The 102,476-nt window shown below is 38.6% G+C and overlaps 4 protein-coding genes across 4 annotated transcripts in view; 2 read left to right on the forward strand and 2 right to left on the reverse strand.

Moving 5' to 3' along the window:
- The first annotated feature begins 17,872 nt into the window (after positions 1–17,872).
- Positions 17,873–27,601, forward strand: LOC119721547 (actin-related protein 6-like). The gene is made up of 9 exons (XM_038191626.1): positions 17,873–17,907; positions 18,075–18,192; positions 20,073–20,265; positions 21,029–21,164; positions 22,473–22,628; positions 23,793–23,904; positions 24,788–24,911; positions 26,210–26,348; positions 27,212–27,601. The coding sequence occupies exons 1-9, from the start codon at positions 17,873–17,875 to the stop codon at positions 27,339–27,341; spliced, it is 1,143 nt and encodes a 380-aa protein (XP_038047554.1). The 3' UTR covers positions 27,342–27,601.
- A 2,043-nt stretch (positions 27,602–29,644) lies between these two features.
- On the reverse strand, positions 29,645–45,347 carry LOC119721190 (DEP domain-containing protein 7-like). The gene is made up of 15 exons (XM_038191096.1): positions 45,254–45,347; positions 44,175–44,389; positions 43,321–43,421; positions 42,445–42,522; positions 42,253–42,348; positions 39,675–39,782; positions 39,027–39,119; positions 38,417–38,509; positions 37,665–37,760; positions 37,260–37,414; positions 36,101–36,266; positions 34,489–34,855; positions 33,595–33,796; positions 32,365–32,530; positions 29,645–29,829 (listed from the first exon to the last, which is right to left on the reverse strand). Exons 1-15 carry the CDS (start codon positions 45,336–45,338, stop codon positions 29,769–29,771), a joined length of 2,082 nt encoding a protein of 693 aa, XP_038047024.1. The 5' UTR covers positions 45,339–45,347; the 3' UTR covers positions 29,645–29,768.
- Positions 45,348–45,646: 299 nt separating this feature from the next.
- On the forward strand, positions 45,647–78,612 carry LOC119721191 (synaptotagmin-7-like). Its single transcript, XM_038191097.1, is given in 14 exon segments — positions 45,647–45,811; positions 47,429–48,059; positions 52,689–52,941; positions 54,597–54,716; positions 59,848–59,952; positions 69,235–69,367; positions 70,834–70,908; positions 72,743–72,867; positions 73,291–73,409; positions 75,609–75,778; positions 76,756–76,870; positions 77,173–77,391; positions 77,394–77,829; positions 77,862–78,612. Coding segments are annotated over 12 exon segments (1,554 nt in total). The 5' UTR covers positions 45,647–45,811; positions 47,429–48,028; the 3' UTR covers positions 77,483–77,829; positions 77,862–78,612.
- Positions 78,613–100,305: 21,693 nt separating this feature from the next.
- The window catches only part of LOC119721192 (ADP-ribosylation factor GTPase-activating protein 2-like), a 17,297-nt gene continuing 15,126 nt past the window's right edge, over positions 100,306–102,476 (reverse strand). Inside the window, exons 12-13 of the mRNA XM_038191098.1 lie at positions 102,075–102,278; positions 100,306–100,580 (exon numbers count right to left, since the gene is read on the reverse strand). Coding sequence (XP_038047026.1) covers positions 100,563–100,580; positions 102,075–102,278 — 222 coding nt within the window. The 3' untranslated portion in view covers positions 100,306–100,562. The remainder of the gene's footprint in view (positions 100,581–102,074; positions 102,279–102,476) is intronic.

Below are 102,476 nucleotides of genomic sequence, written 5' to 3' on the forward strand. Positions count from 1 at the left end.
TTTGGGGGCATTTTGTAAAAAACCTAAAATTGTTTTTTCTCACTGGATACTGAATGTAATGAGTTGAACTCTTCAGGGAATTCAATTCTGGCCTCTAGGCACCTCGTGTGAACTTTTGAGGAAATTTGGTGAGTTGGATTTTTGGGTCAAAAAACTGACTTTTTTCGATGATGCCGGCTATGGAAAACGTTGAAGTTTTGGGGGCATTTTGTAAAAAACCTAAAATTGTTCTTTTCTCACTGGATACTGAATGTAATGAGTTGAACTCTTCAGGGAATTCAATTCTGGCCTCTAGGCACCTCGTGTGAACTTTTGAGGAAATTTGGTGAAGTTGGATTTTTGGGTCAAAAACTGACTTTTTCGATGATGCCGGCTATGGAAAACGTTGAAGTTTTGGGGCATTTTGTAAAAAATCTAAAATTTTCTTTTCTCACTGGATACTGAATGTAATGAGTTGAACTCTTCAGGGAATTCAATTCTGGCCTCTAGGCACCTCGTGTGAACTTTTGAGGAATTTGGTGAAGTTGGATTTTTGGGTCAAAAAACTGACTTTTTCGATGATGCCGGCTATGGAAACGTTGAAGTTTTGGGGCATTTTGTAAAAAACCTCAAATTGTTCTTTTCTCACTGGATACTGAATGTAATGAGTTGAACTCTTCAGGGAATTCAATTCTGGCCTCTAGGCACCTCGTGTGAACTTTTGAGGAAATTTGGTGAAGTTGGATTTTGGGTCAAAAACTGACTTTTTCGATGATGCCGGCTATGGAAAACGTTGAAGTTTTGGGGCATTTGTAAAAAACCTAAATTGTTCTTTTCTCACTGGATACTGAATGTAATGAGTTGAACTCTTCAGGGAATTCAATTCTGGCCTCTAGGCACCTCGTGTGAACTTTTGAGGAAATTTGTGAAGTTGGATTTTTGGGTCAAAAACTGACTTTTTCGATGATGCCGGCTATGGAAAACGTTGAAGTTTTGGGGCATTTTGTAAAAAACTAAATTGTTCTTTTCTCACTGGATACTGAATGTAATGAGTTGAACTCTTCAGGGAATTCAATTCTGGCCTCTAGGCACCTCGTGTGAACTTTTGAGCAAATTTTGTAAGTTGGATTTTTGGGTCAAAAACTGACTTTTTCGATGATGCCGGCTATGGAAAACGTTGAAGTTTTGGGGGCATTTTGTAAAAAACTAAATTGTTCTTTTCTCACTGGATACTGAATGTAATGAGTTGAACTCTTCAGGGAATTCAATTCTGGCCTCTAGGCACCTCGTGTGAACTTTTGAGGAAATTTGGTGAAGTTGGATTTTTGGGTCAAAACTGACTTTTTCGATGATGCCGGCTATGGAAAACGTTGAAGTTTTGGGGCATTTTGTAAAAAACTAAAATTGTTCTTTTCTCACTGGATACTGAATGTAATGAGTTGAACTCTTCAGGGAATTCAATTCTGGCCTCTAGGCACCTCGTGTGAACTTTTGAGGAAATTTGGTGAAGTTGGATTTTTGGGTCAAAAACTGACTTTTTCGATGATGCCGGCTATGGAAAACGTTGAAGTTTTGGGGCATTTTGTAAAAAACCTAAATTGTTCTTTTCTCACTGGATACTGAATGTAATGAGTTGAACTCTTCAGGGAATTCAATTCTGGCCTCTAGGCACCTCGTGTGAACTTTTGAGAATTTGGTGAAGTTTGATTTTTGGGTCAAAAACTGACTTTTTCGATGATGCCGGCTATGGAAAACGTTGAAGTTTTTGGGGCATTTTGTAAAAAACTAAAATTGTTCTTTTCTCACTGGATACTGAATGTAATGAGTTGAACTCTTCAGGGAATTCAATTCTGGCCTCTAGGCACCTCGTGTGAACTTTTTGGAAATTTGGTGAAGTTGGATTTTGGGTCAAAAACTGACTTTTTCGATGATGCCGGCTATGGAAAACGTTGAAGTTTTGGGCATTTTGTAAAAAACTAAAATTGTTCTTTTCTCACTGGATACTGAATGTAATGAGTTGAACTCTTCAGGGAATTCAATTCTGGCCTCTAGGCACCTCGTGTGAACTTTTGAGAAATTTGGTGAAGTTGGATTTTTGGGTCAAAAACTGACTTTTCGATGATGCCGGCTATGGAAAACGTTGAAGTTTTGGGGGCATTTTGTAAAAAACCTAAATTGTTCTTTTCTCACTGGATACTGAATGTAATGAGTTGAACTCTTCAGGAATTCAATTCTGGCCTCTAGGCACCTCGTGTGAACTTTTGAGCAAATTTGGTGAAGTTGGATTTTTGGGTCAAAAACTGACTTTTTTGATGCCGGCTATGGAAAACGTTGAAGTTTTGGGGGCATTTTGTAAAAACCTAAAATTGTTCTTTTCTCACTGGATACTGAATGTAATGAGTTGAACTCTTCAGGGAATTCAATTCTGGCCTCTAGGCACTCGTGTGAACTTTTGAGAAATTTGGTGAAGTTGGATTTTTGGGTCAAAAACTGACTTTTCGATGATGCCGGCTATGGAAAACGTTGAAGTTTTGGGGCATTTTGTAAAAACCTAAAATTGTTCTTTTCTCACTGGATACTGAATGTAATGAGTTGAACTCTTCAGGGAATTCAATTCTGGCCTCTAGGCACCTCGTGTGAACTTTTGAGGAAATTTGGTGAAGTTGGATTTTTGGGTCAAAAACTGACTTTTTTGATGCCGGCTATGGAAAACGTTGAAGTTTTGGGGGCATTTTGTAAAAAACCTAAAATTGTTCTTTTCTCACTGGATACTGAATGTAATGAGTTGAACTCTTCAGGGAATTCAATTCTGGCCTCTAGGCACCTCGTGTGAACTTTTGAGGAAATTTGGTGAAGTTGGATTTTTGGGTCAAAAACTGACTTTTTCGATGATGCCGGCTATGGAAAACGTTGAAGTTTTGGGCATTTTGTAAAAAAACCTAAAATTGTTCTTTTCTCACTGGATACTGAATGTAATGAGTTGAACTCTTCAGGGAATTCAATTCTGGCCTCTAGGCACCTCGTGTGAACTTTTGAGGAAATTTGGTGAAGTTGGATTTTTGGGTCAAAAACTGACTTTTTCGATGATGCCGGCTATGGAAAACGTTGAAGTTTTGGGGCATTTTGTAAAAACCTAAATTGTTCTTTCTCACTGGATACTGAATGTAATGAGTTGAACTCTTCAGGGAATTCAATTCTGGCCTCTAGGCACCTCGTGTGAACTTTTGAGGAAATTGGTGAAGTTGGATTTTTGGGTCAAAAACTGACTTTTTTGATGCCGGCTATGGAAAACGTTGAAGTTTTGGGGGCATTTTGTAAAAAACCTAAATTGTTCTTTTCTCACTGGATACTGAATGTAATGAGTTGAACTCTTCAGGGAATTCAATTCTGGCCTCTAGGCACCTCGTGTGAACTTTTGAGGAAATTTGGTGAAGTTGGATTTTTGGGTCAAAAACTGACTTTTTCGATGATGCCGGCTATGGAAAACGTTGAAGTTTTGGGGCATTTTGTAAAAAACCTAAAATTGTTCTTTTCTCACTGGATACTGAATGTAATGAGTTGAACTCTTCAGGGAATTCAATTCTGGCCTCTAGGCACCTCGTGTGAACTTTTGAGGAAATTTGGTGAAGTTGGATTTTTGGGTCAAAAACTGACTTTTTGCCGGCTATGGAAAACGTTGAAGTTTTGGGGGCATTTTGTAAAAAACCTAAAATTGTTCTTTTCTCACTGGATACTGAATGTAATGAGTTGAACTCTTCAGGGAATTCAATTCTGGCCTCTAGGCACCTCGTGTGAACTTTTGAGGAAATTTGGTGAAGTTGGATTTTGGGTCAAAAACTGACTTTTCGATGATGCCGGCTATGGAAAACGTTGAAGTTTTGGGGGCATTTTGTAAAAACCTAAAATTGTTCTTTTCTCACTGGATACTGAATGTAATGAGTTGAACTCTTCAGGGAATTCAATTCTGGCCTCTAGGCACCTCGTGTGAACTTTTGAGGAAATTTGGTGAAGTTTGATTTTTGGGTCAAAAACTGACTTTTTCGATGATGCCGGCTATGGAAAACGTTGAAGTTTTGGGGCATTTTGTAAAAAATCTAAAAATTTCTTTTCTCACTGGATACTGAATGTAATGAGTTGAACTCTTCAGGGAATTCAATTCTGGCCTCTAGGCACCTCGTGTGAACTTTTGAGGAAATTTGGTGAAGTTTGATTTTTGGGTCAAAAACTGACTTTTTCGATGATGCCGGCTATGGAAAACGTTGAAGTTTTGGGGCATTTTGTAAAAAACCTAAAATTGTTCTTTTCTCACTGGATACTGAATGTAATGAGTTGAACTCTTCAGGGAATTCAATTCTGGCCTCTAGGCACCTGTGTGAACTTTTGAGGAAATTTGTGAAGTTGGATTTTTGGGTCAAAACTGACTTTTTCGATGATGCCGGCTATGGAAAACGTTGAAGTTTTGGGGGCATTTTGTAAAAAACCTAAAATTGTTCTTTTCTCACTGGATACTGAATGTAATGAGTTGAACTCTTCAGGGAATTCAATTCTGGCCTCTAGGCACCTCGTGTGAACTTTTGAGCAAATTTGGTGAAGTTGGATTTTTGGGTCAAAAACTGACTTTTTCGATGATGCCGGCTATGGAAAACGTTGAAGTTTTGGGGCATTTTGTAAAAAACCTAAAATTGTTCTTTTCTCACTGGATACTGAATGTAATGAGTTGAACTCTTCAGGGAATTCAATTCTGGCCTCTAGGCACCTCGTGTGAACTTTTGAGCAAATTTGGTGAAGTTGGATTTTTGGGTCAAAAACTGACTTTTTCGATGATGCCGGCTATGGAAAACGTTGAAGTTTTGGGGGCATTTTGTAAAAAACCTAAAATTGTTCTTTTCTCACTGGATACTGAATGTAATGAGTTGAACTCTTCAGGGAATTCAATTCTGGCCTCTAGGCACCTCGTGTGAACTTTTGAGGAAATTTGGTGAAGTTGGATTTTTGGGTCAAAAACTGACTTTTTCGATGATGCCGGCTATGGAAAACGTTGAAGTTTGGGGGCATTTTGTAAAAAATCTAAAAATTTCTTTTCTCACTGGATACTGAATGTAATGAGTTGAACTCTTCAGGAAATTCAATTCTGGCCTCTAGGCACCTCGTGTGAACTTTTGAGGAAATTTGGTGAAGTTGTATTTTTGGGTCAAAAACTGACTTTTTCGATGATGCCGGCTATGGAAAACGTTGAAGTTTTGGGGCATTTTGTAAAAAACCTAAAATTGTTCTTTTCTCACTGGATACTGAATGTAATGAGTTGAACTCTTCAGGGAATTCAATTCTGGCCTCTAGGCACCTCGTGTGAACTTTTGAGGAATTTGGTGAAGTTGGATTTTTGGGTCAAAAACTGACTTTTTCGATGATGCCGGCTATGGAAAACGTTGAAGTTTTGGGGGCATTTTGTAAAAAACCTAAAATTGTTCTTTTCTCACTGGATACTGAATGTAATGAGTTGAACTCTTCAGGGAATTCAATTCTGGCCTCTAGGCACCTCGTGTGAACTTTTGAGCAAATTTGGTGAAGTTGGATTTTTGGGTCAAAAACTGACTTTTTCGATGATGCCGGCTATGGAAAACGTTGAAGTTTTGGGGGCATTTTGTAAAAAACCTAAAATTGTTCTTTTCTCACTGGATACTGAATGTAATGAGTTGAACTCTTCAGGGAATTCAATTCTGGCCTCTAGGCACCTCGTGTGAACTTTTGAGCAAATTTGGTGAAGTTGGATTTTTGGGTCAAAAACTGACTTTTTCGATGATGCCGGCTATGGAAAACGTTGAAGTTTTGGGGGCATTTTGTAAAAAACCTAAAATTGTTCTTTTCTCACTGGATACTGAATGTAATGAGTTGAACTCTTCAGGGAATTCAATTCTGGCCTCTAGGCACCTCGTGTGAACTTTTGAGGAAATTTGGTGAAGTTGGATTTTTGGGTCAAAAACTGACTTTTTCGATGATGCCGGCTATGGAAAACGTTGAAGTTTACGGGGCATTTTGTAAAAAACCTAAAATTGTTCTTTTCTCACTGGATACTGAATGTAATGAGTTGAACTCTTCAGGGAATTCAATTCTGGCCTCTAGGCACCTCGTGTGAACTTTTGAGGAATTTGGTGAAGTTGGATTTTTGGGTCAAAAACTGACTTTTTCGATGATGCCGGCTATGGAAAACGTTGAAGTTTACGGGGCATTTTGTAAAAAACCTAAAATTGTTCTTTTCTCACTGGATACTGAATGTAATGAGTTGAACTCTTCAGGGAATTCAATTCTGGCCTCTAGGCACCTCGTATGAATTTTTTTGGAAATTTGGTGAAGTTTGATTTTTGGGTCAAAAACTGACTTTTTCGATGATGCCGGCTATGGAAAACGTTGAAGTTTTGGGGCATTTTGTAAAAAACCTAAAATTGTTCTTTTCTCACTGGATACTGAATGTAATGAGTTGAACTCTTCAGGGAATTCAATTCTGGCCTCTAGGCACCTCGTGTGAAATTTTTTGGAAATTTGGTGAAGTTTTATTTTTGGGTCAAAAACTGACTTTTTCGATGATGCCGGCTATGGAAAACGTTGAAGTTTTGGGGGCATTTTGTAAAAAATCTAAAAAATTTCTTTTCTCACTGGATACTGAATGTAATGAGTTGAACTCTTCAGGGAATTCAATTCTGGCCTCTAGGCACCTCGTGTGAACTTTTGAGGAAATTTGGTGAAGTTGGATTTTTGGGTCAAAAACTGACTTTTTCGATGATGCCGGCTATGGAAAACGTTGAAGTTTTGGGGGCATTTTGTAAAAAACCTAAAATTGTTCTTTTCTCACTGGATACTGAATGTAATGAGTTGAACTCTTCAGGGAATTCAATTCTGGCCTCTAGGCACCTCGTGTGAACTTTTGAGAAAATTTGGTGAAGTTGGATTTTTGGGTCAAAAACTGACTTTTTCGATGATGCCGGCTATGGAAAACGTTGAAGTTTTGGGGGCATTTTGTAAAAAACCTAAAATTGTTCTTTTCTCACTGGATACTGAATGTAATGAGTTGAACTCTTCAGAGAATTCAATTCTGGCCTCTAGGCACCTCGTGTGAACTTTTGAGGAAATTTGGTGAAGTTGGATTTTTGGGTCAAAAACTGACTTTTTCGATGATGCCGGCTATGGAAAACGTTGAAGTTTTGGGGCATTTTGTAAAAAACCTAAAATTGTTCTTTTCTCACTGGATACTGAATGTAATGAGTTGAACTCTTCAGGGAATTCAATTCTGGCCTCTAGGCACCTCGTGTGAACTTTTGAGGAAATTTGGTGAAGTTGGATTTTTGGGTCAAAAACTGACTTTTTCGATGATGCCGGCTATGGAAAACGTTGAAGTTTTGGGGGCATTTTGTAAAAAACCTAAAATTGTTCTTTTCTCACTGGATACTGAATGTAATGAGTTGAACTCTTCAGGGAATTCAATTCTGGCCTCTAGGCACCTCGTGTGAACTTTTGAGGAAATTTGGTGAAGTTGGATTTTTGGGTCAAAAACTGACTTTTTTGCCGGCTATGGAAAACGTTGAAGTTTTGGGGGCATTTTGTAAAAAACCTAAAATTGTTCTTTTCTCACTGGATACTGAATGTAATGAGTTGAACTCTTCAGGGAATTCAATTCTGGCCTCTAGGCACCTCGTGTGAACTTTTGAGGAAATTTGGTGAAGTTTGATTTTTGGGTCAAAAACTGACTTTTTCGATGATGCCGGCTATGGAAAACGTTAAAGTTTTGGGGGCATTTTGTAAAAAACCTAAAATTGTTCTTTTCTCACTGGATACTGAATGTAATGAGTTGAACTCTTCAGGGAATTCAATTCTGGCCTCTAGGCACCTCGTGTGAATTTTTTAGGAAATTTGGTGAAGTTGGATTTTTGGGTCAAAAACTGACTTTTTTGCCGGCTATGGAAAACGTTGAAGTTTTGGGGGCATTTTGTAAAAAACCTAAAATTGTTCTTTTCTCACTGGATACTGAATGTAATGAGTTGAACTCTTCAGGGAATTCAATTCTGGCCTCTAGGCACCTCGTGTGAAATTTTTTGGAAATTTGGTGAAGTTTGATTTTTGGGTCAAAAACTGACTTTTTCGATGATGCCGGCTATGGAAAACGTTGAAGTTTTGGGGGCATTTTGTAAAAAATCTAAAAAATTTCTTTTCTCACTGGATACTGAATGTAATGAGTTGAACTCTTCAGGGAATTCAATTCTGGCCTCTAGGCACCTCGTGTGAACTTTTGAGGAAATTTGGTGAAGTTGGATTTTTGGGTCAAAAACTGACTTTTTCGATGATGCCGGCTATGGAAAACGTTGAAGTTTTGGGGACATTTTGTAAAAAACCTAAAATTGTTCTTTTCTCACTGGATACTGAATGTAATGAGTTGAACTCTTCAGGGAATTCAATTCTGGCCTCTAGGCACCTCGTGTGAACTTTTGAGGAAATTTGGTGAAGTTGGATTTTTGGGTCAAAAACTGACTTTTTCGATGATGCCGGCTATGGAAAACGTTGAAGTTTTGGGGCATTTTGTAAAAAACCTAAAATTGTTCTTTTCTCACTGGATACTGAATGTAATGAGTTGAACTCTTCAGGGAATTCAATTCTGGCCTCTAGGCACCTCGTGTGAACTTTTGAGGAAATTTGGTGAAGTTGGATTTTTGGGTCAAAAACTGACTTTTTTGCCGGCTATGGAAAACGTTGAAGTTTTGGGGGCATTTTGTAAAAAACCTAAAATTGTTCTTTTCTCACTGGATACTGAATGTAATGAGTTGAACTCTTCAGGGAATTCAATTCTGGCCTCTAGGCACCTCGTGTGAAATTTTTTGGAAATTTGGTGAAGTTTGATTTTTGGGTCAAAAACTGACTTTTTCGATGATGCCGGCTATGGAAAACGTTGAAGTTTTGGGGGCATTTTGTAAAAAATCTAAAAATTTCTTTTCTCACTCAATACTGAATGTAATGAGTTGAACTCTTGAGGGAATTCAATTCTGGCCTCTAGGCACCTCGTGTGAACTGTTGAGGAAATTTGGTGAAGTTGGATTTTTGGGTCAAAAACTGACTTTTTCGATGATGCCGGCTATGGAAAACGTTAAGTTTTGGGGGCATTTTGTAAAAAACCTAAAATTGTTCTTTTCTCACTGGATACTGAATGTAATGAGTTGAACTCTTCAGGGAATTCAATTCTGGCCTCTAGGCACCTCGTGTGAACTTTTTAGAAAATTTTGTGAAGTTGGATTTTTGGGTCAAAAACTGACTTTTTTTGCCGGCTATGGAAAACGTTGAAGTTTTGGGGGCATTTTGTAAAAAACCTAAAATTGTTCTTTTCTCACTGGATACTGAATGTAATGAGTTGTACTCTTCAGAGAATTCAATTCTGGCCTCTAGGCACCTCGTGTGAACTTTTGAGGAAATTTGGTGAAGTTGGATTTTTGGGTCAAAAACTGACTTTTTCGATGATGCCGGCTATGGAAAACGTTGAAGTTTACGGGGCATTTTGTAAAAAACCTAAAATTGTTCTTTTCTCACTGGATACTGAATGTAATGAGTTGAACTCTTCAGGGAATTTAATTCTGGCCTCTAGGCACCTCGTGTGAACTGTTGAGGAAATTTGGTGAAGTTGGATTTTTGGGTCAAAAACTGACTTTTTCGATGATGCCGGCTATGGAAAACGTTGAAGTTTTGGGGGCATTTTGTAAAAAACCTAAAATTGTTCTTTTCTCACTGGATACTGAATGTAATGAGTTGAACTCTTCAGAGAATTCAATTCTGGCCTCTAGGCACCTCGTGTGAACTTTTTAGGAAATTTGGTGAAGTTGGATTTTTGGGTCAAAAACTGACTTTTTTGCCGGCTATGGAAAATGTTGAAGTTTTGGGGCATTTTGTAAAAAACCTAAAATTGTTCTTTTCTCACTGGATACTGAATGTAATGAGTTGAACTCTTCAGGGAATTCAATTCTGGCCTCTAGGCACCTCGTGTGAACTGTTGAGGAAATTTGGTGAAGTTGGATTTTTGGGTCAAAAACTGACTTTTTCGATGATGCCGGCTATGGAAAACGTTGAAGTTTTGGGGGCATTTTGTAAAAAACCTAAAATTGTTCTTTTCTCACTGGATACTGAATGTAATGAGTTGTACTCTTCAGAGAATTCAATTCTGGCCTCTAGGCACCTCGTGTGAATTTTTTAGGAAATTTGGTGAAGTTGGATTTTTGGGTCAAAAACTGACTTTTTTGCCGGCTATGGAAAACGTTAAAGTTTTGGGGGCATTTTGTAAAAAACCTAAAATTGTTCTTTTCTCACTGGATACTGAATGTAATGAGTTGTACTCTTCAGGGAATTCAATTCTGGCCTCTAGGCACCTCGTGTGAACTTTTGAGGAAATTTGGTGAAGTTTGATTTTTGGGTCAAAAACTGACTTTTTCGATGATGCCGGCTATGGAAAACGTTGAAGTTTACGGGGCATTTTGTAAAAAACCTAAAATTGTTCTTTTCTCACTGGATACTGAATGTAATGAGTTGAACTCTTCAGGGAATTTAATTCTGGCCTCTAGGCACCTCGTATGAAATTTTTGGAAATTTGGTGAAGTTTGATTTTTGGGTCAAAAACTGACTTTTTCGATGATGCCGGCTATGGAAAACGTTGAAGTTTTGGGGGCATTTTGTAAAAAACCTAAAATTGTTCTTTTCTCACTGGATACTGAATGTAATGAGTTGAACTCTTCAGAGAATTCAATTCTGGCCTCTAGGCACCTCGTGTGAACTTTTTAGGAAATTTGGTGAAGTTGGATTTTTGGGTCAAAAACTGACTTTTTTGCCGGCTATGGAAAATGTTGAAGTTTTGGGGGCATTTTGTAAAAAACCTAAAATTGTTCTTTTCTCACTGGATACTGAATGTAATGAGTTGAACTCTTCAGGGAATTCAATTCTGGCCTCTAGGCACCTCGTGTGAACTGTTGAGGAAATTTGGTGAAGTTGGATTTTTGGGTCAAAAACTGACTTTTTCGATGATGCCGGCTATGGAAAACGTTAAAGTTTTGGGGGCATTTTGTAAAAAACCTAAAATTGTTCTTTTCTCACTGGATACTGAATGTAATGAGTTGTACTCTTCAGAGAATTCAATTCTGGCCTCTAGGCACCTCGTGTGAATTTTTTAGGAAATTTGGTGAAGTTGGATTTTTGGGTCAAAAACTGACTTTTTTGCCGGCTATGGAAAACGTTAAAGTTTTGGGGGCATTTTGTAAAAAACCTAAAATTGTTCTTTTCTCACTGGATACTGAATGTAATGAGTTGTACTCTTCAGGGAATTCAATTCTGGCCTCTAGGCACCTCGTGTGAACTTTTGAGGAAATTTGGTGAAGTTTGATTTTTGGGTCAAAAACTGACTTTTTCGATGATGCCGGCTATGGAAAACGTTGAAGTTTACGGGGCATTTTGTAAAAAACCTAAAATTGTTCTTTTCTCACTGGATACTGAATGTAATGAGTTGAACTCTTCAGGGAATTTAATTCTGGCCTCTAGGCACCTCGTATGAAATTTTTTGGAAATTTGGTGAAGTTTGATTTTTGGGTCAAAAACTGACTTTTTCGATGATGCCGGCTATGGAAAACGTTGAAGTTTTGGGGGCATTTTCTAAAAAATCTAAAAAATTTCTTTTCTCACTCAATACTGAATGTAATGAGTTGAACTCTTCAGGAAATTCAATTCTGGTCTCTAGGCATCTCGTGTGAACTTTTGAGGAAATTTGATCAAGTTGTATTTTTGGGTCAAAAACTGACTTTTTCGATGATGCCGGCTATGCAAAACGTTGAAGTTTTGGGGCATTTTGTAAAAAACCTAAAACTTTTCTTTTCTCACTCGATACTGAATGTAATGAGTTGAACTCTTCAGGGAATTCAATTCTGGCCTCTAGGCACCTCGTGTGAACTGTTGAGGAAATTTGGTGAAGTTGGATTTTTGGGTCAAAAACTGACTTTTTCGATGATGCCGGCTATGGAAAACGTTAAAGTTTTGGGGGCATTTTGTAAAAAACCTAAAATTGTTCTTTTCTCACTGGATACTGAATGTAATGAGTTGTACTCTTCAGAGAATTCAATTCTGGCCTCTAGGCACCTCGTGTGAACTGTTGAGGAAATTTGGTGAAGTTGGATTTTTGGGTCAAAAACTGACTTTTTCGATGATGCCGGCTATGGAAAACGTTAAAGTTTTGGGGGCATTTTGTAAAAAACCTAAAATTGTTCTTTTCTCACTGGATACTGAATGTAATGAGTTGTACTCTTCAGAGAATTCAATTCTGGCCTCTAGGCACCTCGTGTGAATTTTTTAGGAAATTTGGTGAAGTTGGATTTTTGGGTCAAAAACTGACTTTTTTGCCGGCTATGGAAAACGTTAAAGTTTTGGGGGCATTTTGTAAAAAACCTAAAATTGTTCTTTTCTCACTGGATACTGAATGTAATGAGTTGTACTCTTCAGGGAATTCAATTCTGGCCTCTAGGCACCTCGTGTGAACTTTTGAGGAAATTTGGTGAAGTTTGATTTTTGGGTCAAAAACTGACTTTTTCGATGATGCCGGCTATGGAAAACGTTGAAGTTTACGGGGCATTTTGTAAAAAACCTAAAATTGTTCTTTTCTCACTGGATACTGAATGTAATGAGTTGAACTCTTCAGGGAATTTAATTCTGGCCTCTAGGCACCTCGTATGAAATTTTTTGGAAATTTGGTGAAGTTTGATTTTTGGGTCAAAAACTGACTTTTTCGATGATGCCGGCTATGGAAAACGTTGAAGTTTTGGGGGCATTTTGTAAAAAACCTAAAATTGTTCTTTTCTCACTGGATACTGAATGTAATGAGTTGAACTCTTCAGAGAATTCAATTCTGGCCTCTAGGCACCTCGTGTGAACTTTTTAGGAAATTTGGTGAAGTTGGATTTTTGGGTCAAAAACTGACTTTTTTGCCGGCTATGGAAAATGTTGAAGTTTTGGGGGCATTTTGTAAAAAACCTAAAATTGTTCTTTTCTCACTGGATACTGAATGTAATGAGTTGAACTCTTCAGGGAATTCAATTCTGGCCTCTAGGCACCTCGTGTGAACTGTTGAGGAAATTTGGTGAAGTTGGATTTTTGGGTCAAAAACTGACTTTTTCGATGATGCCGGCTATGGAAAACGTTAAAGTTTTGGGGGCATTTTGTAAAAAACCTAAAATTGTTCTTTTCTCACTGGATACTGAATGTAATGAGTTGTACTCTTCAGAGAATTCAATTCTGGCCTCTAGGCACCTCGTGTGAATTTTTTAGGAAATTTGGTGAAGTTGGATTTTTGGGTCAAAAACTGACTTTTTTGCCGGCTATGGAAAACGTTAAAGTTTTGGGGGCATTTTGTAAAAAACCTAAAATTGTTCTTTTCTCACTGGATACTGAATGTAATGAGTTGTACTCTTCAGGGAATTCAATTCTGGCCTCTAGGCACCTCGTGTGAACTTTTGAGGAAATTTGGTGAAGTTTGATTTTTGGGTCAAAAACTGACTTTTTCGATGATGCCGGCTATGGAAAACGTTGAAGTTTACGGGGCATTTTGTAAAAAACCTAAAATTGTTCTTTTCTCACTGGATACTGAATGTAATGAGTTGAACTCTTCAGGGAATTTAATTCTGGCCTCTAGGCACCTCGTATGAAATTTTTTGGAAATTTGGTGAAGTTTGATTTTTGGGTCAAAAACTGACTTTTTCGATGATGCCGGCTATGGAAAACGTTGAAGTTTTGGGGGCATTTTCTAAAAAATCTAAAAAATTTCTTTTCTCACTCAATACTGAATGTAATGAGTTGAACTCTTCAGGAAATTCAATTCTGGTCTCTAGGCATCTCGTGTGAACTTTTGAGGAAATTTGATCAAGTTGTATTTTTGGGTCAAAAAACTGACTTTTTCGATGATGCCGGCTATGCAAAACGTTGAAGTTTTGGGGCATTTTGTAAAAAACCTAAAACTTTTCTTTTCTCACTCGATACTGAATGTAATGAGTTGAACTCTTCAGGGAATTCAATTCTGGCCTCTAGGCACCTCGTGTGAACTGTTGAGGAAATTTGGTGAAGTTGGATTTTTGGGTCAAAAACTGACTTTTTCGATGATGCCGGCTATGGAAAACGTTAAAGTTTTGGGGCATTTTGTAAAAAACCTAAAATTGTTCTTTTCTCACTGGATACTGAATGTAATGAGTTGTACTCTTCAGAGAATTCAATTCTGGCCTCTAGGCACCTCGTGTGAACTTTTGAGGAAATTTGGTGAAGTTGGATTTTTGGGTCAAAAACTGACTTTTTCGATGATGCCGGCTATGGAAAACGTTGAAGTTTTGGGGGCATTTTGTAAAAAACCTAAAATTGTTCTTTTCTCACTGGATACTGAATGTAATGAGTTGAACTCTTCAGGGAATTCAATTCTGGCCTCTAGGCACCTCGTGTGAACTGTTGAGCATATTTGGTGAAGTTGGATTTTTGGGTCAAAAACTGACTTTTTCGATGATGCCGGCTATGGAAAACGTTAAAGTTTTGGGGGCATTTTGTAAAAAACCTTAAATTGTTCTTTTCTCACTGGATACTGAATGTAATGAGTTGTACTCTTCAGAGAATTCAATTCTGGCCTCTAGGCACCTCGTGTGAACTTTTGAGGAAATTTGGTGAAGTTGGATTTTTGGGTCAAAAACTGACTTTTTCGATGATGCCGGCTATGGAAAACGTTGAAGTTTACGGGGCATTTTGTAAAAAACCTAAAATTGTTCTTTTCTCACTCGATACTGAATGTAATGAGTTGAACTCTTCAGGGAATTCAATTCTGGCCTCTAGGCACCTCGTGTGAACTGTTGAGGAAATTTGGTGAAGTTGGATTTTTGGGTCAAAAACTGACTTTTTCGATGATGCCGGCTATGGAAAACGTTGAAGTTTACGGGGCATTTTGTAAAAAACCTAAAATTGTTCTTTTCTCACTGGATACTGAATGTAATGAGTTGAACTCTTCAGGGAATTTAATTCTGGCCTCTAGGCACCTCGTATGAAATTTTTTGGAAATTTGGTGAAGTTTGATTTTTGGGTCAAAAACTGACTTTTTCGATGATGCCGGCTATGGAAAACGTTGAAGTTTACGGGGCATTGTGTAAAAAACCTAAAATTGTTCTTTTCTCACTGGATACTGAATGTAATGAGTTGAACTCTTCAGGGAATTTAATTCTGGCCTCTAGGCACCTCGTATGAAATTTTTTGGAAATTTGGTGAAGTTTTATTTTTGGGTCAAAAACTGACTTTTTCGATGATGCCGGCTATGGAAAACGTTGAAGTTTTGGGGGCATTTTGTAAAAAATCTAAAAAATTTCTTTTCTCACTCAATACTGAATGTAATGAGTTGAACTCTTGAGGGAATTCAATTCTGGCCTCTAAGCACCTCGTGTGAACTGTTGAGGAAATTTGGTGAAGTTGGATTTTTGGGTCAAAAACTGACTTTTTCGATGATGCCGGCTATGGAAAACGTTAAAGTTTTGGGGGCATTTTGTAAAAAACCTAAAATTGTTCTTTTCTCACTGGATACTGAATGTAATGAGTTGTACTCTTCAGAGAATTCAATTCTGGCCTCTAGGCACCTCGTGTGAACTTTTTAGAAAATTTGGTGAAGTTGGATTTTTGGGTCAAAAACTGACTTTTTTTGCCGGCTATGGAAAACGTTGAAGTTTTGGGGGCATTTTGTAAAAAACCTAAAATTGTTCTTTTCTCACTGGAAACTGAATGTAATGAGTTGAACTCTTCAGGGAATTCAATTCTGGTCTCTAGGCATCTCGTGTGAACTTTTGAGGAAATTTGATCAAGTTGTATTTTTGGGTCAAAAAACTGACTTTTTCGATGATGCCGGCTATGCAAAACGTTGAAGTTTTGGGGCATTTTGTAAAAAACCTAAAACTTTTCTTTTCTCACTCGATACTGAATGTAATGAGTTGAACTCTTCAGGGAATTCAATTCTGGCCTCTAGGCACCTCGTGTGAACTGTTGAGGAAATTTGGTGAAGTTGGATTTTTGGGTCAAAAACTGACTTTTTCGATGATGCCGGCTATGGAAAACGTTAAAGTTTTGGGGGCATTTTGTAAAAAACCTAAAATTGTTCTTTTCTCACTGGATACTGAATGTAATGAGTTGTACTCTTCAGAGAATTCAATTCTGGCCTCTAGGCACCTCGTGTGAATTTTTTAGGAAATTTGGTGAAGTTGGATTTTTGGGTCAAAAACTGACTTTTTTGCCGGCTATGGAAAACGTTGAAGTTTTGGGGGCATTTTGTAAAAAACCTAAAATTGTTCTTTTCTCACTGGATACTGAATGTAATGAGTTGAACTCTTCAGGGAATTCAATTCTGGCCTCTAGGCACCTCGTGTGAACTTTTGAGGAAATTTGGTGAAGTTGGATTTTTGGGTCAAAAACTGACTTTTTCGATGATGCCGGCTATGGAAAATGTTGAAGTTTTGGGGGCATTTTGTAAAAAACCTAAAATTGTTCTTTTCTCACTGGATACTGAATGTAATGAGTTGAACTCTTCGGGGAATTCAATTCTGGCCTCTAGGCACCTCGTGTGAACTTTTGAGCAAATTTGATCAACTTGTATTTTTGGGTCAAAAACTGACTTTTTCAATGAAAAAGTCAGTTTAAAAGCGGCAAGATTTTGGGTAAAACGGAAAACAACTTCAATTTTGTAATTCTAGGCAATTTAACGCGGCTTTTTGCTTAAAAATTACAATTTGAAGAAAATTTGTCAAAATATACTTAATTAATTGGCAAAATATGTATACCTAAAATTGCAATTGATCAAAATTTTGCTTATTAACCAATAAGTGCTTTTTTCCACCCATTTTCATGTCAATTTTGCATTTGATGTAAAATTGAGTGAATTGTTTATGTATTCTGTACCTAATCAGCTTCAAAATGGTAGCCAACATGACCATTTATTATAAAAAAACAATTTATGACCCTCAGGATGACATTTTCACGGAATTGCCCTAAACCTCCCGCCCGCCCCTCCTCCCCCCTCCCTCATCCCGTCACCCTCCCCACCCCACCCGCGGGCCTCCCCCACCCCAATTCCCACCGCCCAACCCCGTCACATCGGGATACAGCGTAAAAGGGACAGAAAAAAGACACACACACATTTATCAAACGGGATCCCTTTAAACAAACGGGATCCCTTTAAGCTTTGTAACGCGTCTTTCATTGAGCTATAAATATCACCTGCACGTTGCAAGTGTTTATACTTGTAATGTAATACTAGTGCATAATGATTGTCAGTAACGTCCAGGAAATGTATTCAATATAACAAAAATAAGCTAAGCACGTACAAACTTATCGCGTAAATCATCGTATGCAAATTAGGTGAACAGCGCCGCTCATTATGACGTCAACGTTGAGTTCGTGCTTGCGCGCATGCCATCGCCTTAGGCCAATTTTGGCCCGACTCGCTTCAGTTTTATGAATTAAATCATTATGCATCGGAGGGTGTATATTCCAGAAATTTAGATTAGAAAAGCTCAGGATATCTGCTTTTTTTTGCCGAAGAAAGCGTCAAAATTTATGAATTATTGGTTGAGTTTTGACAGTTTAAACATTATTTTAGCGTTTCTTTTTTGGAACCAAAACTTCTTAATTTCGAGGGAGTCCATCTTTTCAATCCTGATTTTCTTCCTTCCCGAATTTGGTTCGAAATAAACCAAATTTGTGGTCGTAAGCGCGGAATTCTGTGGTAAGCAGAGCCAAGAAATTGGGCCCAGATGTGACGGCAATCAGGTTGATCTGTTGTCTGCTGGTCATAAAAGATTGTGTCCAAAACCATCTAAATGTAAGCTTAATGCGTGATGGGAAAGTTGCCATAATTTTCAAAAGGTAAATACATGTACATGTATGCTATATGGATGAAATACCCCTCATTTGTTTGCAAACCTTAAGCTCTGTTAATAAGAAATAGTCATGCCTTTAAAGAAAAATGATCCAGAAAAATTTTGAAGTTGCCTATCACTACAGTAACAAAGTTATTGCTGTTTCTTTGGCAGGCTGGTTCCTAATTGCATCATGAAAGCCAAAAACGAACGACGCAAACAATACATCGGATCCCAGATTGACGACTGCAAAGATCTGTCTGGAATCTTCTATTTGTTGCCCTTCCAGAAGGTATGAGGGACTCAAGGCCTAGACCCCTTCATCCAAAAAGTCCAACAAAACAAATTCAGTCCAACTGCAGTCCTTCTGTTTTGAGGCGTGCGATCACACCCCCACGCCATCACACGCCTAAAAGCTTCCCGAGAAGTGCGAATAATTGCACTCCTGAATCCATCAGTACCGCACACCTCGGCATACATTTACAGCATAATTATACTTCAAATTTGTGAAAAAGGAAAGATTCTCATATCTGGCCATCTTTTTTTCCCTTCAGTGACCTATAGCCATCAGAAAGTGATACATGTATGTCCTTAAAAAAAGTCAAATTTAGCAGGGAAAATAATGCAGTATTTACTGAGAAAACACTTTGAAAAGTTCAGACCAGTCTCAAATGGTTTGTGCACAGGGTGACAAGTGATGGCCACATTTGGGAATCTTTTCGTGAAAAATAAAGTACATCAGTGAAGAGAAAACAGCTTTATTGTAAACCAAGATGAATATTATAAATAAAGAAAAAATGATTCCATCAAAAAGGAAATTCTGTTGGCCATATTACCTACTGCAGATTTCAAGAATTATCCGCCCCTCAAAAAAAGTAGTAAATTAAAGTGACTTCTCAAAAGGCTGAACAAGTAAAAACAGCTATATATACGCATTCTGCACATAAAAAAAAAATCAGTAGAAACAGTCAGCGTTCCCACCTCCTAATGTTTACATGTTGAGATCAGTGGCGCACCCAGGATTTGGCTTGGGGGGGGGGGCCTCACAATTTGTTTTCTCCAATTTTGTAGAAGTTAAATTTTTTTTCAAAAAATGTTCAAAAATTTTGGCCGCAGAAAAAAAAAAAGGTTTTCTATTTTGATGTTGGTGGCGCCACTTTCACCCCTATTATACTACTCAAAAATAGGCCACAAACATATCACCAAGGTCAAATCTTGTGACTAAACCCCCCAAAAAAGCCCCCCCCCCCCAATGGCCCCCTCCCCCCTTCCTTGGGTGCACCACTGATTAAGATGTCATACTTAACAGTCTTATACAAATTGTGAATGTTTATGAGTGCAGTGGTAAGGATAATTTCATGAGGTTACAGAATAAGTTTTGTTTATCTGTTTGGTAATAGTGTGATCATGCAATGGAAGTTCTATGTACCGAGTAATGGAACTTTCATTTTTGTGGTGCGGCCGGGCCGTAAGTTGAGACAGATAATTCAATGACATGTGATCAACAACCCACCAATGAGATGACAGGGAAATCAAAAGAAAGAGCAAAGGTTGCTCTTAATTGTCACTGTACATGAAAAATGAAAAAAAGTGCAAATTGTCCTTCAGACTTATGGGATCCGGTCAATATATTTTTTTTATACAACACCAGAATAAATCCCCGTCATCTGATTGGTGGATCGTTGATCACATGTCATTGAAAAATTCGTCCCAACGCATGGCGCGCACGTGGCGCGCAGTGCACAGTGCAATGGAAGTTCTATTGCACAGTGAATAGAACTTCCATTGCACGGTGTCACTGCTGCTGGTGGTGGCGCTGTTTTAAATCGACATAAATTGAATATGATTGTTCTCAACCTGTGGAACAGTTTGCATAAATGAAATATGATGAACTTATCGAACTTTTAAACAGTTTTTAATCCGAAAAAATTGGCTATTAAAAGTCAACCAATCCATTGACAAGGATTTATTCAGGTGTTATATAAAACGAATAATGAATGTTTCTCGTTCGTGCAGTGGAAAGAATAATTTCATTTGGTGACAGATGAAATGTTCCATTCCACAAGGCGAACATTTCATCCGTCACCTCATGAAATTATTCTTACCATTGCACTCACAAACATTCATTATTGGTATACTATTTGCCATTGCTATCTGTGGATTATTTCCCAGGGTTATCTGGTCAACTGGGACGTCCAGCGCCAGGTCTGGGAGCACACCTTTGGCAAGGACGTGATGAACCTTGAACCCGAGGACACCAACGCCATCATCGCCGAACCCTACTTTGACTTCTCCTCCATTCAGGAAGCCATGAACGAAATCTACTTTGAGGAGTACAACTTCAAAGCCATCCTCAGAACAAATGGTAGATTGTCAAAGTCAGTTGGTTTCAGTGTACTGCAAGCTCAGCCAAGAAAAAATTGGCAGTTAATCAAATGTGACCCCCTGACAGAAATCAAAACAGCCTCACACACATTGGCCTACAGATCGTTGTCTTTCATATCCATTTGTTTTCGGTGAACACCACTTCAGAAGTGTTGTTGGTGCTGCTTCTCAGTTGTGTCTTATTTCCGTTTTTCATTGAAACTCTGACTGAAAAAAATGCAAACAACAAAACAATCTGAAATTTGTAATGCTAATCATGTCTTGTGCATGTAGACAGTATTTGGCAATACTTGGCAGTCAATCACATGGCAATCACAAGTCAACACCCAGTCAACCACAAGTAAATCACAAGTCAACACCCAGTCGACCACAATGCAATTACAAGTCAATCACAAGTTAAACCACATACAAGAAAACAACAAGTTAACCACAGGCCAATCACAAGTCAATCCAGAGTCAACCACAAGTCAACCACAGGTCAACCACAAGTCATTGTAGGCACAGGGAACAAACAGTGACTGCCTCTGTCATAGTTCAGTTGAGTAGCTTTTGACTTGACAAGAGACAGGATAACTTGTGGTTGACTCGTGATTTATACTTTGTTAGAAATCTGTCCAGTACAAAATTGTAAGTGTGTGTGAGTGCTTGTATTATTGTAATATAATTTAACAAATGTACTGTATCATTTTGATTATTATTGCATGCCTGATTCATTTAGTTATGTACCTTTCCCAAAATTTTAGCTGGTACCCTGAGTGCATTCAAGAACAGACAGGAAGAGCCCAACCAGTTATGTTGTCTCCTGGTGGATTGTGGGTACTCCTTCACTCACATTGCGCCATATTACAACGGCAAGAAAGTCGGCAGTGCAATCAGACGGTATGTTATAGTCTAGAACGTGAAAGTATGACGTGAGTGCTGTTGTAATTGACATTTATAAAAAAAAAAACAACACTGCCATATCAGATTCGATCAAGTCAGCGGACCCCGGCAAGTTCTGTGTTCGAGTGGTAAGACGTCTGCAATAGTAAGCAGGAGGTCGTGGGTTCGAGTCCCACCTGAGTGATGTTCGGGACAACACTGAGTATAGGCTCCGTGCGCCGACAAAGAGGGCGCCCTTTTACCCAGCAACGACGTCCCATGGGCGGGACATTTCGCTGGTTGACACGCACCATTCCTTGTGTGTGACGCATGTATACCAGGGGATTTGTACTATGTAGGCCTACACGCAGTGGCCGCGCTTCGCGGCAAATGAATTACAGTCAGGCAAGATGGCGTCGGTCGGTCATCCCCAACTGTACTTTCTTTGCCGGTGAGGGGGTACTTGTGAATGGAGCGGATGCAGTGTTTAATAAAAACAAAAAATGCGTTGGTGCAGGGCAAAACCCAGTATTGAATAAGTCCTGCTGCAATCTCAAGATTTCCTGCTTGTTATTTTTAATATAATGATAACATTTCGTCATGTGATGAGGAAAAGGGCGTTAGCAGGCCAGGCACGCAAAAACACTTATAGAAATAATCGACTTGAACGTTTTTGTGCTGCCATTTCTTGATAAAAAATCACATAAGGTTGAAATTTTGACTGATGACATTCGTTAATAATTAAAATAATGTTGTGCATTTTCATGTCAACATATTACTTAATTGTGAAGTAAGTTCAATTTTTATGCTAACGACCTTTTATCGGGAACTTCCCAAGCCATAAACGTATGCTTAAGCAGCATGTTAAATCCTTACATTTTTGCCGGGAACAAAATTGGCTTTGCGTACCCACTTGAGTGGGACGTTAGAGCGTTTCAAATTTTTTTTGTTACATTAGTATTACACGTTAACGTCCTTTTGTCGGGCAAAAATAATGAAAATCCTCGTTTCGTCTTTTGTTTACTGTTAAGTACGTCAGAATAACGTAGCCCCTTGAGACAACATGTATATCAAATGAAAGATATTTCTGAATTTGAACTTTTGACCCATTTTTCTCCCTTACGACCTTCCAGGCACCCGACGATTTCTAGTGCCATACATGTGTAGTTTTCATGTTTGCAGAGAAAACCACTTACACTTTAAATTTTCAGTCACACATGTATCTCCCATTACAGTTTTTGTTATAATAAAATACAAGTCCTTTACAGTTTTACCCAGAAGTGGGGGTTGTGGATCTTAATTTTGGAGTCTTCTTTTTTTATTTAGAGTTAATATCGGAGGAAAAGTCTTGACCAATCACCTCAAAGAAATCATCTCCTATCGTCAGCTACACGTCATGGATGAAACGTATGTCATGAACCAGGTGAAAGAAGATGTCTGCTATGTGTCTCTGGACTTCTTTGGTGACATGAAAATTGCAAAGTAGGTGACAATAAATTCTACCATATTTGTTTCGGTCTGAGTCATGATAACAGTCTTTTGCTCTGCCTAAACCTTTGAGACCTGTTTCCCAAGGGGCTTGTGCTCTCTAATAAATAAACAAATTTTTGCCTTCGGTGCTTGTTTTGAGAATTGACATCCCTAACTCCCTAGGCATTTTTGCAAGGATGTAACCCCAGTCCTGCAAAATCCTCCAACTGCCTCCATGTAAAAATAGCATACAGCCTCAGTCCTGCAAAATCCTCCGTTGTTTCTTGCATGTGGTCCTTGAAGGGGTGACTACTGCCTCAATCCTGCAAAATCCTCCAGCAATCACTGTCAATATGTCGAGCAGAGCCAGTGACATCCTGGAGCAGTGCGGAGGATTTCAATTATAATCTAGGGCTAAATTTATGCACGGCTGAGCATAAACAACACAAGGTCCGGCCCAAGACCTTGGCATAGTCAGATAGTGCATCCTCCAAAATCAGGCGCACATTTTTGCCATATAGCCTCAATCCTGCAGAGTCCTCCATTTTGCAAAGATAATTTGGAGGATTTGGGAAGGTTAGGGTTAAGGTCTCCCTCCGTGCACAGTTTAAACGTTGGCTTTCATGACTTGTTAGAATATTTTATGGGAGAGGATGTAAATTTAGATATTGTATGTTGCAGCTACTTTGATAGTGTCAAATGTATAGTATAATCCGGTGAGCAAAATTGGAAGCCATGTTTGAGGTGGTGCTACACCCGCCCGCACGCCGCACGCATTCTTAAAGATGAGTTGCGCGCACATTTTGGTTACCCTATTGGTCGAAGGAGCCTGGAGTGCATGCATACTACCTGAGCGCGACTCGCACGAGCCTGCTGCCACCACAGTGCCACCTCAGAAACTGGCTGTCACCGAATAAGTTTATAAGACGTCTTCGGTTTAAGTGGTTGTGGCTCCGAGTCCCACCCTAACAAGCTGGTGAAGTTTTGTCCTCGCAGGGTCTCAGAAAAACGATGAGTGTACAGTGCTCAGGAAATTACGTTGATGAGGAGCAAAACCCAATTTTAAAAGTTGCTTGCCTTCTTTAACCTGTCTTTACCATTTTGGCAAATATTTGGGATATCATCAAACGTGTAATATAGAGTTTTTCCCGATTTCGTATTGTCTTGAATTTGCAGATTAAAAGGCCAAGAGAACACAATTGTCAGAGACTACATCTTACCAGACTTCTCTCATTCCAAGAGGGGTTATCTGAAGCAGGATGACACCAAGCTAAAACCCCATGAACAGGTTAAACACAGACTTTATATGTATTTGCAGCTCTTCAATTTCTTGCTGATTAAAGTGTGAAGCAAATATCAACCACATATCCTTGCAAGGAGCACTCTGAATGCTCCGAAATCTTCCACTTCGCAGGCAACCAACAGCCCAGTGTGCTTCTAACTCTCATAATTATGTGACCGGCTCCACAAAAAAGGGTATTAAGTCGCGCTGTGCACTATCGTGTAATGGCCTGTTCAATATTGAGAGGGTCAACATTTTGTCAAAATGTGATTTTAATTTTTTGTCATGAATGACATCTTTACTACTTACAGTTTCAGGTTTCATTCACAGAAATGTTGATTTTGATGAACAAAGTGGAAAAAGCAACCATTTTGTGTGTATCATTCTGTTGTTCTACAACGAAGCCAGCTATTTCAAAGCCTGTTTTCTCAGTTGTGTGATTTGAACTCCAAGGAAGTAATTCGTATGCATATCTGTCATATCTCAAGAACGGGAGGGGCTATGGAGCTCTATTATATACCAAATGAAAGCTTACATTGTGGGCTTTTCAATCATGTATATAACTCAATTTTTTGCGACATAATACCCTTTTTGTGGAGCCGGTCACATATGGCATGAATTCCTATATAAACTAAGGTGGTCGGGCTTTACCTCTCTCCATCCTGCAATTCCTGAAAAACCTTGTGGATTTCATAGAATCTTAGATGGTTAAGGTAAATTATGTAGTTGTGAAGTTTATTAGACCGAATATGAATAAATGTACATGTAACTGCATGGGCTTGGTCAGTAACATCCCATTTTGAGTTTTTCGTGTGATTAAAGGACAATTTACTTTAGGCTGGTTTCTATGTCCTGACTCTATTGTCACTATATATTTGTCCATTTACAGACAGTTCGGATGAACAATGAAAGGTTTGCTGTGCCTGAGATCCTTTTCCACCCGTCTGATATTGGCATACAAGAAATGGGTGTCTCTGAGGCAATAGTGCATGTCATCAACAACTGCCCTACGGGTAACTTGCATTGTAGTCTCTACTGGATTGCGGGGATGGGCTGGGGTTGGTTGAGTTTGGGTTTGGGTTTGGGTTTGGGGTTTGGTTTGGGTTTGGGTTTGGGTTTGGGTTTGGGTTTGGGTTTGGGTTTGGGTTTGGGTTTGGGTTTGGGGTTTGGTTTGGGTTTGGGTTTTGGTTTGGGGTTTGGTTTGGGTTGGGTTTGGGTTTGGGTTTGGGTTTGGGTTTGGGGTTTGGGGTTTGGGGTTTGGGGTTTGGTTTGGGTTTGGGTTTGGGTTTGGGGTTTGGTTTGGGTTTGGGTTTGGGTTTGGGTTTGGGTTTGGGTTTGGGTTTGGGTTTGGGGTTTGGGGTTTGGTTTGGTTTGGGGTTTGGTTGGGTTTGGGGTTTGGGGTTTGGGTTTGGGTTTGGGTCTGGGTTTGGGTCTGGGTCTGGGTCTGGGTCTGGGGTTGGGTTTGGGGTTTGGGGTTTGGGGTTTGGGTTTGGGTTTGGGGTTTGGGTTTGGGGTTTGGGGTTTGGGTTTGGGTTTGGGTTTGGGTTTGGGTTTGGGGTTTGGGTTTGGGTCTGGGTTTGGGTTTGGGTTTGGGTTTGGGGTTGGGGTTGGGGTTTGGGTCTGGGTCTGGGTCTGGGTCTGGGTCTGGGTCTGCATTCAATAGGGGACGTTGAACAATAGAGGACAATAGGGTCCCCAATTCTCGAGGGTCCCCAATTTGGGGATGTCTGCAAAACATATGGGAGGTCTTCCTAAAAAGTTAAGGTACAAAAAAAGGGGGACAATAGGGGGTCCCTGATAGCAGGCAAATACACACTTGTATGGATTGGTTTGGGCAAATTTTAGTTTGGGATGGGATGGGTAGACCGGTGGTTTGGGATGAGTTGGGTTGGAATGGGTCTGTTAGGTTTGGTTGGGCTGGGCTGTGCTGTGGCTGGGATGGGATGGGTTAGGATGGGTTGTGTAGGATTGGTTTGGGTTAATTGGTTTGAGTGGGATGGGATGGGTTGACTGGTGGTTTGGGATGAGTTGGGTTGGGTTGGCTGGGATAGGCCGGGCTGAGATGGGTTCATCTGGCATAAAATGGCTTTGGCTGAGTTTGGTTGGACTTGTGTGGGTACCGGTTGGGTTTAGCCGAGAACACTTTCGTAAGCTAGTCTAAGATGTGTCTTTGGCATGTTTGGCTAGGTTTGCATAAACAATGACTCACTATACTATTTTTACACTTAACTTGAAACATGCATTTTTATATCCTGCTGCACTGCTTAACGCAGATTGATGTACAATAAGCCATTTTTCCTTTTCTCTGTAGATATGAGGCCACATCTGTTTAAGAACATCCTTCTCACGGGTGGCAATGCCATGTTCCCTGGCTTCAAAGAAAGAGTGGAGAGTGACGTGCGGTCCATGGCACCTGCACTGTACGACGTCCGAGTCACCAAACCAGTCAAGTAAGACACAAAGTACAACCAAAAGTAAATTTAACCGTCGGTTGTACCATCGTTGCCTTACTTGAAGGTGCTAGATATAGCGTAGTTAACAATAGCATGGTGGTAATAAAAGTTTGTTCAAATTAAAAGACAAAAGACAGACTGTGAATAATATGGCAGTAGATTTAGACCTCTATGTTTCCGTGACGGGTGATCCATATTTGAAGTGAATTTGAAGATGGACATCACAAAGGAATTCAAAAGGTGGGAAGGAAATTTATCTTTCCAGTAAAAGTGTTTTCGTGCGGATTTTCTATGAATGGCATCACCGTTTGAGAGAGAGAACACAAAATGTCAGAATTAGATGATCCTTTTCACTTTTGTTCTTCCTTCTTTGTTGTAGCGACTGTCATATTAAAAAAAAAGTTACAGGTGTGACCGTCTCCACTCATCTGAATTTTGGTATTTGTGGTTGAGAGACAGCCAAACAAAAAGTTGTTTGTGAAATTGGGGAAAATGGACACAAATGGACAAAGGTTTAACTGAACACTGGGAAAAGTCACAGGATACAGTCGTTCTGATTTAACCTGAATCAAAAGAAAGATAACATGACTAATGTCACTAAGTTTCGAATGTAACCTTATTCCGTTCCAGACACTTAATGCACAGAGAGGTTTGGGAAGATTTTTTGCAGGATTGAGGAAGTTACAGCACAGCAGCTATTACTGTAAATTGGGACTGATCAGCCCTTTCAAGTTCAAATACGTGTACACAGAATTATAGCCATTCGTTCTTGCACAACAGAACATTTGGGAGGATTCAGGAATTTTCCCTTGCAAAATGCCAAGGGACTAATCGTCTCTCTTTGATATTCTTATTTCCAGCCCCATCACACACGCCTGGGAAGGAGGGAAGCTGCTCAGCACGTCCAAGAACTTCTCCTCCTTGATGGTGACCAGAGACGAATACAACGAGCACGGGCACAGTATCTGCTGGGAGAAATTTGACGTCTGACGGGGGAGTGAGAAATCCTGCAGGGTGTTTGACAGTTGAAACGCGAGACATTTTGGGAATATGGAAAACGGACCTCAAATAACCCAAGCATTGACCAAATGAGGTGCTCTGTGCTTAACATGAGCCTAGATGGACTGCAAGGCTTTGTCCGAAACGGGCGTCTATAGAGCGGATGCATCTGTTGTCAGCATATTCCTCCATTTAGAGACCTAGAAGAATCAGGCCCAGCCTAAGCCCTGCTGTGGCTAGAACGTACAAGTAAATGCAGGGTACCCACAGTCATGGAAAAATCCTGGAATTTTGTATTTAGTTGATAACAAGTAATAAGAGGAAGTGTGGCCTAGCTTTTAGGGTTAGTGACTCATGATCAGAGGGTCAGGGGTTTGACCTTGTGTCCTTGGGCAAGCCACTTCATCCCCACTTGCCTCTCTCCGCCCGGGAGTATAAATGGTACCAGTATTAGCTGGGGAGTAACCTGCGATGGACTGGCATCCCATCCAGGCGTAATAGAAATATTCTCAGTCGTTTTACGCTGGCTGAAATCGGAGATAGACGCCGGCCTGATGGGCCACATTGGCTCGGGACCGACTTTACTTTTACTTTTATAAGGAGTAATGGAACGTTGATATTCCAAGGAAACAAGTCATAGAAAAGTCACGGAATCCTGCACAAGCCATACGTGATGTGTAATATTTTGGGTAAAGGAAGTGGCATCCCTTCCCGCAGTGTAATGACTGGCCAGCGTATGATGCCAAAACAGCGTAGGTGGTCATGGAAAGCCGAAATTAAGTCCGAATTAATTTTGAGATTCAGTCCGCAAAATAGATTCTTTTTCTTAAATTGCTATTTTTCCAGCAGTACAAAATGTATTCAAGTTTTAAATGAGACATCAACCAAAAAAAAAATTGGCAGTAGTTTACAATTTCAAATTATTGTGTCAGACAATAATTTCGTTCTCGCAGGGTAGGTTGGCTCCTGCCCCCCAGTCAGTATCGAATCAGTTTGTACCCAAAATAAGTACCTTTTTTTTCCAGAGGGTTGCAGTCGTCCAAACAAGGGTACAAAGAGATTTTTTTTGGAATAAAACATAAAAAGTTAAAAATGTATTAACAGGAAAACAAATTGAACTCGTTGAAGAGCAAAAAGGAACGCAACTTTAACTACTGTAGAAGAGTAGTGAGTCTGGTCAGTGTACTGCAAAACCAAAAAACTAGGAAATCAAATAAAATTGTACCAAATAAATCCAAATCCAGATGTAACTTTTTATTGTTTTAAACCCTCTTATTTACATTTCAAATAGTGGGTTTTTTTCTCGCCAAAATTAAACTATTCATAACACGACTGTGAGCGAGAGTTTGTGGCACTAAATGGGCCGACAGAAATAATGCTGCTTTCTTTTACATACATTTTTCAAATCTGGAGATGAAATTATTAAACCTGTTACAGAAAGTTGACTGTATTATTTTGTTCATAAGCCCAGACATGATACAGCTCAATTTTGTGATGTACCAAGCAAAACATGTTGCATGCATTAGTACTGAGAACAGGTCACAACAAATATACATTGCTTGACATTTCGCTTATAATTTTTTAACCAAGCAGCTCATATAATATTTCCTGGTGTATGAATAACACACAAGTACACATTGATTTATACAAATCTTGATCTCTCATTGTTACCATTGTTACCATTAAAGACATCTCGCAAAACCAGAAAAAGGAAAAGCATAATTGAGAAAGAAATGAAACTTGTATACCTAATTTGAGAAAACGGGTTAAATAAAAACATGTTTCTGAATAGGCAATTAACGTAATTTTGTTTTTACAAGTCAATATTAATTTGTATCCCCCCCCAAAAAAAAAATTCATTTTTTTTTACCCCAAAACAAAATCCCCTTTGAAGTAAATAGTGTTTAATTCCTAGTGAATACATAATTGGTTTCTATATATAAATACGTATATACAAGTAGACTTAATACTTTGGCATTGAAGAATATAGTTTTTTTTTTTAAGGGTATCAGCTAAAGATTGTCAAAAAGATCTAAAAAAAAAAAAAAAAACTTAAAGAAATGGAAATTTTTCGAGGTTGAAAACTGACACCTGCCCAAGCAATAGCCAATACATATGCCACAGTTTGTTTACATGCTTGTTTATTCGAGCTTGGTGTTAATAAAGCATGACATCATTAAGTTTCAAATCCATAGAAAAGTCAGTGGCAGCCTAATTTTGTTACCAAGGTAAATCAAAACTTCACTCAAATTAATTTTCTAGCAATCAACTGGACTGTACATTCAACTGGCAGCCTAATTTTGTTACCAAGGTAATTCAAAACTTCACTCAAATTTATTTTCTAGCAATCAACTGTAGTGTACATTCCCTCCAATTTCTCCAATGTTTCTCCAATTTATTGCCACTCAAAAGTGAACTTTACTTCTTTTTCTCAGTGTGTGTGATCATCTTTGTTGAGAATCGGTTACAGCTGGTTGCACTGTTCAAAAGAAAAAAAAAAAAAAGATCCAAAACAATTGGTGTGTAAAGTGTGATATAAATTTTTTTTGTGGGTTCCGTTGGTCCAATTTGAATTTTGAAGTAATCTAATCTTCAGGTTATCAGATACTCTCTATCAGGTAATCAGACGTGTCAGTGACAAGCTATGGGCTCTGTGCGCAAACAACAGAGGGAGCTTTTTTACCACATTCAAGATCGCAGTGGACGGGACACACCACAACTTATTTTATTCTGAATGTGCACATAGCCACAGTGTCTTTACGTGAGCATCATGCGTTGTCGGCAAGCGTTCAAATGTGTCTCCCAGTGGTCTCCCCCAAGTCTCACTTTCTTATCGTTGAGAGGGTACTTGTGCGACTGAGCTGTGACTGACTTAATTAAAAATCTGCTCTATAAGGCCTAAAAAAAAAAAAATAGTCGGTCTCTGGTCAGATAACGCGTTTTTCGGTTTTTTTTTTGTCTTTTTTTTTTTCAAGCTTGTATTATACAGTCAAGGTGGGTACTATTTTGCTTTTTTGGTATCCTCATTATACATTGGTGTCCTCCATAATTTGCCTTGGTGCCCTGTATCATTTGCCTTGGTGCAATTTCCCCATTCCTTGGTGCTCCTTGGTACAAATATTTGAGGAGGCGTGGCAATAGAGGGCGCTGTTGTAGCTTCCGTGTTAATTTGAAAGAAAAAAAAAGGTTGACGCGCATGATTAAAATCGACAAGCGGGCTGACCAGAGACCGAGTATTTTTTTTTTTTTTTGCCTAATTTGCAAAACTACCGCTGATGGAGATGAGAAAGGCCAACTTTAATGGTAGCATTATTTTTGCATGTGTATGATTGCAGTGTAGCTTGATCTAGTCGGTAGTGTGAAGGCTGTGCATTGCCAATGACCATTTTATAAACAGCGCACAGAAAGTACTAGTGAATAGCAGCACTATCTGTAAAAATGAGTCGAAGATTATTAGTTCTCAAAGGTAATATACAACATAAAATGGATGGATTTGGGGGTTAGTGTTTGAGGGTGAATATTGTTACAATGACCTGTGACTGACTCAAAGCCAGAGTCCATCATTTGCAGCCATCCAAAATGTAACTGGCGTAATTATTGTTGAAAAACATACTTGGTTGAAAGATAGTAAGGGGACTAAACTCCCTGTGAAATTATTCGAAATGGCAAGCTGTCATTCTGAAGAAAACTAAAGGAGGCCTTTCCAACGGTGCGTGCGTCTTAAGAAGCACTGTTGGAAATTTCCGTTAGTAGTTCGTTATTTTATTCGGCGAAGCGCGCGCAAGCGTTGACACGACGCACACGCGCGCACGGTTGCTATAACTCGTCGGAACAGTGCGTGACATCGCGTAGCTGCAATCGGCTCAGTGAGAACGTGTCTCAGACGCTGAATTCAGGCCCAATTCAAAACACGATTCAGCAACTTTTGATTTGAAATTGAGATCTAAGAATGTTGTTTTTCTCGAAATATACAGCTGAAGCTGAGCTGAAACTTCATCAGGTTAGTTGTTCAGCACCATTCTTTAGATTTTGAGCACTGTTGTTGCTTCAAACGAACACAATGCACAAATTACAAATGATGGACTTTACCTTTAAAAATCTGCTCTACAATTTGCATCACTACGGCTGATGGAGATGGGAAAAGCCAACTTGAATGCGAGCAATATTTTGCATGTGTATGTAGCTTGATCTAGTCAGTTGTGTTAAGGTTGTGCATTGCCAAAGACCTTTTTACAAATAGTGCACGGAAAGTGCGGGTGTATTGAAGGGCTATCTGTAAAAGTGAGTCGTAGATTATTAGTTATTTTATGGCAAATATTGTTACACTGACCTGTTTAAAGTTTTGTTTATAGATACTGGGAAAAAAAACAAGAAAAAATGTTCTTTTTTGTAGTCTGGTTCCCTGACCTTACTTCAGATGAAACATAATTTATAGAAGTTGGGGAATTGTCAAGCCAGGGAACCAGACTAGCTGACTTGCACCCAGTTACAGATGTGTAACAGATTGCATCAAAATGTGAACCAACTAAATCTGGTATAAAATTGGGGGCAGTATTTGAAAAAATGTTGTTTTTTTCCAACGATGGTCGGCCGACCATCGTCGGAAATTGATACAAAAATTCCACTTTTCACGAAAATGACAGCACACCAAGTGTTACATTTTCACAGGATGCACTTTGACACTCTTATTCACTTACAGTCAAGTAAGGCATTTCATAATAATTTGGTAGTTTTGTTTTCTGATGTTTACAACTGTTGTATATTACATGTATCTTTAAGCTAGATAAACTTGCTGCCATTTCTGCACTTGTTAGAGCAACTGCACAATTTATGGGCAGAGCAGATGTCTAAGCACTATTCCGCCAGTATGATCAATTTGAGGAAAAATGAAGCCAAAAATGCGACAGTGCCTTCCAATGAAATCTCACCTGCTTTTATAAAGCACTACTGCAAAAAAACAAAGAGGAAGCTAGCTACACCACACTACAGCATATTGGCAAAGTGCTTATCGTACACTTTTGGGTGGTGTTTCTTCAGGTCGTGTAGATGCTGCCTCTTGTCCTTCAGTGGTATCTTGACGTCGTCGATGATGGCGTTGGTCAACTCGCGGAGTGCTGCGTCCGTTCCCAATGTGCGTTGTTGGTGATACTGCTGCGGTGTCACTCTGATGCAGCAGGAGTCTGTGGGGACGGGAAATTGAGATAACAAGTGTCATTTGAGGAGATATAGTTTATCTTGCTGGCAAATTCTTCTTAGGAGCATCACACTCCTAATTTCCTAAGAATTAACTCTTTGACCATGCAATGGAACTGATTGCCCTTGACAAAACTATGATGCACAGATGACGTCAAGCTGATGTACAGTCGATCACCTTTATAACAAGGTCCTTTGGACTTTACCAAAAACCTTGTTATAATAGGTACCTTGTATTATCAGTAATGGAAAACAAAGAAAAACAAACAAAACAAAGCCTTTGGGCCTAACATTTTCCTGGTTATAAGCAGGATGTTGTATTATCAGTGCTCTTCTTATCAGGGTTCGACTATATAACTTATCTTTCCAAGTTGATGTATATAATTGCTTTCAATTTATTACCCCTTTTCAATGAAGTTTTTGTCTTTTGTAGTTTGACTTTTAACAATGTTTTTCAATTTCAAATATCCCACATTAAAAGTCTTGGCAAGGAAATCTGCTTGCCTGAAGTTTAGGTTGAGTATTTTTTTTTTCATTTAATCCTCTAAAAGATCATCATACGTGCAAAGCCCATGCCAGCTGCTTAAAGATGTCCTTCAGCCAATGCTTATGAGCTCCGTGCACAAGTACCCCCCCAACAGTAAGAAAGGAAGAGTTGGGGGAGACCACTGAGAGGGACATTGGAACGCATTGCTGCCGACGCCTGACGCTCACGCAAAGACACTATGGCTTTGTGCATACACGTGTGAACCAGTATGTACGTGTTCTACAAAACCCCTGAGGACCGACACACAAAGGGAGAACAACAGATCCTTTCAGTCCTCGGGAGTTGGGTCTTTTGTTGGAAACGGTCCTCTGTAGTAAGTTTGTGTGCTTAGTCTATGGGAGAGTGTTATATTACAGGGACAAAGGGAAACACAAAGCATTGTCCTCGAGGGTGTAGTAAATCAAGACTGTATGCACATGCAGTGCGTTGTCCACTGGGCTCTCGAAAGTGCTCAAACAGCGCCCTCTCTTGTCGCCTACGGAGCTCAGTGAAAGAGAAACCCACCTCTGCTTATGTCTCGGTGGCCAGCCTTTAACCGTGCTATTCTTCTCTGGGCCGTCTCCGCTACGAGGTGTGGCACCTTGCAGATGCGATCCATGCAATCCATCATGAAAGCCACCAGGTTCTTAGCTTGGACCGGGGACACGATCTTACCCGGGATGATGGCCGGTGTGAAGGAGGTGATCACCGTGATGCGGTTGTCAATCTGTGGGAAGGGGCAAGGAGGGGTTAGGGTCATATAGTGGTTGTGCTTCAAAAGAAGTGGGTGTTCAGTGGTCCAGAATTACAAACAGAAGTTGTGCCAATATCCTAGTTTGAATGGAATGCATGTTACTCCATGTGTTATGATTGGAACGGCAACAGATTCAGTGAATGGTTCTTCTATTTTTTGAAGAATGTGCTTATATGCAATCAATATTTTATCAACAATTTGACAATCTTTGGAACATTTCATGTGTCTTCTCAAAAATATTTTAATTCACCTTATCGAGCTCAAAGGCCAAAATGCAATCAGTGTTTTTTTTTTTTTTTTTTAAGGTTGTTAGGTCTTATTACCTGTGATACATACATATATCAAATCGCATGAAAGAGGCCTCCAGTATCTCTAATTAATTTGAACAATTTCGCAACCGGTATGACTCCACAAACAGCGAATCCTAACTCAATCATTCAAAGTTGTTGCCATTAAGATTCAATTTGCAAAATAGGGTATGATGCTTGAAATTCAACTAGGTGATGATAGTCTAATACATGTACTGCTTTTCCGAGGAATTACTGTGCTTTGATGGAAATAAATGTGCAATATTGTACAGACAGGCCTTCAATCAGTTGGAGAGTTTCCATGGCTCAATTTGGTGATATTAAATCTCTTAAATTGAAAGCAGTATGGATGAATACCTCATAGCTTAACTTGACGGCAGTTTTTGAGCTAGCCGAGGCCATGAACCGAAGCAGTTTCTGCAGTTCGTCCCTGTCTTTGGCTTCCAGCATCACCAAGACCAACTGGGCCAACTCGATAGCCCTGGAGGTCTTCCCCCGAGCGATGGACCCCAGTATGGCCATCAGTATCTCCTGGAGCTCCGGGGGAACCAGCGGCCGCCGGCGCTCCGTGATGTGATTGGACAGCGTCTGGAAGAGGAGGAGCTTGCGGGCGTGGACCGCGGACTGGGATTGGCTGTTGTTGGCGCTGAGGAAGCTGTCGGTGATGGTGGAGCTGTCTCGGTGTGACCGCAGGCAGGCCAGGGCTGATGATAGCCACTGATCCCTGGGAGATAGAATCACAAGGAGTTGAGATTATGGTCGGACACTGTACATTTTTATCTGGGAGCAAAGGATGTCCTGATATTGTAGTCAAATCCATCCTTACAGGTGCTTAACCAGTTCGCGTTGGAGGACGTGATAACACCCACTGGCTGTTTTAATACACAGGCACGGTTGGCAGGTCAAGACGTCAAGATTGCCTCGACTCGCCTCCGGGTGACGTCTTAACACGCTAATCCCTCGTGTCTTTTGTACACACACGAAGTCTGTGGAGGCGGACTGTGTGTTGATCTTGAACTGGCCGTTGTGCACGGCCTATGGTTGTACAATTTACGCTCCAGTGCACACCCCAGAGTACTGAAACATGTGAGGTTTCAGCAAGAAATATCGTACAAATGCTGTTGAAATGACTCTTGCGAATCAGTATTTGTGGCATTTGGCTATATATCAGAAGTTGGCTGAAAAATTTTGCCTTTTGCGAAATTCTGAATTTTCGGCAAAAATAATCGAAGTGGTTAAAAAGACCACCACAAGTCATCCTGTCCGAAATCAAGTTGTATGTATTCTTTTGTTATTGTTCGTCTCATGTTATTGTGACCGGACTTGTTAATGAACTTGCAATGGACTTGACTTCAACACCAGAATGTCCTCAGTACAACTTTTGTACTATACGTACGTTTCTGATTTTCTGAAGGAATGTGAAGCTTTGCATGTGAAAGCACAAAGATGATTTTGCTTTTTCATTTTGTGCAACTAGCAGACTATTTTGTGTTTGTTTCAGTGTTTTATTTCATTCTCTGAACACGGACATGTGGTCTTGGCTGAAACGCTTCTCCGACTCCTTTCAGCCAACAGGCAATAATAATTACAAGCGAATAATTTCACATAATAAGATGGTAAATCCCATCACTACTTCAATAAAATATTCTTGGAAAGAGTTGAATATAATTAAGTTGCAAAACTTTCTGTTTATCCTCAACGGAATGCACATTTGTACAGTTTACAAATTCCAAACTGCAAACCATTTCTTTAGTGTTTTAATCTTTAATAACATTGTAAATTTTCCACACAAAAAATGAAAGAAATGAGGTGATCTATATGTATGTCAGAAAAAGGCAATAAAAATTTCTCAATTGTTTTCACTTTATTTTCAGATTTTAAACTATTTTAAGAGAACCAGAAGAACAAGATTTGCTAGTAAAAATGGTTAAGAAAAATAGTTGACTTTACAGTGATGATTGAGACATACCGAGTTGCTTCTTGATGATTGCTGTTCCCCCTCTTGATAGCACTCCCACTGGAAAAACTGGGCACTACAAAGTTCTCTGTGCAGGACAGGATATCTTCCAGCATGGGTATATCCACTAATTCTAAAAGCCTCTGTATGGTTGACTCCTTCCAGATCTCATTCACATCTTTGAAAGTAGAAGAAAACATTCTGAGTCGATTGGTGCAAAGTCTCCTCACTGCTATTAATAACTTGACCCATCCTAAGACAAGAAACCACTGTAACGAGTAACTACATACATATACTCAATGAGTTATGAGTAAATAGGAATACTCAAATTCTTTCAAACTTTCCCCATAATGTCAGTGACTGAACAGATCCTAAATTGCAGTCATATGTGACCGGCTCCACAAAAAAGGGTATTATGTCGCAAAAAAGTGAAATTGAGTTATATACATGGTTGGAAAGCCCACAACGTAAGCTTTCATTTGGTATACAATAGAGCTCCATAGCTCCTTCCGTTCTTGAGATATGACAGATTTGCATATGAATTACTTCCTAGGAGTTCAAATTACACAACTGAGAAAACAGGCTTTGAAATAGCTGGCTTTGTTGTAGAACAACAGAACGATGCACACAAAATGGTTGTTTTTTCCACTTTGTTCATCAAAATCAACATTTCTGTGGATGAAACCTGAAACTGTAGGTAGTAAAGATGTCATTCATGACAAAAAATGAAAATCACATTTTGACAAATGTTGACCCTCTCAATATTGAGCAGGTCATTACACGATTGTGCACAGCGCGACTTAATACCCTTTTTTGTGGAGCCGGTCACATATGATTGGCTGCTTTTGAGTAATGAGTCACTACATGTACTCAGTGAGTAGTGAGAAACCATAGGTAATCACCAAGCTCTGCTTTCAGGCTATCCCGTGATGACACTGATTGGACATATCCTATATCACAGTCGTATGATTGGCTGCTTTTGAGTATTGAGTCACTACATGTACTCAGTGAGTAGTGAGAAACCATGTGTACTCACCAAGCTCTGCTTTCAGGCTATCCAGTGATGACACTGATTTGACAGACCCTACATTGCAGTCATTCGATTGGCTACTTTTGAGTAATGAGTCGCTATAACATACTCAGTGAGTAGCAAGAAACCATGTGTACTCACCAAGCTCTGCTTTCAGTCTATCCCGTGTTGACACTGATTGGACGGACCTTACATCACAGTCATTCGATTGGCTACTTTTGCCGCTACTCGTCGATTTGGTCTCACTTTGCTGGGACACCTCTGAAGTAATGCTGGCTGTCTCTAGATCCTTATTTCTGAGTATATAAAGAAAAGGTAGCCCCAAAATAATGGATAGTATTTTGCAATGTAAATGTACATGACCAGCCTTACGAAACTTGTACAATTAAGCTCATGCTGAAAAGTCAACTTGACTCATTCTGAGAAAAAAAATATCAAGTGAGGTTATTTTGCTGACACTGTCGATATTTAAGGTTTTGTTGGGTTTGGCCTGGTTTTTCCTGCACTAGGCAGATTGTTTTTAGAATAAAATAAAACACAACTGACCTTGTTTCCGGCCGCTTCCCGATTCGGAAACTGCCAATGCTCCTTCTACTTTTCTTGTATTCAGGTTGCGACAGGGACTCCTGTGAACCTGCATCACTGCACCAGCAATGTCCAGGGGAAAAATGAGAAAAACATCTTATTGGACAGGCAGAAAGGAGTCAAGAAATGAAAATGAAATTTCATTGAAAGGGATCTAGATTTTAAAAACAACATTTTGTCGCGTCAGTGCAACAAGGTCGTAACTCCATTGTGCAACAAAATCGTATCTCGCGCGAATACGCTCCGTGCAACAAGGTCGTATCTCGACGTCCATTGAGTTTGCATGTACATCCAGGTTATTTTAAGTGCGATACGACCTTTTGACATTCTGAAACATGGGTTTCATTTACGGCCAATCTTGGGAGATATGACCTTGTTGCACGGACATGATGATTTCATTGTGGTATGATGGAAATATGCCGCACGTGCAAAATGTAACAAGAAAAAGACAATGAATATTCTCCCGCAAGATTTTATCGAAGGAATCGAGTACTGAGTATACATTGCTTATAAAATTGTGTAAAATACTGCCCTGCAGCAATGCACGCCAAGCATAAATTAGCTGAAAACCAATCACAAGCAATATACAGCATATAACATTTTAGCTGATAAATTGTTTCCATCGTAAGCAAATTAGTGTGCTCGCAAGTTTCATGACAATGGCCCCCAGTACCAAGACACAAGGCTGGTATTCCGTAACAGTCTTCACTTACTTTGATTCTATCTTGTGCTTGCCCAGTCTGAAGCTAGCTCTTCTCTTGTCCCCGGACTGAGGGATACTCTCAACTGACCCACTAATATTGTAACTGTAAAAAAGATAAAGGAACAATGGGCTTATGGGGAGTCAGGTTGGCGTAGTGGTACTTTCCTCGCCTTCCACCGCTGTGACCCGGGTTCGAATCCCGCCTGGGCCAATATGTGGATTGGGTTTTCAGTCCCTGCCTGATTCCGTGGGTTTTCCCCAGAATATTCTTCTGGGCTTTTCCTCCCACCTCTAAAACTGTAACTTCTTCTCATTGTCTTCTCTCCACAGGTTTCTTCAGGCTTGCGAGCTACAGTGCCTAGGGCGCTTTTGAGGAATCCTTGGTTTCATTACCAGAAATAATTAATAATAATAAAAATAATAATAATAATAATACTGAGGCTGAATAATTTCTCTGAGCTTGGTACATCAACTGAACTGCTCACATTTTTTGAATAGTCCAATTGATAAAATGCTTTTTGGATATTCGGTTGAGAATCGAATATTTGAATTGTTTGTATACTCGGCACAGCTGTACCCCTTTTTGTGACACTCTGCAATTGCAAGAAAATCCAGCAAACCTGTTCTCTGTCTTGAGTCGTCCCAACCCAAAACTGTTCCGTTTACGTTTCTTCTTTTCCACCGGTGTGTCTAAGTGATTTCCTTCATCCTTCCTGCAAGTATGATAAAAAGATTTTCATTAAAAAAATACATGTTCGATGCGAAGAGAAAACGTTTATTTGGTTTGTGCTGATTTAACTGTTGTAGTCTCTAAAAAAAAAAAAATATTACAAAAATTAGGACAAACAATTTATATTTGTGGAGTGCCGTGGCCTCGTGGTTAAGGGCACTGAATTCGTGGTCTGCGGGTAATTCTGCAGGTTGTGGGTTCGAGTCAAGCCCGGGGTCATGGTGCGTGTGCCCTTGGGCAAGGCACTTTGTCAGTCATTGCTTCTCTCCACCCAGGAGTAAATGGGTACCTGTGAGGGCAGAGATGGTTATTGTGATTGATTTAGCTTGCTTGCGCCTAACAGGCAGCATCCAGCTGTATACTCCCCAGGGAGCTGAGATGGTATTTAGAATGTTTAATTGGTCCAATGATCAGGGGTAATAATAATACTGTTAAAGTGCTGTGATTTAGTTTACTAAAAAGAGCGTTCTTAAATGCCGATTATTATTATTTGTAAGATAGTAACCGCTGATGTCAGTGTTGATAATTTCTCACTAACCTCGACAATACTTCTGCTTTCAATTTGCCCAGCCCAAAGCTAGATCTCTTTTTCTTCTTGCGTTCGAAGAGGTTGGTGAAACCCGACCCACCGTCATTTTCGTCACATCTGGAAAATGTGTAGTAGTGAATGAAGTCTTAGGCAGAACAAAACAATTTTGTTTTTCAATTTGAGTCACAGTTTTTCTCTCCCCAGCAAAGGATGCACGACAAACAGAAGACTCTAATTGTCTCAAAAGATAGAATTTTTGTTTATTTCCTAAAGCTTGTTCAAAATTAGCACCAGATTGCAACTAAAAGTAAAAAAAAAATATTGGCGTTTTTTGCTGTAAAGCAGTACTTCCATGGATACTCATCAGGAAATCATAGGACTGCAACTGCATGTACGGTAGGTCTTCTGGCAAACATTTGCTGGTTTTTTTTCTTCAAATTGAAAAGATATTATGAATGTTTAAAGCTACTGCAATTAAAATTTCAAACAATTATCAGTGCTCTCATCTGTATATCTTTCCAGTGTCTTAAAGGGAATATACAACATTTGCAAACCGAGACAAATAAAACTACCAAGTTTTTACGAAATATCTTACTAGGATATTAGTAAATGACAGTCTAACTCATCCTGTAAAATTATGGCACCTGGTGTTAAGTCATTTTCAAGAAAATGGTATTTTTGTATACATTTCCAACGGTGGTCGGCTGACCACCGTTGGAAAAAACTAACTATTTTTTCAACTACTGCTCCAAATTTTGTTTGCTATTGGTTACATGTTCATGAACAGGTGCAGGCCAGCTAGACTTATTCCCTTACCTTACAATTTCCCGGCATCTATAAATTGATCCATTTTATCTTTAGTAAAATCAGGGAACCAGACTACTTGAACATTTTGTTTTTCTTGGTTTCTCCAGCACTTTCGAACACAAAACATCAAACGTGTCAGTGTAACAATATTTGATCTATAAAAAAAGTAAGACTGCTGCAAACTGCTTACTGACTGGGTGGACCTGAAATATATAAATCTAAAAATTAATGTGGCCTGACGTTGCGAACTTAGCAAGTTCTTCTTCAGAGGCTAAAACAGAAATGACAGAGGTACATACATTAACATGGGAGTGCACACAAACATGCAGGGATGAAAGAAGAAACACAAAAGGAGGATTAGGTGGGAAAGGTGTGGAAAGATGCAGGGGAGGGTGGATGAGAGAACAAAGAAACAAAGGGAGATGGCAAACCACAAGGGGTCTGGTATGAACAGGGGAGGGACCAGAAAGGGGAAGGATCAAAGGTCACAGGGAGTGGGAACGGACAAAAGAGTGTGGGAGTGAAGGGGGATTATGCGGGGGGGGGGGGGGGGGGGGGGGGGGGGAAACAGTATGGAGGTGGAAAGGGATGAAAGATGGGGAAAGATGGGTAAACACAAACAATGAAGACCAGGTGGATTATCTGTAACAGAAGACAATGGAGGAAGAAAAAAATTATTAATCATTTCCAAGTTGGATGTTGAGACCATGTGGTTGAATAGTTCGAAGACGATTCATCCACACTTTCTCTCTGCTGAGGCGAACTGAGTCCTTGCGATGGCCAAGAGATTCAATGCCCTGCAAAATCATATCAGAAATGGAGTGGTTAGGCAGGTTGAAGTGATGACCAACAGGGGTGTCTAGTTTCTTGGTGTTGACCGTAGACCGGTGGGCATAGAAACGCTTCTTGAGCGTATTCTTAGTCTCACCTACATACTGCACTCCACAGACCCTGCAAGAAATGAGATATATGACATTAGGGGTGTTACAAGTGATGTTACCAATGGTTCTGTGGGTAGTGACAGAAGAGTGGCCAGAAAAGGAGTCAGACTCCTGGATATGAATCTGGCAGACAACACATCTGGAACTGCACTTGAAAGTACCGTGCTGGGTGGGAGGGGATGCATCTAAGGATGGGACTTCAGCTCGAACAATCAAGTCCCGTAGATTTCGAGGACGCCTGTAAGCCAATGTGGGGCCGTTGGGGATGGCGCGGGCAAGGCGATCTGAAGTATGGAGGATATGATGATTGTCATTCGTGATTTTGCGAATGGGAGGGAGATTGGGGTGAAACGTGGTAACCAAGGGAATCATGGGTTTGGCCATGGCATCAGGGGCCTTTCCCGTGAGAGCTAGATTTCTGGGGATAGCTTTAGCTCTGGCAATGGCACGATGAACTTGGCGAGAGCTGTGACCCCTGGCCACCAAGTTGTTCCTCAGTATCTGTGTATGGCGGGAGAAATCGGAATCATTAGAACAAATTCTTCTATTTGATCTATTATACTAACCCCTCAAATAGTTCATTTCTGAAAATTACAGCAAAAGTCAATGATGTACATTTCCTTTAAACTCAAAATGTTCCTGGTGGAATGCCACAGGTGCATACAATTTTGAGATGCACTCTTTTACCCTACAATGTACGTACTGCGCACACGTAAAAGCAAAACCAACAGTTGTGTTTTAAACACAAGTCTTGTATTGTCTCTGCCCTGTCTACAGAAAAAAAAAACACCTTTCAAGTTTTATGAGTCCATCTACAAATGTTGACCTTGAAGACTTACCTATGATCATTCTTTGACTTGCCAGCACCAAAACTGTGCCTCAGTTTTTTCTTCCTATCAAAATGTGGGTAACTTTGCCCTTCATCTACGGCCGACCTGCAAGTAAATACGAGAACAACAATTACCAAATTATCCACACAAATAAACACTGTCAATTGGAAAATAATGAGTAAAGTGAAGAATTTGTATTACCTTTTCTCTGCCTGATATCTGGCCGTGTCTGACAGACGTTGACTACTTCTGTGGGTTTTGTTGACATCTCTGACAAATCTGTTCATTCAAAACAGATTAATCTCAAAAATTTAGCATTTGGCACTAAAATTTATTTAAAGTGCAACAAATATCTGGTTATCATCCGCACTGCTCCCACGTGTGTTAAAGTGAGTCAGAAGATTTTGAACAGGCATGCAACTGGGAAATCACAAAAAAAGAGGAAATTCAAATTTTTCCCAGACTTTGTACAGTGTTTTTCTATTTTTAATGGCACACATGGGAAGTAAAAAGAGGAAATCAGCTGATCCGAGGAAAAGTTGCATGCCTGTTTGAAGGATTGAGGCAGTGGTCACCCCTCCATTGAATAAATTCAAGAAATAACGGATGATTTTGGAGGATTGAGACTGTATCCCATTTTTTATATCCCTAACCCTCCAGGGTATTTTGACTAGAAACCCTGCCATGTGCAGCAACATGCAGTGTAGCAAGATCCATCAGGTCAAACGCCTCAAGGCCAAACTGCCTCAGAGTCTGTGGTCCCCGAATGCAGCAGGACACAACCGATGCATTGTTCCATGGGACTAGCTCTCATTGTCTCAGAAGTGGCCGTCTATGCACTGGTGTTGGTAGCTGAATGCATCAAAGTGCACCAGACTTTTCCCACCTGATACACTGTGTTGCGTCTGGCAGGGTTAGGGATATGGTGGCAATTTGATGATTTAGGATGGTCCCTAGACAAAGGGGCTAAGGGCTCAAATAGGGTTTTAATAAAAGATCAGTAGCTACCATGAAGAAGTGAAGTAAACACTGTTCAAAAGGTTAAACGTTTAGCACGACATCAGCAAGACAGATTACCTGTAAAACTGAGTGCTGGTATCTTGGAAGGTTGGTTTAGTATTCAGGGGTGGCTGAGATATAGTCAACACATCCTCAAATATATTCTGCTCCAGAAGTAACTGAAAAGATTAGAAACAGCAAAAGGGTTACAATTAATATACATGAATCAGCATCTCATTATTAGAGTGTCAGATGAGGCTTTGCCTTGCCCGTTTCGCATGGGAAGGCAGCTCCACCACCTGTCATGTAATCATGTTCACACTGTCAATCTTGGACGTCCTATTGTCCCTCTTTTGTTTGTACTCCAATCACAGACGTATGCTGGGAATCGTGGACGATATTTTTCTCTTTTGTTCTCTGGTATTTTTCGTCCACGGTTTGAAAAGATGAACACGCCCACGCACCCACGTTTATTCATGGTGTCAATTGACGATTTTCTTTTGTTCCTCTTCCCTTTTCCTTTGTTTGTACCTTAACTTTTTCGCAACAGCACTCATTGGTTTTGTACACGTTTTCTACTCAAGGTCGTCCTCAATTTGGTTCCTGTCCTCGATTCACTGATGATGTTGCACGTGTGTGTCCTTGATTTACACCATAAACAAACGCGCACACCCATGTATGCAATCGCGGACCTTTAATGGCATACGTGTGCAGTGAAAAGCGAGGAAATCGGCTGATCCAAAAAAAGTTGCATGCCTGTTTTTACCCCACCACTACATCATTTCTTTAAGTTGTGGGCACCAAATTGGTTTTGCGTATTGCGTTATCCATTTCAATAGCTACTTGAAGCGTATAAAATTTCAACGGATAGCGCAGTATGGATAGCACACTGCGCAATACGGATACATTGACATATGCACGTTGAATTCTACCTGACACAATTTGACAGCATTTTCCCTGGAGATGTCCCTCTCAAACCCACTCTGCTGCAAATATGGAAGCAGGACGTCTACAGCATCGGCACCGGCAAAGCACCCCTCATATCGCTTGGTTTTGGTCTTGTGCGGCTTGACGCTGACGTTATTCTGCAGGTGTTTGATGATGCTGTTCCAGCGCTGCGTGGCTCGGAATGGACCATTCATTGCACCTGCAAAACAAAATGCACTGAACAGTTGAACTTAGACTGTTGGCACTGGCAGTGGTAGGCCTAGTAGTTTTGATTTGTATATTTTATTTATTTTAAATTACGCAGTGGCTATCGTTACGGCAGGCGTAACGCATTTCCCATTTTCTATCGTTACGGTAGTACTGCAACTTTTATAAAAACATGAGAAGAAAATATAAAATTAGAAGGAAAAAAAGTGAATTTGAACGTTATGAAATTCGGACTTTATTTCCCATTTAAAAAAAATCCTCCAAAGCCTCAGGTTAGAAAAGGAAAAAAATTCGAGTGCAAAACTGAGATGCGAACCTGCAATCTCGCGGTGCAAAATCCTACCATCTATCGACTGAGCTGTCGCACTGCTCGCTAAAATGTGGGGAAACAAATAATTATATACCTGCGTGCGTATCAAAAAAGTATCGTAGAGGGCGCTAAACAACGGCTGCCGTAACGATAGCCACTTCGTTGATCAAAACAAAACAGGGGCCCTACACTTCACGATCGCCCAGTACTTAGGCTTATCATGGAGCTATAAAAAGGAGCTCCATGGGCCTATCAACAGTACTATCATGCCTATCGACTATTGTGTTACCGGCATGTGACCGGTGACAGATCGACAAGGCGACATTCGCCTGTTCGGTGGGAATCGTTCGGTGTACCGGCGGTGACGGATCGACAAGGCGACATTCGCCTGTTCGGTGTTCCTCTGTTCATGTTGACTAAAAAAATACTTCGCATTGGAATTTACATTTAAGTTTTCAATTCACTACATAATGCTATCTAGGAACTGTACGTAAATTTAAGAACCTAACGCTCATTTTAAAATTGTGAACTTTACAGTTTTATTACCAGATTCATCACCAAATTCTGATGCAGATTTCGGTAGCCAGCTGTGTGTCTCGCGCAGCGGATGTACCTTCAACAAGGTCGCCATTTTGAAATTGAATTTGCCTCGGTTTATTTGGGTCACAACATTGTCACAAACTGGTAGATTTCTTACCCCTCTGCACTATGTAAGATAAATAAATCTTAAATAAAACATAAAGGAACAAGAACCAAAATGTAAAAAGCAAATTATCAAAATGGATCAAGGTAACACGTTTCTGTTTTGGTGTAAATAAGGAATATATAAGATCTCCATAAAAGTTTTACCTTTCTATGAATAAAATGGAATGTTCCAAATTGCTCTGAACTTTTCTTCACAAAAGAGGGCGCAATTCATCGTGCGCCACAGACAAACTTTTGACATGCTAATTTGTTGCACTTGTTGCACCGCCAAAGACATGAAAGAGCGTGGTACTTGCTTTTTATGGCCACAAGTGTGTGTGGTGGATGCATGTACGAATGGGAAACACGCCTTCCTCCATGGTATGTCATGTATGTGTAAGTCCTAAGGTCATGAAGGTGGTAAGATTGTGCCAAATTTCTGACTGTGTATGTCATTTAATTTATGGCGACTTTACTTTACTTTAGTTCCCATTGGTAATGTTTTGTTCCAATCATTTTGCCAATGGCAATGAATGTTTGTCTGCAACTGCAAGGCTGCATTTAATAAATTAATTGTCAATATTGTCTTGATGTTTTTTGTTCATCATCATCATCATGTAAGCTTATGAAGTCATCATGGTAATGGAAGTTGTACTTATAGATAAACATTTAACATTCTAACTTACAGCCTAAGTAAGTTGCCTAATGAGTAATGTGTTTCACTATTATAATGCGCCATCTTGTTCACGAGGCAAGAAGAACACGCATTGATTGGAAGGGTGCATAGTCATTATGACTTGGAAGCGCCAAAGTTTTCCATTGACGATGCGCGCATACACAGCAACACTGTAAATTTGCCCTGTCGGCAAGATAACACATATTAGTTATTACCATTAATTTAAAGCACAATATTCGTCAAGCGTCCGAATTTTGCAGAACCGGGTTATATTTGTTTTCACGAACTGATGCCCGGCACAGCTAGTGCGGCACTTCTAGGGCGAACTCCGTACATTTTAGTTTTCACAAACTGACACTGATCTTAATTTCACATTTGTTTTGTGTGTGTAAGCCCACAAGTATGTAGCTGAATGGATTAAATTCATGTGAAACCTTTCAAATGTTGCCGCAACATCAGGCTTGGTTCTAGAGGCTATATTTTTTTGGGAGGGGAGGGGGAATAGCTGGGAAGGATCCAGAATTTTTTGCAAGGAGGCGTGCTGCAATGTAGACCGTTTTTTTTCCGGGCACTTAGGCCTCTGAAAATCAAAAAGTGGTGGGGGGGCTCCTACCATATTTTCAATGGGGAGCGCTGATAAAATCATTAAAAAAAATCTTTGTTTTGTGTTCTCTACTTGAATAAAATCTTCTATTTCTAAGTTTGATTTTCTAAGTTATTTTTGAGTGAATTTTCCTAAATTGATCAAAAACAAGAAAAGAACGTTAAACCTTGATGCAATATAATTGACCTATCGGGATAAAATCGCATTAGAATCATGTTAATGCAGCTTGTGAAATATCGTCCAATAACATGATACAAATGGACGCGAAACGTGCAAAATCTGAGACTAAATTATTGTGCAAAAATGCCATAGGGTTGTCTAAGGGGCGTGGCTAACCCGCAAATGGTGATAAGTCAATTTATCTGTTTAAGATTTTTAATTTTTTTTCATTTGTGACCATTCTTGTTAACTCTACTAGTATTAGGCCCCCCAAAAAATACTAATTCTGCTTCCGATTAGGCCTATAGACATGACATTTGAAAATAGGGTAGGTAAGTAGTGAAATTTAATTTTTTGGCATTTTTTGTTGTTGTGTGTACGATCATATGGAGGTGTCTGCGTGTAGTCAAGGGTAATAGGTAGTAATTGATGGATTTCATTTATTTCCCCTCATTTTTTCCCAAAGAAAATTAGGGTAGGGGCTGTCAAAATAGGGTAGGTAGGGTAACCCGAAGTTTTGCCTTATCTGAACCAGTCTGTAAAAAAAAAATAAAAAAAAAACAGTTTTGTATTTTCCGATTTTCTTTTTTAATTGCAGGCCCAGCTTTGACTGAGTTTCCTTTGTTAACCTGTTTTAATAACAGATTAATGGCTCCGTCAGCAGCTGACTATCCAATGACAGTTCTGCATGAACAACCTCCACTGGTATAATCAGCTCTTCTTTCCTGCACCAGTAATTTTTAATGAAAGGAAAAGGCACTTAACGCTTCCAGGCTAGCACACTGTTCACAAAGCAAATAATGGTGTAAATTAGCTGAAACTCATGTACATGTGTATGTACCTGCATTTTAAACACTTTGGCTACAAATGCACCAAAGATTACTACCAGTAGATTTTCCAAACCTGTACTGGTTTTGCTGATTACTTTGTGAGCACTTGTAGTTTGCCCAGAACCTCCATGTATGCGTACATGTATGTGCTTCATCGAACTTCCATGTACATGTACCAAGTCTGCTCTACACAGTTCGGCTTTTGATATTTCATCACTTTTTCATGGCTGACTTCTCATCGTGGAGTTATCACTTTCTCGTGGAAAGTTTGCAAGTTTTTGACTGATTATGCTGGAGTATGATGGACGGTTCCTGTTGATCGTGTGACTGGACTATATGTACATAGGTGGAAAACGAGGCGGGGCAACATGCAAGAAGAACCAGCAAATTATGAGGAAGGTATGTGAAATGTTATCCAGTCATATACCAAACAGCTGTTGTACCAGGTGGTGCAAAAAGAAGGAAACCCACATTTGTCAGCAATTTTCACCTACTTACTGAGCATATTTCAAAAGTTCTATTTATAGTGGTATTACAATATTGATCTTTAAACCTAAGTGATGCAAAAATGATTGCAAAAGCATATTTGTCTCCGAGATATGGTAGTTTAAACCTGTTTGTCCGCGGACGGCTTTATTCCATCCGCTTGACTGAGCTGCAAAGCTTGATTTGAAGACAAAAAAAACCACTACACTAGACTTACGTATAGACAACAGTGAGTTTGGTGACTTGTTCAAATGAGCATAATTAATAACATTATTTGTGCGATTTTGTTAAAGCTATAGTCCATCATTTGCAGCCATCCGAAAAGTAACTGGCGTAATTATTGTTGAAAAACAAACTTGGTTGAAAGATAGTAAGGGGACTAAACTCCCTGTGAAATTATTCTTTCTGGGAAGCTGTCATTTTGAAGTAATCAACAAAAGAAGGCGTCTTAAGACGCACAGTAGGAAAACTTAAATTAGTAGTTTGTTTTGTTATTTGGCGAAGCGCGCGCAAGCATTGGCACGACGCACATGCACGCGTGGTTGCTATGATTCGTCAGATCAGTGCGCGACGTCGCATAAAGCTGCAATTCAAAACAATTCAAAACATGATTCAGTAACTTTTGATTTGAAATTGAGATCCTAGAATGCTGTTTTTCTCGGAATATACAGCTGAAGCTTAGCTGAAACTTCATCAGGTTAGTTGTTCAGTATCCTTCATTAGATTTTGAACACTTTTGTTGCTTCAAACGAACAAAATGCACAAATTACAAATGATGGACTATATCTTTAAAGATTTTTTTTTTCACCACGTATTGTTGAAGAGCCATACTTCACTACATTATGAAAAAAAAAAGTTCAAATAAGTGAAGTACATGTAGGTACAATGCAGGTTGAAATTCCTGTCAAAAAGTGGGTTTCCTTCTTTTGCATCACCCTGTAGCTTGAAGTTTGGTGAATCCAACAAGATCCAAAAGTTGGAACAAAAGGTTTTCTGTTCACTGCTCAGATCAGCAAAATTCAACAGAAAAAGAAATTGCCAGTGGACCTTGATGGATTTACTGGTGTGCATACATTTACAGGTTCCAGTAGTGTGGGAACCAGTCCTTATTGAACTATAACACGAGTACTGGGGTACCAGTGAAAAAACCCAACCCCAAAATTCAAATCCGGGAAGTTGTCTGAGCTTTATTGTGTAAAATGTGACTTTTTGCAAGCAGCATCTCTCACGTTAATATGCACATAAATGTGAAATCTGATTTGGTTTTCCATGTTGCCTGGTTTTCATTTTGAAAATTCCTCTCAAATGACATTCATTCAAAACCTTTCTTTTTCATTGTCTGAAAAGTTGCTAAGTAATTTGTAAAGTTGGTTATGGGTACCAGTTTCCATAATGTGGACGGGTTCCTTATGTCAACGGTGGGATACCGGTACCTGGGTACCCAGTAGGTTTAGGGAAATAAGCAGATCTGAGTTTTTTTTAATCAAAAGGTGCTACATTTTTGAATTATTATTTAAAGTAACCTGTTGACACCATTTGTAAATTAACTCCCAGGTTAACGATGAATATTCCAACTTCTGAAATTTGGGGTTAGAAATCCAACTAAATGTAACCAAGATTGTTTGCCCGTTACATGACAAGTACACGCCCAGTCAAGTTGCCACTGGACTTTCCCTTTATTTTATATATTTTATTTCTCCCCCCCCCCCTTTTTTTGGAGGTTGTCACTATCAACGTTTGGGTGACGATGCAATGTCAGTCAACCTAGGAGAAGACTGCCCCTTTAACAAAATGTACACATCATGCCATGGAAATTGGAAAGTTGCAACATTGTACTTGTATACATGTATGTACACATACGTGTTTTGTACAAATGCCAATATTCATCAGCCTGTTGCACAATGTACGTACATTTGTACATGTACACGTATGGGATGTACTGTACATGTTCTATATTAATTATGCACTTTTCGGTTTGTTATGTGAACTGCCACTACACACTTGTTCCATAATTGTGGGGACCACACACCTGATGAGCAATAGCTACCGGTATTATGGGGATCAAAGACATTACGGAGACAGCAGAAAGTCCCAATAACTTGGTCCTAATGTCCAAAAATATATAGAAAACTTCCCTGTAACATGGTGCCGGCCAGGGCACGCAGTAACCCTAATCCCTTGGGTATATTTACTAGAAAGTATCCTGAATCCGCCAAAATCCATCAATTTTGCCATGCCAAACAATTTCGGCAGCCAGTGAGTCTATCAGAATCCACCAGTTAACCGGGAGTAAATCTGTTGAGATCCTGAATCCATCAAAGTCCCCCAACTGCTCAATATGGAGGTATCCTGAATCCATCAAAATCCTGCAGTAGCCTAGGCTTCATGTCCGAATCCATCACAATTCCCCAACTTTTTCAATATAGAAGTAGGCCTATCCTGAGTCCGCCGAAATCCCCCCAAACAGGGGTGTGGATTTTGATGGATTCAGGTACATGTGAGTTAGGGTTAATATTTCACTGACTATTGAGTGGAATTATTCCTACACAGACTGACAAAAGTTGGCAGGTGATACACATGTACATGTACATGTAGCTGGTGGTGATACCGGTTGGGTACCCTGCTCCTAAAAGACAAAAAATGCAAGGGTACCCTGTGTCTAAAAAAAACACCAATAAAAGAGTGGCTGTGCACTTATTTAATTAACATATGTGCATGTACATGTACATGTACATGTAACACAAAGGAAAGACTTCAAAATCCCACCAATTATGAGTAACCATAGTTACCATACCAACAAGATAATCTTTTGTGATAGTTTGCAGGGCTGCCAACTTTGAGTAAGAGCTGGGTGTGAGAATTTGACGATAGAGCTGGATCAGAACAACATGTAGGCCTAATGCAAGCGCGAAGCCCTAACGGCATGGGGTTCAGGGCCCATTTAATTAAGGCCCCGAAAAAAATGTTGGATTCTAGACACTCTGTGGTGCGATCTTAGGCAATTTCTGACCACGTTAACGAATTTTTTTAAACAAAAGATCATCATTATAATTTTTTTTTTTAGAATGAGAAATCCCATGTGGGCGTGAGAGCGTGAAATTAACCTGAAATGCCCGAGTCTCACGCTCAGTGCGTGAGAGTTGGCAAGCCTGGATTTGTAAAGCAATTTTTGGACTGATCTTCATTTTTCAAAAACTGGATTGATGTCCACCACTTTGTCAACTCTCCTAATTTATACAACCTCAATTTTTGGAGCAAGAACATTTTCAACAATATTTGAATTAACAATTCTCGAGATACATTTTTGTGTGTGTGTGCATTTTCACAAACTTAATAACTCAGACTGTGGAAATCACATCTTATCTGTTATGGATGGCATATCTAAATTGTGAGTTGACCATTATATACAAGTACATGTACACATGTGCAGTGTGCTATAGTGGAGAAGGTGCCCATTCTACACACATCTGTGTTTACTTTGTTTGAACCAAGCCTTTCTGTTCCCAGCATTTTGGACTCACACAGAGCAATACATTCACAGTGTTTGTTTGTTTGTTTTTGTCTGCGTTGTGTGCACTGACATTCTGTTGTGCCCGGCATGCAATTGACTTTTTGATGGGATCTGATAAGTGCTAAAGGTCAAATTGTTTGGGAGATTTTTTGTTTTCATTGGTAAAATGAAAGGATATTTCTGTCTTGTTTGTGAACTGTGTTTTTTTCCCTATATACAGTATCATTTATTAGAAGTGACAGGTTATCAGAAAAAAAAAGCCCTTAGAAAATGGGAATTTTTGTCTTTGGTACTTTTGGTAGTTTCACTGATGAATTTGCTGGAGAATTAATTGATTGTATTTTCTTTTATTTAAACTGCCGTCTACGTACTGTTTTTGATGTGCATGCATACTGGAAAACTTCAGGGCTGTCCCAATTATGCGGAATATTCAAATATTTGATCATCAACTGAATATAATAGCTTTTTGCTGGCTCAAACATTCATACATGCATACCGGTACATGTAATACATTGAAGTACAAAATGTTTTTATTGGGAGGGGGGGGGGGGGAATAGGAGATTACCGAGAACGAAATCTTGAAATTTTCTGGTGACGTGTACTAAGTCATTTGACAAACTTGCAACGTGCTACAAGGTACACAAGTGGCCTAATTGCATGAATTGTGAGCACTTTCCATAAGTTAATTTAATTTAGTTTTGGCGTCATGCCTACACACTATACAATATAGTTAAGTTACATTTTTTCTTTTCCTTTGTTTCTCCCCACACTTACTTGTTATTGTTCTCATCCTCCTTTTTGGCTGAAGGAAGGCTTAAAATTTTTAATTTAAATGTTCATGTTGAGCCTCGAATTTTTCCTTTTCTTTTTTGTGTGTTTTTCTCTCACTCTCTCATTTTTTTTTGGTTCACAGGGATTTGAATGCTTAGCATCCTGCACTGCCATGCCTCTGAAAAAAGTAAAAAAAAAAAAAAAAAATCCAATTCATTTCAAACCAACTTTCTTTCCCCTTTCTCCTTGTTCACCTCCAGTCCTGAACCAGGTGCTCCTGGTCCTGGTGTCGGCGGCCTTTCTCACGGTGGTCGTCATGACAACCTTCCTGTGCGGAATCTGCAACTTCTTCAAGAGGTCCAGCGACGACGACAACGGGTCGGATTCGGAGCAGAAGCAGCCCATACTGGGCATGGAGGAGAACCGGATGGGTACCAAGAAGCTGGGCCCACGGAGTACTAGCTACACTGACCCGGCCAAGCGCTCACCGTTGATATCGTCCAAACATAAAAAGTAAGGGGTTTTTCTTTTTTTTTTAATAAAAAGTGTCTGTATTTGTGTTTATCCAAATTTGGGGGAAAAAAATAAATGCATATATTCCAGAACTTTAAATTTTTTTTTTTATATCAAACCAGTTGTTTCCTTTGAGAAGCATCTATAGACAAATCTGGGCACATAGGCTCACGAGGCCCCCCCTCAATGGAGAAACCATTGTGCACGCTATCTGTACTCGAAAGCAGCTGCCCAGTGATGGATTATCCGCACAAAGAATTCACCATTCAAGGGGGCCATCATAATGGAATTGTTAGCATGCTCAGATTTGTCTACATGTATACTCGGTGTACACCACACCGTGTTCCCAAGTAATGTTGTTGTTTTTTGTTTGAATAAATATGTTGATAATTCGTCACCTCGGTTAGGACGGATAATGTAACAACAATTGACTGATAGTGTAGCACATTCTACTACATCATGTGTCATTTTTTTAACATTATCAGTTAGTGATACAGTATCAGTCAATTGTTGTTACATTATCAGTTGGCGATACGCTATCCTTGGATATTACATTATCAGTTGTAACACCCCCTCAATGGAGAAACCATTGTGCACGCTATCTGTACTCGAAAGCAGCTGCCCAGTGATGGATTATCCGCACAAAGATTTCACCATTCAAGGGGGCCATCGTGATAAGATTGTTAGCATGCTCAGATAAATTTGTCTATACTCGGTGTACTGTACACCACACCGTGTCCCCAAGTAATGACATTGTCCTTATGTATTAGCATGTATAATCATATCAGAAGTGCTGATGAATCTACCAGGTACAGTTGTTCAGACAATTTCAGCCAAGTACTCAGTTTTCACTTCAGCGGGTCTTGGGCTGGGTGATCAAGTTACTGTTGCTGGCAGAACACATTTGTACAAATGCATTTTGCTGCCCTTGAGGTGTTCTGTTTCTGTGTACTCGTTCGTACTTTTTTACATGTTTTTAGAAATAACTGAATTTGTCAATTACCATACATCGTATGTATACATAGTACACATGTGCATGTTTGTTTGCCATTTCTGGCATGGTAGCAGGTCAATTGTGTCGTACACTGTAAGTGCACATCATCACATGAGCATGTGATACCATGTTGTGAAAATGATTGTACATGCTGTACCTTGTTGGGGTTTTTTTTGGTTTTGAATAAGTATGTTGATAATTCCTCACCTCAGCATGAGTACCAACTTAATTCATTACAAAACATTCATGTGAACTTAATCTGACTAAATTTCAAACATGCAAAAAGTCAAATGACATGCGCATGAACCATGAGCCTTGCTCACGATATTCCAAACATTTGCATGACAGTACTGGACCAATCCCACCAAAATCCATCGCTGACACTGCTTCACATAAAGCATGAGGACCAAATCCGCTGAAATCCACCACAAGACCACCACTACTATGGATTTTGATGGACTTGGTACAGATGGCTTGCCTACCAAAATCCTCAAACTGGGGAAATAGATTTTGATGGATTTGGGATGGTTAGGGTTAATTCTATCCACCATCTTTTTTACTCGGCCTAATGGTCACTACTTTCCTCTGTACATGCATATGTGTGTTTTGTTGTCCTCTTTTTTTTTCTTACATGTACCTTACCCTTCGTCACACCAAACAGCTCGGAGGAACCTCTTGAGGAAGTCTTTGAGCATTGTAAGGCACCCCCTCGTAAGTCACGGTCCCTCTTGTCCTTTGGTCATGTTGGTTCACGACAAGCGACAAGTGACGGCAAACTACCGTAGGTTTGGGTATTTTATAAATCATCGATCGTCGTTGCTTCTTTCACCATGTAGAAATCATGCCTCATTTTACCGATTAGCTTTATACATGTATACATGTTATGATCCTGACCAAGCTCCTTTAATTTTTAGCTTTTCATTTACTTTCTCTTTCGTTTTAAACCAATATGATACATGATCAATCTCGTAAAAGAAGAACTCAGTTTCTAACATCATTCCAGGAGCCAAATATCTTCTGTTTAGTATTTATTTTCTACATTTTAAACTTTAGGTAATCACAGGCATGCAAGTTTTCCTCAGATCCACTGATTTCCTCGTTTTTTACTTCTCATGAATGCCATTACAAATTGAAAAATACTGTACAAATGCTTGTGTGCTTTGGAGTTTCCTCGTTTTTCCTAAATTCCCAGTTGCATGCCTGAATTATAAACCATGTTCCTGCACATGTATGATCTACACAGAAGTATGTATACGTGTATACATGTAGTATGCAGAATTGCCATGTTGCGAAAAAATGCATGTCCTATCGCTTAGCTCACTTTTAACACAGTTTCCTTACCAGCATTTTGTTGACTATTTTTCAAGATGGCTGCTTTGATTTAAACCTGTGAATTGTCTTTGCCCTCAAGGCTAAAACAGGTCAATGTTTTTAGAAAATAGTCGTTTGCACGCACTTCAATCTTTGAACTCGCATTTTACTCATTGCTTTTAAACCTTTTGGCTGTCTCTGTGTTGAACCACACCCTCATTCACAACCTGCCAAAATTTGTTTTTGATGCAACAAATTGAAGTCTTTTCATGTTTTCTGCCAACATTTTTTCACTGTTTAATCTTGTATGAGTCAGTTTCTGTAAAGAAATATTTCAGTTAACCATTGTTAGATGGACTTTCATTGAGCCTTGCCTGTGGGAGCATTCAATGGTTTTGACTGAGGTACCGGTATTCAGAACCTGCCTTCTGAGGTTGGCTGGTTGCTACACTGTATTCCATTATCAGTAGCCATATACAGTGTAGGATGAAGTACGTAATGACCATAAGGCCAAAAAAAAAAGTCTCCGGTTTCTGGTATGCGCGGGCATCGCCGTAGCCATGCGCGTCGGCAAAATGAAAAAGTTTTTTTTTCAATACAAGATGATGTTTCAAAACCGCCAAACTTACTGGTTTGACTGGAATTCTGCTGCTGCACAATTTTAACGTGTTTTTAGAAGGGGTTATGATCGAGAATAAGATTTATGTGGCCTCTCTGGACTCCCATATATTTGCACTAAGTTTAGTCGGGCACCATTTGCAGTCATCAGCCGACATTTGAAGCCCCCCCCAAAAAAAAAGGTAAAAAAAAAGAAGAAAAAGCCGCGTCGCCGCACCACTTTTGGGGCAAGCTCCATACCAGAAACCGGAGACTTTTTTTTTTTGGCCTAAACAGGTAGTTTGCCAAGAGCTCATTCCCATTGTAATATTAGAGTGCTTACAAATTGAACCACGCTGTTCCGGATGAAAGTGTTCATGAGAATATAATGCCCTTGTACATTGAATTACACAAACATGCACACATGTACGTGCATGTACATTGTACCCTGACATTCATAACCTTCAAATTTTACTGACTGTATTTTCCTACAATAAACGCATTCAAGCAAAACAGTAAAGCTGGTGACACCACCTTATGAAAACATACACAGTACATGTACACTGCAAGTCATTTGCATGCCAGTTTTTAGCAGTTGCTACCGGTACATGTACATATGTACATGTACGTGAGTGTAGAACCATTCAGTACTGTAACTATTCAGCTTTAAAAAAAAAAATAGAAGATTGAAACTAGATATAAAATGAATGGCAAAAGACATTTCATTTTGTCTATTTGACTTACATGCACTACCTTTTTAATATTACACAATATTTAATATTAAATGTCTGAAATCTCTTTGGGACAAAATATCTGAAATTCTTGCATTGTCTGAAACTTAAGAAACCACACCACTAATTTCAGACAAATGTTACTATGATGTTCCACAAAGTGAGATGGGCATATTTTTTTGGATCGTAGCAAAAGTGAACTGTTTAACCAGTTCGCGCCAGATGACGTGTATACACGCAAAGGTTTTGCGGTATTTGGAACGGATGACGGATAAACACGCAGGGAGCGAGGCCGGGAATATCTGTCAGCGACCCGCTCGGAGCGAGCGAGGCCGGATATATGAGTGTGCTGCCAGAGGGTGATGGCTTCAGCCCGCCTGGCGTGAGGTCGAGTGAAAAGTAATCCCGCGCCTCGTTCTGTTCTTGTCAAAATAATCCCGGCGCCGGGGCCGGCGTGAACTGGTTAAGCCTAAATTTGCAGACTTCATGCAGAAAATATTTTTAAAATGTCCTATATTTATTATGTCTTTTGCCATTGCATCTGATGTCTGATGAAGTACATTTACCCACATGTTTGTTTAGTTCTTGCTTTGAAAACTCATGCTAGTTATTTTCATTTAAGTGCCACATTCTGCCAATATCTGCCTGCCTACATGTAGCACAGCTGCTCAACATAGCAACACGGTATTTATAGTAACTTAACTCAAAGCGAATCAGTCTGCGCAAATGCCCAATTCCTACATGTAGGCTACAGCGTATGGAGTGTTCATTTTCAACAAGTTGTGGATTTGTGACTTGTGCTGGTACCAAGAGCACATGCACACTGTCCATTTTGTTTTGGCAATATTACCGTACTTGTTTAATTGGACCGTATGATGAAATTACACGTACATAGATTATGCACACAGGTTTCCTCAATGATGCAAATGAAAAAAAGCAGAAACAACGATTCAGTCACCATAATTAGGTGTCAAACGTTGCCTATAATCAGCTACGTACAAACACTTTAACGGGGTACTCAACTGCTCATGACGTGAGGTGTTCTGGCAGAAAAATGCAAAAAAAAACCGGAATGGGTTTGATTTTTAATTTTTTTATTTTGACATTTATTGATATTTGTTACTCTTTAATATGTCTACTACATATAATTTATAGAAATAGTATAAATATTGTGGAATAAAAGTGTTTTTCAGGGGAAACATTTGGTAACTTTAATTTTCACGATTACAAAACTTGAAACCTTAAAGGCCTTTTTCTCAGGATTTTACTTTTTGGACATACATTGTACATGTACATAATGTGAATGTAAATGTGAACTTTAAACAGTCATAACTTGACAACAGAATATCTGATTGAAGTGCAGCAAAAAGCATTGTAAGGAGCATTTCATTCTCATTCCGAATACCCACAAACCCTCATTTCGACCTCGGCCCACTTCTGTCTCATTTTGCCAGAACGCCTTTTTTGATCTCATCATTAAATGATTCGCATGAACCATGATTGATGTAGTGTTCTTCATATCGCCTCATTTTGTTCATACTTTTTTATGCATAGAGTCCGTTTGCAGATATCAAACTTACAAATTCCCATCATCTGGCAAATCATACAATGCTTTTTTTTTTTTTTTTGGTCATGTTTGTGATGACACATCGGACTATCATTGGGTTTGATAACACTACCCATCTGTAGCTAACAAGATATTTCTTTTCTTATAACATAAACTGCTACATCTCTTAAGATACAGTGAAAGAAATCATTCCAGGAAAGAGTAAATGTTTCATTCGTGTAGTCTTGGGATTCTTTGAGCACATCACACACCAGTAGCTCATTGTAGTGTGCATGAAATTCCTTTATTTTTCCTTTGCGTGTGACTAACAAATTGAATTGTTTTGTTTCTCTCTGACCTCGTTATTTTACTTATATTGCCCACTGCACTTGATCTTTTTTCATTTTCCAACTTTGATTTTCTTTCTTTCCTTCTCTTACAGACTCACATCTGTCATTTCATTTTACACAAAAATTTAACGTATGCACTCTCCCACCTATGCAGGACGAGTAAAAAAAACGAAGCCCAAATGTCGGGATCATGAAGTTAATGAAGTTCTGCATGTCGCACTTGTAGCACAAAATCTAGGATATGAAAGCCCAATTCATAAGCTTTCTTTTAGTACTTTCTTTTTTACTCACCCTGTACATGTGATACTTCTTTCCCTGTGGTTTTCAACCACTAAAATTGGAACCCCCCCCCATATCTCTTCATCTTCCTGTTCCTCCATCCCCAATACCCCCCTCCCCCTGCCCCTCCCCCTTTCCCATTTCTAGCCTCCTTCTCAAGCCTCCTGGCATCACGTCTACACATCTCTAGTAGAGTCCACTTTACAGCTGTCAAGGGAAGTTTATCAAACCACGGCTTCTGTCCAGCTTCGGCTGCAAGCGATTTGTAGGCCCCTGACTCAGGGTCTCTGGCTCATTATAAATTTGCCCATGTTCTACACGTACATGTACTTCAGGGAAAGCTAATTGTGTAATACATGTATGTGACTCATCACCACAAAATGAGCATCAAGTCAGACTTCTCGATTCTGCAGAACACGAGAGCTTCCTTACAGTTTATTACATTTTTGGTGTTGAGTTCAGTAATGAAAATGTAGACCGCCAACTAAATTGAAGTTGTAACAGTAACTTTTGAGAAAATGGCATTTACAAATTCCGCTGTTGTATATTACAATGAGTGAATAGTCAACTTATACAACAGGATGAATTGGTTTGAAAGATGTTTGAGAACAAAAACAATTGAGAAAGGTAGAAGAGTACTTAACAGATTGAGGTTCACCAGAAACAAACAATCGATCACCCCTTCAATTGTTTGCTTTGCCCTACTGTACTGCAAATTGGCAATTTCTGACTTTGGGTTTAATGATGTGCATACATGTACTTCAAAATGTATGATTCTTGAACCAGAGATGAGCCAAAGCCACAATGAAGCCGTGGTTTTTAAAGTTGACCTCCCCCGTTTTGGTTATCCAGTTCGTTAGTAAAAATGTCATACACTCGCGCGCAACTGCGCACCACTGATTAACACTCAAGTGGTGTTAACTTCCCGTTCCGATGCCACTTAATGGCCAGTGGGCGTGGTTTAAACTGAACTGACGTCACACTAACGAACCGGATTTGCACCTTTATCTGCATGTATATTTATTAATTACCTAACTGCATGTATTTATGAATCTCTTGCATGGTGTGTTGGTTTTCTGCCTAATCTTCACTCTCTAGTCTGGTGCCGGGTCAAACCACCGTCCAGAATGTCCAGCCCCCACTAATGCGACGGTCTCAGTCCACGCCCATGCCAGCACTGCCTGTCTCCCACCTTCACACAGTGTACGTGTCTTTATGATTTTTGTTCAATATGTGTTTAAAGGTATAGTCCATCATTTGTAATTTGTGCATTTTGTTCGTTTGAAGCAACAAACGTGCTCAAAATGTAAAGAAGGGTGCTGAACAACATAACAACTAACTTGATGAAGTTTCAGCTCAGCTTCAGCTGTATATTTTGAGAAAAACAGCATTCTAGGATCTCGATTTCACTGGAATTCAAAAGTTGCTGAATCATGTTTTGAATTGGACCTGACTTCAGCGTCCGAGACACGTTCTCACTGAGCCGATTGCAGCTATGCGATGTCGCGCACTGATCCGACGAATTATAGCAACCGCGCGCGTGTACGTCATGCCAATGCTTGCGCACGCTTTGCTGAATAAAAAAAACGAACTACTAATGGACATTTCCAACAGTGCGTCTTTAGATGCATCGTTGGAAAGGCTTTCTTTTTTTGATTTCTTCAAAATGACAGCTTTATTAACAACAATATTTATGTCAGTTACTTTTTGGATAGCTGCAAATGATGGACTGTAGCTTTAAACAAATTATCAGTTAATATTTCATCTTCACTTGACCAACATTTTCCTTCATCTAACATTTTGTCTAACTTGTATATTTGCATATCTGTATACTATGGTTGGTTTGTACATTGTTTACTTTCATTCTTTTCTTTTGTTTGCTTTTAAAAGCAGATGACAAAATACACAACAGGAAGCAAAACTTGTGTTTATTTTGTCTTGTTTTTAAAATTTGCCTATTCGTCTATTTCATTTGTTAAATCAAAACAGATGTTATGACTGTACACGATGGATTACCTCTTTTTGTGTTTGCATTTTTTAGTGAACATTATGTACATTTACATATTAGAATCCTTCTTGCATTTGTGCATTCTTTTCCCCCAATACAGTGTGTCATAAAATTGCCTGATTCAGTGATTTTGTGGCAAAATATGTTAGTGTCTTAGACATTTACCAGTATTTTGCATTTTTAAAGTGAAAATACCGTACATGTACATGTACATTAAAATATAATTTACTCAATGGCACATATCAAATTTTAATATCGAGACCAAAATGCCAGTTATTTTGTCTTCCAATTTTACGTAGTGCATTGATCATACCATGACCATAACCTCCCCCTCCACAGGGACTCTGACCCCTCCCCCTGATAGGTGATATACATGTACACTGTATTCACAGACACCCATAGTGATGCACAGTTAACATTAAATGACTCGTGTATGACAAGTGCAGCGTTGCAAGACATGATGTGGAGCCTAAATATGTGCTATTGATTCACCTTTTTGCATCATTTCATTTTGTGTTACTGACCACTGACCTCATGATGACACCCCCTGGTGCAGGCCCGTAGTGGGGGGATGTCGAAAAATTGGCCACCGGTCCACTGTTTTCTCGCAATACTTACTTTTACTCAAAATGTGTTCGCCATGCGCTATCTTTGGAAAAAGAATGATTCGGTTAGTACAGGGAAGAGATAGTTCAACAGGATATGCATTTAGCAGAAGCTCCATCACCCACTGTTTTATAGCCTACATGTACTAGTCGTCACATTGCACGTTGCGGTATCATTATTCTGGTCTGCGCTGTACAATGTATATATATGTACATGTAGTTGTAGCGGTACGTGTGGCTACATGTAGAGGTGGCCTGGTCTAGTCTCCACACAATCCGTCTGAAAGATCAGGCGATGCAGTGACACAATGTAGTACTGTAAAGGTCCACTTTATGGAAACCCTCCCCCCTTCCACCAGACTGGCTACAATCCTGAAGGGGTGCATAAATGTACCTATGTTCCCCAATACCGATGTTCCCCACTGCCAATGTTCCCTGAAATCCCTACCCTATAACCTTAACCCTAGCCCTAACTGAACCCTAACCCTAATCCTAAGGATTTCAGGGAACATCGGTAGTGGGGAACATCGGGTAGACCCCTCCTGAAGTGCTCATGTAATTTTGGTTGTACATGTAGTGTACCTCAGGGTAATGAGTGATGCAAACTTTTAAAACTTGCATTTTTGCCACCTGCCAAAGTTTGTCAAGACAGAACTTAAATTTTACACGTGCATGTAGGGCCTACATGTACATGAACATGATGTGGCCCTGCTCTGTATTACTTAATGCCATATGGAAAATGGAATAAAACTCTCCTACATTTGTAAGTGATGCACCACATGAAGTATAACTTACATTCCATGCTGGAAATTAAAAATTGCTATGAACATGCTGAAATACATACTGTACATGTACATGTACATAGTACTTTCAAAGTTCTCCTACATGTACATTCCCACAAATGACACACAATATCTAAGTGATTAATGTACATTTACAAAATGTACCTGTGTGTGTGTGTGAACATTTTACAATCTGAAAATTGTTTAAATGCATCTTAATATGCAGCTTGGGTTTTTTCATTAAATTCCCCACACTTGTGTAATACACTGTAGTTTTGTACATGACAATATGACTGCAGTCTGGCAGTACGATTAGTATGCACAATATTGGCACGCAAGCCGACAGATTTTAGCGTCTGTATGATTCTTGTCGATAACCAGGATATAAGAACAACCATAACAACATCTGTTTAAAAAAAGAAATCAGTTGACTTTGTCTCACATTGCAATCAATATTTTTCAAAACCAGAAAGTTACTATAAACAGATATCGACAAATCAGTAGCATTGTAGTCTCGGACTTTCCACTACTAGCCAAGGTGATATTAATAATTACAAACACAGCAATTAATCAACACGTATGTATGTACCATATGAAAATCTCGACACAGACGCAGTTTGTTTTTTTGGCCTGTGTGGGTATTGTTCATTTCTCATCAGGCGGTAAATGGCATGTTAAATTATTTTTCTGAGAAAAAAAAATAAGCAGTGATAGTCACCTGATGACGATTTGGAAAACCGGTGAAGAGTAAATTGTGTGAATCAGTTGTGGGATTGACGCAGTCGAGATGGAGTCTGTGGGAGAGTGGTTGCAGGAACTGAGTGGATCTCTGTAAGTTTCTCTGTCTTTTGTAGGGCTGTGCTTTGTTTTGTTTGTTGGGCTGTTTTTATTTTTTGTTTTTGTGATAGGACACAGGTTCTACATGTAGATGGAATACGTTTTTGTTTTCTGCCAAATTGGATTATTGATTGGAATGGAATGAGTGTATTGGTGGTTGAGCAGCAGCTGCAGTTTTTAGGGCGTTAGATAATAAAAACCATAAGACCGGACGTACATTACTGATAGTCAGAATGCCATTTGCAGAGATCATAATTATGTAAGCCAATTATTTATACTGATTTTTATGTAAAAAAATATACATGTTACTCTTTGAAGTTTACAGAAAATTTAAAAAAATTCATAGACACTTCTGCATTACCGTTGTGTCTGTATGTGGGGAAATATAAATTTCTGTATTTCATCTTTACTTCATCGCAAATTTGTTTGAGCTGTGATACCCTGGTAATTGAAAAAACTTCAAAAATCTTCCTTGTATGAGTTATTTTCTAATGTTATTAATACATTTACATTGCATCTCATAGTAAGCCTTTGCTTTTCATCAGTTAAAGAATCTCACAGGTGTACGTTGGTGGGAATCGAACCCTTGACCCGAACATCAGTCTTGCAACTAGCAAGCTTGGAAGTTATCGCATGGCCAATCAAATATGCTAGGCCTATATCAGCAGTCGCGTACTGCACCAATAACATGTGATGGAATTGACTAACCTTGCCAACATTAGCGTAGCCGGAGGGGGAAAACCTTTGATTGTACTTGTAATCTTCTCACTCTTACATCACTTGTGTTACGTACATTCCATCAACTGATCCGTATCTTTCAAAACCACATATTTTCATCAAGTCTTGGATATTAGATGCTATCATGCATAGCCAAACCTTGTTCATTATACATGTACGTCCGGTGAAAAACCGCTTTCTCATTTAGGTGTGTTCTTTTAATTAGTTGGTCATGTTTTTTCAAGAATTTGTCCCCACGGTTTGCGCCATCTGGTAGTGTAATCAAAAGACACTGTACACATGCAGCGAATTCAATATTTGGTATTCTCGTGAGTGGACAATTGCTACAACAAGGATAGATCTAATGATCCATGTGGGCAATTCCACGGTTACTCACGTTACATTTTTGATGTTCTCTCGAGTTTCCTTGGGCTGTAATTACCTTACTGAAAAGGTTTAATAACTGTTATCCCCATGGTAGATAGAGTAGACCTAGACCTACATGTACCTAAGCACCAAAGATGACATTTTCGTAACCGATTTTGTGTGTCTTGTTTATCATACATAATGCATTTTTCTGGATGTCATCTTTGGTGCTTAGGTACATGTAGGTCTAGGTCTACTCTATCTACCATGGGGATAACAGTTATTAAACCTTTTTAGTGAGGTAATTACAGCCCAAGGAAACTCAAAAGTACATCAAAAATGTAACGTGAGTAACCGTGGAATTGCCAATGTACATTATGGCCTGTTTATTGTCAAATAATTTAGTGTTTGATCATTCCAAACTGCGTTTGACGAATGTTTAAATATTCAAAACTTGGCTGTCAAGTTTGTATGCCAGCTGCAACTGCATGCTGCACCTGTCAAAAGTTGCACGCAAAGCGCGCCGGTTAAAATATGCGCGCATTAATTGATGCTATGGACTGAGTAGTGTTTTACAGTAAGTATTTTTATAACTGTCAATGGCTTTAACCTGCTGAAAGGATGAGAACAATGAACTGCTGTGGACAAACAAAAAGTGACTGTCAACAAAAAGTGGCATCTGGCAAAGCGCAGCAACTTTACGATCAAATTAGCATCACAGTCGAATATTCGAACCAGCAAAAAGCTGTATGAATATTCGGTTGATTATCAAATACTCGGTATATTGGAGACATCCCTAATGTACATGTTTAAAGAGCAATTTTTTTTTTCAATGAGACTTTGAGTTTTGATGGAAAGAAAGACAGTTTCTTAAATCAAGAAGTGCATAGTGTTTATTTTTTTTAAATTCTTGTGTTAATTTGTACTTGGAATTTGATTGTTTTATGCAATGTCAATGTTTGTCTTGATAAGAGCTTCCATTGAAATGAGAAATTTTTGCGTGCTTTGCTGGATGAACTGAGGGGCTGTGTGCCTTTGGAATTATTTTTTCTGGCATGATTTTTTTTTTTTACTTTTTAAGTAAACTAAGTTTGCACGTACCTACAGGGTGAGTCCAAAAAAGCGAAACCCAAATATCGGGACTATTGTTTTAGTGATGTTCTGCATGTAACACTTTCTAAATCTAGGATATGAAAGCCAAATGCATAAGCTTTATTTTAGTACAAGAATCATTATAATCACTTATGCACTTTTAAAGTTACGGAATTGTAAACAGAACCACCGTTTTAAAGTTCTGACCATGGTTCACAAAAAAGGTGTGCGTTCTTTCAGCAAAACGAGCACAATTCACTCACATTCCTATGTGATTTGTTTTCATTTTGCTGACAGAACACTTACCTTCTTGTGATCCTTGGACAGAACTTTAAAACAGTGGTTGTGTTTAAAATTTTGTAACTTTAAAAATACATGAGTGATTTGAATGATTCTTGTACTAAAAGAAAGCTTATGAATTGGGCTTTCATATCCTAGATTTTGAAAGTTCTACATGCAGAACTTCACTTAAACAACGGTCCCGACATTTGGTTTTTTTTACTCACCCTGTAGTGTACATGTGTCAAATCATTAATTTTCAATTATTTATCCACCTGGGATTAATTTATCTTAAATGGAAAAAACGTCTGCAGCAGTCTCCGTTGTACGCCTTCGTAATACATGTATTAGTAACAGAACTCGTTACAATTTTCCTTGCAAGGTTAATTATTTTTTTCTCACATTTTACCATACATTTTTAAATTATTTATTTAACATCCTAGCAGTCAGGATTTTGGGTACAAGGAGAAGACTTAAAATGGCATTTGATTCATTCAAATTTTTTTTTTTTTCTGATCAGTGTGATATTTTGCCTGAGTTTCTTCAAATATTTTATGTTAACAATGCAAATGGCCACATACATGTATCCACCTTCACTACAGGACAAGACCGTCATTGTGGTGTGACAAATTAATATCCCAAGAAGAAAAAGAAAGACGAGAAAAAAATGGTTTTTATGCTATTAAAACTGCTGGTAATAATGCAGTTGATATTGAAAATTCAGCTACATGTATGGCACGATAATACATGTACTGGGAATTTTTTATTACCTCCAACTCATTTGCATAAAACCCATCATGCCCAGATGTGGATAGTATTAATTTGACTACGATACCCCATACCAGTATTTATAATTGAAGGCCACATCAACAGACAGTGGGTTTAGAATAGGATGCAAATCCTCGTTTATTGAAATCTGTAAACCACAAGGCCAGGGAAACATTAAAAGCTTCTTGTGTGGGAAAACACAGTTTGCTTGCAGTTTGAAAATAATTATGAAGGTTGCTGTTCCTGTGCTTAAATTTTGATTTGATTTTTTTTTTAATTGCAGTATTTTTTTTACAATTAAAATGTTATTCACTTGTGGATAAGACATTAGAAATGAAAAAAATGTGCCAACTTTTAGTTATGGAATAATCACTTTCCTAAATTGAAATTATTTGCTTCCCAACAATACGGTAATTCAGAAAGTTCTTTTTTTTATATTTTACATTAGAGGCAGAAAAGAAACCCAAATATTTTTTTCTGAGGGTCATAGACACCCAAAGTACCGTATATAACAAAGGGCTTCTGTTAAAATTGAAATTTTGTTGAAGAAAAACAGTGAATTTGTTCAAGAGCACACGCAGAGCAGCTCCCTAAGTTGGCGCACTTTTATTTTTGCCTCTAGCGCTTTGCTGGAGCAAAAGTTTTCTTTGAAATTTCACAGTAAGTGAAATATCATCAGGCTCTAAACATTCCCGTTCGTAAATCGTGAGTTTATCTTCCCGTTACAAAGTTACATGTAGTTATAGAAATTTATGTTGGTGTGATTTTCCGATTTTGTTTTGAAGTGCGCAGTGAACACTTTGAAAATGCATCAAAAATAAGAAAATAATTTTCTGACAAACTTCTAGTTTGGTATGTGAGTGGAGATAACAATGATTTATCAGAATTTTTCAGCTTTGAAGAAATTGTTAAATGTCAGCTTGGGATTTTCCGAGATTTATGCAAGTGCGCCATGTACATGTAAGGCAACACTCAGCGGATTTTGTGCCCCTTTTTCCCAGACACCGTCGTTTTTGAATTTCGGACTAACACCACAACATACATTGTACATTGTCAATTGTGAATTTTGTCTGAGGAAAATATTCGTTCCCAAAGAAGCCCAGAAGAATTAATATGGGAAGAGCAGACATTTCAAAGTGTTGAAGTGTCAATAACTTTGTAGTAAGAACTTTTTTGTTGAACAGGGCGTTAATTTCTTATAGTATCAAGCCCAAGTTGGCGATGCATATGTAAAACTGTGCAAGTTGCCGAATTTATGTAAGAAAAATGTGCGTTATATACGGGCAAATTGTTGCAATATAATCCAATTTCAAAGCAGGACATGAACAGTGTTGTTTTCTTAACGCTAGAATTAGAATTTGGGTCAATGCACGAATTGTTACAATTTCAGGCAGCCGTTGACGGGAGTGAAAAAAGTATTTCCATTATTTAACAACCACAGCCCAACACAAACATAACGGAACAACGTTTTGTTGCATGCATTACATGTAGCCTTAGGATTTTTGTAGAAAAAAATGTACTGGAAAGTCAGTTTGTGTCAAAAGTGAAGTCAATTTTTGTTATAGTTTGTGGATACATACATGTATGTAATGCCACTTTCTCTGTTACCGTTTGAATTAAAAAAAAAAATCAACTCGGATCACCCTAGCCTAGCCAATGTCTATTCTCTCTGCCTTTACAGACTTTAAACAAATCACAGACTTTAAACAAATACACATGTAAGCCTGGGCTGTACTTTCAACTATCTGTCCATCCCTCTATAATCGGTTAATATTAAAAGATAAGCTATTGACTTTAAAGGTTCAATCTTTTCAGCATTTCCGAGTGGAACACAATGAAAGAGAAAGTGGCTGCGCTTTAGATTGATTTGCTGGGCTTTGGTGCTGGTGCTGTTAAGCTGGCTCACATCTCATTAACCTGCAAATGAAGAAGATAAAGCTCAACAACGAAAACAACAAACCAGAAACAACCAGAAACTTTCAAGTTAAATACAATTTTAGAATATGTGCACGTACAAGTACATCGTTCACAATGTTCCAAATAAGTGATGTGCAGTTGCTCAAGAGGCGTTCTATAAATTTAGGGTCCAAAGGGTGATATATTTCCTGCCCCTGTTACCTTGGTAACTTGCCATTCAAGTGTCATTAAGAATGACTTCAAATGATTTTATATTTTGCTGGGTAGTTAGTTTGCTATTCGTAGTCACTCTTGGAGGACGACTGCATTAACCCTATTAACCACCCTGAATCCATCAAAATCCATTCCCCTGTTTTGGGGTATTTTGGTGGACTCGGGATACCTCCATATTGAACAAACTGGTGGAGTTTGATGGATTCAGGATTGTAAGCCTAGCTGAAATTTATGATTTTGATGGATTCAGGATAACTCCATATTATGATTTGATCCATATTATGTACATTGAGCAGTTGGGGACTACTTGTATGATGGATTCAGGATCTCAACAGTTTAACTCATTGGCTATGTTTGTTGGTATTTGCTGTTGGACTTTGTAAGATTCAGGATACCTTCTAGGAAAAATACCCAAGAGTAAGGGTTAAAGGAGTGCGTCAGAATTATCGAATCATAGGAACAGGAAAAAAAGTGGACCTCATAATAGAATGACCGAAAAGTAACATGAACCAAAGTGCTTTCTTTTTGTATAGCAAACTTAGATGTGAAGAGATTCCTTGTGACGGGCTCTCTACTGTTGCATTCTTGGAAAGAAACTTTTCTTAATATTATTTTCTTCTCCACAGGTCCAGGAAAATGGACATTTTATAATATTATTGGTCTAGAGCAACCATGTTTCAAGTTTCTCAGAAGTTCGTTAACCTGGGACATTCTTCAAACCTCGGCATTGTCTCAGGTTTGAGCCAAGAAATTTGACATTTATTGAGTTCCATAAGCAAACTGACAAACCAAAGCCAGATTTGAAGCCAAGACTTGAAAAATTGGTTCTCAGCAGTGTTTACCTCTTCCCCATTGCAGCATTTCATGTATTGATACATATTATTTTCTGTGCCGTTGACAGCTTTGAACATTCCGAGGGTAAGATGGTTGCAGAACCAGTACAGCCAGATGCTAGGAAGCTTGGCAAGCAGTCCTCAGTCATGTCTGCTGCCTCTGCTTTCGGTCTGGCCCAGGAAGCGCTCGGGCTCACAGAGGTAAGAAGCTTTTCTCATTTGATTGATTTGTGGGTCATTCTGTTCCTGTCCCTGCTACCTTGGTACTGTAGGAGTTTGCTACATATAATCCAAACTGAACAAGTCAAAAACTCACCTGTGAGTTCGACCTTGAACCACCAACGGGGGGGGGGGGGGGGGGGGGGGGGGGGGGGGGGGGGGGATCTCTCTGTGTGCGTTGTAGAAGGCCAAAGGGTGAACGCATATGGAGTTCGGGGCGAGTTGACTCGCGTTAATGTCTCGCGAAATCGCTGACAAAAGTCTCCCTCAACTTAGGTGAGTGCAATTAATAACCGTCATTGCACGGCTAGAAAGTAAGGTTGATGAGGTAACACTATTAATACAATTGTCTTAACTTCTGGCAAGAAAATGGAACGCGAAAAGTTCCTACAATAAGCGCTTGATGTCCACACGGTGTGAGTGGCTGACTAAGCGTCACTAGTAATTTGCATAGCGCAAAATTCTGATTTGCATAGGGCAAAGTTCAAAGGGCACTACGGTACTTTGTTACAGTGCATCTGCCAATCAAGTATATCTTCAAATTGCGTAATGCCATAGATTTGCAAATGTCACGAGGCCATGCCGCTGGATCCCCCTAGCAGGGCCTGCCTTTGGCACACCCCTCCCTCCCCCTTCATGTCAACCTATCCCCCCCCCCCATTTCTTGAGACCTACATGTAGATCTTTCTCTGATGTAGTTTGAAATTCATAATCACTATTGGAGGACGACTGCATTAAGGAGTGCATCAGAAACATAAAATCATAGATGTCAGATGTAACAGGGACAGGTAAAAAGTGTCTTTGTATCAGACATTGGAGTGTAAATTGCGTGGTATGGGCTCCATGCACAAATACAGGTTCAACAGCCAGAAAAGGAGAGTTGGGGGAGACCTAGACTGGTTCCCGGTCCATCCACTGAACTGCGTATTTAGAATGATCCAAAGTCGTTTGGGGCGGGGATAAGTCTGGGAGATCATCGCAAGTTGAATTCGAACGTATTCGCTTGCCAAAAACACCTGACGCTCACGTGCGAAGACGCTATGGCTTAGCTTTGTGCACATTCAGGATAGATAAGTCGTGCATACTTTGTGCGCGATCCAGTACAGTATGAACATGCGGTGTCCCATCCAACAGCTCTCAAAAGTGGTAAAAACGCGCCCTCTTTTGTTGGCGCACGGAGCCTATAGGTGTACAGTAAGTTCCTGGGTACCAGTATTGGAAAAACTGCAAGTTTTTTCTTAAGTACACCATGTAGCAGATAAACTTTTGGGTTTATGTAGTCAGCATGCAACTAAGTGGGCCAGCACATTTGGCTAGTGTGAATTTTGCTTTCGTTCTTTATTGCATTTTGTGAGATTGAACATGTGTTTGAACGGGTTAAGCTGGAGTTGTTCCAAGTTGACAAGGCATGTTTCTTAACTTAATGTGAGAGGACTTTCTGTTGTCAGAAATTTGGTAGGAAATCCAGTAACTCTGCTGCATGCGGAGACTTAGTCCTGAGGCAGCAGAATTCGGTCCCTGCGGTAAATATTCAAAGCATTGACATTGACTCGCCGCAGCAAGTAGCTGCACGGGTAGCACATCAAGCATGACATGCGCCCATCAATGCACAAGGACACGCTCATCAAACGTGTGGACAGCACTATAATGTACGGTTTACATTTGTATAACATTATTGGTGGTGGATTGGTATACACCACACTGCAAAATGTCAAACCATCTACTGGTACATGTATTTAGCGGTACGTAACTTCTTTGATGGAAGTGGGTGAACTGCTTTACATGAGTAATAGGGCATGTAGCATCACATGTCCATGTTTTGCATGAGTGAGCATGTGATCACCTCAGGGCATGCATGTCATCAGATGGTAGTCATGCAGATCGCAGATGAGTGGCAAGATGCTCATTGGCTTTGTATATCAGGCCAAAAAAAAAAAGTCTCCGGTTTCTGGTATGGAGCTTGCCCCAAAAGTGGTGCGGCGACGCGGCTTTTTTTTTTTTTTTACCTGTTTTTTTTTTTTTTTTGGCTTCAAATGTCGGCTGATGACTGCAAATAGTGCCCGACTAAACTTAGTGCAAATATATGGGACTCCAGAGAGGCTACATAAAGTTTATTCTCGATCATAACCCCATCTAAAAACACGTTAAAATTGTGCAGCAGCAGGATTCCAGTCAAACCAGTGAGTTTGGCGGTTTTGAGACATCATCTTGTAATGAAAAAAAAACTTTTTCACTTTGCCGACGCGCATGGCTACGGCGACGCGCGCGCATACCAGAAACCGGAGACTTTTTTTTTTGGCCTAACAACCTTTTTTTTCTCTTCCGACGTGTCCGAAGAGCCTGCTACTTATTCTGTGTGCATACATTTTGTAAATGAAACAGGATCTTTGGGCTGTAGTGAAGTCTGATGACTAGTCTTACATGTATTAACGCATGCCTTTAACGTCTGAAAACTCTAGGGGGAGGGGCATAAAAACAGTGAAGGTTACAACTTTTTGAGGATACTTTGTTATGAATTTTTTGAAAGTGGTCATAAGATGAAATTTGCGAAATTTGTCCCAATTGATCTGGTGATTGTGAGAAAAAAATCACGCGGATGGCACTCGAACCCACGATACAAGTTATTTTCGAAAGACTAATTTTTAGGAATGTCTGGTTCAGCTTTCTATTGACAAGGCTTTCAAATGCATTCTTACATTTATATTCACTTTGGTTTTAGGAAAATTAAAACTAGGTTTGATCCTTCAGGAAAACAAAGTTGTTCTCAAGATCATATTCTTCGAGAAATCTTTGCCTTTTGGGGGGAAATCGTTGTGCAGGAAACCACTTCAATCATAAATTTACCACCATCTTCCAAAACTGGTACACGTACACAACCATTTGCATGTACAAATATGCACCCACAAAATGGTAAGAAGCAGCACACAACTAAGTATGACTCGGATGAGGACTCAGTCTACAAGTATCCCTTTAAGGTTGATTCGTACATTTTGTACTTCACGCGTATGCAAAATATGAAGCGAATTTGATGTCATGAAACATTCGCTGTGAAATTCACCGGAATTGAAATTTGTTCAGCTTTTTGGGGATTTGCAGCGCGAATATTTGCCCTGACGCATGACGTCACAAATTTGCTCTCGTGTACTCTTTCGCGCCAAGTATGAATCGTCTTTATGGTGAAAATGACCAAGTGCACAGACATATGGAAGGGTACATGTGTGGCGTGCTACTTGTCACTTGTGTGCGTGTGACTAAGCATGAAGTCACAATTTAATAGCTCCCAGCTTCTGGTGGTGATACACCCACGGGCAGAATTTTTCACCCTGAAGTTCACGTCCTTGCTTTGTTCCTCTTCAGTGTCCGCCAGACGAAGAAGGAGAATTTGTCGGCAAGCTGCAGTTCAGCATCAAATATGAATTTACCGATGAAACACTGGTTGTCAAAATTATGAGGGCAACTGATCTACTAGCCAAAGATTTTAGGTAGGAATTTTCCGTAAACATACATCATTCCATCCAAGATGCAGATAATGACCTCAAACGGATTTTAGTAATCAGCCCCTTAACTCTTTTCAGTCCCATACTTAGAAAGCCAAAAATTGTCTGGAAAAGAAAAAACTTGCCTTGTAAAAAGTCTTACAATTTTCACATTGGAGGCCAGTCATTGGCGACTGTGAAATTCTAGAAACCATTGAGAAGGAGATGTCAGACATTTTCTTAAACATGTACATGACATGGTTTCTGGAGTTGTTGAATGATTTATATCGTGGATACAATGTTTGATTTATCTCATTAAATCTTTAAGTTTATATAAACGTATTCTGGCACAGCTCGTAATGATTTCTAACACAATAGGCCTACATTTGAATTTTTAACATGTTTATTTTTGATTTCTCTGTATTGTAGTGGTACCAGTGACCCATTTGTCAAGGTGCTTTTGCTACCCAACAAGAAACATAAAATGGAAACTAAAGTCAAGAGGAAAAAGCTGAATCCAATCTGGAATGAGACCTTTCTGTTTGAAGGTAAGAAACTAAAGTCAAACGGAAAAAGCTGAATACGGTCTGGAAGGGGCCCTCTCCTGTTTGAAGTTGTGTGTAAGAAACTAAGTCAAGCGGAAAAAGCTGAATGCAGTCTGGAAGGGGCCAGAAATAGCTGAATCCGAAAATAGCTGAATACAGTCTGGAAGGGGCCCCCTCCTGTATGAAGGTACATGTAAGAAACTAAAGTCAAGCGGAAAAAAGCTGAATACAGTCTGGTAGGGGCCCCCTCCTGTTCGAAGGTACATGTAAGAAACAAAATTCAAGCGGAAAAAAGCTGAATACAGTCTGGAAGGGGCCAGAAATAGCTGAATCCGAAAATAGCTGAATACAGTCTGGAAGGGGCCCCCTCCTGTTTGAAGTTACGTGTAAGAAACTAAGTCAAGCGGAAAAAGCTGAATACAGTCTGGAAGGGGCCTGAAACAGCTGAATCCGAAAATAGCTGAATACAGTCTGGAAGGGGCCCCCTCCTGTATGAAGGTAAGTCAAGCGGAAAAAAGCTGAATACAGTCTGGAATGAGACCTTCCTGTTTGAAGGTAAGAAACTAAAGTCAAGCCGAAAAAAGCTGAATACAGTCTGGAAGGGGCCCCCTCCTGTTTGAAGGTACGTGTAAAAAACTAAAGTCAAGCGGAAAAAGCTGAATTCAGTCTGGAATGAGACCTTCCTGTTTGAAGGTAAGAAACTAAAGTCAAGCGGGAAAAAAACCCTGAATACAGTCTGGAAGGGGCCCCCTCCTGTTTGAAGGTAAGAAACTTAAGTCAAGCGGAAAAAGCTGAATCCAGTCTGCAATGAGACCTTCTTGTTTGAAGGTAAGACAAGTTGTACCGGTATTCCCCTGTGCTAGTTTTGGGTTTCACCCCGAAAAATAGATGTGTTTCTTTTCGATTGCTATTTCCCTAGCAGTATAAAAGTTAGTCACGTTGAATGAGACACCGAACATAAAAAATCCACCGCTGTTTGGTTATTGAATTGTTTGTTTACAAAATTCAAATTATTTGGAGCCCGACAATAATTCGGCTCTCGCAGGGCGGGTTCATTTATACACAAAATGAAAACCCTTTTGTTGCAAACGCCCAACATCTAAAAAACAATGTAGGGTTTTTCCCCATTAAAACAAAACATACGTATCCATAATATGTTAGGAGAAAAAAATATTGTTTTTTAAAAAGCATCTTCAATTGGCTTCCGTGGATATCTTGACATTCAAAAGACTTGATAACATCTGTCACTTCTATCCATCCATGGGCAGATTAAAATCTTATTTTACCGACATTCTCTTGTCACTTTGCCAGGAGCGCTTTCCTGTTTCATCGCAAATCTTCCTATGTGCAAGAAAACCAATGGCACATTCATTGTACATATATGTATCAACTCAGGGTTTTTTTTCTTCCTATATTGAAGACTTGGCTTTGACTTTATCTCTGATATTTCTGATTCACTGGGAAGCAAACCACATCTTGACCAGATATCATACAATTATAATGTTCTTGAAGCAAAACGTGCACCAACATTTTGCCAGAGTCCCCCCTCCCCTAAAATCTCTTGATGCCGAAGATGAAAACAAAGCTGGGATTTCGAAAAAATGCCTTTTGCCATGCCATATACATGTATGTATAAGGTTGAGTATTAATGGCTGATCTACCGTTACTGTAGTCTGAGTATCACCCATTATCCATGGAGCCAATCCCCTGTATAACGTCTGATATATCTTGACATGCAGATATGCAAGCCGAGCGCCAGCCAATCAGAGTCGATTTTACTAAATCGTGACGTCATTTCATTCCTAAATCAGAACGAAATGGTTTGATTGGTCAATTCGAATGCAGTGTTTCGTAAAAAAACAACAGCCGGGCGCGATATCGCGTAACATGATACAGCCAATCAGAGTCGATTTTACTAAATCGTGACATCATTTCATTCCTAAATCAGAACGAAATGGTTTGATTGGTCAATTCGAATGCAGTGTTTTGTAAAAAAACAACAGCCGGGCGCGATATCGCATAACATGATACAGAGCGTGTGACACTTTTTTTTTTAACCTCAATCCTCCAAATTCCTCCACTTTGGCAAAGAGGATTTTGAAGGATTCAGTGCGGTTAAGGTTAATGGTTTCATTTACATAGTACCCCACATACATGATATATCACATTATCTGTCCTTCTTTTTCATTCCCCACTCGGCAGGTTTCCCATATAACAAACTCCAAGAGAGAATCCTGCACTTGGAGGTGTTGGACTACGATCGCTTCAGCAGGAACGACCCCATCGGGGAGCTCAACCTCCCATTGGCGGAGATTGACCTGACCCAGGAGCTGATAATCAACAAGGCGCTCACGCCCAGCACCAAGTCAGCTGTAAGTGATAACCTGCAAGGGGGAAGGGGGCGGGGTCTGGGATTCAGTGAAGGACAGACAGATAGATAGACATTTGGATGAGTAATAAACAGACAAACCTGTGGGTTTATTATCACCACTAATTCCCCAGGACCCAATAAATGGAACATCCTAAATCCCGAGTCGGACAAAGCATTTGGCAAAGCCCAGTCGGACAAAGCATTTGCCATTTTGCGTAAACACTCCATGCACATCCAATTTGTTTTCTTCAGAAATTTCGGTCTAAACGTCTTTAAAACATTGTCAATACTTAGAAAGGCTTGACAAAAATGGCACTGGCAAAACAAACAGGGGAGAGAGATTCGATAACCTCCGCTCAGCCTTGTTGAAGGGAAGCGTTAATAAAAGCACACAGGGAAGCAAGCTGGACAACTGAGTTGGCTTTCTGAATTCTGAAATTGTTTTGTATTTCAACGTCTTTTCTTTCACTGTTTTGTCTTGGCTGTCATTTGCTTCCTTTGTTTTTTTTTATTCCCAACACACCCCAGAAGAGGTATATGATATTGCATATGTAGTAGGGCTGTGCGTCGGAACCGGGTACCTGAGTACCCGACTGTTAATGTCAGGAACCAGTTCTAGATTATGAGATCGGGCACCTGATACCAACTTTACAAATTGCTCATGAAAGCTTACTCGCGAAAGCTGCAGTTTACACAGTAACTTTCGAGATTTGAGTTTGGCATGTTTGGCGTTGGGTTTCTTTAATGGGTATCGAGGTACCCATGCTTTTTCAATCAGGTACCCGGTTCCTGTACTATCCATAAATGCACACCCCTTGTTTGTAGGCTAAAAGCCACCCATAAATGCACACCCATAGTTTGTAGGAAGGCTAAAAAATCTAGAAGCAAAACCTGATAAGCCAGAACTAAAGTGACAAAAAAATTGATTGTAAGGACCGACTCCATATGTTTTTGTTTGTATTTCTGCAATGTTTGTAGGGCAAGCTCGGCAAGATCCTTGTGTCGCTGTGCTTCGCACCCACAGCGGGCAGAATAACAATAGTCATCATGAAATGTGAGAACCTGGCTGCGAAGGATATTACTGGCAAATCAGGTCAGTACCACTTTGTATTTATTTCTTTTTTTAAATGGTTTGCTGTTTGAAGTGCCTTTTCTTTCTTCAAAAATTCCATTCTGGGTGCACCTTCTACATGTACATCTATCGTAAGCACAAAACATTACTAAAGCCAGCTTGTACTAAAGCGAAACACACCCCAAAAAAGTTTCTGCTCTCCAAATTTGATAAAGTTGAGCACACATTTCAGCTCTGGTATCTTTGCTGCAAGTGTCAACAACAACTTTGCTTCTCGTTTTGTGCATTTGTCAACCATTCTGACCAATCCCTCTTCCATCCAGATCCGTATGTCAAAGTATGGCACATCTTCCAGGAGAAGAAGATTGAGAAGAAGAAGACCCTGGTCAAGTACAACACACTGAACCCGGTCTTCAACATCTCCTTCATGTTCCACGTCACGCTGAACAAGATCCGCGACACCAGCTTCATCATATCCGTAGTGGACCACGACCGGCTGTCTCGCAACGACACCATCGGAGGGATCATACTGGGTTCCAAGGCCTCCCCTCAGAGACCAGTCACTGGGCGGAGATGTTGAACAAACCCAGAACTCCCGTGGCCCAGTGGCATGTCTTAAAAGACATGGGCTGATATAATCAAGGAGGTCTTCCTTTTTTGTCCTGTGTAAATAGTTTGGGTGTATTTACCTTTTCCAATTTTGCTGCCCGGTGTTTATAGCAAACAGGGTAATAAGGAGGTGCACCGATAGCTGTCTTCCACTTTTTGCATGTGTTGTAGAGGATTGGATGCAGGGAACCAATGAAAGCTGGTCACCGTCACACAACACCTTTGTGTGTAAGTGGGTGTGAACGATGCATGCAGGGTACCGGCGACAGGTCAAGCACAGCACCAGTTTCCTCAGGATTATTTCACACTCTTGTGAAACTGCACCGGTACACATACCACCTCAGCGACTGAGCTACACCTCAGCGACTGAGGTCAGCGACTGAGGTACACCTCAGCGACTGAGGAACACCTCAGCGACTGAGGAACACCTCAGCGACTGAGCTACACCTCAGCGACTGAGCTACACCTCAGCGACTGAGCTACACCTCAGCGACTGAGCTACACCTCAACGACTGAGCTACACCTCAGCGACTGAGCTACACCTCAGCGACTGAGCTACACCTCAGCGACTGAGGTACACCTCAGCGACTGAGCTTCACCTCAGCGACTGAGCTACACCTCAGCGACTGAGCTACACCTCAGCGACTGAGCTTTACCTCAGCGACTGAGCTACACCTCAGCGACTGAGCTTCACCTCAGCGACTGAGTTTCACCTCAGCGACTGAGCTTCACCTCAGCGACTGAGCTACACCTCAGCGACTGAGCTTCACCTCAGCGACTGAGCTTCACCTCAGCGACTGAGCTTCACCTCAGCGACTGAGCTTCACCTCAGCGACTGAGCTTCACCTCAGCGACTGAGCTTCACCTCAGTGACTGAGCTACACCTTCTAATGTCTTTGCCTTCCAGTCAAGTGTTTAGGTCTTACAGTAAACCTACCAAAAATGTCTTCCAACTCATTTTGTAGAACAATAAAAACAAACATGGGTTGTTATAAGTATAGTAGAACACTGCAACAATCGTTTTGAAATCCAAAGACTTTCCCAATTGGTAGAGATTTCAATGGCGTGTATTATACACTTCATATTGTTCGGTATGCACTCTTTGCACAGAATGGCCATTTTGAAACTAAGGATGTAATGTTTAAACGCTTTAAATGAAATTTTTGTTAAAGCCGTTAACACAGTTTCCAAACGTTTAAAGAAAACCGTATTATAAAGAGTAACCTACGTTCACGCGATCTGCCTTAAACATACATAATACAACTAAGTAACTGCATTTTCAAACCTGTTTAATGTACAAAACCACCACAGTACTTGATTACATTCGAGGTACACGTAGTTAACTTTGACTTTTTCAATGACTGCCTGCTATTGTTTTGTTATGATGGTCATTGTTGAGTCACATTTGTATCGTGTCAGTCAACCCGATCTGCAAAAAATTCCTTTGTGAAATGGCTAAACGTTTAAACGGTTCTTAAAATATTTCCTAAACATTTACAAACTTAAACACAAAGTCACATCATTTACTGAAACTAAAGACAGGCTGGACTTGCAAAAACACAGATTAATTCTTTTTGTTACTATGGGGGTTACTCAGTTGTTATACTTAGCCAAAAGTTGCCATTGCAGTCTCTCTTTGAATTGTAATCTGAAAGGGTTCAATACTACACAGGGACGACAGGGTGAGTAAAAAAAAAAAGGAAACCCAAATCGCAGGACCATTTTTTAAGGAAGTTCTACATGTAGCACTATTCAAATCTAGGATATGAAAGCACAATAAATGAGCTTTCTCTTAGTACAAGGATCACTCAAATCACTCATGTACTTTTCAAGTTACGGAATTTTGTCCACGTATCACCGAAAAGGTATAAGTGTTCTTTCAGCAAAACAAAATAGGGATGTGTGTGAATTGTTTTCGTTTTGCTGAAAGAACACACACCTTTTTTTGTGATCCGTGAACAGAACTTTAACACGATGGTTGTGTTAAAAATTCTGTAACTTGAAAAGTACATGAGAGATTTGAATGATTCTTGTACTAAAAGAACGCTTATTAATTGGGCTTTCCTGTCCTAGCTTTTGAAAGTGCTACATGCAAAACTTTATTAAGACAATGGTCCTGTCATTTGGGTCTCCATTTTTTTTTACTCGCCCTGTAATGGCAGGGGATACACGTATATGGTAGAAATAGAATTTCAGTTCCGTTTTATTTTGGTACTTTGTACTGTAAGTTGTACTGATACTTGTTACAGCGGCGGCGGAACGGGTTTGAAACTGGGGGGGGGCATCACCAAAAAGGGGCACTTGCAAACCTGTGCTGAAATGTCAACACGTTTTTTTCACCGAACACTTGGCCCTCTTCAAAACCAATGATTATATGCTAAATATGCATTATGTGCCCATTTTCAGGGCTAATTGTATGGGTTTTGGGACTTGGTTTTCATATTCCTCGTTTATATCAAAAATATCTATACCATTAGTGGGAAATGGTTACTTCTTAGAAATAGTAAGATACTTTAAGGGCATTTTTGTTTTATCTCGAGGGGACACTTTAATGCTCGAGGGGGCACATTTATGGCTGCAAAAGGGGCACTTGGGAAAATCTGGGGGGGCAAACGCCCCCCCCCCCCCCGACCCCCCCCCCCCTCCCGACCCCCCCCCCCCCCCCCCCCCCCCGTTTCCGCCGCCCCTGACTTGTTATTATATAAAGAACTCTTTGATTTATTATATCCAAAAGTATTTTCGACTGCACTGTAAAGATTATATAGTTCATGCCAAGGATAATAATGATTAAAGAAATGATAATAGTTAAATTATATTTATAGCCCTTCGCATGGGACATTTATCTTATGAGGAATAAATAAATGTTCAAGTGCTTGAGAATATTGAGATATGAAGTTGTGACATGACTGCATAGTTTTGTGACATCGGGTATGCGGGAAGAAGTGCTTCCCTGGTAGAAAGTGAAATTAACATTGGGAGAGGGGAGTAATTTGTGCTAAAAGAAATGCAATTTAACTAATCCTTTATTTCGTTGTTATTAATTAGTGTTTATGCAATGCAAATAGGACATCAACTATGAAATAGATATATAAATGCACAATTTAATTTCAAAAGAGTGATGCTTAAAGCTGTCTTCCAACTCTAATAAAAAAAGTTAACATTGATTTGTTTATATACACTAACATCTCATTATCAGACTATTATTTATGTTGTATTATATATTCAGTGTAATTTGCTATATGTACATGATGTACACTATGGTTCTTGGGTATTCTAGGCTAATTACTGCACAAAAGATTTATTTATGTTTGAAATTTTATTGCTCACGGGTTTTTTTTTTGGGGGGGGAGCCAAGAAAATTGTACTACAGGTCTGTTGGGCTCTGGGTGCGTTCGAGTAGCTCACCCGTATTGACTCGGGTAAAGGCAGACCGGTTCGCCACAACAGCCAGGCTAATCGAACGCTAAACCGCAGGCCATCACGATCCTCACGTGTCACCCGTAGCTGCAGTTTTAGCCACTGATAAAACGCCCGTTTTATATTTGGTCTTAGTTTAAGATTTACTGCTTTTCAGTTAATTGCAGAACCTAAAAAAGTTTGGCTGGAATGATAGCCTCTAAAGTCGCAATGAACCAAATAAATAATTACCTTTCGACTTCAAATACAGTTGGGGTCCACTTGAGATGTCGCTGTCCGGCCACCTTATTTGTCCGTTTTTTATGAATGAGCAAGGCGTGCATATGATGTATTGCCACGACTGACTTCGCTCCGAGGCGTCTTGTCTTTTTTCCTTGTTTCTTCTGCTGTCAACTGGTCATTTATTCTCTTCAAATTTTCGCCAACACGAGCAAATATATGCCCTGGAAAAACAGGTTGGGACTGTGTACACCACCCACAAAACTCAACGAAAGCAATACATTTCCCCCCCCCTTGCTTTTCACATTAAATCACACTCAAGAAATGTCCGGAAATGTTGGCACCCCCCCCCACCCGATTGTGCTCTGGATCCGTCCTTGTGCTTGGCTTGCATGTTCAGGTTTGCCTCCACCCCCCCCACCCCCCCCCCCCCCCCCACACACACTTTCCGTATATGCTGGATCCGCCACTGTTCCTGTCTCAGCAAAATACTGCAACTTGCTCAAATGTTGTGCGATGAAAACTCTATTTATAAAACTACCAGCATGTCAATTTTCTGCTTCAGCTGATGCACGAATTTGTGCTCACGTACATGTAGATGCTAATGTTTCCAATACATTGTACTTTGCCAATAAGATTGACACCAATGATTACGCCTTGGTTGTACTATATTGTATTTATCCAATGTATTTTTGTATATTTCATAGGACGACGTATTCAGTGTACACGTTTACATGTACTGGGAAAATGGACATTATAAAGAGCATGGTGTACCATGTGAACAGTTACATGCCTTTCATTCTTTGTTTGGTCTCACACAATTATTCAGATTTTTACTTTATTTAGATGATTAAAAATCTTCCCCAGCTCAAAATTGCTCAAGTTTTTCATTTTTCTTTCAAGAGATAGGCAAAAGCTATCCAATGTAATTTTGTTTGATTTTCAATTTCCCCCAAAAATGTTATTTATAATTGCACAGGAAGATTGGTAAGTGATACAGCAATATTTTTCCCCCTTTGTCCCAGTTTAAGGCCTACATGAAGTGTTTCATTGCAAATTTGAATATTACATTTACAGATTAGAGGAAAAGCCCAGATGTATCACTTGGACTGGAACTCTCTTGAGGGTTAAAACTGCTCATCTTTCCCCACAATTACACACTAGATGTACCATGACACATTTTTATTGCCTTTTCAGCCAAAAACAATTCACACTCAAAGACTTATCAACGAGAACTAGTGAAGAAAGATTGACCAGAAACGACAAGAACTGGTGAAGAAATGGTTGACAAAAACTGAAAATATTTTGTATGATAGAATATTTATTGAAAATCCTTCAGCTTAAATTGTGAACAATCAGCCATAGGTGAACAATTGTTACGTGTGGTTGATTTACAAATATGTATTTTTAGTCAAAGTCCAATAAATGGACAATGCCATGGTTGGTTGGTTTTCTCCTGTATGCTTGATAACGACTGATGACTGGTCTTTCATAATAGATACCAAGTAGAATTTTTGAAAAGCACACTTGACAAAAATCGACATTTTAAAGTTGGTGATTTGAGTCCCCAGCGCAGTTGGCAAATGGAGGCGAGTTCATATTTAAGCATTTCTGTCCCTAGTGGATTGATAGTATGATCCAATTCTTTTGGTAGATAACAACCAAGACACATATTATTCTTACCATGCATAATAAGACAATTTATGCATTCAGGTTTGCTTGAATTTGTAAAAAAAGGAGAGTGGAGCATTTTTTGGGGACACCCTGTAGAAGCAAATGGTTGTCTTGAGCAATTATATGCCACCTGGAGATACATCTTTTAAGTCTTGACAGTTTCAAGTTTCTTGTTAAATGCCCTTTTTCTATCTTACCAGGAGAGTTGACAATAGGTGTCCTCACACTAGGCTAGTTACCGTATTTATTCTTTATAGACTTTGGGGAATTGTAAGGTCAAAGAATCAGTCTAGCAGGCCTGTACCCCTTCACATGTGTGTAATCAATTGCAAAGAAAATGCGGATGAACTAAATATGAAAAAGTAGGAGCAGTTTTTTAAATAAAGCCAGTTATCTCCAACGCTGGTCGGCCGACCAGCGTTGCAAAAATACAGTTTTTCTCGAAAATTTCAGCACACCAGGAGCCACGATTGTACAGGATGCTTTAGACTGTCATTCTCTAACAATTTAGTGATGTATTTTGTGATAATTTGATCATTTCGTTTTTTGATGTTTGCAAATGTTGTATCTTCCCTTTAAGGGTTACACTAGCTAGCACTTTACCATTGGAGGGGTCCGTCATGACAGAAATGAAAGTGTCTATACATTGGCAACCATTCCAAAATCGGAACAGCAGGCAATCTCGTTATACAAAACTTGGAACACTTTAAGGAACTGGGCTCGATTAAGTGTTCAATTTTTATCAAAAAGGTTTTCGTGTTCCTGAGGAAAACCAGTCTTTACAAGTCATCATGAAGTTAGTCACAAGTCAACCACCAAACAATCACAAGCTGCTGGTTCCCGGGCAAAGACTTGGTATTCGAGTGAAGTGTGAGGGACGCAGTCCTTTGTCACTTTTTTCATTGTCATGTTACCGGTACCTACAATTTAACTTATTTGTTTTTGATGGATTCATTTTAATACAATTTGTGACTGATTTTACCCCATATTTTGGTCCATATTTTCTTTTAAAAAGCAAATCTAGCTGCAAATGGAGTTGGAATGTGTTCTAGGGTCCCTTAGGCATCTTTCTAGCAAGTTTCAAGGAATTTAATATTTTGGTCAAAATTGAAAAAAAAGGCAAGGGGTTAGCCTTACATTTTTATCAAAATTTGGCCAAAAATTGACTTTTCTCAAAACAATGCAAAACATCCTTTTGAAGTCAGAGGAGCACCAATCAATACTCAAACACCCATTATTTTAAAGATTTGGGCAAAAACCATCGATTTTGTGAGAAATAAATTAACATTTGTGACTGATTTCACCCCATATTTTGGTCCATATTTTCTTTTGAAAAGCAAATCTAGCTGCAAATGGAGTTGGAATGTGTTTTAAGGTCCCTTAGGCATCTTTCTAGCAAGTTTCAAGGAATTTAATTTTTTGGTCAAAATTTTAAAAAAAGCAAGGGGTTAGCCTTACATTTTTGTCAAAATTTGGCCAAAAATTGATTTTTCTCCAACCAATGCAGAACTTCCTTTTGGAAGTAAGAGGAGCACCAATCAATACTCAAACACATTATCTTGAAGATTTGGGCAAAAAACCATCGATTTTGTGAGAAATAAGTTACCATTTTGGACTGATTTTTTCACTATATGTTGTTTCATATTTTCTTTTGAAAAGCAAATCTTTCTAGAAATGGAGTTGGAATGTGTTCTAGGGTCCCTTAGGCATCTTTCTAGCAAGTTTCAAGGAATTTCATTTTTTGGTCAAAATTTTAAACAAGGCAAGGGGTTAGCCTTACATTTTTATGAAAATTTGGCCAAAAATTGACTTTTCTCAAAACAATGCAGAACTTACTTTGGAAGTAAGAGGAGCACCAATCAATACTTAAACACAATATCTTGAAGATTTGGGCAAAAAACCATCGATTTTGTTAGAAATAAATTACCATTTTGAACTGATTTTTCACTATATGTTGTTCCATATTTTCTTTTGAAAAGCAAATCTTTCTACAAATGGAGTTGGAATGTGTTCTTGGGTCCCTTAGGCATCTTTCTAGCAAGTTTCAAGGGATTTCATTTTTTGGTCAAAATTGAAAAAAATGCAAGGGGTTGGCCTTACTTTTTTATCAAAATTTGGCCAAAAATAGACTTTTCTCAAAACAATGCAAAACATCCTTTTGAAGTCAGAGGAGCACCAATAAATACTCAAACACCCATTATTTTAAAGATTTGGGCAAAAACCATCGATTTTGTAAGAAATAAATTAACATTTGTGACTGATTTTACCCCATATTTTGGTCCATATTTTCTTTTGAAAAGCAAATCTAGCTGTAAATGGAGTTGGAATGTGTTCTAGGGTCCCTTAGGCATCTTTCTAGCAAGTTTCAAGGAATTTCATTTTTTGGTCAAAATTGAAAAAAAGGCAAGGGGTTAGCCTTACATTTTTATCAAAATTTGGCCAAAAATTGACTTTTCTCAAAACAATGCAAAACATCCTTTGGAAGTTAGAGTAGCCCCAATCAATACTCAAACACAATATCATGAAAATTTGGGCAAAAACCATCGATTTTGTGAGAAATAAATTACCATTTTGGACTGATTTTTCACTATATGTTGTTCCATATTTTCTTTTGAAAAGCAAATCTTTCTAGAAATGGAGTTGAAATGTGTTCTAGGGTCCCTTAGGCATCTTTCTAGCAAGTTTCAAGGAATTTCAATTTTTGGTCAAAATTGAAAAAAAGGCAAGGGGTTAGCCTTACATTTTTATCAAAATTTGGCCAAAAATTGACTTTTCTCAAAACAATGCAAAACATCCTTTTGAAGTCAGAGGAGCACCAATCAATACTCAAACACCCATTATTTTAAAGATTTGGGCAAAAACCATCGATTTTGTAAGAAATAATTTAATATTTGTGACTGATTTTACCCCATATTTTGGTCCATATTTTCTTTTGAAAAGCAAATCTAGCTGTAAATGGAGTTGGAATGTGTTCTAGAGTCCCTTAGGCATCTTTCTAGCAAGTTTCAAGGGATTTCATTTTTTGGTCAAAATTGAAAAAAAAGGCAAGGGGTTAGCCTTTCATTTTTATCAAAATTTGGCCAAAAATTGACTCTTCTCAAAACAATGCAGAACTTCCTTTGGAAGTAAGAGGAGCACCAATCAGTACTCAAACATCCAATATCTTGAAGATTTGGGCAAAAACCATCGATTTTGTGAGAAATAAATTAACATTTGTGACTGATTTTTCACCATATTTTGGTCCATATTTTCTTTTAAAAGGCAAACCTAGCTGCAAATGGAGTTGGAATGTGTTCTAGAGTCCCTTAGGCATCTTTCTAGCAAGTTTCAAGGGATTTCATTTTTTGGTCAAAATTAAAAAAAAAGGCAGAGTTATCCTTTCATTTTTATCAAAATTTGGCCAAAAATTGACTCTTCTCAAAACAATGCAGAACTTCCTTTGGAAGTAAGAGGAGCACCAATCAATACTCAAACATCCAACATCTTGAAGATTTGGGCAAAAACCATCGATTTTGTAAGAAATAAATTAACATTTGTGACTGATTTTTCACCATATTTTGGTCCATATTTTCTTTTGAAAAGCAAATCTAGCTGTAAATGGAGTTGGAATGTGTTCTAGAGTCCCTTAGGCATCTTTCTAGCAAGTTTCAAGGGATTTCATTTTTTGGTCAAAATTAAAAAAAAAGGCAGAGTTATCCTTTCATTTTTATCAAAATTTGGCCAAAAATTGACTCTTCTCAAAACAATGCAGAACTTCCTTTGGAAGTAAGAGGAGCACCAATCAATACTCAAACATCCAATATCTTGAAGATTTGGGCAAAAACCATCGATTTTGTGAGAAATAAATTACCATTTTGGACTGATTTTTCATAAATGTTGTTCCATATTTTCTTTTGAAAAGCAAATCTTTCTAGAAATGGAGTTGAAATGAGTTCTAGAGTCCCTTAGGCATCTTTCTAGCAAGTTTCAAGGAATTTCATTTTTTGGTCAAAATTGAAAAAAAGGCAAGGGGTTAGACTTACATTTTTATCAAAATTTGCCCAAAAATTGACTCTTCTCAAAACAATGCAGAACTTCCTTTGGATGTCAGAGGAGCACCAATCAATACTCAAACGTCCAATATCTTAAAGATTTGGGCAAAAAACCATCGATTTTGTTAGAAATAAATTACCATTTTTGACTGATTTTTCACTATATGTTGTTCCATATTTTCTTTTGAAAAGCAAATCTTTCTAGAAATGGAGTTGAAATGTGTTCTAGGGTCCCTTAGGCATCTTTCTAGCAAGTTTCAAGGAATTTCATTTTTTGGTCAAAATTGAAAAAAAGGCAAGGGGTTAGCCTTACATTTTTATCAAAATTTGCCCAAAAATTGACTCTTCTCAAAACAATGCAGAACTTCCTTTGGAAGTAAGAGGAGCACCAATCAATACTCAAACATCCAATATCTTGAAGATTTGGGCAAAAACCATCGATTTTGTGAGAAATAAATCAACATTTGTGACAGATTTTTCACCATATTTTGGTCCATATTTTCTTTTAAAAGGCAAACCTAGCTGCAAATGGAGTTGGAACGAGTTCTAGGGTCCCTTAGGCATCTTTCTAGCAAGTTTCAAGGAATATCATTTTTTGGTCCAAATTTTAAAAAAAGGCAAGGGGTTAGCCTTACATTTTTATCAAAATTTGGCCAAAAATTGACTTTTCCCAAAACAATGCAAAACATCCTTTTGAAGTCAGAGGAGCACCAATCAATACTCAAACACCCATTATTTTAAAGATTTGGGCAAAAACCATCGATTTTGTAAGAAATAAATTAACATTTGTGACTGATTTTACCCCATATTTTGGTCCATATTTTCTTTTGAAAAGCAAATCTAGCTGTAAATGGAGTTGGAATGTGTTCTAGAGTCCCTTAGGCATCTTTCTAGCAAGTTTCAAGGGATTTCATTTTTTGGTCAAAATTGAAAAAAAAGGCAAGGGGTTAGCCTTTCATTTTCATCAAAATTTGGCCAAAAATTGACTCTTCTCAAAACAATGCAGAAGTTCCTTCGGAAGTAAGAGGAGCACCAATCAGTACTCAAACATCCCATATCTTGAAGATTTGGGCAAAAACCATCGATTTTGTGAGAAATAAATTAACATTTGTGACTTATTTTTCACCATGTTTTGGTCCATATTTTCTTTTAAAAGGCAAACCTAGCTGCAAATGGAGTTGGAATGAGTTCTAGGGTCCCTTAGGCATCTTTCTAGCAAGTTTCAAGGAATTTCATTTTTTGGTCAAAATTGAAAAAAAAGGCAAGGGGTTAGCCTTACATTTGTATCAAAATTTGGCTAAAAAATGACTTTTCTCAAAACAACGCAGAACTTCCTTTGGAAGTTAGAGTAACCCCAATCAATACTCAAACACAATATCTTGAAGATTTGGGCAAAAACCATCGATTTTGTGAGAAATAAATTACCATTTTGGACTGATTTTTCACTATATGTTGTTCCATATTTTCTTTTGAAAAGCAAATCTTTCTAGAAATGGAGTTGAAATGTGTTCTAGGGTCCTTTAGGCATCTTTCTAGCAAGTTTCAAGGAATTTCATTTTTTGTCAAAATTGAAAAAAAGGCAAGGGGTTAGCCTTACATTTTCATCAAAATTTGCCCAAAAATTGACTTTTCTCAAAACAATGCAGAACTTCCTTTGGATGTCAGAGGAGCACAAATCAATACTCAAACGTCCAATATTTTAAAGATTTGGGCAAAAACCATCGATTTTGTAAGAAATAAATTAACATTTGTGACTGATTTTTCCCCATATTTTGGTCCATATTTTCTTTTGAAAAGCAAATCTAGCTGCAAATGAAGTTGGAATGTGTTCTATGGTCCCTTAGGCATCTTTCTAGCAAGTTTCAAGGAATTGGATTTTTTGGTCATAATTTTAAACAAGGCAAGGGGTTAGCCTTACATTTTTATGAAAATTTGGCCAAAAATTGACTTTTCTCAAAACAATGCAAAACTTACTTTGGAAGTAAGAGGAGCACCAATCAATACTTAAACACAATATCTTGAAGATTTGGACAAAAAAACATCGATTTTGTTAGAAATAAATTACCATTTTGAACTGATTTTTCACTATATGTTGTTCCATATTTCCTTTTGAAAAGCAAATCTTTCTACAAATGGAGTTAGATTGTGTTCTAGGGTCCCTTAGGCATCTTTCTAGCAAGTTTCAAGGAATTTCAATTTTTGGTCAAAATTGAAAAAAATGCAAGGGGTTAGCCTTACATTTTTATGAAAATTTGGCCAAAAATTGACTTTTCTCAAAACAATGCAAAACATCCTTTTGAAGTCAGAGGAGCACCAATCAATACTCAAACACCCATTATTTTTAAAAATTTGGGCAAAAACCATCGATTTTGTAAGAAATAATTTCACATTTGTGACTGATTTTACCCCACATTTTGGTCCATATTTTCTTTTGAAAAGCAAATCTAGCTGTAAATGGAGTTGGAATGTGTTCTAGGGTCCCTTAGGCATCTTTCTAGCAAGTTTCAAGGGATTTCATTTTTTTTGTCAAAATTGAAAAAAAAGGCAAGGGGTTAGCCTTACATTTTTATCAAAATTTGGCCAAAAATTGACTCTTCTCAAAACAATGCAGAACTTCCTTTGGAAGTAAGAGGAGCACCAATCAATACTCAAACATCCAATATCTTGAAGATTTGGGCAAAAACCATCGATTTTGTGAGAAATAAATTAACATTTGTGACTGATTTTTCACCATATTTTGGTCCATATTTTCTTTTAAAAGGCAAACATAGCTGCAAATGGAGTTGGAATGAGTTCTAGGGTCCCTTGGGCATCTTTCTAGCAAGTTTCAAGGAATTTCATTTTTTGGTCAAATTTGAAAAAAAAGGCATCTTTCTAGCAAGTTTCAAGGGATTTCATTTTTTTTGTCAAAATTGAAAAAAAAGGCAAGGGGTTAGCCTTACATTTTTATCAAAATTTGGCCAAAAATTGACTCTTCTCAAAACAATGCAGAACTTCCTTTGGAAGTAAGAGGAGCACCAATCAATACTCAAACATCCAATATCTTGAAGATTTGGGCAAAAACCATCGATTTTGTGAGAAATAAATTAACATTTGTGACTGATTTTTCACCATATTTTGGTCCATATTTTCTTTTAAAAGGCAAACATAGCTGCAAATGGAGTTGGAATGAGTTCTAGGGTCCCTTGGGCATCTTTCTAGCAAGTTTCAAGGAATTTCATTTTTTGGTCAAATTTGAAAAAAAAGGCAAGGGGTTAGCCTTACATTTTCATCAAAATTTGGCCAAAAATTGACTTTTCTCAAAACAATGCAGAACTTCCTTTGGAAGTTAGAGTAGCCCCAATCAATACTCAAACAGAATATCATGAAGATTTGGGCAAAAACCATCGATTTTGTGAGAAATAAATTACCATTTTGGACTGATTTTTCACTATATGTTGATCCATATTTTCTTTTGAAAAGCAAATCTTTCTAGAAATGGAGTTGAAATGTGTTCTAGGGTCCCTTAGGCATCTTTCTAGCAAGTTTCAAGGAATTTCATTTTTTGGTCAAAATTGAAAAAAAGGCAAGGGGTTAGCCTTACATTTTGATCAAAATTTGGCCAAAAATTGACTCTTCTCAAAACAATGCAGAACTTGCTTTGGAAGTTAGAGGAGCCCAATCAATACTCAAAAACAATATATTGAAGATTTGGGCAAAAACCATCGATTTTGTGAGAAATAAATTACCATTTTGGACTGATTTTTCATAAATGTTGTTCCATATTTTCTTTTGAAAAGCAAATCTTTCTAGAAATGGAGTTGAAATGTGTTCTAGGGTCCCTTAGGCATCTTTCTAGCAAGTTTCAAGGAATTTCAATTTTGGGTCAAAATTGAAAAAAAGGCAAGGGGTTAGCCTTACATTTTGATCAAAATTTGCCCAAAAATTGACTTTTCTCAAAACAATGCAAAAAATCCTTTTGAAGTCAGAGGAGCACCAATCAATACTCAAACACCCATTATTTTAAAGATTTGGGCAAAAACCATCGATTTTGTAAGAAATAAATTAACATTTGTGACTGATTTTACCCCATATTTTGGTCCATATTTTCTTTTGAAAAGCAAACATAGCTGCAAATGGAGTTGGAATGAGTTCTAGGGTCCCTTGGGCATCTTTCTAGCAAGTTTCAAGGAATTTCATTTTTGGTCAAAATTGAAAAAAAAGGCAAGGGGTTAGCCTTACATTTTCATCAAAATTTGGCCAAAAATTGACTTTTCTCAAAACAATGCAGAACTTCCTTTGGAAGTTAGAGTAGCCCCAATCAATACTCAAACAGAATATCATGAAGATTTGGGCAAAAACCATCGATTTTGTGAGAAATAAATTACCATTTTGGACTGATTTTTCACTATATGTTGTTCCATATTTTCTTTTGAAAAGCAAATCTTTCTAGAAATGGAGTTGAAATGTGTTCTAGGGTCCCTTAGGCATCTTTCTAGCAAGTTTCAAGGGATTTCATTTTTTTTGTCAAAATTGAAAAAAAAGGCAAGGGGTTAGCCTTACATTTTTATCAAAATTTGGCCAAAAATTGACTCTTCTCAAAACAATGCAGAACTTCCTTTGGAAGTAAGAGGAGCACCAATCAATACTCAAACATCCAATATCTTGAAGATTTGGGCAAAAACCATCGATTTTGTGAGAAATAAATTAACATTTGTGACTGATTTTTCACCATATTTTGGTCCATATTTTCTTTTAAAAGGCAAACATAGCTGCAAATGGAGTTGGAATGAGTTCTAGGGTCCCTTGGGCATCTTTCTAGCAAGTTTCAAGGAATTTCATTTTTTGGTCAAAATTGAAAAAAAAGGCAAGGGGTTAGCCTTACATTTTCATCAAAATTTGGCCAAAAATTGACTTTTCTCAAAACAATGCAGAACTTCCTTTGGAAGTTAGAGTAGCCCCAATCAATACTCAAACAGAATATCATGAAGATTTGGGCAAAAACCATCGATTTTGTGAGAAATAAATTACCATTTTGGACTGATTTTTCACTATATGTTGATCCATATTTTCTTTTGAAAAGCAAATCTTTCTAGAAATGGAGTTGAAATGTGTTCTAGGGTCCCTTAGGCATCTTTCTAGCAAGTTTCAAGGAATTTCATTTTTTGGTCAAAATTGAAAAAAAGGCAAGGGGTTAGCCTTACATTTTGATCAAAATTTGGCCAAAAATTGACTCTTCTCAAAACAATGCAGAACTTGCTTTGGAAGTTAGAGGAGCCCAATCAATACTCAAAAACAATATATTGAAGATTTGGGCAAAAACCATCGATTTTGTGAGAAATAAATTACCATTTTGGACTGATTTTTCATAAATGTTGTTCCATATTTTCTTTTGAAAAGCAAATCTTTCTAGAAATGGAGTTGAAATGTGTTCTAGGGTCCCTTAGGCATCTTTCTAGCAAGTTTCAAGGAATTTCAATTTTGGGTCAAAATTGAAAAAAAGGCAAGGGGTTAGCCTTACATTTTGATCAAAATTTGCCCAAAAATTGACTTTTCTCAAAACAATGCAAAAAATCCTTTTGAAGTCAGAGGAGCACCAATCAATACTCAAACACCCATTATTTTAAAGATTTGGGCAAAAACCATCGATTTTGTAAGAAATAAATTAACATTTGTGACTGATTTTACCCCATATTTTGGTCCATATTTTCTTTTGAAAAGCAAATCTAGCTGCAAATGGAGTTGGAATGTGTTCTAAGGTCCCTTAGGCATCTTTCTAGCAAGTTTCAAGGAATTTCATTTTTTGGTCAAAATTGAAAAAAAGGCAAGGGGTTAGCCTTACATTTTTATCAAAATTTGGCCAAAAATTGACCCTTCTCAAAACAATGCAGAACATCCTTTAGAAGTCAGAGGAGCACCAATCAATACTCAAACGTCCAATATTTTGAAGATTTGGGCAAAAACCATCGATTTTGTAAGAAATAAATTAACATTTGTGACTGATTTTTCAGCACATTTTGGTCCATATTTTCTTTTGAAAAGCAAATCTAGCTGCAAATGGAGTTGGAATGAGTTCTAGGGTCCCTTAGGCATCTTTCTAGCAAGTTTCAAGGAATTTCATTTTTTGGTCAAAATTGAAAAAAAGGCAAGGGGTTAGCCTTACATTTTTATCAAAATTTGGCCAAAAATTGACTTTTCTCAAAACAATGCAGAACTTCCTTTGGAAGTTAGAGTAGCCCCAATCAATACTCAAACACAATATCATGAAAATTTGGGCAAAAACCATCGATTTTGTGAGAAATAAATTACCATTTTGGACTGATTTTTCACTATATGTTGTTCCATATTTTCTTTTGAAAAGCAAATCTTTCTAGAAATGGAGTTGAAATGTGTTCTAGGGTCCCTTAGGCATCTTTCTAGCAAGTTTCAAGGAATTTCAATTTTTGGTCAAAATTGAAAAAAAGGCAAGGGGTTAGCCTTACATTTTTATCAAAATTTGGCCAAAAATTGACTTTTCTCAAAACAATGCAAAAAATCCTTTTGAAGTCAGAGGAGCACCAATCAATACTCAAACACCCATTATTTTAAAGATTTGGGCAAAAACCATCGATTTTGTAAGAAATAAATTAACATTTGTGACTGATTTTTCACCATATTTTGGTCCATATTTTCTTTTAAAAGGCAAACCTAGCTGCAAATGGAGTTGGAATGTGTTCTAAGGTCCCTTAGGCATCTTTCTAGCAAGTTTCAAGGAATTTCATTTTTTGGTCAAAATTGAAAAAAAGGCAAGGGGTTAGCCTTACATTTTTATCAAAATTTGGCCAAAAATTGACTTTTCTCAAAACAATGCAGAACTTCCTTTGGAAGTTAGAGGAGCACCAATCAATACTCAAACACCCATTATTTTAAAGATTTGGGCAAAAACCATCGATTTTGTAAGAAATAAATTAACATTTGTGACTGATTTTACCCCATATTTTGGTCCATATTTTCTTTTGAAAAGCAAATCTAGCTGCAAATGGAGTTGGAATGTGTTCTAAGGTCCCTTAGGCATCTTTCTAGCAAGTTTCAAGGAATTTCATTTTTTGGTCAAAATTGAAAAAAAGGCAAGGGGTTAGCCTTACATTTTTATCAAAATTTGGCCAAAAATTGACTCTTCTCAAAACAATGCAGAACATCCTTTAGAAGTCAGAGGAGCACCAATCAATACTCAAACGTCCAATATTTTGAAGATTTGGGCAAAAACCATCGATTTTGTAAGAAATAAATTAACATTTGTGACTGATTTTTCAGCACATTTTGGTCCATATTTTCTTTTGAAAAGCAAATCTAGCTGCAAATGGAGTTGGAATGAGTTCTAGGGTCCCTTAGGCATCTTTCTAGCAAGTTTCAAGGAATTTCATTTTTTGGTCAAAATTGAAAAAAAGGCAAGGGGTTAGCCTTACATTTTTATCAAAATTTGGCCAAAAATTGACTCTTCTCAAAACAATGCAGAACTTCCTTTGGAAAGTAGAGTAGCCCCAATCAATACTCAAACACAATATCATGAAAATTTGGGCAAAAACCATCGATTTTGTGAGAAATAAATTACCATTTTGGACTGATTTTTCACTATATGTTGTTCCATATTTTCTTTTGAAAAGCAAATCTTTCTAGAAATGGAGTTGAAATGTGTTCTAGGGTCCCTTAGGCATCTTTCTAGCAAGTTTCAAGGAATTTCAATTTTTGGTCAAAATTGAAAAAAAGGCAAGGGGTTAGCCTTACATTTTTATCAAAATTTGGCCAAAAATTGACTTTTCTCAAAACAATGCAAAAAATCCTTTTGAAGTCAGAGGAGCACCAATCAATACTCAAACACCCATTATTTTAAAGATTTGGGCAAAAACCATTTTTATCAAAAAAACCATTTTTATCAAAATTTGGCCAAAAATTGACTTTTCTCAAAACAATGCAAAAAATCCTTTTGAAGTCAGAGGAGCACCAATCAATACTCAAACACCCATTATTTTAAAGATTTGGGCAAAAACCATCGATTTTGTAAGAAATAAATTAACATTTGTGACTGATTTTTCACCATATTTTGGTCCATATTTTCTTTTAAAAGGCAAACCTAGCTGCAAATGGAGTTGGAATGTGTTCTAAGGTCCCTTAGGCATCTTTCTAGCAAGTTTCAAGGAATTTCATTTTTTGGTCAAAATTGAAAAAAAGGCAAGGGGTTAGCCTTACATTTTATCAAAATTTGGCCAAAAATTGACTCTTCTCAAAACAATGCAGAACCTCCTTTGGAAGTCAGAGGAGCACCAATCAATACTCAAACGTCCAATATTTTGAAGATTTGGGCAAAAACCATCGATTTTGTAAGAAATAAATTAACATTTGTGACTGATTTTTCAGCACATTTTGGTCCATATTTTCTTTTGAAAAGCAAATCTAGCTGCAAATGGAGTTGGAATGAGTTCTAGGGTCCCTTAGGCATCTTTCTAGCAAGTTTCAAGGAATTTCATTTTTTCGTCAAAATTGAAAAAAAGGCAAGGGGTTAGCCTTACATTTTTATCAAAATTTGGCCAAAAATTGACTTTTCTCAAAACAATGCAGAACTTCCTTTGGAAGTTAGAGTAGCCCCAATCAATACTCAAACACAATATCATGAAAATTTGGGCAAAAACCATCGATTTTGTGAGAAATAAATTACCATTTTGGACTGATTTTTCACTATATGTTGTTCCATATTTTCTTTTGAAAAGCAAATCTTTCTAGAAATGGAGTTGAAATGTGTTCTAGGGTCCCTTAGGCATCTTTCTAGCAAGTTTCAAGGAATTCAATTTTTGGTCAAAATTGAAAAAAAGGCAAGGGGTTAGCCTTACATTTTTATCAAAATTTGGCCAAAAATTGACTTTTCTCAAAACAATGCAAAACATCCTTTCGAAGTCAGAGGAGCACCAATCAATACTCAAACACCCATTATTTTAAAGATTTGGGCAAAAACCATCGATTTTGTAAGAAATAATTTAATATTTGTGACTGATTTTACCCCATATTTTGGTCCATATTTTCTTTTGAAAAGCAAATCTAGCTGTAAATGGAGTTGGAATGTGTTCTAGAGTCCCTTAGGCATCTTTCTAGCAAGTTTCAAGGGATTTCATTTTTTGGTCAAAATTGAAAAAAAAGGCAAGGGGTTAGCCTTTCATTTTTATCAAAATTTGGCCAAAAATTGACTCTTCTCAAAACAATGCAGAACTTCCTTTGGAAGTAAGAGGAGCACCAATCAGTACTCAAACATCCAATATCTTGAAGATTTGGGCAAAAAACCATCGATTTTGTGAGAAATAAATTAACATTTGTGACTGATTTTTCACCATATTTTGGTCCATATTTTCTTTTAAAAGGCAAACCTAGCTGCAAATGGAGTTGGAATGAGTTCTAGGGTCCCTTGGGCATCTTTCTAGCAAGTTTCAAGGAATTTCATTTTTTGGTCAAAATTGTAAAAAAGGCAAGGGGTTAGCCTTAAATTTTTTTTCAAAATTTGACCAAAAATTGACTTTTCTCAAACAATGCAGAACTTCCTTTGGAAGTCAGAGGAGCACCAATCAATACTCAAACACAATATCTTGAAGATTTGGGCAAAAACCATCGATTTTGTGAGAAATAAATAACCATTTTGGACTGATTTTTCACTATATGTTGTTCCATATTTTCTTTTGATAAGCAAATCTTTCTACAAATGGAGTTGGAATGTGTTCTAGGGTCTCTTAGGCATCTTTCTAGCAAGTTTCAGGGAATTTCATTTTTTGGTCAAAATTGAAAAAAAGGCAAGGGGTATGCCTTACATTTTTATCAAAATTTGGCCAAAAATTGACTCTTCTCAAAACAATGCAGAACCTCCTTTGGAAGTCAGAGGAGCACCAATCAATACTCAAACACCCATCAAGAGATAGGCAAAAGCTATCCAATGAAATTTTGTTTGATTTTCAATTTCCCCCAAAAATGTTATTTATAATTACACAGGAAGATTGGTAAGTGATACAGCAATATTTTTCCCCCTTTGTCCCGTTTGTTCCAGTTTACATGAAGTGTTTCATTGCAAATTTGAATATTACATTTACAGATTAGACGAAAAGCCCAGATGTATCACTTGGCCTGGAACTCTCTTGAGGGTTAAAACTGCTCATCTTTCCTCACAATTACACGCTAGATGTACCATGACGCACTTTATTGCCTTTTCAGCCAAAACAATGCACCCCAAACACTTATCAACGAGAACTAGTGAAGAAATGATTTGACAAAAACTGAAAATATTTTGTATGATAGAATGTTTATTGAAAATCCTTCAGCTTAAATCCTTAAGTTACTTTGAATATATAGACTTGGGTTGAGTAAATTGATTAAAATCTCTTTTATTGTAATTCCACACTACACTGGAAGAAATATGTTTGAAAATTCTATTTTAAAGGTCATTCAATCCAGCGGGGGGAAATAAAGAATGGATGCACACAATAAAAACAAGACATCTTTTACAATCTAAACAAATTAACATGCTACATGCAAACAGAAATTAATTGAAAGCAAAATGCAATAAACTTAACCTTTCAAAGCACATTTCAAATTTCAACGCACATGCACCATGATCAATGTACGATGCAAACTACCCAGGATTAAGGACTCCCAGAAATATTTATCAATAAAAACTACAGGAAAAAGACCACTTCACATTTAAAAGAGTTCTTCGGAACTCCCCCATCAAAACCGGCCCTTTACACAGTCAAGTCATCTCTTACCCTGCAATTAAATCTACCTGTTACAACCCCTAAAACCCATTCTTTTCTTATTTGTGGTTGAAGAGTCGACCATACTCCATTGCCATATAACCATCAGCACACTCTCAATTACAGCATGCTTATTTGAACAATTCAGGATTAAACCGTGGCAAAATAGCATTTATTTAAAAAAAAGAAAAAAAAAGGAAACCCTTCACCTTAATAAAGTCTTCTCATAGATCTTTCAGAAACATGTACATTTTTTTACACTAATTTAATTTTATATTTTGATGGCATGAACTCAAGACAATTATCACTTAATTCTACACAAGATGTTAAAATCAAAACAAAAGAGTGAACAAAACTTGACTTCTTTTTTTCTGGAAACCGCCTGAATCCACCATTAAATCTGAAAAAGTAGTTTACCAAAACAAAATTGCATGTCCATGTGATGAACACGTAATGGGTAGCTCTTCAGTTCAGAACCTACCAAAATCCTGGTAACATTTCATGTAGCTGTACATATACATGTACAGGTACATGTACAGTACATGTAGATTAACATGTTAGTAGATTTGGCGGTCGAGACTCGTGTATACATGTATATCCCAAAATATTAGACATGCGCTTGTTTTATATCTGTTCCCACTGACAATCAAGTTTTGGTTTCCAAAATTATGTTAATTCAAAACCCAATTATTTTTTTTTACATATGGGGGTTATATCTACGCATTATTTTACAAAGCAATATATTTTAACAGAAAATTATCAGTATAATAGGAGACCATGAATTTAGTTGTACTTTTTTTAAACATTTTCCTTTTTGTTTTTCTCTTTCATGGCAAAAAATAATTTCTATCAAAGAAGTATTTTTACATTTCTATAACAAAATGTTTGTCCTTGAGGACTTGATACGTTGAACATTTTCTTGTCCAGCAAAAAAAAATTATAACATTTTTATCCAATCTTAAACAATGAAATTTTAAAACCAAAATGTCTAACCCCTTTCCCCAAAAAGTTGATGTGCAATGAGGCATTTTTGCAGCAGAAGGCATGCACTATTAAATTACACTGCGATGCAAAAAACAAAATAGCATATCCTTCATAATATACATTTGAAATATCGGCGTTGTAAAGAAAATGAAATACAGTTAAATTAATTGGTGGAATTACAGTGTGACCTATTTAAACAATTGGAAACACTTCTCATTTTTTAAGCCAAGAAAAGCTATTTAAAAATTCCAGATTTTTCCCCGTAAAAAAAAAAAAAATACAGCCAGAAATTGTCAAGCTTCCATAGAAGGACTGATTTGCAAGTCTATGAATCTCAATGTCCTGATCCAAAAACTTACCATTAAAGAATTTTTTTTAAATTATCCCAAATAATGGAAGAATTTGAGCTGTATGTTATTTGAGTGGCCTTTATGGCAGTCCAGCTGAAGGATACACACATTTGGAGGATTTTGTCTAACGCTGATAAAAACATCTTCACTGAGTGGAATGGCGCACTCTGGGAGTACATAGCTTCCAGAGTATGCAAAAGCAGCCATGCAGGATTGATTCCATAAGTAATCCCCACATCACTGCAGTGACCCACTGCAGACTGTCATAAGGCCATTGTCTAAATTTATATCCAGGACGAGTTCCGGACAATTTGCGGACATTGTATCGGGTATAAGTTGCAGGATTCTGAACAGCTTCCATGCAATATTCCCGCAACAAAGTTATCAGTATTAATGAGTCAAGCAGTTGCTAATGGGAATTTCCCTGGAACATGTCTGGGCAATTATTAACCCTAATCACCTAAAGCTACAAAATACTACTCGGTAGTAACCTGTAGTATGCATTTCTTTCCGTAGAAGTGTGCACAACACATGCAGTATTCTGTGGCATTTGGCACTTGACCCCCAAAGAGCCCTTGGGACAGTAGGGTGCAGAGCTTCTTCCGGACAAAGTGAATGATTCTACCCGCAACCTTGTCTAGAACTCGTCTCGGAAGTGATTGGAGATGGGCCTTAGCAGGGCTATGGAGTACCTACATTGTATGTGTGAGATTAACAAATCTGTGAACGACTGAGTAAATGAGTCCCCATCATTATTGAAATACAAAATAATAGCCTCGCAATACAACTGCATTGTCTTGACTTTATGACCGGTGCATCTTTAAAGCTATAGTCCATCATTTGCAGCCATCCGAAAAGTAACTGGCGTAATTACTGTTGAAAAACAAACTTGGTTGAAAGATAGTAAGGGAACTAAACTCCCTGTGAAATTATTCTTTCTGGGAAGCTGTCATTTTGAAGTAATCAACGAAAGAAGGCATTTCCAACGGTGATTCTTAAGAAGCACCGTAGGAAAATTTAAATTAGTAGTTCGTTTTGTTATTCAGCGCAGCGCGCACAAGTATTCGAACGACGCACACGCGCGCGCGGTTGTTATAATTCGTCGGATCAGTGCGCGACGCCGCGTATAGCTGCAATTCAAAACAATTCAAAACATGATTCAGTAAATTTTGATTTGAAATTGAGATCTTAGAATGCTGCTTTTCTCGGAATGTACAGCTGAAGCTTAGCTGAAACTTCATCAGGTTAGTTGCTCAGTATCCTTCATTAGATTTTGAACACTTTTGTTGCTTCAAACGAACAAAATGCACTAATTACAAATGATGGACTATAGCTTTAAAGCATTGATAGAAAGAACAAAAAAATTCACAAGACAAAGTTAAGGTCAAATAAAGAACATTAAAAAAAAAAGGTTTTAAGGATCCTTATGGTTTTTTTTCACCTCGAAATTACAGAAATGCATCAGTCAGCCAAGTCCTTGATTACAAAACAACAGCTTTTGATGTCCAACACAATTGTTTGATATGTATTTCCCTAACTTAATGTCGGTAGAAGCAAACGGTTGTCTTCAGCAACCAAATGCCGCCCGGAGATATATCTTTTAAGTTTTGACAGTTCCATGTTTCTTGTTAAATACCCTTTTTTCTGTCTTACCAGTAGAGTTGACGAAAGGTTTCCGCACACTAGGCTAGTAACCGTATTTATCCTGCAAAGACAAAATAAAAATAATCAAATCATTGATTGACGAATCTGGCCACATCATCACTGTACACTCGATGGAGAAACTATTGTGTACGCCATTGTACAAAGCAACTGGCCAATGACGGATTCTCTGAACACTAGCTAGCACTTTACCATTTGGAGGGGTCCTTCGTGATAGAAATGATACCACGAACGGATTAGTCTATGGGCAATTCCACGGTTACTCACGTTACATTTTTGATGTACTTTTGAGTTTCCTTGGGCTGTAATTACCTTACTGAAAAGGTTTAATAACTGTTATCCCCATGGTAGATAGAGTAGACCTAGACCTACCTAAGCACCAAAGATGACATCCAGAAAAATGTGTTATTTATGATAAACAAGACGCACAAAATTGGCAATACTCACGTTATGAAAATGTAACGTGAGTAAAAGTGGAATTGCCCTTACGCAGTGGCAACCATTCCAAAATCAGATCAGCAGGCAATTAAACTTGGAACACTCTTAAGGAACTGGGCTTGCCTAATTGTTCAGTTTTTATCAAAAAGGTTTTTCGTGTTCGTGACGAAACACAGTCTTCACAAGTCATCATGACTCCTCACAAATCGTCTTTAAGTTAGCCACAAGTCAACCACCAAACAATCACAAGTTGCTAGTTTCCAGGCAATGACAACCTATTCGAGTGAACTATGACGGACGCAGCCTGCTGTCATTTTTTTCATTACCATGTCACCTACAATTTGATCTGTAATTTGCTGCAGATGGGCTCATTAACTATTGAAGAGTTTATTTCCATAACACGATATATCCATTTTGAAAAAAAGGGAAAAACATGCATTGCTATCAAACATTATAGAGTTAAAAAAAAATATATAGAGGCTGTTTCCTTACTACTTTTCCACTTTACAGGGTGAGTTGAAAAGAACGAAACCCAAATGTCAGGACTATTGTTTTAGTGAAGTTCTGCATATAGCACTTTCGTAATCTAGGATTTGAAAGCCCAATTCATAAGCTTTCTTGTAGTACAAGAACTGTTCAAATCACTTACGTACTTTTCAAGTTATGGAACATTAAACACAACTACATGATTTGTTTTTGTTTTGCTGAAAGAACACTGAACTTTTTTGTGATCCGTGGACAGAATTTTAAAACGGTGGTTGTGTTTAAAATTCTGCAATCCGAAAAGTACATGAGTGATTTGAATGATTCTTTTACTCAAAGAAAGCTCTCATGAATTGGGCTTTCATATCCTAGATTTTGAAATTTCACTAAAACAACGGTCCCGGCATTTGGCTTTCAACTTTTTTTTTACTCACCCTGCATAGCAGCTGTTTCCTAACTACATTTTCACTTTATTATAATTGTGTTTAACTATACTGCAACCATCAAAGCTGTTGGGGCAACAAGGAGAGACGGGATTCTGAAAGGTAATAAAATGGCGTTTATCACGTTTTTTGGGGAAAATAAACACTTCAATTCTTGTGAACAAGTGCCTTACCTGTATCGAGCTCATGAGGCCGTTGGCCATCCGGGATAACCTTCCTGCCACCTGGGTCACGCTGTCCTTCATTCCGTCCTTGATGGCGGCCATGTCAGGTCCCGATGCGTAGGAGCCGTCCGAGGTCGATTGGTCTCCATAGAAGTCCGAGCTGGATATACTGCTCTTGCCCGTGAAACGGTCCAGGTTGGATTTAGTGGCCGCCTAGTTTGAATTGAGAACAGAGACAGCCACAGGGTGACATCGGGAACCAAAACTTGTACATACAAAAATGACTGGCACAATCAATTTTGGGCTTTCACAGTTCACTACAAGTGCAAACTCTGACTTAAGTGGAGACGTTTATGTTTATATGGCAAATGGTAAGTGAATGTCGGACTATCACGACTACAATTTCTCCCT

This window comes from Patiria miniata, unplaced genomic scaffold, assembly GCF_015706575.1.
Source record: "Patiria miniata isolate m_02_andy unplaced genomic scaffold, ASM1570657v1 HiC_scaffold_13, whole genome shotgun sequence".
NCBI classification, from domain to species: Eukaryota; Metazoa; Echinodermata; class Asteroidea; order Valvatida; family Asterinidae; genus Patiria; species Patiria miniata.

Coding starts and splice junctions, on each gene's coding strand:
- LOC119721547 (XM_038191626.1), top strand. CDS start 17,873: ATGCGTGATGGGAAAGTTGCCATAATTTTCAAAAG. Junction 17,908..18,074: donor GTTGCCATAATTTTCAAAAG/GTAAATACATGT, acceptor TTTCTTTGGCAG/GCTGGTTCCTAATTGCATCA. Junction 22,629..23,792: donor GGTGACATGAAAATTGCAAA/GTAGGTGACAAT, acceptor TTGAATTTGCAG/ATTAAAAGGCCAAGAGAACA.
- LOC119721190 (XM_038191096.1), bottom strand. CDS start 45,338: ATGGCGACCTTGTTGAAGGTACATCCGCTGCGCGAGACACACAGCTGG. Junction 44,390..45,253: donor AGAATTTGGTGATGAATCTG/GTAATAAAACTG, acceptor TTTGTTTTGCAG/GTGCAATGAATGGTCCATTC. Junction 39,783..42,252: donor AAGTCAAAGAATGATCATAG/GTAAGTCTTCAA, acceptor CACATTTTCCAG/ATGTGACGAAAATGACGGTG.